Source organism: Arvicola amphibius, chromosome X, assembly GCF_903992535.2.
Source record: "Arvicola amphibius chromosome X, mArvAmp1.2, whole genome shotgun sequence".
In the NCBI taxonomy this organism is placed as follows: Eukaryota; Metazoa; Chordata; class Mammalia; order Rodentia; family Cricetidae; genus Arvicola; species Arvicola amphibius.
Window position 1 is genome coordinate 78,990,776 of NC_052065.1, and position 144,179 is coordinate 79,134,954.

Genomic DNA, 144,179 nt, shown 5'->3' on the forward strand with positions numbered 1-144,179 from the left:
CCCACAGATACTTGAATTTTGATAATTAAGTAAAAAATACACACTGGAGAAAAAAAAAACAGCATCTTTAAGAAATGGTGCTTACAAATTTAGATTGTTGCTTGTAGAAGACTGAAAATAAACCCATATCTAACACCTTGCAAAAAAACAGTGAGCAAACAAAACAAAACACAAAATAAAAACACTAAACTCCAAATGAATCAAAAACCTCAACATAAAACCTGATACCCTGAATCTGAGAGGGAAAATGTTTGAACTCATTGGTACAAGAATGGTCTTTATGAACAGGAAACTGATAATTCAGGCATTAAGATCAATAATTAGTAAATAGACCTCATGAAGGTTAAAGGTTTCTATACAGCAGAGGACACCATCACTTGAACAAAGTTGAAGATTTCAAAATGAGAAAATTCTATACCAATTATACATATGCTAAAGGTTTAATATCTATACTGTATAATGCACTAAAAATCAATATCAATAAAACAAATTATCAAATTAAAATGGGGTATAGAAACAGAGTTGTCAAACCTGAAATTCAAATGGTTGAGATATACTGAAATATATGTTACACATATTAAGACATTAGGGGAATGAAAAATAAAACTAATTTGAGATATCAACTTACTTTAGATAGAATGGTAAAGATCAATAAAATAATGACAACACATGCTGGTGATGATACAAGAACAATTCTTCATTGCTGTTGGGACTTTCAACGTGTATTGCCATTCTGAAGCAAGCTAAAAATGTGTCCATCACAAAATCTAGAAACACAACTCTTATACATATATTCAAAATGCCTTTATATTTTATAACAGAAGTAGTTGTTCATCCATGCTAATTACAACTTTATTCATAATATACATAAATTGGACATACCTGAGATGGTGATTTATTAATTATTGGATACATTTTCATTATCAATAAAATATACAATGTATATACAATCCCATTGTATATACAATGTAATAGTATTCAGCAGTCAATAAAGCTGATATCGTGAAATATCCAAGTAAAAGGAACAATTATCCTGAATATGTCAACCCTTATCCCAAAAGACAATTATTTCATGTTTTCTCTTCTATCTGGATGTTAGACAATAAAGTTTATATATGTGTGTCCCAATTTGTATAAAAACATAGGTTACATAACTATTTAGGCACTGGGGGTGGAGAAGATCTTTCAAAAGAAGGGAAATAGAGTACAATGTCATAAAGAGAAAAAGGGGAAACTAGAATAATAGTATTAAGTGTATGAATGGTAAGCTATGTTAATGATGAAATATGGGGTGAAATAACTAACATAAAGGTTTTTTCAAAAGCCATATGGAAATATGTACTACTATAGAAGCTTCCTCAAATATATATATATAAAAGAAATTTACATGGAGTTACTGTAATGTATAATGGAGACAAAGCCTCAACTAGATATTTTGTGTACCAAACAAAACCTTCGACACCAGGAATGGGTTATCCCTTGTAGAGTTGTTGTCCAAAGGGCTCTCATAGATTTTTCAAACACCACAGGCTATGGCAAAACTATTGGTTGCTTTCCATATGCTAATGGTAAGGAACTATAATTGAAGGTAAAATTTCATATGCCTTCAAATTTGGAAAAATCCAGCTAAACCCCAGCTAGAAGACTCACCCCTACTGAACTTGTGGTTATGGTGCTGGCAGGTACTTTGCATCATACCAGAAGAGAAAACTAATCTTCAATTTCACCTAGATACAAAAATCTTTGACCAACCACAGAGACCTGCTTGCAAGATACTGGTATAATTGTGATGTAAACATTATGGGAGTAGTCATCCTCTTTTTGAATTGATTTTATGTGCATTTCATAAGATGGAACCTATATCTAACACTAATAAAATGGCAGAGAACTGTTATTCTTATAAATGAACATAGCAATAAAATGACTCCTAATGACATATGCCAGTACTCATAGAAGAGATCATCACTCAGCGCTCATCACAGAAGCCTTTTCTTGCTCGAGATGGCAAATGGCAGAAACCCAAAATGGACAATGTTCAGAGAGTGTGAGATTTTGGAGCAGTCAGCTCTAAATGGGATCTCCTTATCAAACCCCTCCCCTAAAGTCTCAGGGATCTGTGCCGAAGGGGAATATTGGAGGAGGCTGCTTGTTTTGTTCCTGGCTGCTCAGCCCCAAAATAATCACACAGAAACCACATTATTTAAAACACTGCTTTGGGGTGGGATGTCCTTTTGCCTATGTGTTGCTTTTATTGGTTAATTAATAAAGAAACTGGCTTGGCCTGATAGAGTATGACAGAGTTTGGTAGGGATAACTAAACTGAATGCTGGGAGGAAGAAGACAGAGTCAGAGAGAAGACATGGAACCTCTGGAGACAGATGACAGTTGGAATTTTGCCAGTAAGCCACAGCCACATGGCAATACACAATTTAATAGAAATTGATTAATATGAGTTAGCCAATAAGAAGCTAGAGCTAATGGGCCAAGCAATTATTTAAATAATACAGTTTCTGTGTGGTTATTTTGATTCTGGGCAGCCAGAACAAACAAGTGGCCTCTTGCTACACTGCTTGGCCCATTAGCTTAAGCATATTTCTGGATAACTATTACATCTTAATTTAACCCATTCCTGCACCACTATGAGGTTGTGGCCTACCAGCAAAGCTTCAGCATATCTGTCTCTGCCTTCTCTCAGACTTTGCCCTTGTTTCTCCCAGTATTCTGTTTAGTTTTCCCCACCTAGCTCTTTCTTCCCTGCTCTGCTACAATCTCAAGACAAGTTTCTTTTTTAATTAATGTTAATCACAGCATACAGAGGGAAAACCCACAATCACCTCCCCTTTTCTGTTTAAATGAATAGGAACGTTTTAACTTTAGCATAGTAAGATCACATATAACAAAACAGGTATCAAAAAAGAATTACAGTTACAGTATTCATACCTACTTTATCTTTGATCATAACTAAGGAAAATCATAACTATAAATTCTTCAACTTCATCAGACTCCAGAAGGATATAATATTACCTAAGTAAACAAAAAGCACATTGTAAGCAACTTCCAAAACTCTAGGATTTACAGAGATATCTCACTGCCTGGACACTCACCCAAAGTTCTTCAGCATTATTGGGGCATCTACCTTTGGCCTACAGTCCTACAGTACTTACTTTTGATTTTAATAGGAATTATCCAAATCTACATGTGTAAGGAATTACTTAGAATCACAGACACAGATCACAGATGCACAGATACATACACATGGCAAATTTTATGTGATTGTTATCAATGTACATTCATATTGGTCCAAAAAATTTTCTATTTTTTTGTATTGGCAAGTAGTAATGTAGGATGCTATATGTAGTAATGAGTGAATGACAAGGAACTTTCTATTAAACTTCTATGATTTTTTGTTTCAAATCAGTTAAAATATTAGTAATTAAGTAAGCATTTAAAAATTGAGTTGATTTATTTAGTTGAGTAAAGCCATTGGTGACAAAACCATTATTTTTGCATTATTGTTCAGTCAGATAAGTTGTTAATATCTGTGGTACACCAAACTTTTTCCAAGTTAATACATTTGGAGGCTGCTACAAGCCTGCCTCTGAAAGACTTTCTTCCACTTAGTGAAATTTGGGCCAAAATGATGTAGAATTCCTAATCAATGCTGCATTGCAGATCTCAAGCATGGCATAGTTTCCCTTAAGCCAAGTCTATACAGTTAAGGTTTATGGCAGCAGAGAATAGCTATTTGAGGAAGAAGTTTCACAGCTTGGAAAGGGAGGTCAAGTAAAGAAATGACAGAAGCATTCCATCTTGACTTGTGAGAGCCACTGGAGACAAGGGGCAAGTAGTTTGAGATTATTTAGAGGATTAGATTATTTAACATTAAGAAAGAAAATAGTTCAAGCAAAAGGCAGACAAAAAAGAAAAATAGTCCAGGAATAGTCTTTTTAAAAATACAAAGCACTAAAGATAAACAAACTATCCTGAAGGACATAAGCAAGACTTGATTAAAATGGCAAGACTCACTGGCTCTTAGATGAAAAGACTGGATATAACAACCTCAATTCTTTGTAAATTAAGCTACAAATTCCAACAGACTCCAATCATAAGATCAACTATTTTTTGTTAGATGCAAGAATCTAGTCTTGCACAACCAGTGGTGTTGTGGTTCATGGGAAAAAGTAGATTGAAATGCTGTGGAAGAATTGTCTGTATTCTGTCAATCATGTATTTTAATACAACGCTGATTGTCCAGGTAGGAAGTATAGGCAGGTCAACCAGACAGGAAGCAGAGGTGGGGTGATGAGAACAGGAGAATGCTGGAAAGGAGGAAGCCTATTCCTCCCACTCCTGCCCAGACTTCGAAGAAGCAACATGTGATCTGCCCCACTGTGAAAAGTACTGAGCCACATGGCTAGCATAGATAAGAATAATGGGTTAATATAAGCTACAAGAGCTAATAAGAAGACTGAGGTAATAGGCCAATCAGCTTTATAACTTATAGATATCTGTATGATTTTCCTTGGGATCTTGCTGGCTGTAGGGTACAAGGCAGGACAAAAACCCCAAGCACGCCCTCATGTTACAATGAAATGTCAATTAAATAATAAAAGAACTTGATTAAGAAATATTTTACCTTATATTATAGGTCTTAGAAATTCATATCATGAAAAATGTATACTGTCACAAAAATAACTGACGATAACTAGAAATAGGTCCTACACCATAAAAGGATGAATTAAGACAATGACAGAAATAATTAGCTTCTTATATTTGCTAGTCAACATTCAATGAATGTCATTGAAAACTTTCTATGATATAAGTAAAAACTATATATGTCCTCAAAAGATTAGCAAATAAAATATTTTGATGTGCTAAGATATTTATAATAATTAAACAATGGGAAAGATAAATGTGGCAATATCCGATATTAAAATTAAAACTCTTCTTCAATAAAGGAGAAAAACAAATCTCCAAATCTTAAGAACAACTGTAAACAACATATAAACCATGCCAATACTTAGATGTGTTCATGGATGAACACTGAGTTTGAATAAATAAATGGATAAACTCATCCTTCAAGGAAACTGAATCTTTCTAGAAGAGAACCTATTTCTACTTCCTTAAACTAATATAATTTCTAAATGTATTCTAAATACTTATCCTTATGCCCACATAACTATTGCTCTCAACTCTCATCAAGTAAGCTTCTTTTGCAACAGATGCAGACTACTACAGAGATCCACAACTGCTCAAAATGTAGAGAATAGCTTTTATACTGTTTGTACACTTACCAAATTTTATGGCTAAACATATTTAATAAGAACATGCTTTCAAATATAAGTGGTATTGTAAGGAAAATATGCCTAATCATTTGGCTACATTATTAAAGAGAAAAACATTTAACACTTTTCCTAAGACTACTGTAGGAAGTAATTATGATTAAATTGTTTTCTGTATAAATCCAAGTACAACCAAAAACATGATATAAATAATTTATATTTCTTTGTTTTTTAATGTTATTCAGTATTTTCTTTTATTTTATGATTATAATCATCATTTTTGAGACAGTGTCTCATGCAGTTCAGCCTGGCAGGAAACATTACATAGTTGAGTATAACCTAGAATTCCTGATTCCCCTTCCTTTTCCTCCGAAGTACTGAGATTACAGATAGATTCTGTTATGATTTTAGCCAGCCAGCATGGCTGGCACTTCTGGGTTACAGGACCATGCATGTACAGACAAGTCCTCAGGCAAAAATACCTACCCTCCCTAGGGACCTGAAAAGGCTCTGCATGACCCAGATGTGGCATGGTTGCATCACCTACGTATGACACAGCTACTTACATAAGCCCTTGCACACATGTGTGAGCTCTGTCATCCTGCTGTGGACTAGGCAGTCTTTAAAAGCTGGATATGCCATATTCAGCTCTCTCTGCACAGCGACTTTACCAGTTCCATATATGTCTCTGCAAATAAAATCATAAGTGGGTTTGTTGTATGTTCTGTGCTTCCTTTTCACTTGTGCCAGGTAATTTCATTGGTGCTGTGAAACTCAGTAGGCCCTACTGACCCTCTCCTGGGGTCAGGATCCAGAACCAAGTAATTTTTCCACAACAACCACGTTTTCCATCTGCCTGAGCACAACATCAACACACATCCCTGGCTTCACTTGGTGAGTTTCCCAATTCTGGTCAGCTTAAACATTTCTCTGAACCTGAGGAATTGACTGCTAAGCTCCCAGAAATCTTCTCATGTTCCTAGAAACAGGGGGGAGGCTTCCAAACGTGGCCTTCCCGGCTACAGTTGAGCCCTTTGCTGACATTCATCTCTGGTTGCTTCCCATAGCCAAAAACATGATCAGACAATCCAGGGTAGTCCACTCACACTAGCACTACACACACTGGGAAGTGCATTTACTTTGGTGCCCAGGGTCCCTCAGATTTTTCTTTTTCTTTGTCCTTTCTTTTATTTTCTTTTGGACCACTTGTAAGAAGTCCACACTGTGATAGACTGCTCTGAGCAGCCTCTAGTCTCTCTGGCTTCTGAGTTCTCAGACTAGAGCCAATCAGTCTTCAACACTCAGCCTGTAGAAAAGAGACATCTTCCTATAGGCTTTGTGGTGTCGCCATTTCACATATAGATGTCACCTATAGAGAGGAGACATCCTCTTATAAGTCTTGTGGTATCGCTGTTCTTGTGTGATTTTCCTTTTTCAGCTATAGCTAACAAGCCATCGAAGACTGTCAACCTAGCTTCCTGGCGTGCCTTTTAGAGACTCTGAAACCCCAGGCCTTATTGCCCGACTTACAGATTGCCAAACTTGTCCATCTTTGCTTGAAAAAATGGCCTCATCACCATTTAGATAACAATTTAGAGTGGCTGCCTAATGATACTTTTAATCCTGATATTCTACAGGAGCTTTCTAACTACTGTCAGTGCACAGGCAGATGGACAGTGTTTCCTTATATCTAAGCCTTTTTACTATTTAAGCTCTAAATCTAAGTGCTCTGTCCTTGCAAGTTGTTCACCTGCTCACATGTTCCTGTCTTTGGCATCTGAGCTGTAAGAACAGAACACTCCACTTCTGCTCTGGACCCAGTTAACAAACCCCCACCTTTCGGACCTCAGTGGGCAGCTACTTCTGTTGCTTCAGCTCCCACTCTGAACACCACTAAAAAACCCACACCTTTCTAACCTCAACAGATACTTCCACTTCTTCCCCTCCCTCCGGCTTGCTGCCTTCCTCGCTACCTCTCTTTGTTTGCACCAGCACCATGCAGGCTCTGTTGCCCTTTTTAGCTCTCTTCCTCCCTCCCATTAACTATTCCATCAGCCCTGCTGGATCATTCCTCCTCTCTGGTGACAGACTGCAACAGTCACCTGGCTCTAGCACCCACCTTTATCCCTCCTCTCAGGTGCTCACATGCTGCTACAGAAACCAACTCTGACCAAGCCAAGCCAGCTACAGTTCTCCAGTTGTGAGCCAAGCCAAGCTGGCTGCAGTTCTCCTGTTGCAAGAAGTAGCCAGCATAGATAGATTGGTTAGGGCACACGCCCCCTTCTCCCTCTCAGAACTCTCCCATATAAAACAAAAACTTGGGTCCTACATGTATAATTTTACCTCTTTCATAAAGCAATTTTGATACATTACTCAGTCTTATAATCTCACCTTTCATAATATTTATATGGTCTTATCTAATAATCTATTTCATGAAGAGTGCAGGCAATTTTGGGAGCAGGCCAGACTACATGCAGATGAAATTCACCAAACTCATGCAACATGCCACCTGGGAGCAGAGGAGGTCCATGAGCAGGACCACACTGGGATTATAACACCCCAGGTAGAATATTAGCTAGGGACCAGTTTATGACTTGCCTTCTGGCAGGTCTCCTGTAAGGCTACCCTCAAGCCAGTAAACTATATATAATAAGCTCTCAGAGGTGGTTCAGGATACGAAGGAAATTACTTCTTCATTTGTGGAATGCCTCACTAAAGCTCTATTACAATATACTAACATAGATCCAGAAACTATGGAAGGCAGACAGTTACTCATGACTCATTTTTTTCCCTCAGTGATACCCCAACTTTAAGGCTATTCTTAGATGTTTCAAGAAAGGCTCCTTGACTCCACAGGCAGAAGTCTTAAAGTTTGCTTTTAAGGTGTACCATGCAAGGAATTGCAAAGCCTGTAATAATCACTGTCACATGCTAGCCACAACCCTCCAATGGGCCGAGGTGACAGACTACCCAATCCATTCTGTCCCTGCTGCTCCCTTGCCCCTTGGGGCTCAAGAACCACCAGGCCTGTGTTTCATATGTGGAAAAAATGGCCACTATGCCTGAGCATGCCCTAATCTTCATCTTGGTCCCATGAGACCTTGTCCAAGATGTCATAGGGAAAGACATTGGGCATTTGATTGTCCTCATGCACATTCAATTGTTTTCATGTACATTGGGCAGTGGATTGTCCTGATGCACATGAAGACATCAAACCCAGAAAATTCCCAAGTTGACCTTCTAGGTCTGGCCATGGACAAGTGAGGCTGCCTGGGCTCCTTTGACCCAACCACAACCATCATCTGTAACAGGGAGCAATGAATAAACTTCATAGTATCAGGACAGTCCATCTCCTTTCTCTTGGACACCGTAGCCACATATTCAGTATTGAGAGAATTCTGGGGGGCATACTTCTCCTTCTAGTTTCCCTATTGTCAGGGTAGGGGGACAGTCTTATCTACCTCAGCAGACCCCACCACTGAACTATTTTTAGGGGTATTTGTTTCACTCATTTATTTTTAATCATGCTAACCTGTGCAGTACCTCTTACAGGAAGAGATTTTTTAGCAAAAGGAGGAGCTTCCATCTCGTTTGCTCCTTCCATTCACCTTGCCCCAGATTCACCAGCAGCTCCTCTCTTCCTCCTTCTAGCCTCCAAACTTCCCAGCTCCAATGTGTCTTTTCCTCTATCGGCCTCTCAGATGGACTTCCAAGTCTGGGACATCCAAAACCCCTCTGTTGCTAAACACCATCCCCCCATCATTGTCCAAATACAAGATCCTACTAAGTACATTACCCAAGCTCAGTACCCCCTCTCTCTCTCCAGAGCCTTAGGGGACTTAAGCCTATTATCTCTGACCTTCTAAGTAAAAAGTCACTTAAAACCCTTTAACACCCCTATACTTGCTGTTAAAAAACCTAACAGAACCTATCACCTGGTTCAGGACTTCCAGCCCATTAACTCTGAATGGTCCTTCTTCATCCTGTAGTGTCTAACCCTTACACTTCTTTACACTATCCCCACAGGAACCTCCAACTTCTTAGTTCTAGATCTCAAGTATGTTTTTTTTTTTCTCTATGCCTCTCAGCTCTCAATCTCAAAACATCTTTGCCTTCACCTGGACTGACACTAAAAGTTACCTCTCCACACAGTTCACCTGGACTGTCCTTCCCTAAAGATTCTGGGGCAGCCCACACCTATTTGATCAGGCTTTAGCTTCTGAACTACTCTCACCGTCTCCCCCTAAGTCTAAACTCATACAGTATGTAGATGACATATTATCTTTGGAGATTAGCAAAACTTATACTTCCACTCTTTTAAATTTCCTGTCCAAAAAGGGCTATAGAGTCTCACCTAATATTCAACTGTCTACCTCTCAGGTCATTTACTTGGAATTAGCTATTACCCCAACCCAAAACCCTAGACAGAAAAAAGCTATTTCAGTCCCTTGCAGTTTCTTCTACAAAAGAGGTTTTATCATTCCTAGGAATAGCTGGCTTCCTGTGTTCCTGGATCCCCTCTTCTTCTCACGTCACCTGCCCCTTATATGAGGCAGCTCTCGACTCTCTGCATGAGCCCCTTCCCCATGCTATTATTAAACCCTTCCAGAGACTCCAGCAGGTGCTTATACAGGCTCCATTTCTTTATCTCCCAGATTTAACTTGTCCTTTCTCCCTCTATGTAACAGAGAAGGAGGGATGTGCCCTTGATATCTTAGGACATCAGCTGGGACCTTCCTTTGTACCTGTGGCATATCTATAAAAAAGCTGGAACTCACCACTCACGGCAGGGCACCTGCATACATGCTTTAGTAGCTGCTGATCTTCTTATTCATGAGGAAAAAAAAGTAAACCTTGGGTCACCTATCATTGTTTTCTCCCACCACAAACTGTCCCATCTCTTAACTTACAAAGGCTTACGATCCTTACCCCCTTCCCGAGTTCTTTCCTTCCAGGTGGCACTAGTAGAAGATGTCATACTCACTTTCCAATCCTGCCCACTCCTTAATATCTCAAACTTCCTACCTCAACCTAACATTAATTATTCCCCATCTTATTCCTGCACAGAAACGTTAAAGGATCTACTGCCCTACCTCTCACATATACAGGAGAGCAAACTGTCGCAGGACACTTATGCCTGGTACACAGATGGCAGCTCCTTTTTATGTGAGGGGATGCACAGAGAAGACTATGTCATAGTGTCAAATACTGTGGTGGTGGAAGAACAGGCACTCTCTGCCCATACCATTAATCAGCAGGCTGAATTTATAGCTTTTACCCATGCCTTCCAGTTAGCAAAGGGATAATCTGTAAATGTTAACAAAGACTCCAAATATGCCTTTTTTATCACCCTGTTCCACACAGCTATCTAGAAGGAGCATAGGATCCTTATGATGAAAGGAGGATCCATACTAACTCAGATTACATTATGGACATGTTAAAAGCCTCCCATCTCCCAAAGCTAAAGGAATTATTCACTGTCTGTCTCATCAAACTGACAGTTCCATTATTTCCAAAGGAAATAACCAGCCTGACCAAGCAGCTAGAACAGCAGCATTCCAGAGCCCAAACCTACCTCAGTCTCCTCAGGGGGTTCATACAGTACAGCCTACATTTTCACACACACCTCCTGACACTTAGCAAATTCAGTCCTACCTATATGAGCTCATTCATCCTAATAGCAAAGCTCTGTTTCATTTTGTCAAGGCTCACCTCCAATCCATTCCTGAGGACTTACGAGTTCTTAAAAGCTATCACTGCTTCTTGTAAAATCTGTCAAAAGTCAGATCCCAAGACCAAATATTATAGCTTCCTTTTCCTTCTAGGAATTGACTGGCAGCTTGATTTTACTTATATGTCCATAGTCAGATGAGTTAAATATCTCCTGGTTTTGGTGGAAACCATACCTGGGTGGACTGAAGTGTTCCCCACCACTAACAATAGGGTCCAGACAATTTCTGATGTTCTTCTCTAAGAAATTATCCCCCAGTTTGGAATCCCAACATCTCTTCAGTCAGATACTGGCCCAGAGTTTATTTCCTAGATCTCTCAAACTTTATCTAAGGCTCTTAACATTCCCTGGCATTTTCATATCCCATACCATCCTCAGTCTTCAGGGAAGGTAGAATGAACTAACCGTTCCTTTAAAAATGTTCTTGCTAAGATGTCACAGGAGCTTCAGCTTGACTGGGTAAATATTTTGCCTCTGGCCCTTCTTAGGCTTAGAGTTCTTCCCAATAGCTCCTTTTCCATTTTGCCCTTAACTCATATATGGGCAACCATCCTTAATCCCCGGCCTTTCATCTAAAACCTCTCCCCTAGCAGATCACTTGCTTACTCCACTGTTATCGCATCTTTGCTCATGATTATGGGATTTTACCAACTACTCATTACCTCAACCATCAGCAAATCCATGTCTACCACTGAATAAAATAGATCAGGTACTATTCTTCAACCCTAGACCAACAACTCTCACCCCTTTCCCCTAAATGGTAGGTCCCCTTTAAAGTAATTCTTGTAACTCACACAGCTGCCAAGCTCGAAGGATTCTCTCATTGGATCTACCAGTCTCATCTTAAATCTTTTACATTTAAAGCTCAAGAAAGCCCTTTGTATATGGTAACTCAGCAGGGCCCTGGTCCCTTAAGTTTCAGAGGATACCACAATCAGACACTTTTTCTCCAGTTCCAGAAGAGTAAAAGTCTCATCATCATACTTAACTCTCCTGTGCCCAAAACTCCATATACTCTCCTTCTTCCTCTTTCTCCTATCTGCTTTATCAACTTCTCTATATCTCCAATGTCATACTTAAATTTCCAGTTAACTACTCAGTTGTTATTACAAGGACCTGGTGCGGGAGAATTGCCTGTATTCTGTCAATCATGTTTTAAATAAATGCTGATTGGACAGACAGGAAGTATAGGCGGGTCGACCAGACAGGAAGTAGAGGTGGGGTGATGAGAACAGGAGAATTCTGGGAAGGAGGAAGCCCATTCCTCCCCAGTTCTGCCCAGATCAACGAAGAAGCAGGATGTGACTTTCCCAGCTAAAAAAGGTACTGAGCCAAGAGGCTAGCATATAAGAATAATGGGTTAATATAAGCTACAAGAGCTAATAAGAAGCCTGAGCTAATGAGCCAATCAGTTGATAATCTTATGGAGACCTCTGTGTAATTTTCTCTGGGACTAAAATGGCTGGGGGACCAGGCAGGACAGAACCCCAACAAGCCAGCCCTCATGTTATAGAATAGCATGCAATGTGGATACCTCCATCCACAGAAAGCCTGAGAAAGCTTGGGAAAGAATAGAGTAAAGCATGTTTTCTTGGTAGCAGCAATTTCTCGGGTCTGCTCTGCTTGCTAGGGGTAAGCAAACACTCTCATTTAAGAGAGGGTTCCTCACTCAGCTTTAGCTGCAAAACCTTGCAGCTCTTTTAAAAGGTATTGCCATGAAAAAAACTTAAACAGTGTTGATGAAAAGCTGACCGCATGCTTTTCAGTTATCAGACATAGCAGGAAAAAAGCTGTGCCATTTTAAAATGCTGGCTTTCTGGGCCATCGGGCCAGGGCAAACTCTAACTCTTTGAGGAAGGCGGTCTGACTATGAAACATTTGAGTGTGGCTTGTGAGCACACTGCTGCAGCTTGCTTGCTGGCAGGAACCTTGAACCGCCACAGAGTTGTGGCAATAAATATGGTTCCAGCAGTACCTCTGCCATGAGGCTGGAAAGCTAAGGAATGGGCTGGATCTAGCCATCAAAGCCATGACTTTAATCTTCTCTTTAAAGACTCATGTAGTCAGAAAAAGAGAGATACAGTAAAGATAGATTCAAAGATGAAAAAAACCTCTAAATGGTTTACAGTGTGTTAAAAATATATGCAGCCAGCCCTCATTTTGCAGGGACTATCATTAAACATAGAGCCAGAGGTACAAAGACTGCCAAAAGCCCAGGTGGTAAGAAACAATGAAGAATTTAAGGACATTCACAGCCCCAGACTCTAAAATCTCACAAAACAGATTTTAACATAACAGGTGTATCACTGACTGCAACAGTGTCTCCTGGATGTTAAAGTGATACCATGATGCTAAAGAAAACAAGTGCCTTAAGATTTGTTTCAGGAGCCGGGCGGTGGTGGCGCACGCCTTTAATCCCAGCACTCGGGAGGCAGAGGCAGGCGGATCTCTGTGAGTTCGAGGCCAGCCTGGTCTACAAGAGCTAGCTCCAGGAGAGGCTCTAAAAAAGCTGCAGAGAAACCCTGTCTCGAAAAACCAAAAAAAAAAAAAAAAAAAAAAAAAAAAGATTTGTTTCAGGTAAAACACTGAGGGGTGTAGTAATTCCCCTTTCTAGTAATTCCCCCTTCTATTCTTTCCTCCTCCCCACCATTTTCTACTCTAACACTGTACTATCACAATCATAAGCTTTTTATGTGTCTAAAATTTCTTTTCAAACATTTTTCATAAGCTCCAGGGAGGCAATTGGACCTATCTACACAGAGCAGACTCGCCAAGAATTATTATTTATTTCTTCCCTTATTATTCCTGGTCTTGGGAACCCCTGAGAAATTCCCTTCTCCACCGCACCTCCCGAAAAAAACCCTCCAACTTGGGACTCTATTCCCTCAATCACCAGGATCTAAAATTTTTCCAGAAATAACTTTCTGCTTTTCCAGAATACTGTGAAGTCCAAGGTGCTAGCCAGCTAGTTCCATACAGCCTGAAAAAACATGAAAGTAATCAGCCACCCAAGGACTAGGTCAAGCACCTCAACTCTCTGATTCCCACAAAATCAGCAAAAAGCAGTCTCAAGAGATGTGATAATGCCTACAAGATCAGCAAGAAGCAGTCATAAGAGACCTGATGACACCCCATTCCCACCTATTAAAGACCCCAAACTCCCCAAATTTTTATAATAAACAAAAGGGTGGAATGTTATTTTAGCCAAACAGCACAGCTGGCATTTCTGGATTCCAATGCCATGCATGTGTGGACAAGCCCTCAGGCAAAAATACCTAGCTGCCACGGGGACCTTAAAAGGCCCTGTGTGACCCATGTGTGGCATGGTTGCATCACCTATGTATGACTTAGCTACGTAAGCCCTTGCATGCATGCATGAGCTCTGTTACCTGCGTATGGCGTAGCTAAGTCTTTCCCCTGTGCACATGCACTAGGCAGCCTTTAAAAGTTGGACACTCCCTCTTCAGCTCTCTGTACATCGACTTCACCAGGCTTGTACATATCGCCTCTCATAAACTGCTAAGCAGGTTTTTTGCGTGCTTCATGCTTCCTTCTCACTCTTGCCAGGTAATGTCAGATTCCATTATGCCAGGTAACATACTTAACTCCATATTTTACTACTTATTGAAGTGACTTATACATAAGTGGGGAGATTATATGTACTAATAATGATTATCTCCTAGTCACCAAGAATGAATCCATGTCCCATTAAGGAAATAAATAAAAGCACTTACCCTTGGATTCATTTAGCCAAGAATGATTCCAGATTGGATTCTATACTTCACAATTTCTGTGTCTTTCATCCTGTCTGTCTGCATGACTATGAATCTATGCCTCCATGAAGGCTGTCTTTCTAATCTGTTTGTTCCTGTTTGTCCTTGTATTAGTCTGTTAGGTGACTATGTGTATCTTTGAGTGAGAGGTGTCTGTCCCTAACAGAAAACATCAGTCTATCTTCATTGAAAAGCAGAAAGCAACATATAGGTAAGGAATGAGATACTTCACAGAAATCTTTAAGTTCGACAAGGGACTCTAACTGGCTCCAACTGGTCATAATTGATTCAGATAACAAATACATTACTTAGCAACTGATATCCGGAAAAGATCCTTTCAACATTTATAGTACACTTTAACAAGTTGTTTTCAACTTCTGTATTTGCTGTTTTCAGCAAATGAAATACATGAACTGTCTGGCTCAGGGGCATGATAGAGTATAATTTAGATTGCAGCTATGTATTAGCTTAGGCAGTAAAAGGAAATCCAAGGAAAATAAGATTCTTACACAGTTCTCTTAAAAGTTAAAGTGTCACAATGGAACATTCCTTTTTTCATGAATTCCAGCTTAAAGCACTGTAAAATTTCAAGAGCAGAAACATGAAAACTAATTTTATGTTAAACATCCCATTTAAAATGTGATTATCTTGGTTTTTAGAAAGGTAATCTTCATTTCCTTTGGGTCTCCTGATACTCTTGTAATCCTCAATTTCTGAGTATTTTGAAGATCAAAGATCACTATAACATTTGCTTAGATCTGCTACATATTTGTTTTGAAATATATAAGTTCAGATGCAAACAGAGACTGCTTTTTTTGTTTCCTGGCCACCCACACCCAAATAATCACAAAAAAACTATATTAATTAAAACACAGCTTGATCTATTAGCTCAGGCTTCTGATTAACTAACTTTTACATATTAAACTAACCCATTTCTATTGATCTATGTATCAGCACAAGGATGTGGCCTACTGGTTAATTTTCCGGTGTCTATATCCTTCGTGACTATCTAGGAATATACCTAAACTGTTAGCAAAACACAGTTGTAATCAATATAGTTTGTGTGATAATTTCGGTCTGGGCAGCCTGAAAATGAACGAGCAGTCTCTGTTTACATTCAGGTGCAAAATATATGTACAGTTGAACAATTTCCACACTAATAATATCTTTTTAATTTTTGCCACTGGTTTCTCAAGTTTACTAATCCCCTCAAAATCTAAATCTCCATCAATTTCAGGATATTCAGTTTTTTAATCTGTCATAACAGCAAATCCCACACAGTACTCATATTATTTATAATTGTGTAATAGTTAATAATTATAATTAATATTGCACCATTATTTATGGTGGTTTTAAACAGCTCAAATGAGTGTGTGTGTATATACATATATATATATATACACACATATATATGTGTGTGTATGTATATTTATATAAATACATATATGTATTTCCTAGCTCCTATAATTCTTGAGTAAATTCATCCCCAATTTTATTTTTCCCAGTGCATACCCCACAGCATCTTAAGTGAAAATACACCTGTATGGCCAGTGTGAGTCCTGTTGGGTACTACTATGGACTGTGATAATATTTTTTTTCACTTAGCTCAATTCTTCAATCATTATTTATTATTTTAATTATTATAAATATTTAAAATAAATTCATGTGTATAGTGTTTGACTGCATTTATGTATGTGTACATCATGCATTCTTGGTTCCAAAGGCCAGAAGAAAGCATAGAACCCCTTGGAACTAAAAAAAGGTTGTGAAGAGGCATATGGTTGATGGGAACAGAACCCACATCCTCTGAAACAGCTAGAAATGTTTGTAACCTCATCTCCAGTCCCCATTTATTTTTGAGACAGGTTTGCAATTTCCCCAGGCTAGTTTCCATAACTTGCTCTGTGGCCAAGTATAAAGTTGAATTCCTGACCCTTCTGCCTACAACTTCTAAGTGCTCTTCTATGACTTCTTTAGCAAACTTTGCTGCTGCTGCTGTTGTTGCCAGTCTCTCGTCATCTCATCCTGTCCTATTAAAGAAAATAGGAAATGTTTAGATTGACCAGGGTGGATCAGATGCTCTGCCATCATAAAGCAGATAGCATTAACTGTTGAGAAAGAGTTAAAGGATGAAGTGGCAGAGGCCACTCTTGTTCAGTTTGGCAGCATCTAATTGAGCACTTGGCTTGAGCTTTGAATCACAGCAAAAAAGAACAAAGAACATAAGAAAGGCATGGAAGACTTTGCTCACTGTTTCTCACAGTGGCTTTATTCTTGGGAGACTTATTTTTATAACATCCATTGGCTTATGAGTTGCAAAAGATAAATGCAAGCTAATGGATGTTGCAGGCTAATAGGATTTCCTGCTGTTCATAATCTTCCCAAGGAGACAAAGTATCCTGGAGACAGCTTGTGTTTCAGGAATCTTAATGTTACTGTTACACACCTTTTGATTTTTTGTAATTTCATCCCTTCCACAATCTCTATACTTACAAGTTATACAAGTAGTAGGAAACTCTTTATAACTTCTTATACCTATTCAGTGTAATTCACCTTTGTGTTTGAGTCGATAACTGGGAGAACAAAACACAATTTACAAGCCAGTCATATTATAATTTAATATGTTTCTGTGTGTTTACTTTTTCAATGTGAGAAACACAGAGAAAAAGTGCTATACTTTAATAAGTTTTCTAAGAAGGATGTTAATTTCAGGTAAACGTTTAAAGGTTCAGCCATAGTTGTTACCTAGCAGTTATACAATATAGTCACATTGGCAACCTATGAAGCCACAGAACAAGGCATATTATATTTGTTTATTAGTCTTCATTTTGGTTCTACCATATAAGTAAATGTGTCCTATAAATTCTTTTTTAAAAATCATTTTTATATTATTTGAAAGTTCTATATATTGATACATGTTTTAACCATAGCCATCTATCAGTACCACTCTCCAATTCTCCCCAATCTCTTCTCCCCATCTTCCTCCCATCTTCAAGACTGCTTTTCGGATTTTTGATTTTAATAACCCCAAGTCCTATTAGTGCTGTCTTTATGCACATGCTAACTTGGCAAGCTGACAAACTGCATTATAAACATTTTCTATTCCCATAGACTTATGCTGCTTTCAACTTTGGTCAGAATAGCTTCTTTCTGCATTGCATTACAGTTAATGTAGAGACCCATAACTGTCCTAAGTGCTGATTATAAATACCTATTGGGTGCTCATTTGAGCATAGGTCACCCATGTTCTAAGGACTCTTGAGAAGTGCAAAAATCTCGATTAAAAGGGGCATTCTTGGCTGCCTAACAGAACTGTGAAAATAAAAAAAAAAGTTTCTTGATATTTATATCATAACTTAAAGACCCAAGTACATTTGATTAGTAATATATACATGTAATGGGTTACACATATTTTTCTTTTTACATATATGGGATAGAAAATTGTTATTAAGCAAGAATAAAAGAAAGATACTGAGCTATATAATATGCCTTCTAGGGGTACACTGATTGCCAATGTAGATACATTTTATAGCTGCTAGGCAACCCTTATAACAAAACCTTACAAACTTTTACCTGGAATGTAACATCCTTCTTAAAACTCTTACTAAAGTTTAGCACTTTTTTCTCTGTATTTTTCATAATGAAAAAGTAAACGCATAAAAACATGGTGGGGTCTAGGATGATTATTACCAAATTTTATGATCAAAGTTCCAGAAATTCTATAATCCTGTCTTCTTTCCATCAGACATTTCCTATCATCTTGAAGGAAAACATCTGTATGGAGAAAAGAAAGGTGAAACCAGGTAATTTATTACATCCAGTGCTTATTACATCTCTTTACTCTTTATACGCAGTGCAGAGCACTTTGGTAAATCTGAACTTAAGTAACCTAGTCCTCTTGCTAGACTCAACCCCAAATTCCAGGATGTGATTACCTTGAGACCAGCTGTGATGTACAGATGAAAAATGATTTCACCTATGAAAAAAAAACAAAAGTCATGATAGCGGTGACCTCCTCCAGATCAACGACAGAGCAGGTACTGGGTATCTGAAACCATTAGCTCATATCTTTCTGGGTGAGATACTCTCCCTCCTCTCCTCCCAACTGTTCCCTCCCCTACTTCATTCCCTTCCCCTTCCCTACATATATCTCTTTCCCTTCTTCCTCCCAATTACTTCTTTCTCACCCTTTTTCTCTCCCTTATCTACTTCCACTTTTCTCTTCTTCCTCCCATGATCTCCTCCTTCTCTTGTCCCATTCCTCTCCAATATCTCCATTGATATCTTCCAGTTGAAGAATTATGATCTAGGAAATATATCACAATGTTAATAGTCATATATTTATTAAACAGTAAAAAGCTCAGTATTCTATACTTTTTATGATAAACAAATTTTATAATTAAGAGAAAATGGCAAGGTTTCATAGCATGGCATTTATTTGACATTTATTTTAGGGTGCAATAAAAGAACATGAAAAATTATCAAATAATGTAACGAAAGGCAAAGCAGAACACATTACAATAAAAAATATGGTTTCATTAGTTTTCAATTACACAGTATACAATGATGCAACTTTTTAAAATACTATATTCAACACCTTAATCGTAAATAATACTTTTTCTTATAGAACAATATGTCACATAAAGAAACTAATTTGGTACTGACAGATATTTTTAAATATATTTTTCAAGCAATTGCATTTCACAATAGAATATTTTAGTTAGTATTATTACTACATTTCTATGGCAAAGTAATGAAGGCACAACTAATGCAAGCAGATTTAAGTCCTTAATCTTCTGTGCTGAAAAAAGAAAGAGAAAACACATACTCATTGACATTTAAAGTTTTGCTTTTTCAGGCAAAATTTTGTCTAACAAGTGTGATGATTTGCACAGGTAATCTAATAGGAACATGACAAAACAACTTCACAAAACCAACACTGTAGCACCAAACAAAACATGCTTTGGAAAATCAACAGTAGTTTACCTATTTTGAAGAATATTACAACAGGCAAGGTAGAATAACATATGCATAATACACTATTTTAGGACATTACCAGGATAAAGGAAAACACCAGACTATAAGGAGCAATAGTGTTCAGATTATAGGGCAAATTTTGTCTTTTACAAGGTTAGGTAAATCTGTTTCACTTCTGCTTGCTTGACATTTTAATGTTCTCGAAAAACCTTTCAGGTTGCCTTTTTTCACTTGTAGTACTTCCTGTTTCCATAATCCCTGACATCATGGTAATAGGGATCATTGATTTCTCCTGTGAAATAATAGATTGATTTCAAGATAACATTATCATGCAAAATTTGACCAATTTCAAAGTCCTCATCAAGTATAGCATCTTCTCTTGGTTCCAGCTTCCCAATCAAAGGAATCTCAGGAGGACTAAAGAAATTGAAGAAGGATGCTTTAGGAACCACTCTTGGCAGGACTTCAGTTTCTCCAGCGGCAGGTGGGCGACTCCGGGTAGTTGTCACTGTAACATCTTTTCCTCGTCTCCAATCTATTTTGCAGCCTTTACACTCTTCAATTTCCCATCCCCAAGCAAAGAAAGGGTCATAGTGATCTGGTTTCGACCTTATAATGTATGTCTTCACCAGGAACTCATTTCTGAAGTATGGGTTAGGCAAGAAGTGAAATTCAAAAGTATAACTTATAGGCTGGCCAGGATTTGAGAACTTCAGGCTAACATCAGATAAGAACTTCAAAATGGGCTCATCATATTTCTGAATCATAGGCCCAAGCTTATCAACATTCTTTAAAACAGTCAGCCAGTAGTCAGGAATGCCTTTAGGATCTTCTCTCTTAGGTTTTCTCTTTCGAGCCCTTTTAACATTACCTCCTTCTTCAGGCCTTGTCTCAGGAACTCTTTTTTGAGCCTCTCTTACTGGAGCCCTTGCTTTAGATTCTTCTGTAAGCTGATCCTTATTTTCTGCATTTGCCTGGGGAACTTCTTTGGGGTCTTCTTTTTCTTCAGGAGTTATCTCTATATAATCTGTAGAGTCTGCCTTTTCTTCAAACTTTACCTCAGGAATTTCTTCAGAGGCTTCCTTTTCTTCAAACTTTATCTCAGGAATTTCTTCAGAGGCTTCCTTTTCTTCAGCCTTTACCTCAAGAATTTCTTCAGTGGCTTCCTTTTCTTGGACTTTTTCTTCAGGTACTTCTTTTGGAATTTCTTTTTCTTCAGTTTTCACCTCAGGAATTTCTTTAGGAGCTTTGTTTTCTTCAACTTTTGCCTCAGGAACTTCTTTTGGAACATCCTTTTCTTCTTCCTTTACTTCAGTTTTTTCTTTATGGCTTTCTTCTTCTTCCTCACCCTCTAAGGGTGGCATTTCATTAGGCGTGTCATCCTGCATTTCCTCATCGCCACTGAACTCTTCTTCTGAATTCCACTCACATTCTTCTTCTGTAGGCTCATATTCTGCGTTTATGATCTGAAAACGCTTATCATAAAGAGGCTTATTGAGTTCAGCATATTTTCTTTCAAGATCATGAATTGCCCTTAAAAACAAGGTGTCTACCTTGTCACACTCATCCTGAATATTTCGGAGTGCCTGCACCCGATTTCTCACTGCCTGAGGCAGCTTATCCATAAAAGGTTTCCCGGAGGGATGCCGCTGGGCCCTTCTGGAAGGCTCAGGTACCCTCTTCTTTCGGTATACTTGACTGCCACTGCTGCTGCTACTACTGCTACTGCTGCCGCTGCTGCTACTGCTGCTGCTGCTGCTGCTGCTGCTGCTGCTGCTGCTGCTGCTGCTGCTGCAACTAGAGGTACTGCTAGAGCTATTGCTGTCAGATTCTTCCCCAGAATCACTAGCTGAGCTAGCCATCACCTCTTCAGCAACCCCATGGGCGGCAGGTTCTGTGATCATTTTAGGATCCGCTTCTGCCATGCTGCTAGTCCCGCACACCTCTTTAAAGTGGTGACAACAGAGATCGCACACCCAGAGATGGGCAGAAATGACTCACGGACGCTCTGAAGGCGGCTGCGAAGGCCCGGTCTATCAGGCGGCGGCGGCGGCGGCGGCGGCGGCGGCGGCTGAGACAAGCGACAGGCTTACCGCAGCGACAAGGACTGCAGTGACTGCGGCGATGGCGCGGCCGGGGCGGGGACACGGAGGCGGCGCGCAGGAAGCCGCGGCAGCGGAAGCCGGCCCCGAACCTTGGCGACAAGGACTGTTCAGCCGCAAAAAACCGGGGCCGAGACGTGCTGCAGTCGAATGGCGCAGTACCGAATTCAGAACGGGCTTCTGGGTTAGGATGGAGAGCCCCTCCCTTTGCTGACACCACTCCCGTTAACTTCATTCCCCGGATGCCTGTAGTCGCTCCTCATTTGCTAGACAGGTTTGATTGACTAGCGTTACGGCCAACGAATGGCCTAAGGCCGCCGCTCTTTCTCCTAGCTCCTCCTACCTTCCCAGATGCTCCTTGGTGGCTAAGGCACAATCCCCCCTCCCCCCACCCCCACCTCCGACCGGGTCTCTCTTTCCTAACAAAATTCTCTCCTTATGTGGTTTTTAATTCAAAGGGAGAAAAAAAAAATAAAAAAAGCGTAGACATGAGGTAAAAATTCCCGCTATAGTTCCTAGCAACGGAAAAAAAAGAATCCCTTTAGCTCAGCAGCCCAGAATTCCTGTTTGGTTGAACAAGGCCTCCACACCGCTGTTAATGAAAAAAAAAAAAAAAACCCTCTAAGTGGCGTCATTGCATAGTGTGACTGGATGATTGGGGGCGGGGGGAGGGACACGCAAACAAAAATGATTTTCTCTAAATATTCTATGAGCATGTGTATTCACACTGGAAAAGGGGGAGTCGTTTATTGGCAGAGGGGGGAGGGGCCAGACAGCAGGCATATTGCATTCCACGTAGCAGATTTAATAAGAGCTGTCTGTGATGTTTGGCAAGCCTGGTTTATCTGGTTTATATCCATCTACAAGGTTTGCGAACCGATGTTGCCGTGAGTCAGTCACACCATTTTGTTAAAGTCGTATTTATGTTTTAAAGCTGGCATATAATGTACTCTAATCTTACTGCTAAATTGCCACGTAGTCCTTTTCTTTCAATGCTTGCAGCAAAATTTTAGATAAAACAAAGGGGGATTAAAATGTAAGGTGGTATTTTTTTTTTTTTTAAAGCAGAGGATTTGTTTCAGACTTTTGTGCAGCAGGTTTCAATTCCACGAACAGCAGGATGGGAGGAGGGGTTGTTATAACGCAAGTGCATCATCTGTAAGCATTTAAGAAGTCATCTGTCACCAATTTCCTTCTAATTTGGAATTGTATCCATATTAAAAGGATAATTTACAAGTCCAGCAATATGTAAACAAACTTTTGCTAAATGAAGTTAAAAAACGATATTTGCTATTTTTATTTACAGGATTCAGTTCTGCTACAACCCAAAAGACCAGTTTTCACTTTCCGTTGAAAGGTAAGGACATATTAGCACTCTTTGTTATGAATGATCAGAATTGCACATCTTTACTTAAATAAAATTTCACAGAGCTGGCTTGGCATACGTATAAGAAAATAACCTACTTAACAAAATGTGCTCTCCAAACTTGATCATAGTCTATAAGTGTTATGTTAAGATATAAAATATACTCCATTATCATAGTCTATAAGTGTTATGTTAAAATAAAAAAATATACTCCATTATTAATTTCAAATGATGAAATGTATTAAAATGTGACAAGCTTTGTTGCCGTACTTTTCATTAAAGAGTTTGTGTTTTTCATTTAGTCACTTATTTTTAAGTTAAGAAATTAGTTTGAAAATAAACTTGTATTTATATGTAGCTGTCAAATTATATGTGCATTTTAAAGATTAATATTCAGTATAGAACATTCTGATGATAGTGAAACTTTAATTATAACAACCAAATTATAGCCATTTTAATATGTTGATGCATTTCCTTCCAGAAGTTTCCTTATGCTTGTATACACCAGTTTTTTTTATGTATACTCTTTTATCTGTGTGACATCATATGATGGTTAGTAATTTGATGATTTATGGCTATATTTTCATAGGAAATAATCAATTCTCTATTTTTAAATAGATCTATATTTCATTATAGTTGTCTTGAACTATTTAACCAGAGTCCTTTTGTGGGTATGATATATGTATATATCCTGAGTATCTGTAGTATGAATTAGTATGTACTTCAGAACATTAACATAGTATATATTCCTAGATATTGGAATATAAACTAAGTCTTATGGTTATTTAATAATTTTGTACCAGTTGCAAATGTCCATTAAGATTATTAAAATGTAAAAGGTATAAGAGTTCATCCATTCCAGTATTCAACCAATTATGCCTGTGTCTTTCCTGTGACAGGTAGATTAGTAATGAATGCTTACCTTTTACTTTTTGTTTTGTAATTTTATTGATAACACACACTATGTAAATAATAATTCAATGCAATGGCCTGCATGATAAATATTGTACTTCCATTTAGCTGTAGTTACAGAAATAGACATTTCTAAAATAAAGACACTTATATTTTATAGTAATTTAATAGTGTCATTTACATGTTAACTTCTGTACCATCAGAGATTAATATTTCTGAGTCAATTGTGAGTTAAGATCTAGATTTGTTTATTTTTCCTGAAGTGGGTCTGGAATACGAGAATCACACATGTTAGGGCACTTTATCATTGACCTATAAACATAGATATTTAAATTTTTATATTGGTAGCTACCTATTACTTTTTGAAACACTTATTTCATAATCTTTTCATTTGTACCTATGAAATCTTGTTTATGTACCATGTAAGCTGACTCAATCGGATCAATTTCTACATTCTGGTCTTTTTTTATTGAACACAATTTTCAGAAAATAATGCAAGAGGGCAAATTTTTGTTGTTGTTTTTAGAGATAGTCACATTATGAATCCCATGATGGTCTCAAACTTTCTGTGTATCCCAGATTTGTTTCAATAATATGAGACTTTTAGGTCAATTTCTATTTTTTGAAATTACATGTATTGATTGAAATAAGTTGGTATATTAAATACAAATAATAAATCAAATGTAATTCGAGATATTTCCAGAGATTACTACTATTCTCATTTAAGTAATATTTTGTAATGATTTCTCAATACTATAAACATCATTTCTTAGATTAGTAGTAAGACTGAATATCTTTTCATAGTTTTATTTTCCATTTAGCAATAATTTGTTATCTGCTTCCTCCCAACTGAATGAAAAAAGAATTAATCCGTGTTGAACCCAAAAGATAAAGTGACTTGGGCATTGAATTAATGAAACCATGAATATTTTAGAAAATATCATTGCAAGGTTGCTAGGCAAAATAAAGGTTGCTGTTCTTCCACCTGAAAAAAAAAAGAAAATATCATTGCTATAAATGCCATATAGGCATTTATAGGGTTAAGTATAAAGTTATATAATTAGAAAAGTTTTATAATTTTAAATTGTGAATTCCTATTCATATACATATTTTGTAAATTCTTTGATGGGAAAGAAACATAAAAATCCATATGAAATAATATTTATGAATTTTATGATTTTATGATTTTTTTCTATAATCTGTGAATTTTGAAATTAGATGACAGTTTCCAATCATAGTATTCTTTCATGTATTTTCTTCCTTGGGTATTATATGACATTTTGGTGTATTATTTATTTGATATAATTTAAATACATGCACAAACATTTCTTCATGTAATTCATGTAAGCAGTTTAAGTACACCATATATTTTCTACTATAAGTATATCTACATGCTATAGTTTCAAAACATTATGTGCCTAATTTTCATCAGAAGATAATGTATAAACTTCTTACACAATGAGTGCTCTGCCTGTTCTTTTATCTTGTTATTGTTTATCTAATACTAAATTATCATTCTTTAGAGTAGATAATGTTTATCACAGAAATTGTTAGTTACACAGTTTCTACATAACTCTTTGAGACCTGTTTATAACTTTCCTGATAAGAATATATGCATAGATCTTTGTACTGTTATCTCTCTCTCTCTCTCTCTCTCTCTCTCTCTCTCTCTCTCTCTCTCACACACACACACACACACACACACAATGGCAAGTGTGTCAGAGTTTGTTCAATTACAAATATCTATAAAATGATACATAAACAGCTTATTACTTTTAAGCTTTTAAATTGAAATTGTGTAAATTGTATGTGTGTGAACGTGTACACATGTGTGAATTTGTGTGTGTGTGTGTGTGTGTGTGTGTGTGTGTGTGTGTGTCTGTACTACCTGGAAGTGCATGTGGAAGTTAGAAGACAAATTTGAGGAGTTGGTTCTCTCATTCTACCATGTGTTCAGGTTAGCATAGCAAGCATTTTTACCCAATGAGCCTTGTTACAGATACCAGTTCATTTTTTTCTTATTGTTGTGTCATTTGGGGATGAAAAATCATCCTGACAGTGTTACCTGACTAAACTAGTATCCCATTCACTATTTTAAAAAACTATTAAAATACAATGTACACAACGAACTTTAACAATTCTATACACATTTGACATCATCTCTGACACTCAGATAATAGATTTTTTTCGTCATACCAAAATTTTTCTTACACATGTACATATCTGATTCCTCCTTCTGTTGTTTTATAACAATTAATCTATCTTAGGGTCCTATACATTAATTTTCATTTTTTGCTATTGTAAATCAACATTATCAGTGAAAATTCACCACTTTTTGCCTGTATGTATTCTGTAGCACAAATATTTCAAAATTTATCCACTTTGTATTTATCAAGAGTGCTTTTCCTATTTTTTACTGAGTAGTGATATATTTTGTGTAAGTACACTGATTTATTCTTATTCATCTGTGTAAGTTCAAGTTTGTGAATAAAGTTGCTATGATCCCTTTGTGAACAAGTATCTATAAGGACACGGATATATGTTTTTGTTTCTTTTAGAAAACATTCCTAGGAGTGAAATGGCTGGATCAAATGGTAGGTGTATTTTTGCCTTTATAAGAAATCTGTTTCTCAAATAGGTTATTTTCAACACTACCAACAGTAAAAATATTTGCTGTGTTCAGGGTTTTTAAATATAACCATCTTGATAGGTATGTGGTAGCATAGTCTTGTGGTTCTTGCATTTCGCTAATGGCTAGTAATGTTGAGCATCTTTTCATATACTGATTTGCCAATCACATATGTTATGTGAAGTGTGTACTCATATTTTCCCTATTTAAAAATGAGAGTTACTTACATTGCTATTATTCTTTGAGTGATCTTCTGTAATGTCTTCATGAGTCCTTCATCAACTAAAAGGTTAGCAAATCCAGTGTGAACTGATTTTATCTTCTCTCAACATTGCCTTTAATAGTTTTCAGAAAGGAGAAGCTCTTTTTATTATTAAAATGAAGTCCAAGGAATATTTCTTCCAAATACCATGTGTCATCCAAAGTCACAGATACTATTCTTTATCATTTTTTTCTAGAAATTTAATGCTTTTAAGCTTGATGCTAAAGCTGATGTTTTGGCATGTGACAAAAATACATGGATTGAAATCATTTTAATATTTTTCATAAAGATATACATAACAGGTTCAAATTTAGGACACTTTCCTTTCTCCATTTATATGAATGTGCAAAATTGTCTAACAGTATTTGCCTGAATATATGTGCTTCTATGATGAACCATTGTGTAACGGTTTCTACTGGTTTTAATCCCCCTATTGATAGGCATACATTTATTAGATACATTCAGGAGAGAATAAGAGCCAGTGTGGGATAACAGAATTGCATTACAATGGAGAGAAGTAAACTGCACAAATTTCCTAATTGACTTTTCATTTATTCTCCAAATGTTTAACAGACAGAAACAGACAGCAATATCATAAACCTAGAGAACAAATAAACATAAAAGATAAGTTGGTTTTATGGAGTTGCCAGTGTATGCATATATACAGCATAACTATAGAAATAGTATTTTGCAGTTTTCACGAGTGTAAATAATGCCTTTTTCTTTCTTAATCCAAAGGCCTTTGTTTACTACAATTGAAATATAAATAAATTTAAGATAATATAGTTTATGAATGAAAACTAATAGTAAAATTATATTGTTATTTCACAAAATTATTTTCATAATAATATTGTACTTCATTCTTATTCCTTTATAAAGTATACAAATGAACTGAATGTGGTGTATAGACAGAGGTTTTGATATATCAATATATCATTGATATAATGATAATTTAGAAGAATTTTAAAGCACAATTGTATGTGTAGCAGATAAGATGATACATATGTATGCATATATTTTTACATACGCCTTTAATACTAGATAGATCATAAACTGCTAGATTATCTGTTCACGTTTCTGGGCTGGGTTTCCGTGTATGTTTCTGTTAACTTCACTAAATATTAATGCCCTACATGCTCATCTTTGTTGTCACAAATTAAAAGTTTTCTATTGTTTTTTGAATGCTAAATAGACTTAACTTTATATGCATTACAAATTTTCTTTCCTCGTGTTTATGGTCACTTATATTAATATTCTACATTGCCTATTTCAAATAATGGTATAGTGAATACAGACACCAGCTGTTTTCCTAACATACTGATTTCATTTCTTGAACATACTCATTTATGTAATGGCTTATTAATTTACTCACTTTAACAGTGTTAAAGGTTACCCTTTGCTCTCCATCCTTAACAATGATTAGTAGTCTTTCTTTTTCATGATAACCATTTCAACTGGAATGAAATGACACTTCATTATGATTTTATTTGTTTATTCCTTGATGATTAATAATATATAGCATTGATTTCATGTATCTTTTATCTTTGTATGTCTTACTCTGAAAATGTATATTTAGTTCCTTTATCCATTTTCAACCTAGTTATGAGTTTGATTCACTGAATGTCTTATGTATTTGGAATATTTACCACTTAGGGGATCAATAGTTTGCAAACACAATTTCCCATTCTACAGTTTGAATCTTCACTTTGTTGATTGTTTCTTTTACTGAGCAGAAAATTTTCACATTATTGCGATCTCATTTGTCTATTTTGTTTGTTTATTTTTATTTTTACTACTAATAGTTTCAAATTAAAATTGCATACACTGTTCAAAAATGTAAAATCTCTGTCCTTCTTCCTTCTCGACAATCCCATTCCCTCAAGTTTCATGCCTGGGGCAGACTGAGGGGCCACTGGCAGTGTCACAAGGATTTGTCCTTACTGCTTGTCCTGGATTTTTTGGAAGCTACTTTCTTTGGATTGATATCTTGCTCAGTCTAGATATAGGCAATGTGCATTATCTTCTCTGAGGATTGGGTTGGGGTGGGGTGGCAGGGTATTTGGAGGGAATAGGAGGAGGGGAGGGAGTGAGAACTTGGATCGGTATGTATAATGAAAAAAGATAGTTTGTTTTCTTGTTAAAAAATAAATAAATGTGATAATTAAAAAAATAATGTAAAATCATAAAAGGGGTACATTTACAGTGATATCCAAAGATTTTTTCTTACAACACCTGTCTAAAATATTCTTACTATAATTCCAATAAAGTATATATTTTAAAGTATGAATTTATTTGTATTTTACATAATTTATTGAAGACAGAGAAAATGTCCAATAATTTAAGCAGTGTACAGTGTTATATGTATTTAACCTCAGTAAATGATTCAAAAATTTATATTTATTTGGATACAAGGAACATAATGTGTTGATATTATCTGTCAACTTCAAGGCAGACTAAAAGAAACACTATTTCATTATATGACTATGTTGAGGGAAAAATAGTCTCATGGTAGTGCAGATATCCTTGCAGATTGAAATAAATTCATATTCACTTATTGTTCAAAATTGTTCATTTTCATATATATATGTGTTCTCTCTCTAGAGAGAGAGAGAGCACAGTCTTTCCTTTAAGTTAAAATGGAGAGATTTTAATAATAATATTTCCTTTTTTTATTTTAAATATTTATAAATTATTGTTTCTAATATAAGTAATCGGCAACCCAGATTGTTATCCTTTGAATGGTGTTTTTTTTAATATGTATTTTTTTTATTTTTTTCTCATTTTTTTAATTAAAAATTTCCATCTCCTCCCCTCCTCCTCCCCCTTCCCTCCCCTCCCTTCCACCCATACCCCCACTCCGCCCCTCTCCAAGCCAAAGAGCCATCAGGGTTCCCTTCACTATGTTAAGTCCAAGGTCCTCCCAGCTCCCCATAAGTCCAGGAAGGTGAGCAACCAAACAGACAAGGCAAAAAGTGAGCCCGTCCATGCTGTAGAGTTCACATTCATTGCCGTTGTCCTTGGTTTCTCAGTCCTCCACCATCAGCCACATTCAGAGAGTCCGGTTTGGTCCCCTGTTCCATCAGTCCCATTCCAACTGGACTTGGTGGTCTCCCGTTAGATCTGTCCCACCGTCTCAATGGGTAAATGCACTCCGCACGGTCCTGACTTCCTTGCTCATGATCTCCCTCCTTTTGCTCCTCATCAGGACCTTGGGAGCTCAATCCGGTGCTTCTATGTGGGGCTCTGTCATTTTCTCCATCCAATGCCAGGTGAAAGTTCTATGGTGATATGCAAGATATTCATGAGTATGGCAATAGGATCTGGACATTTCCGGCACCCTCTCCTCAGCTGCCCAAGGAACTAGCTGGGGGCGTCTTCCTGGACACCTGGGAACCCCTCTAGAGTCAAGTCTCTGCCAACCCTAGAATGGCTCCCTTAATTAAGATATATAATTCCTTGTTTTCATATCCATCCTTCCTATATCCCAACCATCCTATTCCCCCAAGCTCTTCCCATCCTCCACTTCACACTTTTCTCTCCCCATCCTCCCATCCCCCCATCCCACCCCACCTCCAAGTTCCCATTTTTTGTCCGGCAATCTTGTCTACTATCCAATAGATAACTATATGTTTTTCTTTGGATTCACCTTCTTATATATCTTCTCTAGGATTTTTCCACCTCCTCCCCGCCTCCCATTTACCCCCCTCCCTCCTCCACTCCCCCTCCCTCTCCTGTCCAAAGAGTATTGAGGGTTTCCTGCCCTGTGGGAAGTCCAAGTTCCTCCCCCCTCCAACCAGGTCCAGGAAGGTGAGAATCCAAACAGGCTAGCCCCCCCACCAAAGCCAGTATGCATAGTAGGATCCAAATCCACTGTGATTGTCCTTCGCTTCTCAGCAGCCCTCATTGTCTGCCATGTTCAGGGAGTCCGGTTTTATCCCATGCTTTTTCAGTCCCAGTCCAGCTGGCCTTGGTAAGCTCCGAATAGATCAGCCCCACCATCTCAGTGGATGGAAGCACCTCTTGCAGTCCAGACTTCCTTGCTCATGTTCTCCCTCCTTCTGCTCCTCATTTGGGCCTTGGGAGCTCAGTCCGGTGCACCAATGTGTGGCTCTGTATCTGTCTCCATCCATCGCCAGATGAAGGTTCACTCACAGACCTGACTTTCTTTCTCATGTTCTCCCTCCTTCTGTTCCTCATCAGGACCTTGGGAGCTCAGTCCGGTGCTCCAATGTGGGGCTCTGTCTCTATCTCCATCCATCACCAGGTGAAGGTTCTATGGTGATATGCAAGATATTCCTCAGTATGGCTATAGGTTCTGGCCTTTTCCGGCTCCCTCTCCTCAGCTGCCCACGGAACTAGCTGGGGGCATCTCCCTGGATACCTGGGAACCCCTCTAGAGTCAAGTCTCTTAACAACCCTAAGATGGCTCCCTCAATTAGGATATATGCTTCCCTGCTCCCATATCTACCCTTCCTATATCCCAAGCATCCCATTTCCCCAAGCTCTCCCCATCCTCCCCTTCATGCTTTTCTCTCCCCATCTCCCCTTGCCCCATCCCACCCCACCCCCAAATTCCCAATTTTTGCCCAGCAATCTTGTCTACTTCCAATATCCAGGAGGATAACCATATGTTTTTCTTTGGTTTCACCTTCTTATTATCTTCTCAAGGATCAGGAATTGAATTATAGGCTCGATGTCCTTTATTTATGGCTAGAAACTGATTATGAGTGAGTACATCCCATGTTCATCTTTTTGGGTCTGGGTTACCTCACTCAGAATAGTGTTTTCTATTTCCATCCATTTTCATGCAAAATTCAAGATGTCATTGTTTTTATCACTGAGTAGTGTTCTAATATGTATATATTCCACAGTTTCTTCATCCATTCTTCCACTGAAGGGCATCTAGGTTGTTTCTAGGTTCTGGCTATTACAAATAATGCTGCTATGAACATAGTTGAACAAATGCTTTTGTAGTATGATTGGGCATCTGTTGGGTAAATTCCCAAGAGTGGAATTGCTGGGTCCTGGGGTAGGTTGATCCTGAATTTCCTGAGAAACTGCCACACTACCAGCAATGAAGGAGTGTACCCCTTACCTGACAACCTCTCCAGCAAAGGCTATCATTGGTGTTTTTGGTATTAGTCATTCTGACGGGTATAAGATGGTATCTCAAAGTTGTTTTGATTTGCATTTCCCTGATCGCTAAGGAGGTTGAGCATGACCTTAAGTGTCTTTTGGCCATTTGAACATCGTCTGTTGAGAATTCTCTGTTCAGTTCAGAGCCCCATTTTTAAATGGGTTAATTAGCATTTTGAAGTCTAGTCTCTTGAGTTCCTTATATATTTTAGAGATCAGACCTTTGTCAGTTGCAGGGCTGGTGAAGATCTTTTCCCAGTCAGTAGGCTGCTTTTGTGTCTTAGTGACAGTGTTCTTTGTTTTATAGAAGCTGCTCAGCTTCAGGAGGTCCCATTTATTCAATGTTGCCCTTAATGTCTGTGCTGCTGGGGTTATATGTAGGAAACAGTCTCCTGTACCCATGTTGTAAAGTACTTCCCACTTTCTCCTCTATCAGGCTCAGTGTGTTCAGATTAATATTGAGGTCTTTAATCCATTTGGACTTGAGTTTTGTGCATGGTGATAAATATGGATCTACTTTCATTCTTTTACAGGTTGACATCCAGTTATGCCAGCACCATTTGTTGAAGATGCTCTCTTTCTTCCATTGCATATTTTGGCCCCTTTATCAAAAAATCAGGTGTTCATAGGTTTTTGAGTTAATATCTGGGTCTTCTATTCAATTCCACTGGTCAACTTCTCTGTTTTTATGCCAATACCAAGCTGTTTTCAATACTGTAGCTCTGTAATAAAGTTTGAAGTCAGGGATGGTAATGCCTCCAGAAGTTCCTTTACTGTATAAGATTGTTTTGGCTATCCTGGGTTTCTTGTTTTTCCATATAAAGTTGATTATTGTCCTTTCAAGATCTGTGAATAATTTTGATGGGACCTTGATGGGGGTTGCATTGAATCTGTAGATTGCTTTTGGTAGAATTGCCATTTTTACTATGTTGATCCTCCCAATCCAAGAGCAAGGAAGATCCTTTCATTTTCTGGTATCCCCTTCAATTTCTTTCTTCAAAGACTTAAAAGTTCTTGTCAAATAAATCCTTCACTTCCTTGATTAGACTTACCCCAAGGTATTTTATGCTATTTGTGGCTATCGTGAAAGGTGATGTTTCTGATTTCCCTCTCTGCTTCCTTATCCTTTGTGTATAGGACGGCAACTGACTTTTTTGGAGTTGATCTTGTATCTTGCCATGCTACTGAAGGAGTTTATCAGCTGTAGGTGTTCTTTGGTGGAGTCTTTGGGGTCGCTTATGTACACTATCATATCATCTGCAAATAACAAAAGTTTGACTTCTTCCTTTCCAATTCGAATCCCCTTGATTCCCTTATGTTGTCTTATTGCTATTGCTAGAACATCAAGCACCATATTGAAGAGATAAGGAGAGAATGGACAGCCTTGTCGTGTTCCTGAATTTAGTGGGATGGCTTTGAGTTTCTCTCTGTTTAATTTGATGTTAGCTGTCGGCTTGCTGTAAATAGCCTTTATTATATTTAGGAATAACCCTTGTATCCCTAATCTCTCCAAGACCTTTATCATAAAGGGGTGTTGAATTTTGTCAAATGCTTTTTCAGCATCTAATGAGATGATCATATGTTTTTTTTTCCTTCAGTTTATTTATATGATGGATTACATTGATAGATTTTCGTATGTTGAACCAGCCCTGCATCTCCGGGATGAAGCCTCCTTGATCATAGTGGATAATTTTTCTAATGTGTTCTTGGATTCAGTTTGCCAGTATTTTATTGAGAATTTTTGTGTCAATGTTCATGAGTGAGATTGGCCTGTAATTCTCTTTCTTGGTTGAGTCTTTGTGTGGTTTAGGTATCAGGGTAACTGTAGCCTCATAAAAGGAATTTGGCAATGACTGTTCTGTTTCTATATCATGAAATACCTTAAGGAGTATAGGTATTAGGTCTTCTTGGAAGTTCTGGTAGAATTCTGCATTGAAACCATCTGGTCCTGGGCTGTTTTTGGTAGGGAGGTTTCTGATAAAAGTTTCTAATTCTTTGCGACTAACAGGACTAAGATTGTTCACCTGGTCCTGGTTTAACTTTGGTATATGGTACTTTTCTTAAAAAAATGTCCATTTCTTTTACATTTTCCAATTTTGTGGCATACAGGTTTTTGTATTAAGATCTAATGATCCTCTGAATTTCCTCTGTGTCTGTGGTTATGTCCCCCGTTTCATTTCTGATCTTAATAATTTGCTTGTTCTCTTTCTGCCGTTTGATTAGTTTGGATAGGGGTTTGTCAATCTTGTTGATTTTCTCCAAGAACCAGCTTTTTGTTTCCTTGATTCTTTGGATTTTTTCTGTATTTCTATTTTGTTGATTTCAGCCCTCAGTTTGATTATTTCCAGTCTTCTACTCCTCCTAGGTGCTTCTCTCTTCCTACCCCACCCTGCCCCCACCTTTACCCTAATATTTTCTTTTTTAAAAGTTATTTTTCATAGGTAGACTCTGAAGTAAATTAAATCCCAGACTTTGCTTCTGTGCTCTTACTTTACTATCTAGTAAAAAGATAGAAGATACTATCTAGTATCTTCTAGATACTGGGCTTTTCGTTTCATTTTCCTGCATCTGTTCTTAGTCTTTAAAAAAGGACTACCTATAGATCATTACATAGAGATTAAATAGTCTTTGCTGCTGTATATTTTGTCATCATTAAGTTGTAGACAGAAAGTTTCTTGTTAGGATTTCAAACACCGCTATCAATTTCTTCTGTATATGATCTAATTGTTGCTTTAGACATAATACACACACACACACACACACACACACACACACACACACACACACACACAACCTTTCAAACTGTAATTTGCCTGAGGGTCAAAACACAATATATGTTGGGCAACCTCTTGTTATTTATAACATTATTTGATCCAGAAAGTTATAAGGTCATTAAACAGTTAGCCTGTCTATTATTTACCTGTAGAATGTCCTTTTTCATTTCAACACCCACCTTGAATCACATGTTCAATGAAATATCTAATGATGGAGATATGGTTTAGAGTTTAAGAGCACTGACTATTCTTTTAGAGGACCCAAGGTTGATTCCCAACACCTCATAAATGCTCACAACAGTCTGCAACAACAGTCCTTGAGGTCTGTGTTCTCTTCTAATCTCCACAGACACCAAGCACACATAAGGTGTACAGACATACATGGAAGCAAAAAAAACCCCATACACATGCAAATAAAATAATAATAAAATCATTTTAAAATAAAAGTAAATGTTAATTTAATATTTATAATTAATTTATAATTGAAATTATTATTTATAATTAATATTTAAATATTAATTTAAAAGTAAATTATAATATTAATTTATAATTTTGCACATTATAAACTGTCCCCATTCATTATGAAGAATTTCTTGCTCCTAAGCTACACATTTTGTCATATCTAAGACAAATTTACTTTATCTCATGGCTCTGTATATTTTTATTCCATTTTAAATATGTAACATCAATTTTATTTGCATTAAATATATCTTAAATTATAATAACACTAAAATTGTGAAACAATAGCTTCTGTTCTTGATATTTGTTTATTTAGTTATTTACTTTTTAAAGGTTTATTTATTTATTATGTGTGCTATGTTCTGCCTGCATGTATCTTTTCAGGTCAGAAAAGGGCACCAGATCTCATTATAGATGGTTGCAAGCAACCATGTGGTTGCTGGGAATTGAACTCAAAACCTCTGCAAGAGCAGGCAGAGTTCTTAAGCCCTGAATCATCTCTCTATCCCCCTGTTCTTGATATTCATAACCTCTCTTTTAAACTTTGTCTCTATGCTATGTGCTCTGTTTGCATTTATTTCCTTCTTTCTCTTTCTTTCTTTCTTTCTTTCTTTCTTTCTTTCTTTCTTTCTTTCTTTCTCTTTCTTTCTTTCTTTCTTTCCTCTCTCTCTCTCTCTCTCTCTCTCTCTCTCTCTCTCTCTCTCTCTCTCTCTCTTCCCCCATTTCTCTCCTTCCTTCCTTCCTCCCTCCCTCTCTATGTCTCTCTGTCTCTGTCTCTGACTCTCTCTTTCTCTTTTCAACAAGGTGTCTGTAAGAGTTGCAGGACTGCCAAATCTGTCTGTATAGCTCTGGCTGTCCTGAAACTGTCTACATAGACCAAGCTGGCCTCAACCTTAAAGAGATTCACCTCCCTTTGGCTCCCAAGTTTTGGGATTAAAGGCATGTGCTATCACATCCAGCAGTGTAATATTCAATGTAGTGTGTGTGTGAGAGGTAAGCTTAAATATTCAGCTAGTACATTTGTTTTCATTTATTTTTCTGTTAATTACTTCATAGTTCTCAGTTGTTCTCCTTGGAAGTGAAAAGTATTTGAGAGATATTTAATTGAATCTTATATTTACTAGATAAACTTTTAATGTATATTGTCGGTGTTTCTGTGTATTTATCACTACAAAATTTGAGATTACTGTACTTATGTTTATTATTATGTATACAATAGATAAGTGTTATTAGGATTTTTGTTTAGAAGTAGATCACAGAATAAATACCACTTTCATGTGCTCTAATAGTGGATACTTATCCTCAGCATTATGTAGAAAATGGTCATAGCTGTGAATGAATAATAATATGCAACTTAATCATTTTTACTGTAGTGTGTGATGAAATTAATTTCTTTAACTAACATTTTAGTTAACACAATAAGCAGTTCCTTTATATTCTAACTTCTAAAAGTCATACATTTTTATTATTAAAAGAACCTAGATATAAAATCAGATGATCTGACATTGTATGTTGTATTAAAGCATTATATTTAATGAACAAAAATGTACTTCTGGAACTACAACTAAAATTTAAGTTAGTCATGGCAACTCTTGTATTTCATTCTTACCTTTTACATTCTTATAGAATCATCAGCTTTAGGAATACCAGTCCTCAAGTTTCTCTGATTTACACAAAAGTTTTATAGTGAACTAACAAGGAGTATAAAAAAGCCAAGTTACCTTAAGAAAAAGATGGGTTTCTTTAATTCTAATATATCCAAAGTTGACGCCAAAATACTTTATTCAAAATTAAGTGAAAAATATCCCAGAAAGTTTTCCACATAATTATCAGTAGGAACAGAACGATCCTTTACTTTGAGTAATTAAAATTACCTATAAAATCTGTGAAACCATTTTGAGATTCACACAGTTAAATATAATATAGTATCTACAATATGTTGATATTAGTTGCAATATGAAATTAAATTTCTTCTTCCTGTGCACATTTTATTTAGAAAGATGCATTATATATGATCCATATCCCTGTGAGTGTCCCATTAGCACAGCTGTACAGACAAAGTGACAGAATCTAATTCTTTCCACATTATTGCTTTTATGGCCATGGATAAGTCATTTTTCTTGGTAAACTTCCTTTCTTATCCATAAAAGATTATATATATATAATATACACAGTACCATGTGGTAACTATATAAAAAAAGAAAATAATGAAGTCTGTAGAAATGGCTCAGTGGTTAAAAACACTTGTTGCTTTATCATAGAACCTGGGTTCCATTGTCAGAACACTCATGGTGCTTCACAACTGTAACTCTAGTTCCAGGGTATGTTATGCTCTCTTGTGAGTGCTGTGGGTGCCAGACATACATGTGGTACATAGAAATACATAGAGGTTAGGGTTAGGGATAAATACACATAAAATAAATTAATTAAAAATGTTGGTAGTTTATGTAAGTTAAAAACCAGTAAGTGTTGTCTATTATTCCTTTTGCAGGTATATTTAGAGATTCCCATCTTATTTAAATATGCATGATCCAGCATTAAGGCTAATGGAATTAATTGATCTGTATTTGATATGTTGTACAAGTGTGCCACCTCTTTCAAATTAAGGAATAAGTAAAACTTTCCTTCTAACTGAAAATTATACTTTTATTAGATGACAGTGGGTATCTTTGGATCACTTATTATGTCCTCTGGTAGTCATTTTTCTCTTAAATTATATTCTTGCATGTAAAGAATAGCAATGCTTCAACAAAACAGTATTAATGCACTCAATGGGAAGATACTTTATACTTTACTGTTTTTTATCTCAGTAATGAAGGAAGAAGGGTAAGGACACCATGCTTGAATACAAGTACCAAATAAGACAATTGTCTCATAAAGCTGTAACTGATTCAGGTCTCATAAAAGAATTTATTGAGTGTTGAGAAAGAAACATGAAACAATCATAAAGCTCTCTAAATCTACTTCTTCTTCTTCTTTTTTTTTTTTTTTTGGTTTTTCGAGACAGGGTTTCTCTGTAGCTTTGGAGCCTGTCCTGGAACTAGCTCTTGTAGACCAGGCTGGTCTCGAACTCACAGAGATCCGCCTGCCTCTGCCTCCCGAGTGCTGGGATTAAAGGCGTGCGCCACCGCCGCCCGGCTCTACTTCTTCTTAAATGAATGTCTTAAGACAGTTATAAACTATTTTTAATCATTATATTGAGCATGCTTCTTGTATAACTAATATGTGTTTATGAAGTGTTCTCTGATTTCAAGCAGCCAGAAAGTTCAATCATTACTATTTCTTTACCTGACATTATGAAAGTGTCCCTATTTTCTATTTAAGTTGGAGTAAACATTAGCTATGGAGAAAATTACATAACAGTTTAAATGGTTGAGCACTATGGTTAATGAAGCTTCTTAGTTGTTCCCTAGGTTTTTACTAATACTGTTTGCAGTTCATTGAAAAATCATCCTAAAAATACAACTCATATATTCTCTAATTCTATGTGATCTTCTAAACAATATTTGTTTCATGTGTATAAATGTTTACTTTGCATGTATGTGTGTGCACCACATGTGTGTAGTGCCTGCAGAGGCTGGAACAGAAATTTGTAACTGGAGTTATAATGTGAAATTTAACCCACATCTGTAAGAAAAGCCATTTGCTCTTATCTGTTTAGCCATGTCTGAAGCCCCATCTAATTTTATACTTCCAATAATACTTCACTATATTTCCAATGACTTATGCTAAAGTTTCACATTTGTGATAGTGAAATTTTAATAGTATCCAATTCTCTGTAGTCATATTGAGATGGGATTGATAAAATACATACTAAACTCTTAAAACACTGAGAGCTCTCAATCAGTCCTTTCTAAATTTGTATTTTTATAGTAATAAATGCTCAGTATTTCTTTCCTTTAAATATTTTACTCTTAGAGCACATTTGTGTGTGTGTGTGTGTGTGTGTGTGTGTGTGTGTGTATGTATGTGTGTGTGTATTGTAAATACTATAACAGAACCGCATAGGTCACTTTTCATATCTACTCACCTATGTTATTTTCTAATACATTTCAACTACCCTAGAGAAAGAACAAGCCATTACCTCATGTATTAGACTTTATTGTCACACACAGTTTATTTTCAAAAGAACTTACATATTTCTAATAAACTATTTTATCATTTAATCACATCACAATTTATATATAAATTGTCCACTTAACTTGCCAAATTTAAAATTGTATTATTGGCACACAAAAAGTCACATTAGTGCACTAAATTTTCAGGTTTATAGTGTTTTTTTAACAACCAATTTCTAAATATTAATACCTCATTCACTTTTTAAATGCTATATAGCCATAACATAATTTAAAAGAAAAATTCTCTAATATGTTTCAACATCTAATATTGTTAAAAAATTCCCATATGTAAGTGTTCAGTTTTATTAGTTCTTTCAATCTAGCTATTTTAGAGGATAGTTATGTGAAGTCATTTTAAATGGAGTAGATATTTAAGGTATTTCTTCTTATCTAAGACCAAGTGGTCAGCTCTCAGATTATATCATATGCATAAGATTACATTATATAGATTATTTATGTTATAGTTGCATGTTTATTAATATATGTATATGTATTAGGGATATATGAATATTGGAAATATATATAATTAAAGGCAAATGAAGAAATTGGTAACATGAATTTGAGACAGAGCAGGGAGTTCATGACAACAGTCATTGGGAGCCTATAAAAGTGAGAAATTATGTAATTATAATTTCCAATAATATAGAATTTTATAAAAAATTGAAATAATTAGAAATAGATTAGTTGAAATGTGTTTTGAATTTTTGTTATAACCTTTTCAAGTGAGATATAATCTATATTTCAATTTCCATTTTCTTGAATTATTGAAAATAGTGTCCGTAAATTTCTTCATAGTTTAAAAGATACTTTTGGAGGAATTTAATGCATTTTAGTAGAAAAGAAATTAAGAATTTTGGTCATGGTGAAAATGCAGGAGTGATTCTTAATAGTGACTAAAGATGTAAAGAATAGTGTTTCACATGAAAAAGGCATGCAATAAAATCTGTAAATATGTTCTCATATATATAATCTGTATTAGGCATATAAATGATTTGCTTTTGTGTTTAAATCCATAAAATTTAGTACAATTAGAAGAATCATGAACCTTTATTGTTGTGAGACACTTCTTGAATTTTAAACTTTTTTATATTTGTATTTAAGAAAAATGTTAAGCCATTATTGAATAATGTTGAACAATTTTTTTGTTTTTGTTTAGTCACATTTTATAAATAGAACTGAACCAGTGTTCAGTTACTACTTCTCTGAAATAGTTTCACACAAAAGCTACCTTTTGTTAATGAATCCATGCTCTTATTGTTAGTTGAAAGCTTTGTAACTGTTTTCCAAACACACTGTTTCATTGAATAGTTACAACGTTATCAGAGGCACTATTCCATTTCTTCAATTGGATTCTTTCCTTTAGTTCAAAATTCATATCAATTTTCTAGTAACTTGGACATTTTTTTAATTTTCCATTTATTTATTTTCTGCCTTCTCACCCACACGTGTGTGTAGTTTATCAGGCTAACTAATGTGAATTAGCCTTTATAAACCAGTTTCTCCTAGTATACTGATAAGATGGTAGATAGTGTCTCCATGGAAGGAAGTCAATATTATGTCTACTTGAAACAATCGTGTAGTGGACTTCATCACTTTGTAATAAATAAAACAATCATGATTTTAAATCTGAAATAAACTGGAACTTCATTTATTGTCAACTTAATTACTTGGAATTTTGCTACAGTGCAGTAAGCCTCTGGTCATGATCCCACTGGACTCTTGTCATAAGAAAATATATACTATGAGATAGATAAATGTCAAACAATCTATCACAAAGTATACATCAACCGTGAATGAAAAGCACAATTCACATAAGTGCTTAGTAATTGGTTATATTAAGAAGTATAGACTCCTTTATTTGGCATTCATAGTGATTTATTTTTTGGCCTCAGTATTTGTGAGTTTAACTTTCTCTCAAATCTTATGAATGAACCCAAATTCTCATATCCCTCCTTGTCACTCAGTATATTTCTCCTGTTTAAAATGGCTAAAGATATGTTTTAATATTCAAGAGTACATACACCTTTTTTTCAAGACTTAAGTCACTGACTAGCTTTTTCTTCATTGATCTATGATTCAAGAATCTATGATTCTTTCTTAATCATAGATTATATTTTTGAATGGCAATCTTTTTTAACCTGACTCATGTGTTTTAATTTTCATAGCTAGATTTGTAAGCATAACAGATATGATCAGCTGTTATTTACTCAGTTCTTCCTTTATAACACTTCCTCTAATGTTAAGCTCATAAAAAGGCATGCATTCATGATACTAAATACAATAAGGAAAATCATTCATTTAAATAAACACTGAAAACTAATATAATGATAACATAAATATTTACCAATTTAGTGGTTGCTTTGAAGGCACAGAAATAAAACAACCATGAAAGTTGCTTTAGGCATAGCTTAGAATATAATTTTAAAAATATTAAATAAGAGCATGAGAAACAAAAAACAACAATTATAAAAATATGTTAACACTATCATGTGTAAACTTGATACATCAGTGCTATTGACATACAATATAAAAATCAAGGCGTAAATAGATAAATGTTAGGTACAGCTGACTAGCTATTTGGAGATCTAAGGATAAAATAGAAAGGATAAAACAAAATAAAAAGAGACATGGTAGAAAATATGGATTGAAAATAATTTTCAATGATAGAGCTAATAAAATTAGGTTTAATGCAAAGGAGAAAGACAACATTTTCAAGTTTAAAAATTTTGGTAACACCAATAGTCCAATTAAATAAAATGATCTATCTACAAATTGAACACTAATCAGTAATCAACAGTGATAAAGGTTTTTAAACCTAGAAAAATGATTATAATATACTATTCAGTGATAGAAACATCATGCACATAGTGTTTAAATAACAGAATGTAGAAGTAAATGTCCTCGTCTTATAACCTATATTGCTGCCTCTGAAAGTTCACTGATATATGCGATTTTTGAGCTTCCTTAAGAAATGACTGTTTTATTAATGATCTTCATGGAACTTCCTCATGAGAAATAAAAAGAAGTGAAAACAGATACTTAGACTGCGAAACAGTGTTAATATGATGTTAACAAGATGTAGAAGATCTTTGATTTCAACTTATCGTGATTCACAGTATTCATACTTAGTTGATTTTTCTGACTAAATTATCACAGTGGGCAGGCTTGGTGACAGTTTTATAATCCCAACCCTGAGGTGTTGACAGAGGAGGCTCCTCACAAGTTCACAGCTGGCCTACCTGCATAAGAAGATACTGGTTAAAAAAAAGGCATTCAAACAAACAAACAAAAACTAGAGAAATGAAAAACAAAAATCAAATGTATCACTGTGGATTATGCTGAATTATTCATGTTAATTCATTGTCTTTGGTGCTGTCCAGAATCTCCTCTCTTCTCTCCTTTGCCCTCCTCTCCTCTCTTCTCATTTCCTCTCCTCTCCCCACCTCTTCCCCTCTCTATGTCTTCATGTATACAAATGCAAACATACATATACCTATACATACAGCCAAGGGTGAGTTGAAATTCATTATGTAGCTCATGACAATCTTGAGTATAATACACACTCTTTGGCCTTCCAAATAGTAGGATTCCATCAGTATTATACTATTTTTTTACTTATAAGCTGACAAAGAGAGTGCCATGACTTATACTAACATAGTTTATCATGCTAGCTAGCATGAACTAACCTTCATAATCCTGGTTACTACTGACATATTGATAGGATTGTAGTTAAGTGTCTCCATGGAAGGAAGCACATAGTATGTTTACATGAATGATCATGCATATGGCAACACTCGGCTGTTTGTTATTAATAAGATGACTATTTGATGTGAGAGAATATTATTTTCTGTTTTCTTTAAAATTTTAACAAAAATTACCTTATAATAATAGTCTCCTAGTTGGAATCCTTCCAGGATGCTGTGCATGTGCAGACCTTCCCTGCTCATTAGCAGAAGTGAATAAGAATTGATGGTGCCAAGGATCTGGTAGGGAAACACTACTACCTCTTCAATTCTCAAAGTCAACCATCTCTGGGAACTTGATTAATGACTTCTAATACCTCTCTAAAAAAATCCATCACTGGCAACTCCAACCTCCCCAGTTCCACTTTACAAACACCTGACCATGTAACCTCTGGATTCCTGCTTCTTTCATTACTCTCTGACATACAACACCTCTTTAATCACCTACTTCCTGAAACCCTATGCTCCCTGCCTCTCATCCTTAACAATGTACAGCTCCTGCTTCACTATCTCCCCTACCTACCTACTTGAAAATTGTTTCATCCACTTGTATAATACTGTTACCTCCACTTTTGAAGCACCGTACTCCTTAAAACACCCTGCTAGAAATCCCTGATCACACTGCCTCCAGAATACCCTAAACACCTTCCTGTGGAAATTCCTCGTCTCAAAATTTCCACTTCCTCTAACCCCTGGGTATCCCCTCATGTTATTAATTTTCCATCTCAAGAAATATTTGCTCTCCTAGACATCTGCCCTCCAGAATGTCCCACACACACCTCATAAACCCCTACTTCTGGGAAGAACCTTCTGCTTAATCCTTCAGATCATATATTTTGTAGCACACATGATTCTGAAACCCCTGCCCCCACATAGGGAGCATTCCTTCCACTCTTGTAACTCTTCACCTCACCATGGGTATCTCTCTTATCCTTGGGTATCTGAGCTCTTTAAGCACTTGAATTTCTCTAGTATGTGGAATTTTGCTCCACACTGCTCGACCCCACCTTCTACTCTTTTTTGATAACCCATAAAATGATATGATATACCTCTTATGAAATTACCAAGTCTTCCTACTGCCACTAATACTGAATAGAAACATTGTTGGTTTGTTTGTTACTAACAGGGTCTCGTTGTGTTTCCACCTTACAAGTTAAACATTCCTCCTGTTTCAGCTTCCTTGATGACTAAGACTACAGGGGAAGAATAACATAAAAATCAGCTTTTCCCAAGGTCTACATTACAGTCTCTAAAGCTTATGTGGTATAAATAAATCACATTGAGCCTCCTTAAATAAATAACTCTTTCTATGTTGAGTATATATGTGAAACACAGTCCAGGATTTATGGTAGGGGAAAATAGAAGAGGGAACTATAACACTGAGGCTTATAGGCATGCAGAGTCTGTTTCATTATGTGTACTTTGTTTTGTTTTAGTTTTTTTTTAAATATGGTTTCAACATAGTGTCCTTGCTGTCTGGAAATCTCAGTATAACTTAGGTGGACGTAGAACTTGTTATAGGGATGAAACTGCCATCAAGTGGGTAATCTTCCTGTGTCCACACCGTGTTCTCGGATTACAGATTTCTGTTATCATGCAGAACTCTAAGATCTATAGTGTCCCACAGGACTCTACAACAGGTGTTCAGTGAACATTATTTGAAAAGTAGATTTTTTTTCAAAGCCATTGTTCTTAATCTGTTTGGTATTAGGCTTTCTTTCCATTACTGACAAGTTATTGAGACCCCTAAGGGGCATCATTTTATATGGTAAATAGTTTGTCATATATATCATTGCAATTGGAATTTGTGGCTTTAAAACTAAAATACATCTTAAATGTTTGAAAATAGTAATCACAGTACTTTTATATGCTACCTAGTTATAATTTTCTTTAAATATCATATTTTTTCAAATTAAAATAGTGCCAAGAAAATGGGACTTCATGTTTTCAATTTTTTAATGCACAATTTAATACTTTTCATATTCCCTTCTACATATAGTTTTTTGTAAGGTATATTTTAGGCAGAAAAGAATCTTAAAGATACATATATACTGCAACCACATTTTAAGGTTCAGTCTTAGATGTGTTACTGTTACTAGAAATCTCTATATTAACAAATTATATGTACATTAAAACTTGGGAACAATATGGAAAATAGAAAGTTAATATATTCCATAAATTAAAGTTTATTTCAACTTCTCAAATGCTCAATATATTTCATAAAAAAGAGGGGCAGAATAAATATTGTGGAGGTAGTGTTAGTGTGGACCACTGCATTCTACTCATGATATGGCAGGACATTCTTAAACTCTCAGCAGTTGACTATACATGAGAAGAAAAAGTTTGGGCCTTTTGACATTCCATCACAGAAGGTGAGGGGCTCAAGAGGCCCCATCCCCTGAGAACTTGTAGGAAGTTAACAGTTGCTAGGAGAAAATGAAAATTTTTCTGTAGTGGTATATGTCATGGTAAGTTATCCATTCTATAAATAATCCTTCAACCACACTCCTTTAAACAACCCTTACTAAACTGTCTGGGTAACAAAACCAAAATGGCTTGAATATAGAAGGGAACTACTTGAGAAATGGAAGAAAAAAGAGAGAGTAGAAGGGGGCAAGAGTGCGTGATGGGAGATGAATTTTGATTGTATTCATAATCAAAATACATAAAATGATTTCATGAAAATATAATAATGAAATCCATCATTATGCATAGTTTATGTTAATTAAAATATTATAATAGCTTTAATAATTTATTAGTTTCTTAATTTTAAAACACTGTAAAAATTTAATATATACATGTATGTGATTGATGATGAAGTTTCATGAGGCAAGGAAAAGAAATATATTAACTAAACAAGTATGGGTAAAAAACATGAAAGTGGGAAGTAATTTCTATTGCTTTTCTCATAGAACATACACAATTGAATAAATGATTAATACTGAGAAAATACTCATCCACTTTATTCAGAAGTTTTATCTGAATAAAAGAATGTTTCTTTTTCCCTGGTCATCCTTTGTTAATTTTAGTTGCAATTTTTGTTACTTTAAGTTTTCATTCTATAACTTAAATCTTATTGACAAATTACCAGAAGGATTTTAACAAACTATCTCATTTCTTTTATGTATGTTAAATGGGAAAGAACATGAAAAAGAATTTAAAAGGAATAATCTGCAGAGGTGAAAGAAGTGTGAACAATCCAGATTCCAAATTAGGTAAGTAATTGACAAAGAGGGAATGATGTGTTTTTATTTGGTGCTGATAATGAAGCAAAGAAGAATAATAGTGATCAAGTCATTGCTAAAATGAACAACTGAAGTTGCTCCTCATACTGGGTTGTCTTGTGCAGCCTTGAAAATCAGGTAGGTACTTAGTTTTACTCCAAATTAATATCCCATTTTTTTTTTACTGTATACACTTATTTTTACTTTACTTTTTCACATGCCAGTATATCTTGGAAATCACTGTGTGGAGGTAGTAGACATTTCCTAGTCTTTTTGAGCAGGTAAATGATGCTCCATTTTATGGATGTGTTATAATACATTCACCTCGTCCCCTTTCTGATTGAAATTTGAGTTGTTTCAAGTCTTCTGCAAAAGCATGCTGTAGCGAATAATATGTATCATTTCATGTTTTTCTTTCCAGGATATGTTTGGAGTTTAGAATGGAATTACTGGATAAAAGAACTGCCCTTGTAATCTTTTTTTTTCCCTTCACTATGTTTAGTCCAAGGTCCTCCCAGCTCCCCCTAAGTCCAGGAAGGTGAGCAACCAAACTGACAAGGCTCACAGTGAGCCCGTCCATGCTGTAGAGTTCATGTTCATTGCAATTGTCCTTGGTTTCTCAGTCCTCCTCCACCGTCAGCCACATTCAGAGAGTCCGGTTTGGTCCCCTGTTCCATCAGTCCCAATCCGACTGGACTTGGTGGTCTCCTGTTAGATCTGTCCCACCGTCTCAATTACCCAAGAGATGCCCAATCATATTACAAAAGCATTTGTTCAACTATGTTTCTAGCAGCATTATTTGTAATAGCCAGAACCTGGAAACAACCTAGATGCCCTTCAGTGGAAGAATGGATGAAGAAACTGTGGAATATATACATATTAGAGTACTACTCGGCGGTAAAAAACAATGACATCTTGAATTTTGCATGCAAATGGATGGAAATAGAAAACACCATCCTGAGCGAGGTAACCCAGGCCCAAAAAGATGAACATGGGATGTACTCACTCATAATTGGTTTCTAGCCATAAATAAAGGACATCGAGCCTATAATTCATAAAAAATCCTAGAGAAGCTATATAAGAAGGTGAACCCAAAGAAAAACATATAGTTATCCTCCTGGATATTGGAAGTAGACAAGATTGCCAGACAAAAAATGGGAATATGGGGGTGGGGGGGATGGGGGGATGGGGAGAGAAAAGTGTGAAGTGGAGGATGGGAAGAGCTTGGGGGAATAGGATGGTTGGGATATAGGAAGGATGGATATGAAAACAAGGAATTATATATCTTAATTAAGGGAGCCATTCTAGGGTTGGCAGAGACTTGACTCTAGAGGGGTTCCCAGGTGTCCAGGAAGACGCCCCCAGCTAGTTCCTTGGGCAGCTGAGGAGAGGGTGCCAGAAATGTCCAGATCCTATTGTCATACTCATGAATATCTTGCATATCACCATAGAACCTTCACCTGGCATTGGATGGAGAAAATGACAGAGCCCCACATAGGAGCACCAGACTGAGCTCTCAAGGTCCTGATGAGGAGCAAAAGGAGGGAGATCATGAGCAAGGAAGCCAGGACCGCGAGGAGTGCTTTTACCCATTGAGACGGTGGGACAGATCTAATATCCCATTTTTTGTTGATGCTCATCGGAGACCTTCCTTTTCCTAAACATAAACAAAGGAGGAGTGGATTGAGGGCTGGGAGCAGAGAGGTGATAGGGAAGAGACTTGGAGGAAGGGAGGGAGGGGAAACAGATGTCAAGATGTAAAAACAGGAATAAATGAATGAACTAACAAGTAAATGAAATTCAACAACAACAAAAGAAAACATAATCTGGTTGAGGAAAATAAAAATGTTTACATTACTTCTCAATGTTAAATGTTGTATTAAAATAAAATGTGTAAAATCCTATCAAAGTATATCTATGAGACCTGACAGTTTTCAAGGTTATAAAAAGACTTCTTTAAATAAGCACAAGTCATGACTGTGGAAGGAAACACAATGTGCAAAGGCCCAGGATAGAAAGAATGTGGTATGCCGGGCGGTGGTGGCGCACGCCTTTAATCCCAGCACTCGGGAGGCAGAGGCAGGCGGATCTCTGTGAATTCAAGACCAGCCTGGTCTACAAGAGCTAGTTCCAGGACAGGCTCCAAAGCTACAGAGAAACCCTGTCTCGAAAAACCAAAAAAGAAAAAAAAAAAAGAATGTGGTATATCTGAAATATTGATGAAAGACTATTGAGTTGAAAGTACAGAGAAAGAGAAGGATGAGTGTATTAAAAGAATATGTAGAGGAAAAACACAATGATGAATTTGTTCATGCTGGAGATTATAGACTCAGTTGAGATTTTTGGCATAGATGGTTTGCTGTGAGTCATAAAGGTCTTTGATTATATTTGTTGCGATCATGAAGAGTGAACCAGCCAAAACTGAAAAATAATAAGCCATATCTTAGTTTCTGTCAGGCCAAGGACATCTTAGAAACTCTATATGGAGTTAAGCAAAGGGATTGAATTCAAGGATCACAATTGGCCCTTATGCAATTGTGAAAGTTTTATGTTTTTATCTAATAAATCAATTTGCTGCTGTAAATTTATAATGTCCATATGAAAGTGAGCATCAATTAACTGTTTTGTGCTGCAGACTACAGCTGATTGTTCTATGGCCATGTTTAAGACATTGGCCATGGTTCCTGTTTGAATAAGAGAGGCCGTAGCTATTGCAAGAAAGATTGCTGCAGTGTTTTCTACAGTTATTCCAAAGTCTCTCTTTATTCTAGTGGGACCCAAAAGCTCTATCTTATAATAACAGATAACTTTGGCAACAGGCATCCATAAGAATGCAAGGAATACATACCAAGACTGCATGAGAAGCTTCTTAAGGATTCCAATGGGCACCCAGCATGCTTGTGCATGCTTGTGCAGTTTACATCTGCTGTACTAGCATTGGTTAGTAAAAGAAAGAAGGGGCTCTTGACATAGATAGGCATCTATTGAAAGTAAAATTTGTTTTTGGAATTATTTGGATTGAGTCCTCAAATGATTTATTGCCCTTAAAAGTTCCATTATGATAATTGCCTCCTCATAAAAATAGGAGGTGTTTAAATCTATGCAAGCATCGTTTCCACAGAGGGACCAATTGCCAAACATGGGCTTATTGACCTGATTAGGATTTCTATAGGAAAATTTGCTAGGGTTTATCAAATCATTAGTCCAGGGTGTTCTCATCCAAATAAATAAAATCCCTTTTTTTTTTTTTTTTTTTGGTTTTTGGTGACAGGGTTTCCCTGTAGTTTCTAGAGCCTGTCCTGGAACTAGCTCTTGTAGACCAGGCTGGCCTCGAACTCAGAGATCCGCCTGCCTCTGCCTCCTGAGTGCTGAGATTAAAGGCATGCACCACCACCACCCGGCCCAAAATCTTTTGTTCCCTAACAACAAACAGCTGGATATGAGAAAGTTAGTGATCTCAGAATATGGGCAGTTCAATTTTTGTAGGGTAGTAGCATTAGCATAGTCCTTCTGTCTATGTGTTGCTTTTATTGGTTAATGAATAAAGAAATTGCCTTGACCTGTTGATAGGGCAGAACTTAGGTAGGCAGGGAAAACTAAACTGAATGCTGGGAGAAAGAAGGGCAAAATCAGAGAGAAGCCATGGAGCTGCTGCCAGAGACAGACACACTGAAACTTTTCTGGTAGGATACGACCTCATGGTGAAACACAGATTAATGGAGATGGGTTAATTAAGATATAAAATGTTAGCCAATAAGAAGTTAGAGCTAATGGGCCAAGCAGTGATTTTAATTTCATAGTTTCTGTGTGATTATTTTGGTTCTGGGTGGCTGGGATGAACAAGCAGCCCTCCTCTAATACCCAACCACTCCTTGGAGTGTAGACTGTTGGACTTTCTCTCCTAGTCTCTATTCTCCAGTGATCCACTTACATGACCACCTACTAAAGAGACATTAGGACAGTGACTGGTCTCTTAATTCACAGAAAGACATTGGCAATTTGACTGTGATTGAATCTCCTTTCCCTTTTGGGATTTGAACATTCAAATAACTACTTCCACTAGCTTGAATCTGAAGCTGAGTGTAGGGACTGAGATGCAGTTGTTACCACTCACCCTGTGTCTTCTGGCCTCTTTCTTCTTTGCTGCCCCTCCTCACTAGCTACCCCTGTGGCCCATTATGAAGGGTGCCCCTTCCCCAGAGGGGAAGCATTTACCTGATTTACCCTTCCCAGTTGTAAATATTTAACTAGAACTTGCACCACATGTATCCCATTGGCCCTGTTGGAACTTCTGAATAAGGCAGGCATAAAGCCTAGAAGATTGGTTCCCAATGCACTTTGGCAGAAATATATCACTCATTATGCCCCCATTTGACAAGCTTAAATATATACATGTAATTATTGACACCCATTCCTCTTTATGCTTTGGCCCAAACAAAGGAGAAGGCTATACATGCTATCAAGGCACCAAAGAAAGTCATGTTGGTTATGGGAGTACCCTGGGCAATAAAAACTGACAATGGTTCAGTTTATACCTCTCAAAGCTTTATGGACTTCTTACAGAACTTCAAAATCAAACACTCAACAGGTTACATATAATCTGGCTGGATATGAGAAAGTTAGTGATCTCAGAATATGGGCAGTTCAATTTTTGTAGGGTAGTAGCATTAGCATAGTCAGGAGCCATCTGGGATATTTTCCTGGTCTGTGACTGGACGAATATCTTGAATCAGCACCCATATTGGTTTGGTTTGCTTCTGTGGATACACACAAGCATAACCTCACCATCTTCTTAACAATGGTGGGTGGTCAAGGGATTCCTCCATCTTACAAGTGGGAGTGGAGTTTCCCTAGGGAGGGAAGCCCAGTGTTAATAAACAGGGTTAAGGCCCTTCTCATCAGAGGCCAAGAAATTTTGCTTTTGAAGACGGCCTCCACCAAGGCTTGGTGAGGATCCTTTTTATTTTTTGAGGAGATTTTGTCCAGTTATCCTTTTATGAAGGTCTTTATTCTTTCCATAATAGCCTGACCTTGGGACTACCCTTAAAGCAAGAGAGCCTTCAGGTAATCCCAGAGAGTGTACCCAGGGAAAAATCATCAGCTGTTCTCAGGCTTTGAGGGAGCCCATGCAAGGACGAGCACAGAAGGAAAGGGGAAAGTAATGTTCTCAGACTGAGTGTGTTGCTTATAGTGAGGAATTTCTTCAGTTTGTTGGACCACAGACATATGCTCAGAATGTGTCTCCATGTGTAAAGGACCTGGTCAGAGGGTACTTTATTGGTTCTACCTCCTGGGTGATCAGCCCTTATGTAGGATTACCATGATGAACAAAGTCACGATCCAGAGTTCCCAACCAGGAAGACAAATGGGAACAAAAGAAAATGTAGGGACAGAAAAAAAGTCCAAACTAACCAAGAGCTTAGAAACAAAACTAGGGGTCAGCTCACTGAAAACAATCAAAGGCATTGGCTCAAGACACTGGTGGAGAGTTGGGACAGAAACAACAGCTGGGGCAGCAAGCAGAAAGGAAAAGTGCCCAAAATAGAGTAAGAAGGACCGAAAAAGTGAACAAAAGAAAAGTTCCATCCACATTGGGCACCAGTTGTACTTTTTGTGTACTTGTTTCTACTGCCTCTTGTGCCATCTCAATTTCCCTGGTTGGGGGTGGGGAGGGCAGGCAGGAAATGAGATGATATGGAGGCAATGGCATAGACTCTGGGGATTCCAATACAGAAGCAGGTTGAGGGTTTTATGGGGTTAGGGAAATTGAGCTGCTGCAGGAACGTTTCTGGTTGGTTTTTTTGAAACTAGTGGTCACTGCTGGCATGTTGTTATTTGCTAGAAGCATGTGTCATTAGTTATGCTTGTAGTCTGCTGACAGGTTTTCTTGGCCATTTTTTTCTTACTCACTGTGAGATTGCATGTACTTTCTTGTGCTTGCACAGTTGTCCTGCCTGACATCTATCTTGTTGATTTTCTCAAAGAACCAGCTCTTTGTTTCATTGAATCTTTGCATTGTTTTCTTTCTTCTACTTTATTGATTTTGGCCCTCAATTTTATTATTTCATATTGTCTAATCCTCATGTTGAGTCTGCTTCTTTTTGTTCTAGAGCTTTCAAGTGTGCTGTTAAGTTGCTAGTGTGAGATTCTCCACTTCTTTATGTAGGCACTTAGTACTATGAATGTTCCTTTGAGCACTGCTTTCATAGTGTCTAATATGTTTGGATAAATGTGCTTTCATTTTTAATGGATTACAGGAAGTCTTTAATTTCTTTCTTATTTCTTACTTGACCCAAAGGTGATTTAATTGATCACTGTTTAATTTCCATGTGTTTGTAGGATTTTTGCAATTACAGTTGTTGAATACTAACATTAAACCATGGTGATCCAATAAGATACAGGAGATTATTTCAATTTTTTTTGTTTCTGTTGAGTTTTGCTTTGTTACCAAGAATGTGGTCAATTTTAGAGAAGGTCCCATGTGGTACTGAGAAGAAGGTATATTCTTTTGTGTTTGAGCAAAATTTGCCAATTTTTTATTAACTATTTTAAATGGCATTCTTTTATTAATATAAAATCTAAACATTTGAACAGTATACTGTGGCTTGTCTTCCAATTATTAAATTAACCATGTATTCCTTTGCTAAAAAACATCAGAGGGTTATTTTACTCATTTATCTAACAGCTGTCTAAATGATGTCCAGACTCCCTCCCCAGCCATTATTTTATATTTTTCTCTTCCACCTGCAATCCTTCATTGCTACTATAATCTGTACCATCTTTACGACTGCAGAAATAGATCTCTTGACATTTGACAATAATGGAAGAGGTACAAAATTAGAAGTAGCATTTTCATTTTTGTATGGTTTCTCCTGACTAACAAATATTCAGTGGCAGAGCTATACTACAGGGGATTCACTGGAGAAACATCGATTTAACATAGTGCTTTTTGAATATGTTTATCTGACTCAAGGTAAGAGCAGCAAGTCTTCCTTCACAAGAGTCACACAATAACCAAAATACAATGTGTTTATGCTAGAGTTTTATTTTATTTTGTAAAAAATGTATCATACTTTCTAGAGCTAAGGATTCCCAAGAATTTCAAAGTATCATTCAATTTGCCCATAAAACCTCATTATCTCTTATTTGACCCATGCATTAGATTGTATCTTGTCTTTTCTCTCTTATCAAATAATGGGAAATGGTAAAAGAGAATGTGTTGAAACATTGCTATCATTCATGGTTAAATGATTGTCATTTTATAGTTTAGTAGAATCAATGATACCTGAAATCCTTCAAGTAGTTTTTCAAAAGGCTTTAGTAGCAGGATACTTAAACTTATATGAGCTAGAGTGAGCAAAACTATATTAAGCAATTTTTATTGGCCAAATCTTTTCAAAAGAATGAATGCTTCAAGCTAAGATTTAGAGCAATTGACAACCATTTTAAAAAATGCTGCTGACTCAAGTAACTTTATTTCTGAGACTTCATGAACAAGTAATAAACACCACTAAAAATTCATGATAATTTGTTAACTAGAAATCTATAAAACAACTATATTTAGTAGAGTAGGGGTTATATTTTGAAACATTAATATATGCTTTTAGTAAGTTGGCTTTTATCTCAAGTTTTACCTAAGCATGTTCACTGACAAATGACATACATACAATCACTTTCAAAAATGAAGAAATGGGGATGAATTAGTTTGTTTTAATAATACAAATAGTTTGCATTGTAGTCAACTTTTCTGTTTCACCTGAGGGTTCTTACTATGTGTATTATTCAGAATAATTATTCAGGTAATTTTGGCTCTTTTATTCATCTGCCTATCTCAGGCTAACCAGTTGGGTTTTACATTATACTCCAATATCTCTTATTTTACCTTCTCTTCTGGATTGAGACACTCATTATATCTATCTCGACATTCTTTATATTTCTTTCATTTATTGTTTTTAACATGACCTGACATAGCTGTATAAAGTAGATATATAAAGGAAAGATTTACCAACCATAAATCATAAGGAAATTATACTTAAAAAGCTTTTATATGTATATAATTTTATCATATATTAAATTGAAAGGAAATCTATTTATTAATGAGATATGTGTGTTTATTTTTTGCAGGAAAAGCAGTATGTTATCTGACTGTTTGATATTAGGACATAGAATGTAATTGACATTTTTCAGCATTCATTGGAATTTTTATATTATATTTATCAATGCAGAAAATGGATTTCAAAGTAGAAATATATTTTGAGTCATTTTTTAAAATATTAGAAAATTTTTCTTTATCTCCAGACAAAAATTCACAGCATAATTGTTTTATGTAACCCAAGCGAGCAACTCAAGCAACAATTTTTAAAATTAATCATTCTAACCTGGTATTGGTGGCACATTCCTTTAATCCAAGCATTTTGGAGGCAGAGATACACAGACCTCTATGAGTTCAAGCCTGCTTGCTCTACAGAGTGAATTTGAGAACAGCCAAGGCTACACACAGAGAAATTCTCTCTTGAATCTCTCCCCCTCCATAAAAAAACTGGGGATTAAAAAGCAATACAATTTAAACTTTGACAGGATGTATGTTGAGAAATCATAGTATGAAAATATTACAAGTTTATGTTTAAGATAATTGAGTCATTATGCTTCTATAAACTTGGGTAATTTTGGCTATACAGTAGTAACCACTACACACAGTGTATATAATTTTCTCTTATCTGATCTGAGGTGTTCCAGGGAGTATTTTTTGGTATGGCATGCTGGTATGTGGATAGAAAGTAGATATATTGTATGTTACAAACCAAGATTGTAGTAAAATCACAAAGTATAACACAGACAAGGATGTCTAGAAACACCATGGTTTTATTACATTTGATTTCAAATCAAAATTTATTTGTTGCAAAAAAAAATTTATTTGTTGCATCCTCAGAAATGTTTTAGTGTTGTCAGGTATTTTTTGATCCAACAATCATTTGTCATACTTAATAAAGAAGCTGTGTTCTAAACATCCTGTAATTATGCTCAAGTGTCTAGTCCAGAGGGATGCAGTCAATTGTCAGACTCACATGTTTTCCATTCGTCCAAGTTAAACAAAAGACTTCAGTTCAAGTATAAAATCAACCAAGCTTTGACGGAACCAAACTTCCATTTAATAGAGGCAGACTAGAATCATATCAGACCCATAACCAACAAAAGAAGTCCACAATCCCAGGACCCTTTACATGTTACAAAAAAAATCAAGAAAATATGTCCCCTTGAAAATTACTAGTTCCATAGAAATGTTCACCATTGATAATTAACTAGAAGAAACCCAGGACACAGAATTTAAAAATAAAATCATAAACATGATCAATTAATTTACTGACATTAAAAGGACACAAACATGTAGATGAACTTAACTATATTATTTTTTAATAATAGAATTTCATTACAGGTTGATCCTTGTTTCTTAAAAGAAGAGTTCAGTATATATTTTTATATGTAAATTTCCTTGATCATCTCTTGCACTTAATATTCTTGTTTAAGATTTTTTAAAAATTTTTGAATATTTAAAGGTAGAGAGTACTTGCTTATCACTGAAATTAAATATTACACAGTAGTGAGGATTGTTGTTCTAGTGAAATTATTTCTTTTTTGTGTGTCACTTACTATAGTAATTTTAAAAACTGATCCCCAAAGGGAGTGACACTATTAGGGAGGGCTGCCTTGTTGGAGTAGGTATGGTTTTGTTGGAGAAAGTGTGCCACTGTGTACGTGGGCTTTGATGTCCCATATTTGTCCAAGCCATACCCAATGAGACAGTTCACTTCTTGCTTTTGCATCAAGAAGTAAGGACTCTCAACCTCTCAACTCTAGCATCATGTCTGTCTGCATGTTGTCTTTCTTCCCACCATAATAATAATGGACTAATCTTTGGACTGTAAGTTATCCACCCCAATTAATTGTTTTAACTTATAAGAATTATAGTGGTTTCAGTGTCTCTTTACAATAATAGAAACCCTGACTATAACAGAAGTTGGTACTAGGGACTTGGGTATTCCTGTGATAGACCAGACCATGTTTTTGGTTTGAAGGAATATGGACTTTGGAGCTGTGAATTAGAAAAGCAGTTGAATGCTTTACGTCTATACAGTCCATATTATGATAGGTAGGTATTATAGATTGATGTGGGAGAGTCTTCTGTTTGTGCTGATTTCAATAAAGAAACTGCCTTGACCCATTTGATTGGCCAGCCCTTAGGTGGGCAGAGTAGACAGAACAGGAAGAACGAAGTGAGGTAGATGGCTCAGTCAGATGCTACGTCTCTCCTAAGTTAGACAGACTGCCATGCCTTTCCTGAGAGATGCCAGATGCGATGAAGCCAGCCACCAGGTCAAACATGCTGGATCTTCCCCGGTAAGACACCATTCGTGGTGTTACACAGATTATTAGATATGGGTTAGTCAAGATGTGAGTAAGAGGCAGAAAATAATGGGCCAGGCAGTGTTTAAAAGGATACAGTTTCCATGTAATTATTTCGGGGTAAAGCTAGCCAGGCGGCCAGGAACTGAGTGGTGGGATGCAGCCCGCCGCTCCTCACTACAATAGATTGGTTAGTAAATCAGAAGTGAAGACAGTAAGTAATGGAAAAATTATTGTGTGTCTGATCATCTTTATCTTCTGCTTAAAAAGGTTTCAGTGGGTTTTTTAATCAATTATAGAACGAAGATTTGTTTTTCTATTTTATTTTTTGAGACAGGGTTTCTCTGTGTATCTCTGGCTGTCCTAAAACTCACTCTGTAGACCAGGCTAGAACAAACAAGAGATCTGCCTGTCTTTACCTCCCTGAGTGCTGGGATTAGAAGCATGAACAACCACCACTTGAATTAGAACAAAGATTTTTAAGAGTCAGAAGGATTTACCAAGCTTCTGACAGCTTAGGAAACCATATCTCTCACTCATATCAATATCTCTTTGCCTATGCCATCAGTAATTTTATGGTATGCTTTGTAATCACAGTAATTTTTCACATACAGTTTCCCCTTCTTGACAAGTCCTTTATTACTTCACCCAAGATAAGTGATTTTATTCTACAGATTTCTGTACATAAATGACTAACTTGTATTGAGCATGGTGGCACATACATGTTATTTTTTAATTTATGTATTTATTAAAAATTTCCACCTACTCCCCACCTTCCATTTCTCTACTACTCCCCCCAATCCTACTCCCCCTCCCTCTCCAGTCCTAAGAGCAGTCAGGGTTTCCAGACCCGTGGGAAGCACAATGTCCTCCCCCCTCCATCCAGGTCTAGAAAGGTGAGCATCCAAACAAACCAGGCTCCCACAAAGCCAGTCCATGCAGTAGAATCAAAGCCCAGTGCCATTGTCCTTGGCTTCTCAGTCAGCCCTCATTGACAACTGCATTAAGAGAATCTGGTTTGATCACATGCTCCATCAGTCCCAGTCCAGCTGGCCTTGGTGAGCTCCCATTAGATCAGTCTCACCATCTCAGTGGGTGGACATACCCCTCACAGTACTAACTTCCTTGCTCAAGTTATCCCTCCTTCTGCTCCTCATTTGGACCTTGGGAGCTCAGTCCAGTGCCCCAATGTGGGCCTCTGTCTCTATCTCCATCCATCACTGGATGAAGGTTCTATGGTGATATTCAAGATATTCATCAGTGTGGCTATGGGACAAGGCCAGTTCAGGCACCCTCTCCTCTGCTCTCCAAGGAACAAGCTGGAGACATCTCCTTGGACACCTGGGAACCCCTCTAGAGTCAAGTCTCTTGCCAACCCTAAAATGGCTCCCTTAATTAAGATATATACTTCTCTGCTCCCATATCCACCCTTCCTCCATCCCAACCATCCCATTACCACAAGCTCTCCCCAAATATCCCCCTTTCCCCTCTCTCTCCCCATCTCCCCTTACACCCACCCCCGTGCACCCAACTTTTTCTGGCAATCTAGTCTAATTCCAATATCCAGGAGCATAACTATATTATTTTCTTTGGGTTCACATTCATATTCAGCTTATCTAGGATCATGAATTATTGGCTCAATGTCATTTATTTAGGGCTAGAATCTATTTATGAGTGAGAACATACCATATTCATCTATTGGGTGTGGGTTATCTCACTCAGTAAAGTGTTTTCTATTTCTATCCATTTCTATGCAAAGTTCAAGATGTCATTGTTTATTACTGCTGAGTAAAACTCTAAAGTGTACATGTTCCACACCTTCTTTATCCATTCTTCTATTGAGGGGCACCTAGGTTGTTTCCAGGTTCTGGCTACTGCAAATAGTGCTGCTATGAACATAATTAAACAAATGCTTTTGTAGTATGATTGGGCATCTCTTGGATATATTCCCAATAGTGGAATTGCTGGGTCCTTAGGTAAGTTGACTCCCAGTTTCCTGAGAAACCACCACACTGATTTCCAAAGTGATTGCACAAGTTTGCATTCCCCCCAATGGATGAGTGTTCCTCTTACTTCACATCCTCTCCAGCATAGGCTATCATTGGTGTTTTTGTTATTAGTCATTCTGACGGGTGTAAGATGGTATCTCAAAGTTGTTTTGATTTGCATTTCCCTGATCGCTAAGGAGGTTGAGCATGACCTTAAGTGTCTTTTGGCCATTTGAATTTCTTCTGTTGAGAATTCTCTGTTCAGTTCAGTACCCCATTTTATAATTGGGGTAATAAGAGTTTTAATGTCTAGTTTCTTGAGTTCTTTATATATTTTAAAGATCAAGCCTTTGTTTAATGCAGGGTTTGTGAAGATCTTCTCCCATTCAGTAGGTTGCCTTTTTGTCTTATTAACATTATCCTTTGCTTTACAGAAGCTTCTCAATTTTCGGAGGTCTCATTTATTAATTTTTGCTCTTATTGTATGTGCTACTGGGGTTCTATGTAGGAAGTGGTCTCCTGTGCCCCGGTGTTGTAAACTACTACCCACTTTCTCATCTATCAGTTTAAGTGTGGTCAGATTAATATTGAGGTCTTTAATCCATTTGGACTTGAGTTTTGTGCATGGTGATAGATATGGATCTATTTTCATTCTTCTACAGGTTGACATCCAGTTATGCCAGCACCATTTGTTAAAGATGGTTTCTTTCCTCCATTGTATAATTTTTGTTCCTTTGTCGAAAATCAGGTATTCATAGGTTTGTGGACTAATATACTGGTCTTCAATTCTATTCCATTGGTCAACATGTCTCTTTTCATGCCAACACCAAGCTGTTTTCATTACTGTAGCTCTGTAATAGAGTTTGAAGTCAGGGATGGTAATGTCTTCAGAAGTACTTTTATTATATAAGATTGTTTTGGCTATCCTTGCGCTTTTTTGTTTTTCCATATAAAATTGATTATTGTTCTCTCAAGGTCTGTGAAGAATTTTGTTGGGATTTTGATGGGGATTGCATTGAATCTATAGATTGCTTTTGGTAGAATTGCCATTTTTACTATGTTGATCCTCCCAATCCAAGAGCAAGGGAGATCCTTTCATTTTCTGGTATCCTCTACAATATTTTTTCTTCAAAGACTTAAAGTTCTTGTCAAATAGATCTTTCCCTTCCTTGGTTAATGTTGCCCCAAGATACTTTATGCTATTTGTGGCTATCTTGAAAGGTGATGTTTCTCTGATTTCCCTCTCTGCTTCTTTGTTCTTTGTATACAGGAGGGCAACTGATGTTTTTAGAGTTGATCTTGTATCCTGCCTCATTACTAAAGGTGTGTATCAGCTGTAGGAGTTCTTTGGTAGAGTTTTTGGGGTCACTTATGTACACTATCATATCATCTGCAAATAATGAAAGTTTGACTTCTTCCTTTCCAATTTGAATCCCCTTGATCTCCTTGTGCTGTCTTATTGCTATTGCTAGAACTTCAAGCACTATATTGAAGAGGTATGGAGAGAGTAGACAGCTTTGTTTTCTTCCTGATTATAGTGGGATGGCCTTGAGTTTCTCTCCATTTAATTTAATGTTAGCTGTCAGCTTGCTGTATATTGCTTTTATTATATTTAGGAATGAACCTTGCATCCCTAATCTCTCCAAGACTTTTATCATAAAGGGGTGTTGAATTTTGTCAAATGCTTTTTCAGCATCTAATGAAATGATCATATGTTTTTTTCCTTCAGTTTATTTATATGATGGATTACATTGATAGATTTTCATATGTTGAACCAGCCCTGCCTTTCTGGGATGAAGCCTACTTGATCATAATGGATAATTTTTCTAAAGTGTTCTTGGATTCAGTTTGCCAGTATTTTATTGAGAATTTTTGCATCAATGTTCATGAGTAAGATTTGTCTATAATTCTCTTTCTTGTTTATATTTGTGTGGTTTTGGTATCAGGGTGACTGTAGCTTCATAAAAGGAGTTAGGCAATGACTCTTCTGTTTCTATTTTGTGAATCACATTAAGGAGTATAGGTATTAACTCTTTTTGGAAGTTCTGGTAGAATTCTGCATTGAAACCATCTGGTCCTGGGCTTTTTTTGGTAGGGAGGTTTCTGATGACAGCTTCTGTTTCCTCACGACTCACCTGGTCTTGACTTAATTTTGGTATATGGTATTTACCAAAAAGGTGTCCATTTGTTTTACATTTTCCAATTTTGTGGCATACAGGCTTTTGTAGTAAGAACTAATGATTCTCTGAATTTCCTCTGTGTCTGTGGTTATGTCCCCCTTTTTCATTTCCAGTCTTGTTAATTTGCATGTTCTCTCTCTGCTGTTTGATTAGTTTGGATAGTGGTTTGTCAATCTTGTTGATTTTCTCCAGGAAACAGATTTTTGTTTCATTGAATCTTTGGATTGTTTTTTGTGTTTCTATTTTGTTGATTTCAGCCCTCAGTTTGATTATTTCCAGCCTTCTACTCCTCCTGGGTGAATCTGCTTCTTTTTTTTAGAGCTTTTAGTTGTGCTGTTAAGTCTATAATGTGTGCTTTTTCCGTTTTCTTTATGTGGGCACTTAGTGCTATGAACTTTCCTCTTAGCACTGCTTTCATAGTATCCCCTAGATTTGGGTATGTTGTGTCTTTATTTTCATTGAATTCAAGGAAGACTTTATTTTCTTCCTTTATTTCTTCCTTGACCCAGGGATGGTTCAGTAGTTGAATGTTCAGTTTCCATGAGTTTGTAGGTTTTCTGGGGTTAGAATTGTTGTTGAATTCTAACTTTGTTCCCTGGAGATCCAATAGTATTCAGGTGTTTACTACAATTTCTTTGTATTTATAAATGTTTTCTTTGTTACCAATTATGTGATCAATTTTCAAGAAGGTTCCATGAGATGCTGAGAAGAAGGTATATTCTTTTCTGTTTGGGTGGAATGTTCTATAGATATCTGTTAGGACCATTTGGTTCATTACATCTGTTATTTCTCTTTTTTCTTTTTTAAGATTCTGTCTGGTTGACCTGTCCATTGGTGAAGGAGGAGTGTTGAAATATCCTACTATTAGAGTGTGGGGTTTGATGTATGCTTTGAGTTCTAGTAATGTTTCTTTTACATATGTGCGTACCTTTATATTAGGGGAGTAGATATTCAGGATTGAGACTTCCTCCTGATAAATTGTTCCTGTTATGAGTATAAAGTATCCATCTCCATCTCTTTTGACTGATTTTAGTTTGAAATCAGTTTTGTTAGATATTAGTATAGACACATCCACTTGTTTCTTTGGACCATTTGATTGGAAAACTTTTTCCCAACCTTTTACTCTGAGTTAGTGTCTACCTTTGAGTTTGAGGTGTGTTTCCTGTAAATAGCAGAATGTTGGATCCTGATTTAGTATCTATTCTCTTAATCTATGCCTTTTTATAGGCAAATTGATTCCATTAAAATTAAGTGATATTAATGACCAGTGGTTGTTAACTCCAGTTATTTTGTATTTGTGTATTTCCCTTCTTTGAGTTGTGCTGGTGAAGGATTGTCAGATGCTTGTGTTTTTATGGGTGTTGTTGGCTTCCTTGGATTGTGATTTTACTTCTAGTATTTTCTGTAAGGCTGGGTTTGTGGCTACGTATTGTTCAAATCTGTTTTTTTCCCTGGAATATCTTGTATTCTCCATCGATGGTGAATGCAAGCTTTGCTGGGTATAATAGTCTGGGCTTGTGTCCATGGTCTCTCAGTGTCTGCAGCACATCTATCCAAGACCTTCTGGATTTCATGGTTTCCATTGAGAAGTCAGGTGTAATTCTGATAGGTTTCCCTTTATATATCACTTGACCTTTTTCTCTTGCAGCTCTTAATATTCTTTCTTTATTCTGTATGTTTTGTGTTTTGATTATTATATGGCAAGGGGATTTTTTTTTGATCCAGTCTATTTGGTGTTCTGTATGCTTCTTGTACCTTCATAGGAATATCCTTCTTTAGGTTGGAAAAGTTTTCTTCTATAATTTTGTTGAATATATTTTCTGGGCCCTTGAGCTGTAAATCTTCTCCTTCTTCTACCCCTATTATTCTTAGGTTTGGTCTTTTCACAGTGTCCCAGGTTTCCTGTATGTTTTGTGTTAAGAATTTGTTGGATTTGTTTTGTTCTTTAATCAGTGAGTTTATTTCCTCTATGGTACCTCCAGTGTCTGAGATTCTTTCTTATTTCTCTTGTATTCTGTTGGTAATACTTGTCTCTATAGTTCCTGTTTGTTTACTCAAATTTTCCAAATCCAGACTTCCCTGAGTTTGTGTTTTTGTCATTATCTCCATTTCATTTTTCAGGTCTTGAACTGTTTCCCTTACCTGTTTGATTGCTTTTTCTTGGTTTTCTTTGAGAGATTTATTCATTTCCTCTACCTTTTTGTTTGTCATCTCCATTTCTTTTCTTTTCTTTCTTTTTCTCTTTCTTTCTGTCTTTCTTTCTTTCTTTCTTTCTTATGTTTAATTAAAAATTTTCACCTCCTCCAGTTTCTCTCCCCCTCCCCCCATCCCCTTATCCCTCCCTCTCCAGTCCAAAGAGCAGTCAGGGTTCCCTGCCCTGTTGGAAGTCCAAGGTCCTTCCCCCTCCATCCAGGTCTAGGAAGGTGACCATCCAAACAGACTCTGTTTGGATCATCTCCATTTCTTTATGGTAGTTTTTCACTTCCTGTTTAACTTTCTCTATTATTTTCGTAAAGTTTTGGTTAACCTCGATTTCTTCTATTTCTTCTGGAGTAGGGTGTTCAATTTTTGTTGTGTGATACCTGGATTCTGGTGATGTCATGTTGCCTTTCAGGTTGTTGTAGGAATTCTTGCATTGGCGCCTGCCCATCTCTTCCTTCAAATGCAGCTTGGAGAGTCTTGGTGTCTTGGTCCAATCTTTGCTGTGACTGCCTCTCTGAGTGGATCTCCTCAGTGCAGGTGCAGGAACTGTTCCAGTCTGGATGGAACTCCTCAGTACTGAAACAGGGACTCCTGGTAGTCCAAGGTCCCTGAAAACAAAAGGGCAGCCATGGGGGGGTGGCAGGGTAGTGGAACACAGAAGACTGCAGCAGAAGCTGAAGGTGCCCTGCACTCCCTTGAGGGGACCTTCAGACCTGCCTGGTCGGTAGACACTCTCCCCTGTGGGTGGGTCGCCTTAGTGCAGGAGCAGGAACTGTTCCTGGGCCAAGGACTTTGCAGATAATAGGGCAGGCTTTGGGGGAAGCAGGGTTGTGTATAACAAAGAAGCCCCTGCAGCAGGAGCTGGTGGGAGGCCTGTGCTCACTTCTGGCACAGTCTGCCCAGGGGATGGCTCACACTCACCCTTCTTGATGGAACTCCTCAGCACAGAAACAGGGACACCTGGTAGTCCAAGGACCCCTCAAACAAAAGGTTGGCCATGGGGGGAGGGCAGGGTCAAGTGGAAGACAGAGGACCCTGCAGCAGAAGCTGAAGGTACCCTGCACTCCCTTGAGGGAACCTTCAGACATGCCTGATAGGCAGACACTCACCCCTCTGGGTGGGTTCCCTTAGTGCAGGAGTAGGAACTATTCCTGGGACAGGGACTTTGCAGACAATAAGGCAGGCTTGGGGGATGCAGGGTCGTGTGTAACAAAGAAGCCCCTGCAGCAGGAGCTGGGGAGAAGCCTGTGCTCACTTCCTGGACACTCTGCATTGGGGATGGCTCATACTCACCCTTCTGGATGGAACTCTTCAGCACAGAAACAGGGACGCCTGGTAGTCCAAGGAGCCCTCAGACAAAAGGGTGGCCGTGGGGGGAGGGCAGGGTCAAGTGGAGCACAGAAGACCCTGCAGCAGAAGCTGAAGGTACCCTGCACTCCCTTGTGGGGATCTTCAGACCTGCCTTGTTGGTAGACATTCACCCCTCCGGGAACATACCTTTTATTCCAGTATCTTGAAGGCAGTAACAGGCAAATTTCTGTGACTTTCAGGCAAACCCATTTGAGATAGGATTTCCAGGCTACCAAGGACATCATAATGAGATATTGTCCCCAAATAAAAAGGACTGTCTCTGGGAACCACGTTCTGAATGTTCCTTTCACATAGCCAATCCATGTATTAATTCTTGTGTTTATAAATGAGAAAATATAATTTGATCATATTTATCCCTTCTTACCCTTTAATATCTCCTGGATCAATCTTTCCATCCCCCACCCACAAACTTTGAGTTTTCTATTTAAAATAATCCTCTGAGTCTTAATTCGTGTTTCTCATGTACTCATGGGTATGAAGTAATCCACTAGAGCATGGTCATCTTACCAGGAGTCACATTCTTAAAAGACTGGCTTTCTTGTCCCAGAATCCATCAACTGTTTATTTCTCCTATGTTAGATGTAGAATTAGAGCTCATCCCAGCTCTATGGAAAAATATTGAGTACTTGATCTTTTCCAGGCAACCACAGCTACTGTGACTTCATGAGTGCAGCAGTTTTAGAATGTTTGGAAAGCACTGTTTTGCTCTGTTCTTATAAAAACAGAGACTGTGCTTGTTTTTCCTGGTCAAAATAATCATACAAAAACTATATCAATTATAACACTGTTTGGCCAAGGGTTTAGGCATATTCCTATCTAGCTCTTACATCTTAAATTAACCCTTTACTATTATTTTATATTTTACCATGAGGCTGTGTTTTGTTACTTCACATCTTGCTTCTTGGAAAGCTACATGGTATGTGCCTAATTCCTCATTCTTTCTCCCTGCATTTACTTTTGTTTTACCACCTGGCTATATTCTGCCCTGCCATATGCTGAAGCAGCTTCTGTATTAACCAGTGGTAACAAAACATGTTCATAGAATATAGAGGGGCATCCTGCTCTTCCATACATTTATGCAATTTTCCCTCCTCTTCCATGATGACTATTAAAGTAACAGTTATTCTTATGCAATATTATGCCTTAAAGGTGTTCAATAATGGTTTGATCTGCTTCTATAACAGAATGGATACTCCTTGGTAAAAGAGCAGATGAAGAACTTGAGAAGTGGGCCTAACATTCTTCTCCTTACCAACTGGTAGTCTGCTCTGAGAACCACCTGGTGCCATGGGGAAACGTGACAATCGAGTGGCATATATGAATCCTATAGCAATGGCCAGATGGAGGGGCACAAGTCAATCTGCAGGCCCAACTATACAAGATTATCTGAATCGACCAAGACCCACCTGGGAAGAAGTAAAGAAACAATTAGAGAATAAAAAGAAAGGCTCCAAGGCATTGGCTGAATTTGAAGAAAAAATGAATCAAAATTGGAAGAAAGAACTTGAGAAGAGCAGAGAGAAAGTATTAGGTGGAAATGTCAGTTCATCCAAAAGAAGAGGAAGAAAGAAAAAGAAAAAGAAAAAATCTTGTCATTATACATCCTCTTCATCAAGCTCTGATTCATCAAGCAGTTCTTCAGATTCTGAGGATGAGCCTAAGAAACATGGGAGAAAGAGAAAGAGAAAGAAGACCCGTTCCCACAAATCATCAGAAAGCTCCACTTCTGAATCAGAATCACCAAGCAAGGATCTTCCCCTAAAGAAGAAAACGGCAAAGGTTGAAACTGAAAAAGAAAAATATACCAAAAGCTACAGCAAAAAAAGAAAGAAGGCTTGTCCTGAAGAAGAGCCATCCTCTTCAGAATCTTCATTCAAATCAGATTATGAAGAGGAGATGCAGGCAAAAAAGAAAAGAAAACACGATGAGCAAGAAAGAGAAATGGAAAAGATAAAGAAGAAAAAGAAGAAACATCACAAGAAACACAGTAAGAAGAGGAAGAAGAAGAAGAAGTCTAGTTCAAGTCACAAGTCAGTGTAACATAAAGGAAAACCAAACAGGCTTTCCGTATTAAAAATGAAACAAAATCTAAAGAAATTTCAACTGTGAAAATCTAGGTCATATTTACCAAAATGCATGAGATTTCCTGTGTTAATAGAGTTATTCTGGACTTTAAATTGCCAGTAAAATGCCACTGTGCCAGAAAAGGTATTTGTTGCTTGCAGCTTCTATATAGGATTTTGTTTGTTTAATGTCTCTCTTTATGTCTAATAGGTACTACTCTGAGAACCAAAACTCTGTTGTCTTACTAGTATTAAAATGTTTGGAGTTAAATTAATATATTTTCAATAATGAATAATTTTAACTAAAAACATATCTAGTGATAAATTTGTGTAATTTTCGCATATCTTTAAATACAGTCAAATGTATTTTTTTCAGATGTATGTAATTTTTGCCTATCTTTAAAATACAATCAGAAACATGCTGACAATTAGAGTTGACATTTTGAAGATAAGACAGCATTGTTGTTCAAAATTTAATTTTGTAGATATGTTTGGTTGATTTTTTTTCCCAAGAAGTTTTTGTTTACATTGGGGAAGTGCTCATGTCAGGGAGTGGGAGGGGGTTTGTTTGCTACTCTGGCTAGCTGAAAAGTGTGCCTTTAATCCTTACACATCCTATTTTTGCCAGTGCAGCAGCTATTTATTTCTTACATAATAAAACTATAGAATGTTGTTGTGTATTGTATCAAGAGAACAAGAAAGCAGTTTACAGCATAAAGTCCCCAAAGCTATGACATTTACCTCCACTTTAGCACTATTCATTCTTTAGTACTAAATGCTATTTAACATTAGAATACTAAATGATTTGAAATATCTGTTATTTTTTTGAAGGAGGATAATTGGAAACTGTCTTTGGATTTGTTTCTTTATTTTTATTAATAAACATTATGATGTTTTACACACTTCATTCTGCCATTATAATTATCCAGTGATATTCTTTATGACAAGTGGTGATCTTTTTAAATATAATTCATGGTTATGATATAAAGTTCAATTTTTTTATTTCTTAAATTTTGGATATTACTTTTATCTCATTGGTGTGTTTAGATTGCACATTTGCCAAAATATTTAGCATATAAAAACAAGGTTTTTAAGAAATTGTAATGCCTTCATATTGAAGCTGGTTTGCTATAAGCAAGTTGCTATAAGCTGGTTGCCAGATTTCTAGTATGCTGTGTCGTGTTACATAAACAACTGCCAAAATATTTGTATGTATGTTCATTAAATGTTTCTTGTCCTAAACATTAGTACTGAAGTGTAATAGAAGTTAAATTTAAGTGATGATGATATATTTATGTTTTTGTGTCTATATATTACTAAGATCTGGTGCCTTGTGACTGTTGCTGAGTTATGTTCACCATTAATGTTAAAAATGTATTAAAATATGTTTACTTTACATTCTATATCACAGTAGTGTAAATTACAAGTTTATGTTTCAACAACACTTATTACAGAAGTTACACTAATAATGTCATGGTACAAGTATTTTGGCATGATGAGAGAGGCTCAACTTTTTTTTAATTTCAAATAGGTACCTGATCTCAGATTCTTTGAATCAAAAGAAACATTGTAGAAAACATCTAGTAAATAAATGATTTGTCACCTCTGCAGAATGTTGCAGTGGTAATATTGGACTCTCTCAATTTCTTCTTGGAGTATTGTGTAGTAATGCCATGTTAAATCATCTTGGAGTTTCATAAATACAACTGTTTCTTAAAATATATCTATATGTATATTGCTTATAAAATTATTGCATTTAAAGTGTATTTTGTATCCATATATAGTTTTTTCAAGAGTATTCAGTAAATGTTTTTAAAGTTATATTATTTGTAGGATATGGCAAAAACATTTACAATTTATCCTATAGCTCTGTGTTCTCCTTCACTTCCCAGGTCTCTGTAGTTAGGGGATCCCATCTGACTGCTTAAAATAGAGGAATTGAGAACAGAAGTGACGTGTTAATTCCATCCTTGAGCAGAAAGAATTCTAACATAATACTTCAGCTGTCTCTTGAACCTCCACCATAACTGAAAGTGAAGGCCAACTTCCAAGAATGATTCAAGCTGTACTTTTATGTCACACTTTAGAAGGATTTTACCCTAGAAAACTGATAATCTTGCAATGGACTTTTTGAGAGTAATAAATAAATTATGTGTTCAGTTACTTAGATCTTGGGTCCTTTCTATTTGCATCACCACCTAACCTAACTTGAATAATAACAAAACACTCTACAACATTTGTTCATCACTTACAAAAGTAATTCAATTACCGTCATCAGATATTTCTACAGATGGCTAATTAATCCAAAAGAGAGCATATATAGCATACTGAAAATACATGTTCATTTTATTTGCATTCATTTTCACTTACTGACTCTGAAATAGATTGATTTAATTCCCATTTCATTTCTCTAATTATAGCCTAAACAAATTTCCATAAATCAATTTAGAAGGAAAATTATTTTAAGATTCTCATTCCTAATTGATGAAGAAGAATGCCATTTTTAGGTAAAAGTAAATGTTATTATAGAAAAAGTGCTCTAGAAATATGTAAACAATAATAGACTAAGTGGAATAAGTGAATATTTAACAAACAGTCTCCATATTGAAGCACTATCTCTACCTACAAAACTCTGAAATAGTTTTTATGATTTGTTTATGTTATTAGTAAGAAATCTTCAACCAGAACATTCAACTTACTTAACTATACTAAAGGAAACAGCAAGGACATCAATAAGAAAAAAAAAGAGATAGGAAAAATTAGTACAATCTAGATAAGGAATTTAATTCTAAAGAAATAAATGCTCTAAAAGATCTTATTCTGAAAATAAAAGATTAATTTGAGATAAGAGAATGAATAAATCAAATGTCCTGAGTTTTCTTTTGGTGATAACTGTGCAATTTTAAATTCATTTTGATTTATTGCAATTGTTAATTATATTACAATAGTCCTCTGCACATGTGTGTGTGTGTGTGTTTGTGTGTGGTGTTTGTGTATGTATGGATTCATGTGTGAGTGTTAGCATGATTATAAGCCAGAGGTTGACAGACATCCTTAAATTTTGGCTGGGGGAATGTGTACAGGGTCTCTTACTGCACTGGAACCTCACTGATTCATCTAAATTGGCTATCCATGTATTCCTAGAATTCTCCTATTTCACTCCAGCACTGAGATTACAGATATATAATTATAAATGATGCTCGTGATCCAGTCTCAGGTCCCCATGCTTTTATTGCAAATGCTTTGCCACCGCACTGTTTCCAGAGCTATAGTTCACAAAATTATATTATTTAAGATGTTTGTTCATACTTAATTTATGACTTATGAACATTTTACGTAGACATTCAGAAACATTCTTGTACATGAGGTGAACTGACTTTTTCATTCCTTCCTGAGCTATAAACAGGACATTATGTTTAATCAACATGTGCTATTCTTTAAAAAAATTGAAGCAAAATATTATATGTCACAGGAAGGCTTCAGTACATGTAGTCCAAGAATAACCTTGAAATATTCATCATCTTGCCCTTAGAATGCTAAAATGACAGGCAAGTTCCACCATAACAAGTTTATAACTGAAAAGGACTAAATAGTACATTTATTTGACAGTTTTGTTGCACTGCTCTAATTCATTTTCTCTTACTGTGGTGAAAGCCAGCAGCAAAAGTAACATGTGGGAGAAAGGGTTTGTTTTGCTTATACATAAACATCACTGACCGTCTCCCATCTAGCAAATTCAAGACTGGAGATCAATGTAGGAACTGAATCAAAGACCCTTAAAGAAATGTGCTTACTTGCTTGTTCTCATGACTTGCCCAACCTGCTTTTTTTATACAACCCATGACTACCTGCTAGGCATGGCAACACTAACAATCATCTGGACCCTCCCAAATCAAGTAGCAGGACAGTATGATGAAAGTAGTTTTATAATTGTGGTTCCTCCTTCCCAGATTATACCAGCTAGGGTCAAATTGACAAAAACAAACTTGTCTCATATCCTTATATTATAGATTTTAAATCCTTGCAGATTCCAGGTGCTAAGATCTTGGCTCTCAGATAATGAGATTTCAGTCCTCGTTCTCTGTTTTCTTGTTATATGACCTCTAGAAAATTGGTTCACTTGTATGTAACTCAATTTTCTCATTAACAAAAATCAGAAAAATAATAGTCGCTATCTCAAAGACTCTTAGAAGAATAACATTTAAAGCATTTAATTCAGTCCCCAGCACACAGCAAACATTTGCTGTTATTTTCTCCTTCTTTTGCTATTATCATAATCCTCTTCTCTTTATTTTTAAGACAAGGTCTCACTCTGTAGCCCTTGCCAGCCTAGAACACATTATGTTTAACTAAGTATCCTTGAACTCACAGATATTGTACTGGCTCTATCTCCCAAGTGCTGGGATTAAAGTTATGTATACCATGAACAGCATATCATTGTTGTATTCTATTTTCTTTTTCATCATTATTGCATGATCATTTCACATAGAGTGTATTTTTACCCTCTTAAAGCTACATGATTTTTCCTTTTTTTCTTCCTTCCTTTCTTTCTTCCTTTCTTTCTTTCTTTCTTTCTTTCTTTCTTCCTGTCTTATAATGATGGGGGTTATTGTTAGCGATTTCCTCATAGTAATGAAAGCAGTTGATCAGGTCATAGAAGAAAGAAGGCTATAAATAAATGCACACACAGAAAGAGACAGACAGACAAACATGCAGAAAGAGATAGGGGAAGGGAAAGACTAAATACATGTAATTAAATTAAATTTCTTTCCCTTTATATGACCTGCATCTACCCCCAATGTTTCTACATGCCCTTGGAAATTACTGATGTACCTTCTGTCTCTGTGGTTTTCCCTAGTCTAAATATTTCATATAAGTAAAATGATAACATAAGTGGCTTCTTAGTCTAGCTTTGTTTAATTAGCATATTTCTACTGATTTGAAAGTATTTATTTGTTGTTTGAAAATTTCAAGCATGTATACAATCTATGTTCATCATATATATCTCAATACCTCCTCATGGACCCCCTTCTACAACATGGCCCCTGTTGACTCCATTTCTTAATTTTTTAAACTTGCCCACTAAGTTCAGTAAAAACATATGAATATGGTTCCATCCTTTGGAGCATGGGCAGCCTAATAGTGTCACACACCCAAAGAAAACTGACTCTCAGCCAGGCGGTGGTGGCACATGCCTTTAATCCCAGCACTCGGGAGGCAGAGGCAGGCGGATCTCTGAGTTCGAGGCCAGCCTGGTCTACAAGAGCTAGTTCCAGGACAGGCTCTAGAAACTACAGGGAAACCCTGTCTCGAAAAACCAAAAAAAAAAAAAAAAAAAAAAAAAAAAAGAAAAGAAAACTGACTCTCCCTCCTTCAGCATCTTTCAACTGCCAACAGCTTTCCAGGTAGGAGTAAGGCCTGGTAACCATGTCCTCTATCCAATTAGCATAATATTTTAAGGTTAAATTTTAAAAGGTACTAGGTAACTTTGAGGAAGAAGTTCTATAAAAAAGACACCATAAAAATCCAAGATGTGTACTTATCAATTTTAATAGGTGTTATTTTTAGAAGTTTTATACTCACACTAAATTAAGCAGAACATAAAGATGTCTTGTAAATAACTCTTTCTTAAATATGTGCATCTTTCCACACTATAAGTATCCTATATGATAATGACACATATGATTGAATTTATGATCCTACATTGACTTATTTTTATTTAAAGCCCATAGATTATATTTGGTTAATTACTGGTATTTCACATTCTGTAGGTTTTGAACACATGGATAATCACTTGTGTCTGTCTACTACAGTTTCATTATATAGTACATTTTCATTGTCTTAAATTCCTTGTTCCATCTCTTCATCTCTCCTTAAATACTGAAAAACTTAGATTTTCTTTACTATCTTCATAGACTTTCTTTTTTCAAAAAATCTTTTATTTATTATTACAAAATTTACTGCTGCTATAACATCATTGTGCAAAATTTTGTATGACCAACAGATGTCAGCTTCTAAGAGATTAATAAAGTATTAAGTTTGTGCTATTATGACCAAGATATCTAATATAAACAACATAAGGAAGGCAGATTTATTTTGTTTCCCATTCATTCCCAGAACATTTGGCCATAAGTACTTAAACAAAATCACAAGGGAGTGGTAACATGTGGCAGAGGAGCTTCTGTACTTCATTTCAGATAAAAATCTGAGAGGAGACTGAAGAAAAGGAAGGTATTCCTAAGAACCCACCTCAAGTTTCTTATTTATGTTAGTGTCAAACCAACTCCTAGAGTTTCAAGAATATCCCTAATAACACCATCTAGAGACCAAAAATGCAGGCTTTTGTGGTCGACTTTATATAACAATCATACCAAATACCAAGAAGTGTGACTGCTGGATCATCTGCTTTAAATTTTATAATTCTCAACAGATTTATTTAGGTCGGGTATGTGCAACTTCTGTTTTATAATTAAATGTTACTGTGCACATTTAAAATTATCCTATTTGATAATCAGCAATACTGTTGTCTAGTACTCATTCATTCACCAGGAACAATTTTTATGTCAAGAGAAAAGTAGAATAAGACCTATATGCCACAACCAATGAAAATATAGGCTTATCTTCCCTCTGAGATTTGCTAGAGGTTGAAAATAATACCTCTTTATGTCCTACAAACATCTGATCATTTCAGTACCTTTAGTTCATAAAGTGCATTTGTACTTTTACTTGGAGCTGGTGCACAGTCCATCCTTTCATGTCATCAAATTAAAATTGGAAGCTTTACAGGTTACCAAGAGATGTGCAAGAATAGCCTACCAAATGTACAATATGTTGCCTTACAAATCCTGAGAAATAGACCAAGTATTGAAATTATTTTTCATCATTGGTAGTGAAAACTTCAGTACCTTGGCTCTCATTTTGTAGATAACATTCCCCATATATTGAAGGACAATGAATACAGAGATTCATTTATATTGAAAATTATGAATTTCTATATTATTTGTCTTTTACTATTTAGAACTCAGAGGTTGTACTAAATTATCTATGGTAATGCTCCTCACTTTATGATCCATAGGCTTTTGTCAGTTCCTGAAATGTTTAACATTGGTCTAAGACAAGGTAATTTTAGAAATTGGCATGTGTAAAATCTTATCTAAAAACTTGACTGACTTGAATTTGGCATTTATTTTATAGAAGGAGAATTCATTACTGAATCATAAAAATCCAAATATATTAAATTGGAAATCTGTAAAAATGATAAAATGATAGTTACTGAAATCTGATAAGAATTTATTTAGAATGATTGAAGCTTTCTACTCCAGTTTACAAACTATTTTCAATCTAGTGGTCAATCCAAAATGATATTCTGAAGGATATCAAGTTGTTCAACATCAGTTCAGACTATATTTTGACTGAAAATAAGTAATTTTATTGCCTTAAGGTAATATAATAAATAATATATTGTTGTCTTTATATAAAGTATATGGACATACATATAAATAGTTTTTTTGTAACCCATCTGGTAAGAAAATTAAACAAAATGATTTTATAGACACTTGTTTCCAGTGTCTGTGTTGATTTTCTGTTGGAAAGATTTCACATTTGATACAATAGTTGTCATCGCAGTTCCTATTAGTTATTTGTGATATTCTATTGTTATTTTCCTTGCCTCAGCTTGCTTTTGCACCATCCAGAAAAGTGATAAAGGGAGTGTTAGAAAATTTTTCTTTGTTTCTCCTAAATATTTGGCTGTAGTGATTACATGAAAATGCCTCAGAGGCTTTGGTTATTTTTGTTTGAAAGGATCCCACTCCCCTTTCTCTTCCATAATAGCTGTTTTTCAATCAGACAAGGATCAGTTTTGGAAACCCTGTCAGTTACTTCACATACTTCTTCCTATTACATATTCTGCTACACTGTGGGGGGTGGGTAGGTAGAGATTCACAATGGATTTAGAGTCCAAAAGAATGTATTGGGAAAGGAATATCACTCACCTCATTTCACTAAGATCCCACTTTTACTAGTCTTTGGCTAGTGGAATACAGTGTCAATCTAAAATTGTAGTCAAAACCCAAATTTCAGATTTCAGGCACATTGCTATTCTCTGGTCAGAGTGTTTTTCTTTGTATGGTATATTCATTTTTTTATTTTTCAAGACAGAATTTCTCTGTGTAACAGATGTCATAGAACTAGCTCTTGTAGTCTAGGCTGGCCTCAAACTCACAGAGATTTGCCTACTTCTGACTCCAGAGAGAGATGGCATTAAAGGTGTGTGCCACTGTCACCTAGCCAATTCAATTATTAATATCTGCAGATTTCACTAAGAAACTATTGTCAGAATCTTATGGTATCAGCCTGTGACAATATTCCAGGATACTCCTCAGAGAATATACTTTGTTCCATCAACCAAAGAGCCTCAACTGCTCAAATGGATTAACACTGGGATCTCAGAACAAGCTAAGATCATAGAAATTCAAGTTGGAATTCTAAATTGATTCAAACTCTTTCTACTTTTTTTCCTCAATCAACAACTTAGTAGGCTACTACTGAAGTAATTTCTAGGGATGTGTAATAAACTGATTGATTATTGCTAGTTTTCTTTAGAATACAAAAATAAAATGTAGATAAAACATATGGCTTTTTCAGGAATTATACCTAATTTATCTCTGAGATTTAAAAGCTGTTGTTTTATCTTTACCACACCCAGATCCCATTACTTCCATTAACATTAGGAACACAAATCCATGACAGCATCTCCCACTGCTCTATGGAACAGAGTTCAAACACTATAGTATTGAGAAGATTACACATATTGGTGCCATTTTGACATTTCAATTCCCATCAAAGTTCAACCTCTTTCTTCCAATGCAGTGTTTCTCAAACAAGAGTATGCATCAGAACCCATTGAAAGGGTTGATAAAAACACATTACTGAGGCCTAACCCTAGAGTCTAATTTAAGTGACTCAGGCATAATCTCCAAAAACTTAGAATTATAATACATTTCCTGGTCAAACTAATCATGATTGCCTAGGGAAGTGGTTCTCAACATTACTAATGATGCAAACCTTTAGTTCCTCATGTTGTTGTGACCCCCAACCATAATATTATTTTCATTGCTATTTCATAACTATAATTTTGCAACCATGATGAATCATAATATAAATATCTTTGGAGACAGGTTTGTCAAAGGGGTTGTAGCCTACATGATGAGAATCACTGGTCTAGGGATTGCATTTTGAGAACTATTGTTCATTTATACTGGAACATATTAACATTTTCCAGCACATTAAATTTTATTTGCTTTGAATTAATATTTTATAATCCAGTTCTATTCATGTCTTTAACATTCACTTATTGGTCTGGCAACAACAGTGTTTTAACCCTGCAAAGGTAAATTTAAGTAATGAAGCACTAGGTCTTAAAGTTACTGCTGAAATGTGTATAATAGCAAAGAGATTGCCTTTGCTGGTAAAAGGGATTAAGGGAGATGGGATTCCTAAATTGACCTTGCTGAATATAGAAACATTTTGAGCTCATTATGCTCCCTTTCTTTTATCTCCAGGAATCTTAATTGACTAAATACATCTAACAGTCATAAAGTATTGCAGCCTATTGATGTACAGAAACTGCAATGATCCACATTGATATAACAGAAAACAAAGTGGAGAAACATGAAGGTTCTTGAACAATGATATACAAGCATGAGGAATCAGTTTACTGATATTCTGGTAATTACTGATAAGCTGATAATCAGTTTACTTGTGTTGAGTGAGGCTGCTCATTCATTTCTGGCTTCCCTGACCTGAAATAACTACACAGAAACTATATTATTTGCAATACTATTTGGCAAATAGGTTAAACATATTTCTGGCTAACTCTTATATCTTAAATTAACCCATATCTATTATCTGTGTATTGCCACATGGCTGTGGCTTACCAGCAAAATTCTGGTGCATCACCTCCTCTTTTTTGTCCTAATAAAAGGAATGTTTTAACTTTAATGTAGTAAAATTACATATAAAAAACAAGTATCAAGCAAGAATAACAGTTACAATATTTATTTCTACTTTATCTTTTATCATAACTAAAAATATAATTATAAATATCTATTCTTTAATTCCATCAAAGACTCCAGAAGGATATATTACCTAAGTTAACAAGAAGTGCACTGTAAGCAACTTGCAAAACTCTCCAGATGACATATTTTGCTACCAGGAAAGTCACTCAAAGTCCTTCAGTAATCTTGCTGACATCCAATCTTCAGCCTAAAGTCCCATAGTATCTGGCAGCTTTTCTGTGAAGCAGGAAATTTCAAAGAGAGTTTTGCCTATATTGGCAGTTTGTTAATCACTTCCTGCTGTGTTCAGCAAAATGTTTGGCAGACTCCTTCATGAAGGATAAAACCCTGAAAAACTGTCTCACATTCTTAAGGCAACATCTGCAGTCATTTGTCTGCATGTCCAGTTCATACAGCATAACTACAAGCAGTCAAAGAAAGAACAGTTCATTGTCCAAATGGCTAACCAACTCCATAAGGAGCCTCTTCAATGCCCATCAACCACTTGAAGTAGATTGGTGCTCCCAGGATCAGATGTGTCTCATTTTCATGAAAAGTCCTAAGTTCTTAAAGCATTTAAATGCTATATTCTGTAGGTCTTTGAAAGTGTTGAAGGTTAGCTATCTAACTGAAATCTATATGTATCTAGAAACCCTAACATGACTACAAGCTTGAATGTTATAGATGACTATTAACTTGTATTTCTTAATTATACATTACATTTTTAACTGAGATTCACAAACACAATACCTTAATCAAGAGCATATATATATATGTGTGTGTGTGTGTGTGTGTAAATATATATGTATATATATACATATATATGAATATATATCACAAATTGACCTTAAATTTGTATCAATAAACAAAGATCTATACCAGTGCAAAGTATCCATGCCTATAACATATCATCCTTTTGTAAAACATTGTGCCTGTCTGGGCTCTATGTGCTACCATACAGTTTGTGAACTGGGCAAGGGGCTATAGATTGAAACACAAAAAGACACACAGAGACACAGGTCATCATTGATGCCAGAATACAGAATACCCCCTTTATTGTGTCCAGAGGCAGCTTATATAGGGATCCTTAACTGATAGCCATGCCCCAGCCAAATGCACCAGAAACCACTCCCCTGCCATCAGGAGCTCCTGAGGGTCTTGTGCTTAGAGCAGTTGCAGCCTGTCTCAGAGCAGAGGAAAACAAGTTGTTTACAAGAAATTCATGATCTGGGGGTTCACTTCTCCCAACACCCTTTAAATGTAAATAAATATTATAAACAATATTTGGGAATTTGGGCATAGTTCTTTCCAAAGTACTTCTTGTTGTTTATTGGGCAAAGCATTTCTAGGTTTCACAGAGATGTGCTGGGAAATCTTGTTCCATCAAGCCATGTTAGCATGGAAGGAATCCACAGGTTTTCATCCTCTGTGGAAACAAAATCAAAATTCTTCTCCAAAGGAACATATCCTTATACCCCAATTTTGAAGTCAAGATACCTTTAACGTATATATGTTGGTTTAGCTCAGCAGCCTGTACAATGAAATGTCTTTCTCTACTTAGTTCATTCATAGTCAAAAAATTCAAAGAAAACACAATATACATAATCCAGACTCTCATTCTTCTCTCTCTCTCTCAAGCCTATATACATTTTTAAACACTGTGACCCATTTAGATTTCCTTTTCATTAGAATCTGTCTTTATTGCATATCTAATTATTTTCTGATCAGGAGCACTTTCTTTAATGCTAAGTGAGCCTGGCTACAACCAACTCCACAGCACTTCCTGTCAGCTCTACCCAGTGCAACAGGGTGGAAGCATGTTCAATGCCTCTGTGAGTCTTGTACACTGCCCCATTTTCAGATACACAGCTGTTCTATGTTTTCTTTAAGCAAGTTCTAGCACTCTGTTCACAAATCCCATTTAAATGTTCCCTAGCTGGACCCCCTGAAAGAGTCAGATCCATTTGTGCTGGGAAACTAGGAAGCTGCTGTTTTTAAAGAAGCTGCACAGTTTTTACTGCACTTCTTTTAAAGGAGCCACAGTAACACTGCTCACAGCAAGCAAACAGAGCCCATCCAGAAAACATGCCAGCTAACAAGAAACCATGCTTAACTCTGTATATTGTGCCTAGAATTCTTTTCCACTCTCTCTCAGCTTTTCCTGGGTGAGCTCTGTTTGATAGAGGCAAGCATGTCTCATTTAAGAGAGGCTTCTTGACTCAGTTTTAGCTTAACCTTGCAGCTCTTTTAAAAGGCACCAGCACCAAACACTTAAAATGGTTTTTATGATAAGCCAACAGCATGTTTCTTGGTGGTGGCAGGGACCTTGAAACTCCATAGAGTTGTGGCAATAAACATGGCTCCTTCCAGTACCTCTGCTATGAAGCTAGAATTTCAGAAATCTAATCAATAAGGTGGATCCAGCTGACAAAGCCTCAGGTTTAATCCTAGCCATATAGTTTATCAAATTAAAGACTGGTGTAGTCAGAAAAAAAGATAAATGGAAAAGTTAGATTCAGGTGAAAAGGAAATTCTAAATTGTTTATAGTGTGTTTAAAAAATATCTGTAGGAGAGAAAAGAAAGGGATAAAGTCCTTAAAAAAGAAAGAATAGTTGGATGTGGTGGCACACACCTTTAATCTCAGCACTTGGGTGTCAGAGGCAGTGATATCTCCATGAGTTCAAGGACAGCCTGCACTACAGAGTGAGTTCCAGGACAGAAAAAAAATACACAGAGAAACCCTCTCTCAAAAAAATCAAAAATTAAAAATAAAAAGAAAAGAAATACAGTTTAAACTAAACCCACACAAAGTTGGAAAATACACAGAGAATCTGGATTCTGTATGTTATTGTGTTTTCTTTGCATTGCTTGATGGCTGAGGCAGGAGCAGCAACTGGTAAAAGACACTTGATTATAAAATGTTGCTGGATTAATCCAAAATATATATTTTGAAAATGCTTTGACTTCAAAATTTAAGTCAAAGTATATGTTGTTTTGGAGAAGTTTTATTTTTGCTCCAAAGGAAATGAGAGGCTATGGATTCATTCTGTATTAAGAAAATCAGCTTTGATAAACGAAGATCCCCTGAAAAACCTCCAACAGAAGCAGATAGTCCAGATGATCCAACATTTTAGAGGATCTCTGTTGGAGTTTCCTCTGGGTTTTACATCCAGAACAGACCCAAGTCTGCTCGCTGAGATGTTCAAGCATCAAAGAATATTTCAGTCAGGAATTTTCTTTAGGTCCCCATAAGATTATCAGTGCCCTCAATTGGCAAGAAGTAGCCCAGAAAACTATGCCCATATGCCCCACAAAATGGATTATGGATGTTTGTTTTTGTTTAGAGTGTTGGTTAAAAGTTGTTATGGATAATGAGGAAGAAAGGTATCAAAGGAGATCAGATTCAGAGTTTTTGTTTTGAAAAAAGGGGGGAAGTGCAGTGGGACAATGGTCTTGTACCCTGAAAAAGCTTGTCACTTGCCTTGGTTTAATAAAATGCTGATTGATCAGTTGACAAGTAATTAGTATAGGTAGGGCAACCAGGCAGGAAGTATAGGTGGGGTGACCAGAATAGGAGAATTCTGGGAAGAGGAAAGACTTAGTCTGCTTTTGTCACCCAGACACAAAGGAAATCTTGTCTATTACACTTTCCCAAAGTGATCTATGTGTCCATCTTAAGGTCTTCCTTGTTACCTAGCTTCTCTGGAGCTCTGGATTGTATTCTGGTTATCCTTTGCTTTGCATCTTATATTCACTTATGAGTGAGTACATATCATGTTTGTCTTTCTGAGTCTTGGTTACTTCACTCAGGATTTTTTTTTCTTGTTCTGTCCATTTGCCTACAAATTTCATGATGTCATTGTTTTTTACAGCTGACTAATACTCTAATGTGCAAATGTATCACAATTCCTTTATTCATTCTTCAGTTGAGGAACATCTAGTTTGAATCCATCTTACACCTGTCAGAATGACTAATATCAAAATTATTGAGCACAGATTATGTTGGAGAAGGTATAGAGTTAGGGGATCACATCTCCACTGGTGGTAGGGGTGCAAACTTGTACAACCACTTTGAAAAACCAGTATAGCAGTTTCTCAGAAAATTTGGAATTAATCTGCTTCAAGGCACAGTAATATCACTCCTGGGCTTATTTCCAAAGAATACTCTTTCACACCACAAGGATACTTTCTCAACAATATTCATAGCAACAATATTCATAATAGCCAAAATCTTGAAACAACCTCATGCATATCTTTTCATGTGGGAGTCATCTGTATAATTGTAAAGGTGCTTTTACTTCTCTTCATAAGCAAAGGATATGATTACACTGGTATATTTCCCCCAAGTTTGATGTGACAATTTTGTATCAAAACAGAATCTTCTGGTGTCTCATGAGCAGTCCCAACTATTTCATAAACAAAATAAGTGCAATCTCAGCTTTTAAATATATAAAACTTGCTGGGTAGTGGTGGCTCATGCCTTTAATCTCAGCACTCAGGAGGCAGAGGCAGGTGGATTCTTGTGAGTTTGAGGCTATGCTGGTCTACAAGAGCTAGTTCCAGGAGAGGTTCCAAAGCTACAGAGAAACCCTGTCTAAAAAAACAGTCAAAAACAAAAATATATTAATCTTACATGTTTACCTTTAATGACCATTTTAATTTTCAAAAGGCTTCATGTAATTTTGGGTTGAAAAGGAACTAAAAGAATTGATTGAGAGAATAAAGAAGACTGTAAGGCTCTCTGGCTTACCAAAAGGAAATAAAACAAATCAGTAGCAATGAAAAATCATAGAAATGAGAGATTGATATTGCCAGTTTAAAACCCCATGTTGAAATAAGACTTCAGAATAAATAGGAAAAAAGGAAAATAAGTTTACACATGATTATACATCAAAATTGTATAACTAACACCATTTTGTTAGTAAATTCATTGATGCAAACAGAGAATATTATGTAAGGGAATTTTTTTCTGTTGCTATAATGAAATACTTGACAAAAGCAACTTAAGGAGGAAAATTTTATTTGGCTTACAGTTCAAGGTTACAATCCACCTTTCAGGGAAAGAGTCAAGAGATGAAGGCAATGAGTTAATAAATGCAAGTTTGTGCTCAGATCACTTTCTCTACTCACACAATTCAGAATTCTCTCCCTAATGAATTGTACCACCTACAAAGGTCAGATCTTCCCACCTGACTTATCATAACTAAAATTGTCTCAAACAGATAAAGTTAACCATCACAGGACTGATAATCATAAAATGGAAAACACTGCTTAATTTTGTTTATGAACAGAAAAATTTGACTGGGCTTAGTTTACCAGAATTTAATTTATTTGACATATTTTAAACCTTAAATTTTATTCATAGTATAGCATTCTCACTCACTGTCTTTTATATGTTTAATATTTTATATACTAATAAAAGGGAACTAAGATCATGGAATTTTTTAGTGTAATCTTGTGAGTGTAAGTCTTGATGTTATATTGACATAATCTTTTAACATTTTGATGACAAGGAAAATAACTGCTTTTCTGTTGATGCTTGCAAAAATCTGTTGCTTATGATATCCAAAATCTGATGCTTATGATGACCAAATCCACTCAGAATTGAACACTTTCCTGAATTATGTTTAAATTATCCATTCTATAGGGTATTTTATGCTCTCTATAATTCAATTCAAACTTAGAAAACTTAAAAATAATTTTATAAAGCCTTGACATATCTGGATCACAGTTAAATGTAACAAAATCCATAACTTAGCATTATCCTAAGCATTTAAATTAAGAAATACCTTTAAATATGTGTCACTCTGAATACAGGAGTCTAAATTGCATGGGATCCTTATGAAGAAAAGATAGCAACATTATTTGTAATAGCCAGAACCTGGAAACAACCTAGGTACCCCTCAATAGAAGAATGGATAAAGAAGGTATGGCACATATACACTTTAGAATTCTACTCAGTGGTAAAAAGCAATGACATCTTGAATTTTGCATGCAAATGGATGGAAATAGAAAACACTTTACTGACTGAGGTAACCCAGACCCAAGAGAGGAATATGGTATATACTCACTCATAAGTGGATTCTAGCCATAAATAAAGGACATAGAGCCTATAATTCGTGAGCCTAGAGAAGCTAAATAAGTATGACAATAGGATCTGGACATTTCTGGCACCCTCTCCTTAGCTGCCCTAGGAACTAGCTGGGGTCGTCTTCCTGGACACCTGGGAACCCCTCTAGAGTCAAGTCTCTGCCAACCCTAGAATGGCTCCCTTAACTAAGATATATAATTCCTTATTCCCCTATCCACCCTTCCTATACCCCAACCATCCTATTCCCCCAAGCTCTTCCCATTCTCCACTTCACCCTTTTCTCTCCCCATCCCCCCATCCCCCCATCCCACCCCACCCCCATGTTCCCATTTTTTTGTCCGGCAATCTTGTCTACTTCCAATAAACAGGAATATCTTGCATATCACCATAGAACCTTCACCTGGCATTGGATGGAGAAAATGACAGAGCCCCACATAGGAGCACCAGACTGAGCTCTCAAGGTCCTGATGAGGAGCAAAAGGAGGGAGATCATGAGCAAGGAAGCCAGGACCGCGAGGAGTGCTTTTACCCATTGAGACGGTGGAACAGATCTAACGGGAGACCACCAAGTCCAGTCGGAATGGGACTGATGGAACAGGGGACCAAACCGGACTCTCTGAATGTGGATGACGGTGGAGGAGGACTGAGAAACCAAGGACAATGGCAATGAACATGAACTCTACAGCATGGACGGGCTCACTGTGAGCCTTGTCAGTTTGGTTGCTCACCTTCCTGGACCTGGGGAGAGGATTTTACCCTCTCTTGGCAAGATTTGACAAACCTGCTTATCCATTTCCAGATACTATGTAACTTGTCAGTGGTTGAGACATTGTCAGTTCATTGTTCAAAGGCCAGTTTTTCCAAGAAGAAAACAAGCTTCAAGTAGAGTGCCTTCAGCGGTCAACCTTCTCTAGGGAATAGATTGGTGCTGTCAGAAGCAATCATGTCTCATGTCAACAGAACCCTAAGTTATTTAAATGCCATGTTCCACAGATCCTTGAAGTGGTTGAAGATTACCGATCTAGGCAGAATACAATCTTTATGTATCAAAAGAATCTAATTGATTTAATTGTATGTATAACAAACATAAACAATTATTGACCTATAACCATATGAAAATATACCCTAAAATTGTATCAATATACAAAATGTCCTAAACTGAGGTAGAAGCATGCATATATACAATCTGACAAACTAACTTTGTATATATGTACCAATAATATAAACAAAAGTAATAAATATAATTTGAACTTATATAAATATACAAAACTATAACAATATAAATTAGTCATAAAAAATAGCTCACAGGTATTCACTCTATTACCCACTATTACTATCTCCCCACCCTTTTTTGAAGAAACATAGTTTTCACCCCAACCCTCTATCTAGTACAAGTAATAATCAAAAATGCCTAAACAGTGTTCACAACCATATAGACAAATTTTTGGGGGGATGGGGGCATGGTCTTCTAGAATTACTTCCTGCTGTCATGGAGGCTATGCTCTCTTAGTGGGATCCTGCAAAAATTAAGTGGTGGTTAAGTTCCAAATTACTGTCTAGTATAGTTGCAAACAATTTCTGAGCAGTAAATAGATTTTTTGTTCTTGTTTGTTTGTTTTTCTATTTTCAAAGTTCTCATTTGGAGTTCAGGCCAGAATATGAGAAGGTACACCATTTTATCAGCTGTCTTATAGTAAGTAGCACTGTCTATATCATGATGTAATCTCAATTAGGTGGAATTGTTGCTGTGGGGCCCCATCTTCTTCCTGGAAACTTCAAAGATTACTGCAGGAAAAGGATCTGTAGGAAAGACTTTTGATCATTGTGGAAAACTTAAACATCATTCATATAAACATACATATGATGAAGAATATGATATAGACAAAATAAGCATGGAGAAGATATTTTTTCCTAAAGTCTTCCTTCTGTTCCTTACCAGATGGCTCTTGATACAAGGCAAAAACTTTGAATGTTCCGTTTAACAACAAGCTTGAATTTAGAGAAGTACAGAGCCATTGTCTAACTTCAAAACCAGCTAAATATATTAACACACACACACACACACACACACACACACACACACACACACATATATATATATATATATAGAGAGAGAGAGAGAGAGAGAGAGAGAGACAGAGAGAGACAGAGAGAGACAGAAAGAGAGATTGGTGTGTGTTCGTGTGTGTGTGTATAAATGTAAGTGTAACCAGTACCTTTATACATAATCCATATTCCGTTTTCTAGATGATCTTTAGTGGATGTAGAAGGATCGGTGGGAGCTGGGTGGGGGGACACAGCCCGCCACTCCTTCTACAAGTGAATATTTATTTTTCATTCTGTCAGCATTCAAACATCCACAGTCTCTCAAATTTTTGATGATGTATAATTTTACTACAAATATCCTTTCTAAAATATCTTTATTTGAATAAGATAACAAAATGTCATACATGTAATAGTAGATTATAGACCTAGAAAATTGCTTACATATTATTTTCAATGGTTGGCTGATAAAGTATTGGCACAGGGTGGGGCTATTGAGCATTCCCTGTTGGAGGATAGACCATTGATATCTTCTAGTAGGCTGAGAATTATTATAAGTAGGCACTGTGAAGGCAAATTTTCTCTATCTTTTTCTTGTAAATGTATAGTGAAAAAACAACCCTTTTAATCAATAACTATGAGAGGCCATCCCTTTGGTAACAGAGAAGGCAGAGGAATTTCAGATTGCATAGGGCCCATAGGTTGAATAATCTTGATAATAGCTCTAAGATCTATCATCATTCTCCATTTTTCAGATTTCTTTTCAACAACAAATACAGGAGAATGGCAAGAGCAGGTAGATTCTTCTATATGTTGAGTATCTAGTTGCTCTTCTACAAGCTGTTCTAAAGCCTACAACTTTTCCTCAGCTAGAGGCCACTGTTTCACCCATATTAGTTTCTAAGTTAAACATTTTAAAGGTAGGGTTATTGGAGCCTCTGAAGGTTTATCAATTGCTTTGTGTTCTTGTACAGCTCAAATGGGTAGTGTCCATCTTCTGTAATATTTTCTAATATTTTCCCAAAAAACATAAGGTTTGGGGGCTGCAAGAATGTTAATCTGGGTATTCCACTGCTGCAATAGGTCATGACCCCAAAAATTCACTGCAATATTGGGTCTATATTGTCTTTGTCTTCCTATTTGCTCTTCTGGTGCTATGCATTCAACTCATCTCATGCTTCTTTTTTTTTTTTTTTTTTTTTTTTCCCGAGATAGCATTCCAATTCCCAGGAACTGAACATCTACCTCTTGAAGAGGCCAATTCAGATGCCAGGATTCTGAAGTAATGATACTTACATCCACACCTGTGTCTAATAAGCCTTCAATAAAAATGCCATTTATACAAACTCTTAGCTTTGGTCTTTGATCATTTATAGAAGTCTGCCAAAATACACATTTCTTCTGTCCTACTGGTTTTTTTGAATCATCCTACACATTTAACCCATCATTCACCAGTATTGCTTTTTAGAGCAGGCATTGAATTTTTTAATTTTCCTGGCAAGACACATTCTCCACAGTAACTGGGAATGACTGGACCACATTTGTTATGGGGGCCTGCAAGAGGCCCCCAATAGCATTTCCCAATGGTATTGGGTTGCCTTGTCTATCTGCCATTGGCCTACATTCATTGGTCCAATGTCGACTTTTGCCACACCTCCTATAGATACCTGAAGGCTGACTCCTCCTATTTCTGCCATTCCCAGAGGAGGCATTATTTTTAGGAATCCATTGTCTACAATCCCCTTTAAGACGTCTCCTTCCACCACAATTAAAACATTTGTTATTCTGGTGTCTTCTCTTACCATTGGAAATTGTTTCTCTGACCCACACTTCAGTACCACAGTGAAGTGTCTCAACATTCATTGTATGCAAGACCCATTCATCCATGGGTGCTGATCTGATCTTTAAAGGCACAAGGATCCGTTTGCACTCAATGTTGGCATTCTCATAAGCCAAAGATTCTATTATACGTTTATTTTCTGAGTCAGTTCCCCCTATGTGTATAGCCCTAGTTAGTCTTTGCAAAAATTCACTAAAAGGTTCTCTCTGATCCTATTTAACCCGAAGATATGATTCAATTCACTTTCCTAGTTTCTGAATCCTGTCCCAAGCCTTTAAAACTGCTGTGGTACATAAGGACAAGTTGTGGTCATCATAAAGAGCTTGATCAGAGTAAAGTCCTTCACCTAGAATTTGATCTAGGGAAATCTCAAAATCTTTTGCTTTTTCTTGTTGCTCTAAAATTCTCACTTCCTTTTTAAAAAAGCACCACCAAATCAACTGTGGTCCACTCTCTAGGACTGCTGAGATTAACTGAGCCCAATCTTGAGGCATGGGTTTGCTACTGAAAGCTCATGTTTTGAACAGTTTCCCTAACAAAAGGCGAATGTAGTCTGTAAGCTACAGTTGCTTGTTTAATTTTCTTTAGATCAGTCATATGTATGGCCTACCATGTATATTCTTTGACAACCTTAGGATACTTGGAGTCAGATAATTTTTTCTGATTTTATTACTGGAAAGGCAGGCTGAACTCTGGGACTCCTACAAGCAGGAAAATCTCCTGCTGGCTAATTAGAGAAGCCAAGGCAGTTTGGAGAGGGATCTGGGGTTTTGTCCCACTGTGGGTCCTAGGATCGTTGTATCCCATCACATGATTTGTCAGTCACCTCTGGGTTCCCTCAGTATTCCCTCGTAAGCTGTGTTTCAGAGTTCCACCAAGGTTTCAGGATGATAGGTGAGTTTGAAGGTAGAATGGGGCTAGTAGTTTTCAGGTCCAGTGGATGGATGTGGATATTGGGGCAGACTATCTTCAGAAAAATCTTCTACTATCAGGCTGACTAGAGAAGCTGAGGCAGTTGGGGTGCCACTCACCTTTATAAAACAATCTTTCAATGGAAATTGAGGCTCAACAATTAGGATAGGATTGCTGATCAGTAAGGCTCAGGACATTTTTTGTCTCTTTTGCCATAATGCTTGTATTATAAGGGCTTGTTCCATTCCCAAATTTTTACATGAATGTTGTATTTAGGAGATCAAACTCAGCTCCTCAAGCTTATTTAGCAAGAATTTTACCAACTGACATATTTCCTTAGTTTTCAAATTTCTTTATCTAAGTCTGTGATGGTTTCATTAAAATGTCCCTCCAACACCCCCGTGTTGACGTTGACAACTTTCATTTGAGCTCTGTAATGCTCAAAGGTAGAATTTTGGGAAGGGATTCGAGCATAAAGGAGTGCTATGACCTAATTAGTAGATTCACTGATAAATCCTAAATTTTATAGCTCTATTCAAAGGTAATGAAAACTAAGAAGTATGTCCTAGTATGATGATTAAGTCACTAATCATGTTTCCTGGAAGGGTTTGCAATGTGCTATAACTATTTCTTTCTGTTTTGCAACTTTCTAGTTCTCATATAATAAGCAACATGCTTCTGCCATGAAGAACAGCTTCGAATTTTGTCCACGGTGACCCTGAGCTACCAGGCATCCCTGTTTCAGTGCTGAGGAGTTCCATCAGGATGGGTCCCTGGCTTAGGAACAGTGTCCTGCTCCTGCACTCAGGCTATCCTCCCAGAGGGAGCTACCAGGCATCCCTGTTTCAGTGGTGAGGAGTTTAATCCACACAGGAACAGTTCCTGTCAGGAACAGTTCCTGCTCCTGCACTGAGGAGTTCTACCCAGAGAGTCAGTCACAGCAAAGACTGGACCAAGACACCTAGACTTTCCTGGCTCCATTTGAAGGAAGAGATGGGCAGGTACCAATGCAAGAATTCCTCCAACAACCTGAAAGGCAACAGTACATCATCAGAATCCAAGGATCCCGAAACAAGAAGAATTGAACACCCTACTCCAGAAGAAATAGAAGAAATCAACCTTAAATTGAACTTTATGAAAATAATAGAGGACCTTAAACAAGAGGTGAAAAACTGCCATAAAGGAATGGAGATGACAAACAAAAACATAGAGAAAATGAATACATCTCTTAAAGATACCCAAGAAAAACAAGAAAAAAACAAGAAAAAGCAATCAAACTGGTAAGGGAAACAGTTCAAGACTTAAAAAATAAAATGGAGGTAATGAAAAAAACAGAAACCAAGGGAAAGCTGGATATGGAGATTCTGGGTAAATGAATAGGAACAACTGAGACAAGTATTACCAACAGAATACAAGAGATGGAAGAAAGAATTTCAGACACTGAAGATACTATAGTGGAAATAAACTCACTGATTAAAGAACAAAACAAATCAAGCAAATTCTTAACACAAAACATCCAGGAAATCTGGGACACCATGAAAAGACCAAACCTAAAAATAATAGAGATAGAAGAAGGAGAAGGATTACAGCTCAAAGTCCCAGAAAATATATTCAGCAAATTTATAGAAGAAAACTTTCCCAACCTAAAGAAAGATATTCCTATGAAGGTACAAGGAGCATACAGAACACCAAATAGACTGGATCAAAAGAAAGCATCCCCGTGCTATATAATAATCAAAACAAAAAAACATACAGAATAAAGAACAGATATTAAGAGCTGCAAAGGAAAAAGGTCAAGTAACATATAAAGGGAAATCTATCAGAGTTACACCAGACTTCTCAATGGAAACCATAAAAGCCATGAGGTCTTGGATAGATGTGCTGCAGACACTAAGAGAACATGGATGCAGGCCCAGACTACTATACCCAGCAAAGTTTGTATTCACCATCGATGGAGGAAACAAGATATTCCAGGACAAAAAACAGATTTAAACAATACATTGCCACAAACCCAGCCTTACAGAAAATACTAGAAGGAAAATCACAAACCAAGGAAGCCAAAAACACCCATAATAACACAAGCATCTGACAACCCTCCACCAGCACAACTCAAAGAAGGGAAACACACAAACTCTACCACCCAAAAAATAACCTAAGTTAACAACCACTTGTCATTAATATCACTTAATATCAATGGGCTCAATTCACCTATAAAAAGGCACAGGTTAAGAGAATGGATATGAAATCAGGATCCAACATTCTGCTATTTATAAGAAACACACCTCAAACTCAAAGACAGACACTACCTCAGAGTAAAAGGTTTTCCAAAAAAATGGACTGAAGAAACAAGCGGGTGTGGCTGTACTAATATCTAAAAAGATTGATATCAAACTAAAATCAATAAGACGAGATGGAGATGGACACTTTGTAATCATATCAGGAAATATTCACCAGGAGGAAGTCTCAATCCTGAGTATCTATGCCCCTACTATAAAAGTACCCACATATGTAAGAAAACATTACTAGACCTCAAAGCATACATCAAAGCACACACTCTAATACTAAGAGACTTCAACATTCCACTCTCAAGAATGGACAGGACAACAACACAGAAAATTAACAGAGAAATAAGAGAACTCTCAGATGTAATGAACCAAATGGATTTAACAGATATCTATAGAACATTCCACCCAAACAGAAAAGAATATACTTTTCTCAGAATCACATGGAACCTTCTCAAAATTTGACCACATAATTGGTAACAAAGCAAACATCCATAGATACGAAGAAATTGTAGAAACCACCTATGTACTAGCAGGTCACCATGGAATAAAGCTAGAATTCTACAACAATTCTAACGCCAGAAAGCCTACAAACTCATAGAAATTGAACAGTCAACTACTGAATCACCTCTGGGTCAAGGAAGGAATAAAGACAGATATTGAAGTCTTCCTTGAATTCAATGAAAATAAAGACAAATCATACCCAAACCTATGGGACACTATGAAGGCAGTGCTAAGAGGAAAGTTAATAGCACTAAGTGCCCACATACAGAAAATGGAGAAATCACACAATAGAGACTTAACAGCACAGCTTAAAGCTCTAGAAAAAAAAGAAGATTCATCAAGGAGGATTAGAAGACTGGAAATAATCAAACTGAGGGCTGAAATCAACAAAATAGAAACACAGAAAACAATCCAAAGAATCAATGAAACAAAAAGCTGGTTCCTGGAGAAAATCAACAAGATTGACAAACCTGTATCCAAACTAATCAAAAGGCAGAGAGAGAACATGCAAATTAACAAGATCAGAAATGAAAAGGGAGACATAACCACAGATGCAGAGGAAATTCAGAGAATCATTAGATCTTACTACAAAAGCCTGTATGCCACAAAGTTGGAAAATGTGAAAGAAATGGACACTTTTTTACATAAGTACCATATACCAAAATTAAATCAAGACAAGGTGAACAGTTTAAATAGACCTGTAAGTCACGATGAACTAGAAGCTGTCATCAGAAACCTCCCTACCAAAAAACGCCCTGGACCAGATGGTTTCAATGCATAATTCTACCAGAACTTCCAAGAAGAGCTAACACCTATACTCCTTAATGTGATTCACAAAATAGAAACAGAAAAGTCATTGCCAAAGTCCTTTTATGAAGCTACAGTCACCTTGATAACAAAACCACACAAAGACTTAACCAAGAAAGAGAATTATAGACCAATCTCACTCATGAACATCGATGCAAAAATTTTCAATAAAATAATGGCAAACGGAATCCAAGAACACATTAGAAAAATTATTCATTATGATCAAGTAGGCTTCATCCCAGAGATGCAGCGCTGGTTCAACGTATGAAAATCTATCAATGTAATCCATCATATAAATAAACTGAAGGGAAAAAAACCATATGATCATTTCATTAGAGGCTGAAAAGGCATTTGACAAAATTCAACACCCCTTTATGACAAAGGTCTTGGAGAGATTAAGGATACAATGTTCATTCCTAAATATAATAAAAGCAATATACAGCAAGCCGACAGCTAACATTAAATTAAATGGAGAGAAAATCAAAGCCATTCCAGTAAAATCAGGAATAAGGCCGTCCACTCTCTCCATACCTCTTCAATATACTGATTGAAGTTCTAGCAATCGCAATAAGACAACATAAGGGGATCAAGGGGATTCGAATTGGAAAGGAAGAAGTCAAACTTTTGATATTTGCAGATGATATGATAGTGTACATAAGTGACCCAAAAACTCTACCAAAGAACTCCTACAGCTGAAAAACACCTTTAGTAATGATGCAGGATACAAGATGAACTCCAAAAAATCAGTTGCCCTCATATACACAAAGGATAAAGAAGCAGAGAGGGAAATCAGAGAAGCATCACCTTTCACGATAGCCACAAATAGCATAAAATATCTTGGAGTAACCCTAACCAAGGTAGTGAAAGATCTATTTGACAAGAACTTTAAGTCTTTGAAGAAAAAAATTGAAGAGGGTACTAGAAAATGGAAGGATCTCCCTTGCTCTTGGATTGGGAGGATCAACATAGTAAAAATGGTATTTCTACCAAAAGAAATATATAGGTTTGATGGAGGAGAGTTATCTGTCTATGTTACTTTCATTGGTTAATTAATAAAGATACTGCCTTGGCCCTTTAAGAGAACAGAAAATTAGGTAGGCGGAGTAGACAGAACAGAATGCTGGGTAGCAGGAGTGGGGAGACGCTTCAGGCAGTAGCCATAGTGAGTCTCCATGCTTTTCCTCTCCGAGATGGACGCAGGTTAAGACCTCTCCTGGTAAGCCACACCTTGTGGTGCTACACAGATTACTAAATATGGGTTAAAGGAAGATGTGAGAATTAGCCAATAAGAGGCTGAAACTATGGGCCAGGCAGTGTTTTAAAAGAATACAGTTTCCATGTAATTATTTTGGGCAAAGCTAGCCGGGTGGCGGGACACAGCCTGCTGCTTCCTTCTACATAGGTTCAATGCAATCCCCATCAAAATCACAAAAAAATTCTTCACAGACCTTGAGAGAACAATAATCAACTTTATATGGAAAAACAACAAAAAAACCCTAGCCAAAACAATTCTATACAATAAAGGTACTTCTGGAGGTATTACCATCCCTGACTTGAGAAGATAATAAGAAGGTGAACTCCCAAAAAAAGATATAGTAATCCTCCTGGATATTGGAAGTAGACACGATCGCCAGGCAAAATTGGGAACTTGAGGGTTGGGCGAGACTGGGCCAAGGGAAGATGGGGAGAGAAAAGTGTGAAGGGGAGAATGGGGGGAGCTCGGAGGAATGGGGTGCTTGGGATATAGGAAGGGTGGATATGGGAGCAGGGAAGCATATATCTTAATTTAAGGAGCCACCTGAGGGTTGTCAAGAGACTTGACCCTAGAGGGGTTCCCAGGTTTCCAGGGAGACGCCCCCAGTTAGTTCCTTGGGCAGCTGAGGAGAGGGAGCCTGAAAAGGCCAGTTCCTATAGCCATACTGATGAATTTCTTGCATATCACCATAGAACCTCCACCTGACGATAGATGAAGAAAATGACAGAGCCCCACATTGGAGCACCGGACTGAGCTCCCAAGGTCCTGATGAGGAGCAGAAGGAGAGAGAACATGAGAAAGAAAGTCAGGACCATGAGGGAACCTCCAGCTGGCGACAGATGGGGAAAATGACTGAGCCCCACATTGGAGCACTGGACTGAGCTCCCAAGGTCCTGATGAGGAGCAGAAGGAGCGAGAACATGAGGGAGAAAGTCAGGAACGTGAGGGGTGCGTTCACTCATGGAGACGGTGGGACAGAACTAATAGGAGATCACCAACTCCAGTTGGAATGGGACTGATGGATCATGCGACCAAACCCGTCTCTCTGAATGTGGCCAAAAGTGGGGGCTGACTGAGAAGCAAAGGACAATGGCGCTGGGCTCTGATTCTTCTGCATGGACGGGCTCTGTGGGAGCCTTCTCAGCTTGGCCAATCACCTTCCTGGACCTCGGGGGAGTTGGGAGGACCTTGGTCTTAGCATAGAGTAGGGAACCCTGATGGCTCCTTGGCCTTGAGAGGGAGGGAGGGGAGGTATGGGTGGAGGGGAGGGGAGGGAAGGGGGAGAAGGAGGGGAGGGAAGGGGGAGGAGGAGGGGAGGGAGGGGGGGAGGAGGAGGGAAGGAGATGGAAATTTTTTAAATAATTAAGAAATAAAAAAAATTAAAAAAACTCTATTACAGAGCTACAGGAATGAAAACAGCTTGGTACTGGCACAATAACAGAGATGTTAACCAATGGAATTGAATAGAAGACCCAGATTTTAACCGACAAACCTATGAACACCCGATTTTCGACAAAGGAGCTAAAAGTATACAATGGAAGAAAGAAAGCATCTTCAACAAATGGTGCTGGCATAACTGGATGTCAACCTGTAGAAGAATGAAAGTAGATCCATTTCTATCACCATGCACAAAACTCAAGTCCAAATGGATTAAAGACCTCAATATTAATCTGACCACACTGAACCTGATAGAAGAGAAAGTGGGAAGTACTCTACAACACATGGGCACAGGAGACGACTTCCTACCTATAACCCCAGTAGCACAAACAGTAAGGGCAACATTGAATAAATGGGACCTCCTAAAACTGAGAAGCTTTTGTAAAGCAAATGACACTATCATTAAGACAAAATGGCAACCTACTTACTGGGAGAATATCTTCACCAACCCCGCAATAGACAAAGGTCTGACTTCAAAAATATATAAAGAACTCAAGAAACTAGACTTTAAAATGCTAATTAACCCAATTAAAAAATGGGGCACTGAACTGAACAGAGAATTCTCAACAGAAGAAGTTCGAATGGCCAAAAGACACTTAAGGGCATGCTCAACCTCCTTAGCAATCAGGGAAATGCAAATCAAAACAACTTTGAGATACCATCTTACACCTGTCAGAATGGCTAAAATCAAAAACACCAATGATAGCCTATGCTGGAGAAGATGTGAAGTAAGGGGAAGACTCATCCATTGCTGGTGGGAATGCAAACTTGTGCAACCACTTTGGAAAGCAGTGTGGCTGTTTCTCAGGAAATTCAGGATCAACCTAACCCAGGATCCAGCAATACTACTCTTGGGAATATACCCAAGAGATGCCCTATCATACTACAAAGGCATTTGTTCAACTATGTTCATAGCAGTATTATTTGTAATAGAGAAAACCTGGTAACAACATAGATGCCCCTCAATGGAATAATGGATAAAGAAAGTGTGGAATATGTACGTGTTAGAGTAAAAAACAATGACATCTTGAATTTTGCATGTAAATGGATGGAAATAGAAAACACTTTCCCGATTGAGGTAACCCAGACCCTAAAAGATGAGTATGGTATGTACTCACTCATAAGTGGATTCTACCCGTAAATAAAAGATATTGAGCCTATAATTCGTGATCCTAGAGAAGCTAAATAAGAAGGTGAACTCAAAGAAAAACATATAGTTATACTCCTGGATTTGGAAGTAGACAAGATTTCCAGGCAAAATTTGGAAACTGGGGGGTGGGGATGTGGTGGAAGTAAGGGTAGATGGGAAGAAAAAAGTGAGAAGGGGAGGATGGGGAAAGCTTGGGGGAATGGGATGGTTGGAATGGAGAAAGGGTGGATATGGGTGCAAGGAAGTATATATCTTAATTAAGGGAGCCATTTTAGGGTTGGCAATGGTCTTGACTCTAGAGGTGTTCCCAGGTGTCTATGGAGATGTCCCCAGCTAGATCCTCGTGCAGCTGAGGAGAGGGAGCCTGAAATGGCCCTATCCTATAGTCATAGTGATGAATAGCTTGTATATCACCATAGAACCTTCATCTGGCGATGGAAGAATCTAGAGACGGAGACCCACATTGGAGCACTGGACTGAGCTCCCATGGTCCAAATGAGGAGCAGAAGGAGGGAGAACATGAGCAAGGAAATCAGGACCAGGAGGGATGTGCCCACCCACTGAGACTGTGGGGCTGATCTACTGGGAGCTCACCAAGGTTAGCTAATCTGAGACTGACATAGCATGTGATCAAACCACAATCTCTGAAAGTGGCTGCCAAGGAGGGCTGACTGAGAAGCCAAGGACAATGGCACTGGGTTTTGATCCTACTGCATTTACTGGCTTTGTGGAGCCTAGTCTGTTTGGATGCTCACCTTCCTATACCTGGATGGAGGGGGGAGGACCTTGATCTTTCCACAAGGCAGGGAACCTTGAATCATCTTTGGACTGGAGAGAGGGAGGGTGAGGAAAGGAGAGGGTGAGGGAAATGGGCAGATTGGAGGAGGTAGAAATTTTTAATTAAAAATAAATAAATTAAGAAAATAAAATTCATTTAAGGAAAAAAAAAGAACAGCTTCATTAGAGGGGAAAAAAGGATGGGAATCAACGACCATGAACTGAAACTGAAACAGAAACTTACACAAAGTTATAAGATCAAATCAGTCTTTCTTCTCTGAAATTGATTAATTTGAGGAATTTGTGAGAATTGTAACACTTTTCTTAATTTTTCCTCATTCTCCTGTGAAATATTTTAGGCAAGGATTTCATTTTCTTCTTCTTCCATGTTCTCTACCACCACCATCAACTTCTCTTTCTTCTTTTGCTCCTTCTCCTCTTTCTTGTCCTTTCCCATCTATTCTTTCTCTTTGCCTTCCTCAGTGCTGTACTTTAACCTCATTTCAAAATATGCTTGGCATACAGTAAGACACAATTTATCACTTATCCACTGCTTTCAATATATCAGATACTTTTCAAAAATTGATAGTCATTAATATTTAATTATAGTAGCAGATGTTATGGTTTCTACTTTTATAGAAAATGAAAGTGATGCTAGATGATACTAGTATCTTGTTCAAATTCACATCTAGGAAGCCAAAATTATAATACAAACTGACAACTATATTGTCCATATTTCTCTTGTGAGAAAAGTTCAATAAGTGATAATTGAAAATTTATTATGTTTAAGGGGTTAATTGGCATTAATATATTGGATAGTTTTCTATCTTCTAGCAGACATCAATGTAATTTAGAATTTTGTGTTTCTACTCAGATCATAAAAATCATTATGAAAGAAGTACCTGGAGGTCAGTATATCATTTGTTTTTCTTAAGTGAGTTTGTAGACATTATCTCTACATTATCTTACAAATCTTCATAGCAATATGAGAAGGAATGGATTTTACTTACTCTATTTTATAAAACCAAAGTTGAACTTGTATTCAAGAATGTATAGAGTTATAAACATGAGTATTTTCACTGTCTAAAATATTATTAGAAATTATTTTTGCATCTATACAATCAAAATGTGTCATTTAAATCTTCAGATTCTACAAATTAAAATTGCTTCTATTATTTTTGCTTTTCTTAATGGTACATAAAATAATGATATACATTAAAATTAATGATTTCTTATATTCATGGAATATGATAAGGAAAAAATGTAGTATTCAAATTCATGCAGAGATCATGCCCAAAATTCAATGTCTTGGCCATCATGATGACTGGCTTATACTTTTCTTGTTTGGTGCAGAATTTTCATTCAGTTACTCTTCTCTGATAATAAGCAATAGAATTAATTTTTTATTTATTTATTTTTTTTTGGTTTTTCGAGACGGGGTTTCTCTGCAGCTTTTTTAGAGCCTGTCCTGGAACTAGCTCTTGTAGACCAGGTTGGCCTCCAACTCACAGAGATCCGCCTGCCTCTGCCTCCCGAGTGCTGGGATTAAAGGGCAGGCGGATCTCTGTGAGTTCGAGACCAGCCTGGTCTACAAGAGCTAGCTCCAGGTCAGGCTCTAAAGCCGCAGAGAAACCCTGTCTCGAAAAACCAAAAAAAAAAAAAATGTGGCAATAGAATTAATTTTGAAGAAGAGTCTGTTAAAGAGAAATATTCAAACTTTCTCTGCTTTGTAGGAATGCCACTCAAAATGAAATACTTTAACTGAAGATATAGGTGATAGGAGAGCACTTACTTAGCATACACAAAACCTGAGTTTTGTCACCAGAAACATGAATCACCATCATTGTCATTTATGTTCCTAATAATGTAATTAGAACAACTTTAGACATTTTATATACAAAACTGAGCTTATGACTCAACAGATCTAATAGCTGTATGAGTTTATATTTTCAGAGAAATCAGGAACAGATTCATAAAATCAAATAGGTTTGTTACTATAACATGAAAAATTCAAATGTTAATAATATATTGATTACATCTGTGAAGGACTAATTTGTGGGGGAACATGGTAGAGAATTTATGTAACCCTTAACTGACATTTTGAAGTTAATTTAGAATAAAATTTTATAATTCAATTTTAGTAATGAGCAATGCTGCTGAAAATATCTTTTTAAAATATCATTCTATGAAAGAAATGAAGGTGATTACACAACAGTACTTTTCATCCTGAAATTCTGAATGATAGTGGAAAAAACAAAAAATTTCTTCTGACCTATTTATCAAAGTGACTTATCTTCAACAAATTCTCAATTTAGTTCAAGTAATAATGCTTTGGTATTTCACATATCAAATGTGGGATTCAGAAATTAATATTTGCCCAAAACAAAAGGACCTAATATGGTAAATCATCAGTGTTATAGTTCTCTATTCATTTTCTCCAACAAGATAACTTGCACTTTAATTTCTGAATAAAATTGCCATTCTAATGCTGCTGAACTATTTTTAGGGAGAAAATTAATTTAGCACATTTCACTATCATTTATGTCTTGAATCTTTCCATTTTGAGCATTCAAAAAATAATTAATCTTTTTTAAAGACTCCTATCATGTCAATTAATGGTATACATTTGTGTGTTAACCTGTGCCTAATACAGTGCAAAATATTTTCATTAGCCTTGTTTTGCAAGAAGTGGTCAATTAAATCTTTGATAATTATTTATAATATAATTAGAGGCTGGTATTTGACTAAAACAATGAACTGATATTTCCTTTTAAATAGATTATTATAACAATACATAATTTGTAAAATATATTTAAGTTATATGAAACTTCTACACAACATATACTTTATTGTTATTAATAGTCTGCAAGCAAAATCATGGATTATTAATTTAGAGCATGAGTAAGTGTTTTCTTGAGGGGTGAGAGAACAAAGACATCTATGGGATATTAATGTGACATTAACTGGCTCACATAATTCTTAAAAAGTTAATTTTTTCTTAGGCTTATATTAGTTTGGTTTAGTAAAGTCCTGAACTTTATACAGGCATAGCAAGAACTTTAATGTAGCATGACTTCTAACTTGTCTTAATAATAAAATTCCAGAGTCAGATATTGGAGGGTTAAAACTGAAAGACCAGATGAAACAAAGGAGCCAGCCTCTAGAGTTCTACCTCCTCTTTGAAATCCTAAGAATGAATGGGTTAGCCAGTCTCTACAAGTCCTCAAACTTAAGGTGCTGAGTTCCTGTCACCTCCAGCCCTAAATTCCTCTCTCTGCCAAAAAAATCACTTCCTCTCTCTTGCTCTTAGTGATAGGATTAAAGATGTGTGACTCCAGAGTACTAGGATTACCTAGTACTTGGCTTTGATTCTTTTTTTTTTTGACTACTCAGATTTTGCCAAGCCCAGGGTAGACTTGAACTCACAAAGATTAGCTGCCTCTGCCTCCTGAGTGATTGGGTTAAAGGTATGTACCACCGCTGCCTGGTCTCTATAGCTAACTAGTGGCAAGCTCCCCACTCTGATCATCAGGGAAGCTTTATTTGTTAAATCACAAACAAAATATCACCTTATTTTTCCCTTTTAGTCTAAAATGAAATAAGTTATAGTTAATATAAGAAAAACTATATATAATAAGTACAATAACTATATACAGTATATATACACACTTAATACATCAATAATGTCTAGTCCATTTGCATTTGACAAATTCAGAGAAAATATTCTCTTATCTATCCTATCATACTGAATCCAAAATCTTGTATCAAATTTACTTTCTATTATAACTTGCATTTCCACTCAAAACTATCTTTTGATGTCTTTCAACCCTATACACTTTAGACCTTTTTTTATGAGTTTCTTTTCAAAGTCTGGTAAACAGGGAAAACAATTAACTGTAACTACCTAATTTTCACCTTCTTCAGAGATCCAAGAATTTAATAATATTAACTGAGTAAGCATGAAGTAAAAGCACGTAACTTCCAAAAGATGTAAGAAATGACAGAAACATCTGGTTTCCTGTACCCAAGGTTCTCTTGTAACATTGACACATCCATTTTCACCAAAAGCCCTAGCATACCTGAGACACTTTTCTGTGAAGCAGGATATTCTGAAGGGCTGAACTACTTTGTCTTGGCAAATTTCAAACAGTTCTTTCTTTTGTGTTCTACTAGTCTAATTTGGACAGCATACTGGCAAGAGCACTTTCTAGCCAAGTGGCTAAACTTTGCCACAAAAACAATAAGCTCCACTTGTAATGTTTTTGATATCCATAATCTTTTCCATAGTAGATTGATGCTGGCATACTTGTCTCGTTGCCATGAAAACAATCTGTTACTAAAATGTCTTAAATCCCACATTATGCATACCTTGAAAGTGCTTAAACATGATCTATCTAAATATATGTTTGACCATGAAAACATACCTAACATGACTACAAGCTTGATTATAATAGATGACTATTAATCTGCATTTTTATTATCCTAAATAGTTTGTAATAACAGTTTTTAAGGACTAGAAATTTGTATTACATTGTTAAATGTGCTATATAGGTACAATAACCTGAACAAGACTAAAATATATGTACAATATGTTCTAACAAAAATATCTTTAAACTAGAATTAATATATTAAAATTTGTATCAATGTAAAACATTTAAAACTAGTAGTTGCTTTTTTGGTTTAAAGTAGATTCAATAACCTACCTTTTATCTAATTTCTATATACTGCCCTTTTCTTTTCAAAGTAGATTCAATAATATACACATATCTACAATCTATTCTATGATATCTATATACCCCTTTTGTTTTTACTTTAAAAATAAAGTATGCCTTATGATCAGATGCAGATAGAATCACAATTTAGCCATGGACGGAAGGCAGTCATGACACACACCTTTAATCCCATCACTCAGAAGGAAAAGGAAACTGAATCTCTGTGAGTTCAAGGCAACCCTGAACTTCACAAAATCTATCCAGACTAAAAGAGAGTCGGAGCCAGGTGTTGGTGTCTCACAACTTCAATCAGGATTGGATAGAGTTAATAACTCTAGTGGCTTGCTATTTTGCTTCTCTGATCTTTCTACTTTCATCCCCTAATATCTGACTCTGGGTTTTTATAATTAAGATGAATTAGGAATCACACTATCCTTTAATTTCATCCATGCCTATATAATTGAATGATAATTTAATGGTGTAGGTACCAAAAACATTCAATAGTACAAACTGTTCTCAATTTTTCATACTTTCATCTGTAATTTGTTAATAATCATAGAAAGCAATACCTATTCTGCTACAAGCTGCAATATTATGCAATAATTGTTCAGCCATCTTTTCACAAGCAATTTAACAGAACCAAGGGATCTGGTAAAGGCTAATCCAAAAGGCAAGGGTCTTTAGTGTTACTGCGTTGGGAATAAGTGACTCTACTTTCCTTTAAATTTTTCACTATAGCTGACCTTCCTTTCTTTTACATGTTTGGGAATTAATTCCTTAGTTTAGAACTGTTCCCTATGCCTTATGGCTACATGTAAAAACAGTTCTCCACTGTCAGGACTTGTTCCTCTCTGTCATGAAAATACAGAGTTCTGACTTCCTGTAATATCTTTATCTGAAGGCATTTTGTCAGAATGTAGGGTCCAGGCAAAGAAAATCCAATCTAAGACATTCACAGGTCTCTAAGGACATAGAATTACTACCTGTTAAAGCTACTGCTGTGCTTTTACCCCTAACCAGAATGGCTGATAACAGCATAGCCCTGAACTGACTATTAGAGGCCTGGGTCACTTCTTCACTTAGAACAGTAAGTCTAACTTCGGACCTACACCTGTATAAATTGCAGCATCTGGTGTATATGCTATCTGATAAAGAGTCATCAACTTCTACCTGACTATTTACATAGATTTCTTAGTTACCTGATTCTATGCATACTGGGAGAAAAGAAGCAGGTGCACTCAATTAAAATACAATCTGTACCCTATTCATAATTTTACTGAAAATTAACTTTACCACCTAAAATGTAGTGTAGCAAACTAACATTCCTCTCTAGAATTCCGTGATGATTAGTTCCTTTCTTAACTAACTTTCTCCATTAAAGAATTCACTGGATAGCCGGGCGGGTGGTGGCACACGCCTTTAATCCCAGCACTCGGGAGGCAGAGGCAGGCGGATCTCTGTGAGTTCGAGACCAGCCTGGTCTACAAGAGCTAGTTCCAGGACAGGCTCTAAAGCCACAGAGAAACCCTGTCTCGAAAAACAAAACAAACAAACAAACAACAAAAAAAAGAATTCACTGGACATGTATTAGCCACTCCCATTGATCCGTGTGTGTGTGTGTGTGTGTGTGTGTGTGTGTGTGTGTGTGTTTGTGTGAAAACCCTTATCTGATTTCCTATGGGACAAAAGAATTCCAGCTCTGGAACCTGTTAGGGCTGGTGACTTGCTGGTTTTAAAGATATATATATATGACTGGGAACATTTGTAACAGGTAGGACAAGGAAGAGTGATGTAAAACTAAAAGCAATGTAGAACAAGAGAGATCAAGGGAGAATTGATACAAATGAGTAAGGAGAAAAAAGAAGAATAAAGAAATATGAATAGATGGAACCTGTTGTGAGTAGACTTCATTACTTTCAGATCTTTAGCCCCTGTTTAGCTATTCATGGCATCATTAATTGAACCCTGAAAATGTTAAAGGTGAGAAATTTTAAGGCTCTCTAAACTATTCATTTTAAATAAATAGCTGGCAAGCTTATATACTTTGGTGAATGTTCTATATATTGTAGAATATTTAGCAACATCCTATCCCCTACACTTTTAAAATTATTATCACCTTACACATGACCTTACATGTGAATATGCCTTTAGGCTTTGCTAAGTATCTTCAAAGAGAAGATAGTCCATGTTTTAGTGTTACATTCATATGTACACTCATATGAATATATATATATATATACATATATATATATAGTGATTTAGATGGAATATATAAACTTAAGAGAGGCTTAGAGATTTGTGATCCATGGCATTTGCAAGAAAATTGAAGAATATAGTTACCTAATTATATCAAAATACCTTGTTTTATTACTAAATAGGTAAAGCATCACTGACTCAGACTGAATTCTTCCAGGTTTTCCTTCTGTAAATAGAGACTTCTTTTCTCATTGGTCTAATGACTATATGATGAACAACAAGCTCAAATATCTGTTGACCTAGTGTTTTGAATTGCTTTACTCTCCAATTTAAATGATGATTCAGCTACTCTGAATCACTTAGTAATTCAAGATCATATATAAGAAAAAAAACTTTTAATATTTATTAGTCAGGTTTTGATGCTACAACTCAGCATCACTACTTTTATCATTGTGTATTTTTATTTTTATTGTTTTTTCATGGATAGAGATTTAAAAAGAAAGAAAAACATTTAGCTTAATGAAATGAGACTTAAATTTCTAGATCAGAGATAATGTTAGGATTCTTTTCCACTATCACTTCATTTATTCTCTATCTCCCCCTCTTTCCTCTTTCACTCTCTCTTTTCTCTCTCTCCTTCCACCATTTCATCTATGTGTGCTTGGTGACTCTTTGTCAAATTTCTTTGTTAGGCATTTTCATTTTGGAAAATATCATTCAAATATACAAAATAAGCTAAGAAAGCAATATTATATATCCCTACTATGTATGAACTACATACTCATAGTATTCTACTTGAGGCTTTTTCCAATATGTTTGAGTGTTTCTCTATGGAGACAAATATGCAAATATAGGATTGGAACTTATATCTCATAAAATTTACCAGAGCCAAAAGAGAAGGGTCATTCTTTATGTAACATTACTTTATGTATTAAATTTATGTATTATAATTCTTGATAATGATTTTAGAGGTAGGGATTAAAGAAACTATATCTTATTGTCTATATTGGTATTATGTGAATTTTTTGACAGAGGAAAGTTAATTTCAAAATAAAGCTTTTTGTTTCCTTACAAGATTGCTAAGTAGTTTGTTTTTGTTTTTAATCTCTGCTATTTAGTGATTTAATATAATTAAATTTGGAGGATAAATGCTTTCAGAGTTACTTAATTCAATAATCACATTTTATGTATATGTACATTGTGTGTTTCCTTTTTCTTTTATATCTTTGAGTCGGGCTTCACTATTTTGTCCAAGATGTCCTTAGATTAGCAATCCTGCTTCAGCTTTCCTCTGCCTATATTACAGAAATTAGTTACAATCTGTACCATGAACACCCTAATTTATGCTTTTTTATGGGAGATTGAAATTTCTTCACCCTAGAAGACCATAAGAGGTTTTATATTTGGCTTGGTATTCCCAAAGACTCATTGCATATACAATTTGAAATGCTTAACTAGAAATTTAATGAGTAAAAAACAAATTTTGAGCTTAATTCTAGATATTGGTATCTGGCAGCCTTTCAGCAATCTTATCAGATTTTTATGGTTCACTGTGTTCTAGGGAAACAAATGAATTTATGAATTCATCCCTTTTGCATTTCAGATGTGCTTTGAATAAACTTGGCAGAAAATTAATTGCTACCTGTTGACAATAGATATGATGCATAGTTGGGTTGAACCTAAGAATAATAAATATATAAAATAAAATCAACGACTAGGCATTGTATCACTAAGTCCAATATAATTATGTTCTGAGACAAAATTCCCTTTTTGCATGGGTAATTCTAAAGAACATGATCAAACAAAAAATGCATATGAATGCTAATCTTTCCAGAGAAGTAGTGATCTATTAATATTGGTAAGAATGCAATAAATAATTCCCCAAAGAGAATTTTAACAAGATGCAAATATTTTAATAAAATAAATTTTCAGATAAATTAATTGCTATAGTCTTTAATGTTAAGATTATTCACTTATTAGTGAACAATAAATTGATCTTTTATTAATAAAGTATTTTCAAGGAGAAAATTTATTTCATGTCCCTCACAAACTTCATAAACTATTTTAGATAGAAACATTCATTGCCTTGACACTAAATTTTAAATAAGAATTATAAATTAGAGTTTCAGCAGAAGATATTTGGAGAATTACAGATAATTACACATTAAAAAGAGAGAACTTGCTTTTGATCATCCTTTTGAAAGATTGAGCTGATTGCTATTTTATACATAATTGATTCATTTATGCAAAAGAATGCACCTTGAAGAGAGTAGCCATCAGCAGTTAGCAGTCTGTCCATAAAATAGAATTCTTGCCAGATTCCACTTCTCTCCTTTTTTAATCCTGTAGAGAATATTTCCAGTTTATCTTTCCTCCAGATATAGATCTAAATACAAGACTCTCCCACACAATACTGGAGGCAATGCATAACTTTTCTGTCTTCTTTTACTTTGCTACTTCCCACAGAACATATTCATAATATTCATAATAAAGTTATTTATTCTATGTTACAATGTCACCTATTAAGTTGTTCATTTTTTAGTTCATGGTATTTTGATTGGGAAAATAATTTCAAAAATATAAAGACAATACCTTATACCATATTTTATATGGTATTATACTTGGTAATGTTGCTTACTTAAAATAATTTCTAAAGTGTGAAAGTTAATGAGCCTGTAGTAATGCTATGCATGCACAAAGTTCTTTAAAGCAGTAAAGATTTATATTTGTTTGCCTTGCTTTTTGATATCACACATTGTGCTAAAAGAAATCTCCTGAACTGATTTCTTATGAACTTTTAAAGCTGCTAAAACAGAATACTAGAGTGTTGTAAATAGAAACAACTTCTTTCTCACAGTTCTAGAAGTTAAGTCCAGGAGAAAAGATACTGGTCCATCCATTGTCTAATGATGGTCAGTGTCCTAATTCATATAAGGCCATTTTTTCATCGTGTCCTTAGAAGGGAGACTGGTTGAAACAGTTCTACAGCATCATATGGTGCACAGAATATGTGAACAAAACACATGGACATATAAAATAAATAATTTAGAAAGCACAGTGCTGCCAAGAACATTGAAACATTTGTGCTTTAATATTTGTTTCTGGTGGTAAATGTATATATGAAAGATGCCGATTAATTCATTGTCTATGATGGGTTGTGTCCTGATTCATAGAAGGCCATATGCTCTTTGCTATGTTCTTCAAAGGGAGAGTAATTGAAGCACTTCTCATGACCTTAATTACTGACCAAAAGTGTCACCTCTTAGTATTACACTGAGAATAAAGATTTAAATATGAACATTTATTCATTTATTCATTCATTCATTTATTTATTATTTATTTATTTATTATGTATACAGCATTCCTTCCATGTATGTCTGCAGGCCAGAAGAGGGCACCAGATCCCATTACAGATGGTTGTGAGCCACCATATGGTTGCTGGGAATTGAACTCAGGACCTTTGGAAGAGCAGGCAATGCTCTTAACCTCTGAGCCATTTCTCCAGCCCCCTAAATATGAACATGGAACCTGACTCATCTAGTTGAGTCCTAATCGCTCCTTTTAAAGTGATAATTCTTGCCAACAGTTTTGTCTTTTTAATTATAGCTATTGTCCAAGAGTATATAATAATATTTTCTATTACTGCCTTACATTATACATGAAATAAGGTAACTTTGTATGCCCTCTTTATACTACTTGTGAAAGGTATAAGTACCTGTTCACTTTTCTTTTCTGATGCTCTTCTTTTTATTTTGTATATATTTAAGAGTTTTATTTTGGTTACTGTCTTGAATATGAGTTCCTTTCTGTATATGTTATTGAAAGTGTCTTCTTCCATTTGTAACTAACATTCCCAACTATAAATGTTGTACCAATCACCCAAGATGCTGAAAACAAGAATGTTCTTTAATTTTTCCTTTATTTTCTGTTTTATTTCTGGATTTTTAATACTTGCATATATATATGGAAAGGAGCCAAGCTTAGAAAAAAACACTTATTTTTCATATATGTCTTAGTTACGTACAGTGAGGCATTAATTTTAGAATCCTTAGTACAGTTTAGATTGGATTAAGGCTTATAATTTGCATTGTTACAACTGTCTAAAATTTTGAATTTGGAAAAATTTAAGGTTGATGACTTCTTTAGAATTAGGAAGCACAAACTCTATTAATAAGTATGTATTCTGAGCAGAGACACTTCTTCATTTAATGTAATCTATTTAATAATTTATCCTCTATATTTGAAAATATTGCCTACTCCACAGATATGAAAATAACTTTCTATGTTTTAGGCTAATAGATTTATTTTTTTCTTTATGAATTAGAGGTATAGGTTATCTGAAAGTCATAACTTATTTAGTATATGGGAGATAAGGTTAAGATTCATTTTATACATAAGGATATTTAATTGTATACAATCTGTTTATTTATCAGTATTTCTATGCATTCTACTCTCATCTTACTGAGAAATAATGTGTTCATATAGCATTTATGGTTATATTCATGAACTTCCTATTTTGTTCTTTTGGACTATTGTTTTATCTCTGTATTTATAACACTGAGTTTCTCTTATTACTATATTATCAAGCCATAGTACACAGAAATACAGTCAACCTCCTTTATAATTTTTCTTAAGTATCCTTATGATTTTATCTAAAATTTAAATGCTATTTTACAAATCAGCCCATCAAATAATAAAAAGTCACATCCTTCAATTAAACTTGGATTATAATGAGTTAATAAATTTATATAAAAAATGACATAATGGCAGTATTAAATTTCCCATCTAATAGACATTGCATATCCATCCATTTAGCTAATCAAATTCCCTTCACTAATATTTTGTATTTTCTGTGTTATGACCTAAATTCCTTTGATAAGATTTATTTTTATTACTATTGTAAACATATTTTAATTTTTTTATGTAGATGCAAAAATTACATTTACATTTTGAGTTTGTATTTAATAACTAAGAATATTTACTTATTAATTCTGATAGTTGACTGAAAAGTCGTTTTCTTTTCATTTTTAGATATATATCAATTTTACCAGTAATAAAGACTTAGAACATTAAATTTTTATCTGGTTCTTTGAACATATGCAACAGCTCCAGAGAATAGTCACATTAATTATAACATCATTTCCATTTTTACATTCAAAGGAAATTTTCAGTCATTCAAAATTAAACTTGGTATCTGCTATGTAATTTTATGTAGAAATTCTTCATGAGATTAATTCACATTCTAGTCCATATTTCTTATCTTATTTAATATAAATGACACTAGAAAGTTAGCAAAATTTTTCTACTCATGTTAGGAGTTGTGTCTCAACATCAATGTATATGGAATAAGACAAATATAAAATCTCAAATGTAAATCATAATATTCTAACTCTATTAAATTTTGTTATTTTACACCATTGATCATGAGCCACAAAGAGTATAAACATGGAAATATCAGAATGCTTACTTAAGAAGCATAGGTTCTTAGAAACATTCATTATTACTTTAGGCTAAACTATTCAAGACAGATGTAGATTTTTCTACTTCAAAAAGTTATTCACAAAACATTTTTAATCTTTCTACAGTAGCCGTCAATTAGAGATTTTTCTAAAAAATGGATAAAATAATTATTCTCCTTATATTCATGTCCTTTTGCATTATAACTTTGTAGTATAAAAAGAAGACTCGTATTTTTTTTTTACTCATGATCATGGACGATTCTTGAGACTGTTTGATCAATAGAATATCCCTAAAATAATGGGTAAATTCTAGTTTGAGTCTGGAAACCACTTGCCAATCTCAAGAAATGTCCAAACATTGGCATCATGAAAGGTCATTTTCATCTACAAATGTTTTGTGCTGCACTAATAGCTGAACTGAGACATATGCCTGATATATGAACAATTTTGCAAGGTGTACTACTCAGTTGCCCCTGTTTCTTTTACCTAGAGTCTAATATAAGAAAATCTCCCTCACTGACTGAGAATGTATTAGTCACCCTAGCCAAGAACATGGTATAATCTGAGTTCAGTCAAGATCCTTGTTCCCATAAAATCATGAGCTAAAAAATAGCTATTGTTTTAAAGCAAACTTTAAATTTTGAGGTGATTATTTCAACTATATTTTGTTAACAAACCTAAAGAAAGATATTCCTATTAAGGTTCAAGAAGCTTACAGAACACCAAACAGACTGGATCAAAAAAAAAAATCCCCTCGCCATATTATAATCAACACACAAAACATACAGAATAAAGAAAAAAATATTAAGAGCTGCAAAGGAAAAAGGTCAAGTAACTTATAAAGGTAAACCTATCAGACTGACACCTGACTTCTCTATGGAAACTATGAAAGCCAGAAGGTCCTGGATAGATGTTTTGCAGAAACTAAGAGACCATGGATGCAAGCAAAGATTACTATAACCAGCCAAGCTTTCATTCACTGTAAATGGAGAAAACAAAATATTCCAAGATAAAAACAAATTTAAACAATACATAGCCACAAATCCAGCCTTACAGAAAGTAATAGAAGGAAAATCACAAACCAAGGAGTCCAGCATTGCCCAAAATAACTCAGACATCTAGCGACCCTTCACCAGCACATCTCAAAGAAAGGAAAAACACAATCTCTACTACCAAATAAAAAATGACAACTGGAGTTAACAACCACTGGTCATTAATATCACTTAATATAAATGGACTCAATTCACCTATAAAAAGGCACAGGCTGCCAGGCGGTGGTGACGCATGCCTTTAATCCCAGCACTCGGGAGGCAGAGGCAGGCGGATCTCTGTGAGTTCGAGACCAGCCTGGTCTACAAGAGCTAGTTCCAGGACAGGCTCCAAAACCACAGAGAAACCCTGTCTCGAAAAACCAAAAAAAAAAAAAGAAAAAAAAAAGAAAAAAGAAAAGTTTGCCTTCACAGTGCCTACTTATAATAACTCCCAACCTACCAGGAGATACCAATGGACCGTCCTTCCACAGGACATGTTGAACTCTCCCACCCTGTGCCAATACTTTGTAAATCAACCATTACAAATAATACACAAGCTATTTCCCAAGTCTATAATTTATCATTACATGGATGATATCTTATTATCTGATTCAAACATGGATACCTTAAAAAGATTGTTTAAAGAAGTTAGAATAGTTTTACCTAAATGGGGATTACAGATTGCATCTGAAAAAATTCAGAGAGGAGATTCTGTTGATTATCTAGGTTAAAGAATAGGTTTGCAAAAAATTAAGACACAAAAGGCACAAATTAGGAGAGATCGACTACGGACTCTTAATGACTTTCAAAGGTTGTTGGGAGACATTTCCAGCCTTTGACCGGTTGTTGGGATAACACCTGATATGATAATTCACTTAAATAAAACCTTAGATAGTAAAAGAGACTTAAACAGTCTCAGAAAATTAACAGCTAAAACAAAAAAAAACTGACAATCGTTAAAAAACAAGTTACAGAAAACACATGTGGATAGGGTGAATCTAAAACTCAGTTATATTCTCATCATATTGCCTTCAAAAATTTCTCCTACAGAAATTTTAATACAAAGAGATGATATTGTCTTAGAGTGGATCTTTCTACCACATAAACCAAGTAAGAAAATAAAAACTTATGTGGAGAAGGTTTCTAAATTAATTATAAAAGACAAATTGAGACTTCGTCAACTAACAGACATGGACCCAAGAAAAATCATAGTGTCCTTTCACTGCTGATGAGATAAAAAAATTATAAAAAGATAATAAACCATGACAAAGAGCTTGTGCTAACTTTTTAGGAGAAATTAATAACAACTATCCAAAAAGCAAGAGGCTTAACTTTATAAAGAGAACTTCTTGGATTCTTCCTCAAATAGTCTGTGATGCTCCAATAACTGGAGCCCACACATTTTATACTGATGCTAATAAATCAGGAAAGGCAGGCTACAAATCAAAAGACTTGAATAAGGTGGAACAAAGTCCTTATGATTCTGTCCAAAAGGCAAAATTATTTGCCATTCTTATGATGCTAAGGGATTTTAAGAAACCTCTTAATACTGTTACTGACTCACAATATACAAAAAGAGTTATCTTACATATTAAAACTGCTAAATTCATACCTGATGATACTAAACTAACCTCATTGTTTATCCAGGTACAAGACATGATCAGAAACAGGCTTTGCCCTATGTATATAACACACATCCGATCCCATATGGGTCTGCCAGGTCTTTTAGCACAAGGTAATGCAGGTATTGATCAATTATTGATTAGTTGTGTGCTACAGGCTTCTAAATTTCATAAAAACAATCATGTCAATACAAAGGCTTAAAAAATAGTTTTCTATTACATGACAACAAGCTAAGGAGATTGTAAAAAAATGCCCTACTTGCTCTTTCTATCATCAAACACCACTGCCTTCAGGGGCTAATCCAAAGGACACTAAAAGAAATAAAATCTGACAGATGGATGTGTTCCACTTCACAAAATTTGACAAATTAAAATATATACACCATACCATTGACACTTATTCAGACTTCCAATGGACAACTGCTTTAAGCTCAAAAAAGGCCGATTCGATAATCACTCATTTGTTAAAAGTTATGGCCATCATGGGTATAACTGCACAAATAAAGACAGATAATGGTCCAGCTTATGTCTCTAGGAAAATAAAATGGTTTTTTGCTTATTACAATATTAAACATGTTACAGGTATACCCTACAATCCTACAGGTTAAACAGTCATTAAAAGATCAAATAAAACTATAAAGGATATATTAAACAAACAAAAGGGGGTAGAAAATATCCCCAAAATAGATTACATAATGCTTTACTAACCTTAAATTTTCTCAATGCTAATGAGAAGGGGACAACGGCTACAAAAAGACATTAGATAATAAAAAAAAAAGTCTGCTAAATTAAATCAACCAGTTTATTTTAAGGATGTGCTGACCTCACAATGGAAGCCAGGGGATGTGCTGCATTGGGAAAGGGGTTTTGCTCTTGTCTCCACAGGAAAAATAATTGTGGATACCATCAAAGTTAATAAAGGTTCGGTTTAAAGAAAAAAAGCCCCTTAAAAATAACAATTCATACACAAGGATGATGATCATACTGATAATAAAAATTTTAGTTTGGGGACAGGGTTCTTTTCTTATCTCCACAGGACAACACTCACCTTCACAGGATCTGAGGGACCCTGGATATCTTAAATACTGATGGATAAAAACCAGTTACAACCCACCAAGGATCAACAATAACATTAGATAAGCTCCATGAGTATAAAATACACCTTTTTAAATGTATGTCAATGTACATTTGTTTATAAATATTTAGAGCTGTTTTTTGGAGTTGGACTCTGGCCCAGTCCCTCTCCAATTCCAAGCTTGTTTATAAAAGATTTCTCAGAGTTCCTATCTCAGGTCAGGAGTCATGTTATGAGAAAAAAAAATAATAATAATGATAATAATGATACTGATATATTTGCCTTCTATGTCTTCCCTCATATCTGTCTTCAATACACCTTTCATTAAATATATATGAATATATATATATATATATATATATATATTATATATGTCTGTATATGTCTCTATAGATAATGCTTACCTTTCCCGTAACAAACAACAATTTTTTCTTCAATAATCATTAAAATTTCCAGGATAAAGATGGGGCCCCACAACATCAACTCCAACTGGTTATTATGACGTCATGTTTTTATAGTACTAAAATTTGGCCTGTTTTTTGGTACCAATTACACAGAAGACTTTTAAATAGTACACATTTTTGACAACATTGTGGCCAGATCTCCTCAAAATATTCAGAGGCTAGATACATTCTTCCTAGATAAAATGTTACCCTGGGTATTTTACCATCATTTGCTTTCACAGGACCCCCTGAAAAAAAAGTCGCCCCTATGTCAGCTAAAAACAATCTTAGATGATGACGCCCCCTCTCCCAACAAAGTTTACCCTCAAGTTTAGGGACACTAATTGGTGGCTGGTATAGAATTGAGGGGTTGAGGGAGATATTATATGGACTCACGGGTAATATATATCCAAAAAAGGAGGGATTAACTGGTCTTAAGGAATAATTGATTTTTGTGAGTTATTGTTTTTTAAAAACTATATTGGGGCTGATTCTTATATATTGATATATTAAACATTGTATGAGAGTATGATCCTACCTCTGTTTAAAACAATTGTTATATTGAGATATATACCATATTACAATGTACATCTCTACCTCTGATATTATTTATGTAATGACATTGTTTACCATATTATAATATACATTTCTACCTCGGATATTATTTATGTAATGACCCTGTTTACATTTGGAAATCATTGTCTTCATTTATTACACAGTTGTCTATTATATTAGTTATACAGTTAGATAAGTGTTGAGAATTATATGTTTGTCATATTTATATTTAAGATAATCAGGTTTTTTAGACAAATAGAGATTATATTTCGTATAGATAGTATAATCTTCGACCTCTTCGAAGAGGTGTAAAACATGGCCTTTAATCTAACCTAGAGTTTTGTACTTATGAGACACAATCACTCCTGACAACGGTGCTCTACTCCCGAAAAAACGTTGAGCACCAAAGACACTCCATTGGGAGTTTGTCTTCTTCTTGACAAAACTGGCCTTTGGACAAAAAAAAATCCCATACCTCCACTACTGACTAAGATACAAAATATCCATAAGTGAATAAAACAAAATTGTCTTATCTTGCCAAGACAGGATAGGATAGTTCTACTAAAGGTTCATTGCCGTTAAAAAATAGTATGTCAGGTTGTGTTAGACCTTAGCCAAAGTTGGTTGCCTCAACATTGCTAACGAGACTTTGTGTGGTTGCCCAGGCAGTCAGTTGTCTCTATCATCTGTTACACATTTTGGAAGTTTCTCGTTTGTGCTTCCTGGTTGCTTTAATAATATTACTTCCCTTCTCAGATCTTTGATGGGGTTAAAGATTAGATAATTATAGCTACCTTCTACATTATTTAGACTTCCTAAAGTAAAATGTTTAGTAAAATTTCTGTTATATGTTCCTCACCTAATATTGTTTACTTCTTGTAATTTTATATGATCTATTCCCATTGTATATAGTTGTATTTGGTTTCTAAATCTGCCTTATTTAGACAAAAGGGGGAGATGTTGGACAGCTGACCAATCCCTGCTTTCAGGGGCATGACTGCTCCAGAGGAGAAAGGTACCTTTAAAAAAAACTGGGTTGGGGATAGAGGGCCCTGTTTTTTCCCCGCTTGACTCTCTGCTTCGCTGGAACTTTGGCTTTGTAAGTGTATCCTACTTTCTCCTTTTATTAAAACTAATTTATTCTAAAAGGACTATTTTTGGTTATTTCCAAATTCCTCCAACCGCCGCTACAAGACAGGGAGCCAAAGATACAAAACTGTCATAAGCCCAGGTGGTAAGCAAAACCTTAATGGGTCCCTCGACATAACAGGTCCATCACTGACTGCAGCAGTGTCCCCTGGATGTTGAGATAATTCCCAAAATACACTCCAGTATCCTGATCATACAGGGTTAAAAATTTATTTCTTTTAGGACATTTTCTTTAAGCTCCAGGGAGCCAGCTTGACCCACCTGAATGGACCAGACTCAAATGGAATAAGTATCATTTAATTTTTTTATCATTCTTGGCCTCAGAAACCCTTAAGCCCTTCCCCCCCACCTCAAATCTCCCCTTTACTTTTTTCTTCTCCTAACTGTGACTTTTGATTTCCAGCATCTTTCGAGGTCCAAGCCATCAGATGACCTAGTTCCTCAAGACCCGAAATGATGCAGTCTTAATTAGCCATTCCAGGATGCCAGCAGACAGGACCCCTCAACGCCCACAAAGTGAGCAGGAAGCAGTTATGGGAGACCCAGCTATGCCTCCATTCCTTACCCAATAAGACCCTCAACTCAGCCATTTATTTATTTATTTTTATTATTAAAAATTTCCACCTCCTCCCCACCTCCCATTTCCCTCTCCCTCCCCTAGCTCCCTCCCCCTCCCTTTCCAGTCCAAAGAGCAGTCAGAGTTCCCTGCCCTGCGGGAAGTCCAAGGTCCATCCCACTCCATCTAGGTCCAGGAAGGTGCGCATCTAAACAGACTAGGCTCCCCAAAAGCCAGTACATGCGGTAGGATCAAAACCCAGTGCCATTGTTCTTGGCTTCTCAGTCAGCCTTCATTGTCCGCCACATTGTTCAGAGAATCCGGTTTGATCCCATGCTTTTTCAGTCCCAGTCGAGCTGGCCTTGGTGAGCTCCCCTTAGACCAGCCCCGCAGTCTCAGTGGGTGGGCGCACTCCTCGAGGTCCTGACTTCCTTGCTCACGTTCTCCCTCCATCAGCTCCTCATTTGGGCCTTGGGAGCTCAGTCCTGCACTCCAGTGTGGGTCTCTGTCTCTATCTCCATCCATTGCCAGATGAAGCTTCTATGGTGATATGCAAGATATTCATTAGTATGGCTATAGGAAAGGGCCATTTCAGGCTCCCTCTCAGCTGCCCAAGGAACTAGCTGTGGACATCTTTTTAACAAATCAAAAAGCGTGGAAATGTTATTCTCCTGGGGAACTACATTTCCCAGGAGTACCTCTGTGTGCAGGTGCAGAGAGCATAGCATCGCTCGCCTGGGGAACTACATTTCCCAGGGTGCGCCCGTGTGCAGGCGCGGAGGTCATAGTGTTGCTAGCCTGGGGAACTACATTTCCCAGGAGGCTCCTGTGCACAGGCGCAGAGTACATTGTCGCGCACCTAACCCAGAAGACTACATTTCCCAGGAGCACATGCACCCAGAGTCAGCTGCAGAGGCCCCTGTGTGCAGGAGCAGAACATAGTGTTTGATGTGCTGGGTCCCCTTTAAAAAGCTGAAAGCGCAAGTCTCTCTCTTTCTCTCTTTCTGTCCCCCTCTCACTGTCTGGCATGCCCTCACCCTTCCCATAATAAACTTACAAACATGGGTTTGTTTGTACCTCATGTTCTCTTTGTCTCTGCAGAAAAGGAACATTAGACGTCTGTTTTGTTAGTTATTAGAATGGATGCACCACCTTACTTCTTAGATCCATTTGCTTAGAAAACGTTTTTTCTAGCCCATTGCTTTCACAAAATGGCAGTGAGGTGTTTTTCTTTCTTTCTTTTTCCTTTTCCTTCCTTCCTTCCTCCCTTTTTCCTTTCTTCCTCTTCCTCCTCTTTCCTTCCTTCCTTCCTTCCTTCCTTCCTTCCTTCCTTCCTTCCTTCCTTCCTTCCTTCCTTCCTTCCTTCCTATCTTTCTTCCTTTTTGTGAGACCAGTTCCTCTAGATAGCACTGGTTGTCCTGTGTACTGAAAATTGATTTGTAGACCAGATTGGCAATGAACTCACAGAGACCTACTTATCTCTGCCTCTGCATCCCAAGTTCTAGGATAAAAACTATGTTCCACCCCCACTGGGCAGAGGTGTGTTTCTCGTATGCACCAAATCAATGGATCTTGTTTTTATATCTATTCTTTTAGTTAGTGTCTTTTTTTATTGTGGAATTTATTTCATTGATATTTAGAGATATCAATGATCAATGATTCTTAGTTGTTGTTCTTGTTGCTGCTGCTCTTGGTAGTGGTGGTGGTAGTGGTGTTGTATGTGTGTATGTTTGTGTGTGCAAACTTCTTTTTGTTTGCTAGTGTGAGATTATTTAATTCCTTTGTTTTCATGGGTGTAGTTAACCTCCTTACAGTGGAGTTTTCCTTTGTATCTTGTCAGTGATCACGACACACTGGGCTGCCATTTGTCAAAGACCAGCTTTGGCAAAATACTTACCAGGGTAGGAGCATCAGGATCAGAAATGTTAGTAAAGAATATGAAGATGCAAATAAAAATAGTAAAACTAACATCAGAAGGGAGTTTCAGTGAATAATGAAATCCCTGCATTTAGTTTTCCATACACTTTATACCCCTATACAAAAGAGGAAAGGAGGCAACAAAACACTTTTTAGCATAATACAAAGGACAATTCAAATAGTTAATTGCTTCAGTACTTTGAGATATCAAATCATTAGCATTCTGTTGTTTAGGCAGTGAAACCAAACTAGATCAAGTATCCTGTAGGCAGCCACTCCCCAGGTTAAACCTCCTATTACAAAAGATGGAGCAGAAATATGCTTGCATATCCTGATCATTTTTCAGGGTGGAGTTGATCTACCTGTCTGGGCCATCTTAATGTCAAAAGAACTAAGTAACCACATTCTGGGCCATGATGTATAGCCTTTGTGATTGTCAACAATTTTGAGCAAATTCACACACTCTGACCTTCAGACAAGGTAGAAATAGTCTCACATTTTTGAGCCTCTACAATTCTTTCCTTTTATTAATTTTAATAAAACTTGTGCTTCTGCAACAGGATAGACAATGTATCAGCCTTAGGTGAAAAATTTCCCATTTTCCACAATTACCAGTCTTCAATACATGCATTCCAATCATGCATGCCCACATCTTAGGGATCTCGGGGGGACAATCAAACCCATCTCTGACTGCCCACCTCTGTAAACAAAATTTTAAAGGAAAAAGCCTTGCTTGATACACTGTCTGTGCCTTTGAGCCAACTGTGTCAAGAGAGTTTACAAAAAACGAGATATTCATGGGCAAGGAGATAATGTTTTGTGATATACATGATCCTATGGCTACGGTATCTCCTAATTAAATAAGTAGAAGATCACCGGGGTGGAAATGCCCTTTTGAATTGGTATAGAATGTTTAACAATTTTCAGCTGTATCAAAATCTAAATTTATCTTCAAACCTAAGACCTCATTGACAATATCTAACTTCTCTTAGATAAATCTTAATCCTTTTTGTATCATTAACATCTTTGAACAAAAGCAGTTGCAAACATTAATGGGTCAATACCACAATTCTGACATAGAAATTAACAATACACACATAATTTGTCAAATCACAATTCTCTTAAATCTGTTATAATCCAAGGACAAGAAAAGGTTTCTGTGCTGAGTGAGAGTCCAACTACATAGCTGCTTCTAAGTACCAGTCCCAGTCTTTGAGCAGCAGCAAAATCCCTTGCGCTACTCTCCTCATATCTGAAGAGCAGCTTCAGTTACTTTTTCTAATAAATCTTTTATTTCCCTGAGAGGAAAATTGGGGTCTCGGTTCTCAGGTTCTTTCAACATTTCAACAGGAGATTGAATTCCTCATTGGCAATCTGAGCTTTTGTGTCACAAAGTATAAAATAACCACATATTCAGTTTGTATTTCTGTTCTGGTTCCAAGGTAAACAGGATTCACTCGGTCTGGAAGTTTGCAGAGCAATTCCATCAGAGACTAGGAATCACCAGTCATCACCACAATCTTCTTTCCCTTCTCAAATTGCAGCATGTTATAAGTCAGGAACACTGGTTCAGGTATTTCTTTTCTTGGCCTGTACCATTGTGGTATGAGGAAGTCAAGAACACAGGCTCTCATTCCAGTTCTTCTGTGGGTCTGTTAACAGCTATTATGTCATTGGGGCTGGAACCCTTCTGCTGGATGCATCGAACCAGACATTCTGGAAGCCATCTCACTTGATCCTCATCCTGTTAAAAAGCACAGACATGTCCTCTACCCCATATCAACACAACATCGAGTCCTCTCCATATTCCAGTGAAAAAGTTTTTCTACCTTTATTTTTTTTTTTTTAGCAAAGGTCACCTTGGTGCTGTCATCCCAAAATCTATCTGTGGCAGAGTAATCATGGATATTCATATTTAAGAACCTGTGCAAAGAGTGCATGACTCAAGGATTTATGTGGTATTTGAGGATATAATTCTCCTGTTTTTATCTTTGGAAGCTTTGTTTTCAAGGAGCCCTGAGCACACTCCACGATTCATTGTCCTTGAGAATAAGTAACCCCTATCTTATATTTGCTATTCAATTGGGAACAAAATTGCTGAAATGCTTTACTAACATATTCATAATGCTGAATTTATAGATAGATATTGTTTAAATTTGTCTTTACCATGAAATAGTATTAAAAGTTTTTATTAATACATACTTATATATATTTCAATAAATGTATATTTGTATATGTTTGATGATATCCACAATTTTCCTTCTCCTGAGTAAAACCCCTTCCCCAATGTAGCACATCTCCTGGCTTCCATTTGTGAGGTCAGCACATCCTTGAAATAAAACAGTTTATTTAGTTCAGCAGACTTCCATTATCCAATATCTTTCTGCCGCTGTTGTCCCTTTCTCATTAGCATTAAGAAAATTCATGGCTAATAAGGCATTATGTAATATATTTCTGGGGGTATTTTTTAACCACTTTCTGTTTATTTAACATATCCTTTATAGTTCGATTTGATTTTTTTATAACTGCTTGACCTGTAGTATTGTGTGGTATACCTGTAACATGCTTAATATTATAATAAGCAAAAAAAATGTTTCATTTTCTTAGAGACATAAGCTGGACTATTATCTGTTTTATTTTTGCAAGTATTCCCATGATGGCCATAACTTCTAATAAATGTGTGATTACTGAATCAGCTTTTTCTGAGCTTAAAGAAATTTCCCACTGAAGGCCTGAATATGTGTCAATGGTGTAATATACATATTATAATTTTCCAAGTTCTGCGAAGTGGAAAACATTCATCTGTTAGATTTCATTTCATTGAGTACCTTTTGGGTTAGTTCCTGTAGGTAGTTTGGTTATATAAACAGCAAGTAGGGCATCTCTTTACAATCTCCTTAGCTTGCTGGCCATGTAATAGAAAACTCTTTCTTTAAACCTTTGCTATTGATGTGATGGTTTTCATAAAATTCTGAAGCCTGCAACATGCTTCCAATCAATAACTGACCAATTTCTGTATTACCTGGCAGAACCATATGGGATCAGATGTGTGTTATGTACATTGGACCAAGTCTATTCCTGATTGTGTCTTGTACCTGGATGAAGAATAAAATCAATTCTGTATCATCTGGTATAAATCCAGCTGTTTCAATATGCAACATAACTCTTTCTGCATATTGTAAATCAGTAACTATATTAAGAGAGGTTCTTTAAAATTCCTTAGCACCATAAAAATGACATATAATACTGCCTTCTGAACAAAATTATAAGGGCTTTGTTTCACCTTACTCAATTAGTTTGAATTTGTAAACTACCTTCCCTGATTTATTGGCATCAGTATAAAATGTACAGGCTCCAGTTATTGAAGCATCATGTAAAATTCGAAGAAGAATCGAAGTTCTTTTAATAAGGTTAAGACTATCACTTTTGGGACAGTTGCTATTAATTTCTCCCCCAAAATTAGCATAAGCATTTTGCCATGATTCATTGTCTTCCCATAACCTTTTTGTTTAATCAGTAGTGAAAGGCGCTATAATTTCTGCTTGGTCTATACCTGCTAGTTGACAAAGTCACAGTTTACCTTTTATAATTAATTCAGAGAACTTTTCCACATAATTTTTCATTTTTTTACTTAGTATGTGTGATAAAAAGACCCATTCTATCTTCCCTCTGCATTAAAATTCCCATAGGAGAAATTCTTGAAGGCAATATGAATAGAATACAACTAAGATTTGGATTCACCCTATCCACATGTGCCTCCTATAATTTTTCCTCAACTATTGTCAGTTCCTTTTGTGCTTCAGCTGTTAATTCTCTGGGACTATTTAAATCTTTATCACCTTCTAAGATTTTGTTTAAAAGAATTATTAGATCAGGTGTTTGTTATCCCAAAAGCCAGTCAGACTGGAAATGTCTCCTAACAATCTTTGAAATTCGTTAAGAGTCCATAATTTCTAATTTGTGCCTTTTGTGTTCTAATTTTCTGTAAACCTATTCTGTAACCTAGGTAATTAACAGAACTACTCTTTGAATTTTTCAGGAGCAATTTGTAATCCCCATTAAGGCAAAATTATCTTTACTTCTTCAAACATTCTTTCTAAAGTATCTATGAATCAGATAGCAAAATGTCATCCATGTAATGATAAAATATAGAGCTAGGGAATTGCCTACATATTATTTCCAATGGTTGACTCACAAAGTATTGATACATTGTTGGGCTAATGAGTATCCCCTGTGGGAGGATCTACTGGTACCTCCTAGTAGGCTGAGAATTATTATAAATAAGCACTGTGAAGGCAATTTTTTCCTATCCTTTTCTTGTAAAGGTATAGTGAAGAAGCAATCCTTTAAATCAATAACTATAAGAGGCCATCCTTTTGGTAATAGAGAAGGCAGAGGAATTATAGACTGTAAAGGGTCCATAGGTTGAATTACCTTGTTGACAGCCCTTAGATCTGTCACCTTTCTCCATTTACCAGATTTCTTTTTTACAACAAACACAGGAGAATTCCAAGGGCTAGTTGACTCCTCAATATGTCGAGCATCTAATTGCTCTTCAGCTAGAGGCCTTTGCTTAATCTATATTGGCTTCTCAGTTAGCCATTTTAAAGGTAGGATTGTTGGTACCTCAAAGGTTTGTTCATTGCTTTATGTTTTTGTAAGCCTGAATGGCTGGAGACCTTTGTGCATAGTACCTTATTATATTCTTCCCAGAATCAAGAGTTTCTGGGACTGCAGGAATGTTAATCTGAATATTCCATTACTGTAGCAGGTCACAGCCCCATAAATGTATTGCAATATCAGCTACATATGGCCTTAGCTTCCCTCTTTGTACTTCTGTCCCAATAGAGTCAACCCATCTTGTGCTTTGTTTAACTCAAGATATGGTTCCAATCCCTAGTAATTGAATATCTGCCTCTTGAAGAGGCCAATTTGGATGCCAAGATTCTGGAGTGATGATACTCACATCTGCTCCTGTGTCTATCAAACGAACAATTGCAATTCAATGTATATGTACTCTCAGCTTTGGTCTCTGATCATTTATAGAAGTTTGCCAAAATATATGCTTCTTATTTCCTATTTGAATTTCTGACTTAACCCCCAATTTGAGCCACCATTTAGAAACTTATGGTCTTGCATAGAAGGTTCTAGAGTTTTTAATTTTCCTTGTGTGACATGTCATTCATGGTTACTGGGAATTACTGGGCCACTTTTGGCTTGGGGGCCTTTCAGAGGCCCCTCAAGTAGGTTCGCGATGGTATCGGGTTGCCTTGTCTGTCTGTTGTTGATCTGCATTCGTTGGTTCAATGTTGTCCTTTACTAAACCTCCTACATATACTTGAAATTCAAGGTTTCCTATTCTTGCCATTCCCAGATGAGGTATTATTCCTAGAAATTCCTTGCCTGCAGTCCCTTTTCAGATGTCCTAATTTACCACAATTAAAACATTTGGCAGGTTGATGTTCCCTCATTGTTTTGGAAATCGCTTCTCCTTCCCAGAATGCATCATTGTAATTAAACATTTGAAATTTCATGGTATGCTGAATTCATTCATCCATAGGTGCTGATCTAGACCTTAAAGGCCCAATTATCTTTTTGCATTTTCAAAAGCCAGAGATTCAAGAACTATTCATCTAAATTCTGGGTCTATTACTCCTATAATGAAGAGTCTTAATTCATCTTAAAAAAAGTCAGTATAGGGTTCTCACTGTCCCTGCCTAAACCTGGTATATGAGTCTACCCTTCTCCCCTTTTCTAGTATTCTATACCAAGCATTCAAGGCTGCTTTGTGGCATAGGGACAATACTTCTTTGTCATAAATTGCTAGGACCTGTGGATCAGCACAAGCTCCGATGCAATGAATTTGACCCTGTGAAACCTCCACACCTTTTGCTCTTCCTTGTTGTTCCATATTTATAGATTCTTCTCTGAAATAAATTCCAAACATTAAGGAAGGTCCATCCTCTAACACTGCTGATGCTAACTGGGAGAAATAATGGGGCATAGCCCTGACATTAGAAGCCCAAGGTCTAACCATTTCCTTAACAAATGTAGAGTGGAAGCCATAAGTAATGATGGGCATGCTTAATTTCCTTTAGGTCATTCATTCCTATCGATGTCCAACTACCTTCTTTGTCTCCCTTTGAGCCTTTAGAAGTTAATGTTTTGTCAGAGTAAATTACAGGGTATGTTGCTAAAATCCTGGGTAAACCAGTTCTGACAGCTGCTGGTGACAGTGTATCCTGCCCTTGTGACTTCTCACCCTGTTCATCAGCTGCAATAATTTCCTCAATCATTTCAAAACTCTTAATCATAATCTCTCATAAAGCCTGTATCTCCTGTCTTGCAAATGTTTCTAGTGATTTCCATACAGTATCAATTTTCTGGTTCCCATTCTGCACCTGTGATTCCAAGGTCTTAATATTTCTTTTCAAAGATAACATCACCTCCTTGAACTGCTCCTGGATATCATGTAAATTGCCATCCTGGAGGTATATATTGTCTGTTCCCTTATTCAAAACTCTGTGATAACTTCTGAATGTCAAATTCAACAGCCTGGACCCTCTCAGGTAAGTTCCTATTACCCTTATATATGGAGTCAATTTTGCCTATCATAATGTCAATCCTGTCAATTAATGCCATATACTTCTATAATAGCATAATATGGAGAAAATCTGTGTTTCAACGAAAAGCAGGCCAGCAAATGGTGCTATTTCCAAGTCATAACTGGATTCAATGCAAAGGTGACAGAAATGTTCCTGTTTCAGTGTCCAGCTTGGTATTTATTAAAGACTGGGAAATATGAGTTGCTCAACAAAGTAAATGTAATAAATCATTTCCATACACGGAACCAGAAACCCAGAATTCAGGGGTAGAGAACAGCAACTCGGAAGCCGCATAGGACTCCATGTGACAAAGAGTTGCCCCTAGGGGTTTGCAGCATTTGGCAACCCCTTGTGCTCTGACTCATGCTGCTTATATGCTGTGCCACAAGAGGGATTTAAAACTGCTCAGAAACAATCAAACCAGGTGGGCAGAGACTGTCTGGGCCAGTGAATCCCCGGAGGCGTGGAGTTTAAATCCATGTTGGAAGGCAAACAATAGGGTGCATGGGGATTTGAAGCTAATCAGAGGCATGTAAAGAATTTCAGCAAGAAAAGCCACTGCATGTGTTTCTATTGTGAACTGCTGGCTCCACCCATAGGCCATAGCTGCCAAGCTGGCAGCAGGCAGCTGAGCCAGGGGGTGGGGTAAGTCACAAAACAATCCCACACCAGTTTAGAATTATGATTAATTAAAGGGTTATTTATTTAAAGGAAAAGCTTACAGATCACCGTCCTAGACAACAGTCCTCTGAATGACCAGGAAAATTTCTAGTAGGCAGAAGTGTAGTTTGAAGCAAGAGAGAGAGCACACAGCTATCACTGCTTTTTAAAGCAAAAGAGACCACACTCAAGTAAACTGGTATCTTAAAGGCTATTGGCTGAAGGAGCAGAAGGAGCTCCTGCAGCTCATATTAAAAAATATATGAATATATATTCATTACATTAGCTTTGTCCTTTAGAGAACCCTAAGTAAAACAGTGCATTCTGATTGTCTTGCCTGTACTTCCTGTCTGGTTATTGGCCAATTAGCATTTAATTAAATCAATATGAGTGACAAATCTTTACAGTGTACAAGAGCATTAAGCATTAACTCTTCTCATTCTTTTCTCATCTTGTTTCTTTCCCTGAGTATTTTCTCCTTTCATTCACCAGATGTCCCTTTTCACATAAATGGTCTTTCTTCATCACGTCATTACACTTTTTTTGCACCTTTCTTCTTATTTTTTTGTTTGCACTCATATTTACATATGTTTATATGTATATCTCCATACAGTATAGGCAAGGATAAACATATGTGTGTTCCGTTACCATAAATCCTATTTCTTCTCTTTTTATGACTATTGTTTTGTATAACAAACATATATGTATAACTATGAGAATACAACTAGATGATTCTGTTTTGTGTTGCTTTTATATACATGCTTTTAGAGCTGAACTCAGTATTTTGTAGATAATGAGAGTAGTCATCTCTGGGGAAGACTGGATCTCCCTCTTTTAGCATTTGTTAATTTCCTGCGATTTTTGTTTAGTGATGAGACTCCTTTGAATTTTCCCCTTTCATGTTTGCAATTTTATTGGAGTTATCTTTGGGTCATGTTTTGCTATCATGATATAGCTTGGTTTCATTATGTATATCTTCCTTGTAAATTCTAGGAGACATGATCTTATAGCAGAATTATGATCTCTCTAGGTCTGGCAGGCTTCCTATAACCACTTCTGTGATGTTCTCTGAGCATTAAATATAGTTGTATAATGCACTTAAGTGCAGTGTAATGTATCCATAGGAGCTGCGTACCCACCAATTGTTTTCTATATTTGCCCAGTTGCGGCTTTTTTTTTGATGGTCTCTGAATATTTCACACTGAATTTTCATTGATGAGGGATGGGGTGAAAACTACATTTATCTGCAAGTATAGCAAGTAGTAATTAGAATACAGTTAGGAATTTTGATGACTTAGTACAGTATTTTCCATTTACGATACATGGCTATACTATCCTTTGGATATTGCCTGGATTTAACAAATAATACATCATTTCCCTCCTGTTGTATAAGGTTTAAGTCCAATTAGAGAGGTTTTGGTTTATGCCCAGATAAAATTCTCACTATTGGAGCCCTTAGGAATAACTGACATGGTGCCCAATATTGTGGTTCATTGACCTCAGTGCTAGCGAGGATTATTGATTGATTTCTGCCTTTGAAAGTTTGCATGTCAGTAAGAAATTGGACTTGAAAAGTGTTGGTTTTAAAGATTGTAGAATTTTAAAGGGGTGAAAAATAGAATTGTGGGATATTTAAAGTTATATTATTTTTTTATAAGTTATAAAGCTGATTGGCCCATTAGCTCTAGCCTCTCATTGGCTAGCTCTCACATCTTGATTAACCCATTTTTCTGATCTATGTTAGCCATGTGGCTCAGTACCTTTTTCATTCCTTGCAGATCACATCCTGTTGCTTTGGTGATCTGGGCGGTAGTGAGAGGAATCAACTTCCTCCTTCCCAGAATTCTCCTGTTCTCATAACATCATTTCTACTTCCTGTCTGGTTTTCCCACCTATATTTTCTGTCTGGCCAATCAGCGTTTATTTATAACATGATTGACAGAATACAGACAATCCTCACACACCACTCCCCCCCTTTAAAAAAAAACAAAAACAAAGGAAAATATCCATAGTCCATTTTTTGGGAATGTGGGCGTAGTATTTCCGGCTACTTCCAGCTGGTTGGGGGCATTGATAATCTTATGGGGACCTAAAGAAAATTTAGAGTTATGATCAAGTCCTGATTGAAGTATCCTTTGAGTCTTGATAATCTCAGGCAGCAGTCTTGAAGTTGTTCTGGATGAAGAACTCAGACATCCAGGCCATCTATTTCTGAGAGAGGTTTTTCAGGTGGTCGTCCTTGATCAAATTGGATTTTTCTTAATTGAATAAATCCACAGCCTCTCATTTTCTGTGGAAACAAAAGCAAAATCTCTTCTCCAAAATAACATACTTTTTTACTTTGTCTGTGAAGTCAAGGTATTTTCAAAATACCTATCTTGGATTAATTTTGTAGCGTTTATAAGCAAATATCTTTTAGCAGCTGTTGCTCCTTCCTCAGCATTTAAACAATTCAAAGAGAGCATAATAGCATACAGTATCAAGATTCTCTGTGTATTTTCCATCTTTATGTGGCTTTATTTTAACCTCTGTTTCTTTTATTTTTATTTTTAACTTTTGGCTTTTTGAGACAGGCTCTCTGTATATCTTTGTCCTAGAATTCCCTCTGTAAACCAGGTTATCTTTGAACTCACAGAGATCTGTCTGTCTCTGCCTCCCAGGCTACTCTTTCTTTTTTTCACAACTTTAATCTTTAGGCTATATATATTTTTAACACACTTTAAACCATATAGAGGTTTTATTAATCTTTGAATTTCTCTTTACTGTATATCTCTCTTTTTGTGACCACATGGGTCTTTAATTTGTTAAGGAATATAGAGACGTTTCCTTGCCAGGAAGCAAGGTGTAATAGTGTGTTAATAAACAACAGTCAAAAGCTCCTATGGCATTTTTTTGGTCAGGAAGCAAGCTGCAACAATGTATCCATAGCTCCATAGTCCAGACTGCCTGCTTGAAAGAGTCAGAGTTTTCCCTGGCAGGAAGGCCCAGAAAGCCAGACTTTTAAAATAGCCCAGATTTTTTATTGGTACAGCTGAAACCCCAAATGTTTTACTCTAGTCTTTATTATTATTATTATTTAAGCTTTTGAGGCTTTATGTGGATGTAGTTATCCATGTGGGCACCATTCTCTAACATGTACCTGGACCAGGCCTGCTTGTTTGGGCCTGCTTGCTTGGGTTTCTGTCCCGCCTGGTACCCCACAGCCAGCAAGCCCCAAACAAATAGCACAGAGATCTCTATAAGTTATAAAGCTGATTGGCTCATTAGCTCTAGCCTCTCATTGGCTAACTCTCACATCTTGATTAACCCATTTTTCTGATCTATGTTAGCCATGTGTACCTTTTTCAGTGGTTGCAGATCACATCCTGCTGCTTTGGTGGTCTGGGCAGTAGTGGGAGGAATCAACTTCCTCCTTCCCAGAATTCTCCTGTTCTCATTACATCATTTCTACTTCCTGTCTGGTTTTCCCACTTAAGTTTTCTGTCTGGCCAATCAGCATTTATTTATAACCTGATTATGACATTAAATGAAATTTTTGTGGGAAATGAGAAAGGAAATGTTTTTGTATTGATAATGATGTGAATACATGTCAAGTTAACAAGAGGTTGAATGTACTAGTTAGATTTATTTTTGATAGGGACTGTTTTGTTGTGTTTTGTTTGTTAACTTGCACAATCTATAGTTATCCAGAAAGAGGAAAGCTCAATTGATAAAATGCCTCCATCAAACTAGCCTGTAGACAACTCTGTGGGTTAGTCTCGATTAAATCCTGTTGTAGGTGAACCCCACTCATTGTGTGTATTGCAACTCCTGTAATGATTTTTTTTAGGTTATATAAAAACTCATGCTGAGAAACAAAAAAAAAAAAAAAAGCAAAGTAATAAGGTAATTTTTTCCAGGATTCCTGTCTTTGCTCCTGAAGCTTCTGCCCTTACTTCCTTCAGTAAAGGACTGTGATTTGGATGTGTAAATTAAGCAAACTATTTTCTCTCCAAGTTCTTTAAAATCATGGTGTTTGTCACATCAATAGGTATGAAACTAGAACAGTACTATAATTTGAAATTATCTCTTTCTTAAAAGTCTAACTTAAAAATATAAAATCAAATGTATCAAAGAATAATTTATGTACAGTGAAGTTTATACACTCACACAGCACACCTGGATCTATGTACTATCATGAAGCTAACAAGAAAATAATAGTAAAGATCATTTATAATAAGAACTTGAATTCTTATTCCCACCCTTTGGGGGTCTATCCACTCCTCAAATCATGTTTTTTTCTCCTTTAATACTTCACTTCAACTCTTTGAACTTAGCATGATAAAATGGTCTTTATTTCAATTAAAACATCTGAAAACTCTCCTGCTAGTCTCTTCATGGCTCTTTTTCTTTTTTCTTTTCTTTTTTTTTTTTTTTTTTTTTTTTTTGGTTTTTCAAGACAGGGTTTCTCTGCAGCTTTTTTAGAGCCTGTCCTGGACCTAGCACTTGTAGACCAGGCTGGCCTCGAACTCACAGAGATCCGCCTGCCTCTGCCTCCCGAGTGCTGGGATTAAAGGCGTGCGCCACCACCGCCCGGCTCTTTTTCTTTTACTTCCTAGATAAAATAACCAAACTCTTCAAATATAGTATGCTTAATTGTTTATATCTATTTCTAACTTGCTCAATTAGCATAACTGACACAATGTTGTTCTCACCTCTGAAGAAACAAAGTGTGTTTATCTGTTATTTGAATTGGATCTATTAAAAATTTAAATTTTTTTACCCCAGTGAATACCACTGCTCAAAAAAATTCTTCTACTCACTCTCTTTTCCCTTTCTTTGCCTTATATTTGATATTTTAAGCTTTGCCAATCTCATTAAGTTCTCTGTTCTTTAAGGCCTTTTTTCAGCACAGTGTTCAGCCTTCTTCTTCAGTGATACTCTTCTGTGATCCTTCTCTCTAATTTAAAATATGTTTGTGTTTTTATTCAGTCTTACCTTGTTTAATTTTGTCTCCCAGGAAAATGTATCCCAATTTCCCATTCCAAATAATCCTTAGATGGTTATCACATGAATTTGTGAGCCAATAGACTCACATTTCTACCAAGAGTTTATTATTTTATAAGTAAATATTTTTCCTCTCATCTGTTAGATTTTTATTTCTGCCTATTTCTTTGCTTTTATTTTCACTGTCTTAATTTGCTTTCATTAAACACCATTACCAAAAGCAACTTGGGAGGAAAGGATTTATCTTATATCTTTTAGTCTTTCATCAAGGTGAATCAGAGTAGGAAATCTAAGGGGATAGCAAACAAAAACCAAGAATTTAAGGAGAAGCCATGAAGTAGTGCTAATTAATACCTTGTTACTTATATTTTGTTTAATCTGCTTTCTTATAGAATCCATAACCACCAGCCTTGATTAGTACTGCCACGGTGGGCTGTGACCTCTTATGCCAGTCATTAATCAAGAAAATGTCTCAAAGATTTATCTGCTGATAAATCTGATAGAAGATTTCTCTCAAGTTTCTCCCTTTCCAGATCACCCAAGTTTGTTTCAAGTGGACAAAACTAAGTAGAACACTATTTTATTATTGTCAATCTGTGTCTATGCTCTCATGTAATGATAATAATGATTACAACTTCTTTTAATTTGAACTTATATCTCTAGTTGTGATTCAATATGTTTTCTTCAATGCATGAATGCTCTGGAAACATGGACAATACTTATGACTCTAGTATTTTACATTAATAAGTCCTTATTGCTTCTTTTCTTATAATCTGACAAAATGTTCTTGAATAAAAGTAGTTTGTAAGTATTTATAACCTTATTTTGCATTTCTATATTAGAGTTGCTTAGTAAGGATTTCTTGTTCTGAGACAAAACATCCACCTTGGTGAGGAGAAAAATTCTTTCAGTTTACAGTTTCACATTACAGTCCACTACTTATGGAATCCTGGAAAGAAACTCAAAAAAGGCAGGGACATAGAAGTAGGAGCTGCTGCAGAAACCATAGAGCAGCAGCAGTTCTAAACCTGGGAGTTGTGACCCCTTTTGATGGATCCATAGCAATTTTTGCAGGGATCTCATATCAGATACCCTACATAACAGATGTTTATATTACAATTTATAACAGTAATAAAATTACAGTTATTAAAGGAGAAAAAATAATTTTATGGTTGGGGGTCACCATAACATGAGGAATTATATTAAAGGATCAAAGCATTAGAAAGGTTGAAAACCATTGTCATAGTGGAATGTTACTTAAAGACTTGATCCCCATCACTTGCTCAGGCTACTTTCTTATAGTAACGAGGACCACCTGCCCAGGAGTGGGACTTCCCACTGAATTGAGCCTCCCAAATCAAATATTTATAAAGAAAATGCACCATAAGCTTGCCCAAAGGCCAATCTTTTGGTGGTATTTTTTCAATTGAGGGGCCCTCTTCCAAAATAACTCTATTTTCTATAAAGTTGACATAAAACTAACTTAGGTAGGCCAGTCCTTGCTCTTACTAAATGCCCATTCTACTGTGTGTGGGGGTGTGTGTGTGAGAGACTAAAGATGTGGAGAAAAAAACACATAAATTGATTTGTGTGCCACAGCCATATAACACAAAGAAAAGAAAAACTTATGAAATGATAAAGATTAAAATTGACTACTTAGATCACATGACATGAGATAAAGTCAGTGTAACTATGCCATAAAAGGCCAGATAAAAAACTAAAAGTTGTTAGACAAAGTTACATAAATTGGCCTTGTTAGTTTGGTAAGTATATCAGATTGTTCTAAATAGGACAAGAAGTTATTGGAGGGTTAAGGGCAGGAAAATTAATGATCAGCCTTGCTTTTGTAAAAAAAAAATATTCAATGGTTGCTGATGGATAATTCACCATATAGGAACAAGGATAGAAGCAAGGAGACCAATTAGCAGGCTGTTGCTGTTATCATGAGCAATATGTGAAGAATATTAGAATCTTCTCCTTATTCTGCCTCACTCATGTAGTTTTTTTCCACCTGCTGACTCAAACTCTAAATCTAAATGTCAACTCATATATAACTTCAGTGAGGAAGTATCCCACAAGCCCCATCTACTGACCAGTGGAAAGAACTAATTGCTCCCTTTTGGTGTGGGGGTTACCAGTAGTTCTTAAGATTTCTTTAAGTAACACTTCACTAGTGAAGTAGTTCAGTGAACACACTCTGAAACTTGCTATAGGTTGAATTGCATTCAATTCATCTTGAATTTCTTATGTTCTTGTAACAATTACCAGAATTTTAGAATAAAAATGTTTTTTAGAGATAATCATTGCAAATACAATTGTGTAATATAAAATTATGATGACATATAGCATGATACTATTAAAACTTGACTGGTCCTGATTTTTTTAAATTAGGTGTACCAATGAGATTTCATTTAAATTAAGAATACATATAGAAGTAGGAATGAGGAAAAAAGAACAAGATATGAGTCAAGTGCTGTCGAGTCAAATGAGACTGGAAAGACCTCCTAAGGCAGATGACTCCTAAAAACTATAACCTTTAAGCCTTGAGGTCCCGAGTTTAACAAAAGGAAATTTCAATGTAGAGGAACATGGAGACAATACCATGCTTAGAAAAGTGAAAGCTGATATTGAGATAATGCTTTTACAATTCAAGGGCTGACAAAGATGATGAAAATGATGAGGAACAGAATAAAGGAGAGAGGTGTAACTCAGCATCTGTTTTTTTCTGCTCTGGGATGACACATTCTAACAACTTAATATTAGACTCCTAGTTTCTAGAACTAAAACAATGCATTTCTACTATTCTAAGATATCTTTTTTTGGTACTTGATGCTGTCAACTCTGTCAAACTAATAAACTTTACTATGTATATGACTTTATACAAGGTACATTCATTCTCTATGCTTCAGTATCTTCCTGTGTAAAATGTGAATAATTAGGGTCTTTGACACAAAATTTTTATTATAATTATCATTATTAATATTATCATTATGTGTGCTAATAAATATAAAGGTTTTAGAATAGTATCTGGAACATACATAGCATTTAAAAATTTACACTCTTTGTCAAACAGTTATGTGTTCTTATAGAACTGGCATTATCTTTTCACTATTACATGTTTAGCTTTAGGTATGGAGTAGAAACTTAATATATTTATGTTGATTTTTTTAAGGATTTCTAAGGCTTATCCTGCCAAAGAAACTGTTTTCTAGTTTCATGGTCTAGAAATTTAGTCTTTACCTTTTAATATATTGAATAAAATATATTGTTCAGTGCTGTTCAGACTGTGGTAAAAAAAAAAAAAGTTGGTAGCTCATCTACAGTTAAGCTCTTGTTTAGTTTTTCCAAGTCTTAGTTTGTTCATCTTTAGATGAGATCATTGAGCCAGATAATTTATAATGTGCTGTCTGATTTCAATATTCTGCAAGCCCAGGTCCCTGCCTATAATTTAGGATGGCAGTATTCTTGAAGAAAGAGATATATTTGATCATTAAAGAGATAAAATATTTCACAAATCAACTGAAAGCACTCTAAAGGAATGAAGACTATATTTGGCAGAACTCATGGTGTGATTTTGCCAGGTCATAAAAATGAATAAGACCTTACATGCACGTCTAAGTAATTTAATGATTCCACTTTTCTACAAACTATTTAATGAACCATAGGTCTTCACCCTGTCATGAGTTTCCAAGAATTGTTCCTATTTTTCATATCTCAAGTAATTATTAATAAAGATTTAAAGACTCATAACTTCTATGCATAGTCAGGAATTTCTGCTTCTCAAAATCATGCATGCTGCTACAATTTTTAAGATGTGTAATCATCAGAATAAGTGCAACTGCACATCAATTGAAGTCAGGAAATAGTTATAACAACTAATGATAATTTGAACTACATCAAAAACATCATTAACATGTTATGCATAGTTACTTTATCTGTAGTTTTCTGCCTGCTGGGTGCCAGATTCTGGTTTAAAAAATCTGAGGGCAGAAGTGGTGTTACTATTGTTTGCTTGTTCTGCTGAAGAGTTAAGAATTTGAAATCTCCAGGCTTTAGTGTAGTACAGCTGGCCGTTGTGACAACACCTTTAGAAATGGATATCAGAGAAATGCAATTATATCGTTAGGGAAACTATCCTTATAACTGTTTAAAGCCATTCTTGTGAAAACTCAGTTCCCATGACAGTGGAATATTATATAAAAGCAAGAATGATCCGTTTATGTTGGAAGCTTCTTGCTTAAATGCATCCTCTTGCATCAATTCTTACCATGGATCCTTTATAGCTTAAAGCGCTTATTACAGGCTAGAAGCATGAATACTATTTTAATATTTGGGAGGCTTTTGGGAATTAATGTGTAGTTGCATTATAAATTTTATTAGGTTGATTTATTTCTTTGGCAGAGAAGGAACATGTATGTGCACCTGTGGAAGCAAACAGCTTGCAGGAGTAAGTTAACTCCTATGGCATTGAATTCTCATGGATTGAACTCGGGTTTGAGAACAAATGCCTTTATCCACCAAGATGAGATATCTTGCTGACCCTTACCATAATGCTTTGACTTAAAAATCAACCTATTGTAGAAAAAATGCAAGTTGGTATAATTTGGAAAGCTGAAAATTCATTAAATAGCTATGTATTTCTATTAATAATTTCATTCACATATTTCAATTATCATGATTCACTTTAACTTTCAATTTTCTGGTCTGGTGACTTTTTTTGGAAGAAGAATAAGATTTCTTCCCTTGCTACTTACATTTTAGTGTGTTGGGCTCCAAAAAATACAGTAATTTAAGCTGAGTCTGATTAAATGTGAAGTTAATATTAGTCGGCTTTACTGGGCTAACACATCCTTTCAAACCATTGTGGCTTACCATTATAAATATGTTTGTCTTACTCAAGCTATGTAGTGGTTACAGCTCAATACTGACTCTGCTCCAGTCTAAGATTCTATCTCACATTACTGTTTATTTCTAATTCTCACATCTCAGTGAAAAGAGCAAACACTATTTGATATGTGCTTTTGTTTTTCTTTTTTTTTTTTTTTTGACAAGTGCAGAGACAAAAGTCACTCATGATTAAATCCTCTTCAGGGCATAAATCATGTTTACACATTTCACTCCCCAAACTAACATTTATGTCCAATGCTAAGAGTTGGGTCAGGAAGTATTCTTCATCTAAAAAGAAGCTTCACAGTGCGCATAGTGAACTTGAGTGAAAGAAATAGAACAATGAACAGTGGAGGAAGCACAGGGTGTGAACAATCTGATTATCTAACAGTTGGTTCAAATAACAATGCTGATTTCAACTGCAAAGCCTTTCTTTCTAAAGAAATGATCCATTTCCACTGATGATACCTCAAGTGATATTGATTCAGATAATATAATGAAGTTTTAAAGATGAAATACAAAGTTTTGCTATACATTTCATTATTTTTATTGAGCTATACATTTTTGTCCACTCCCTTCCCTTGTTCACTTTTCCCCTTATACCCTCTCCCATCACACAATTTACTCAACAGATCTTGTCCTTTATTCCTTCCTAGGTAAGTCCATCCATGTCTCTCATAAGGTCTTCTTTAATATCTAAGTTCTCTGGGCTTGTGTATTGTAGGCTAGTTATTTCTTTTTTATGACTAAAAGCCATTTATGAGTGAGCACATATTATATTTGCTTTTCTTGTACTGGGTTACATCACTCAGTATGGATTTTTTAAGATTCATCCATTTGATTTCAAATTTCAAGATCTCATTATTTTTTTCTACTGCTGAGTAGTACTCCTTTATGTAAATGTACCACATTTTATTTTTCCATTCTTCAGTTGAAGAGTATCTAGAGTTTTTCAGATTATGGCTATTATGAATAATGCAGTTATGAAGAAAGTTGAGTATATGTCTTTGTGGTATGATTGAGAATATTCTGGTTATATACTGAAAAATGGGATTGCTGGATCTTGTGGTAGATTGTTTCCAAAATTTCTGAGATATTGCCATACTGATTTCCAACATGGCTATAAAAGTTTGCAGTCCCACCAGCAATGGAAGAATGTTCCCTTATCTCACATAGTCTCTAGCATAAGCTGTCATCAGTGTTTTTGATCTTGGCCATTCTGACTGGTGTGAGATGGAATCTCAGAGTCATTTTGATTTGTATTTCTCTGGTGGCTAAGAATGTTGAGCATTTCCTGAAGTGTCTTTCAGCTATTTGAAATTCATCTGTTGAGAGTTCTCTGTTTAGGTCTGTGTCACATTTTTTATTGGATTATTTGTTCTTTTGATGTCAAGTTTCATGAGCTCTGTGTATATTTCAGAAATCAATCCTCTCTCTGATGTGGTGTTGTTAAAGATCTTTTTCCATTCTGGAGGCTGCTGTTTTAACTTGTTGACTGTGTTCTTTGCTTTACAGAAGCTTCTCGGCTTTAGAAGTTTCGATTTATTAATTGTTTCAGTGTCTGTGCTACTAAGTTTATATAGGAAGTAGTCTTCTGTGCCAATATATTCAAGTGTACTTCTCATTTATTCTTCTATGAGTTTAAGTGTGGTTGATTTTATGCTGTGGTCTTTGATCTATTTGGACTTGAGTTTTGTACATGGTGTTAGATGTAGATTTATTTTAATTCTTCTACATGTTGATATCATATGCCAGCAAAAATTGTTGAATATGTTTTCTTTTTTCTATTTTATATTTTTGCTTCTTTATTAAAAATCAGGTGTTTATAGGTATGTTGATTTATATCTGGGTCTTCAAATTGGTTCCATTTGTCCTCCTGTCTGTTTTTGTAACAATTACAAGACTGTTTTCAGTACCATAGCTCTATAGTAGAGTTTGAAGTCAGGGATGTTAATGCCTCAAGAAATTCGTTTATTGTACAGGATTGTTTTATATATTCTGTTTTTTTTGTTATTGTTGTTGTTTTTCTATATGAAGTTAAGTAAAATACAAAGTTTTATGGTTAGTGGTTACTAATTCCTTTTAGACACAAATGGTGACTTGGTTTTAGAACATTGTCATTAACATTCTTTCTCTTTCTTGCTCTACAAGCTCCATTAAGTTTCTCATTAAATACTTTGTGTGTGAGCTATTGAATACTCAGTATGTGGTACAATGCTTGCCCACACTGATAAACCTCAAGAGATTTTTTTATTATATGAGTAGTTTAAGGTTAAAGGTCTCTTGGATTAATAGACTAAATATTAAATTATGCTGTACTATGAAAATTTGGATATATCTTTAAAGCTTCCTGAAAGTTCAGTTTTTTTCAAAATTTGCTGATATTGTTTTTCCTGATATCTTCAGGACATAGGACATTAGATGAAAATATTTACAGACTAGATTGTTCATAACTATCATTATTGTCTTTTTCTTCTGGAAAGTAATGTAAAATATTTTCTGTATGATAAATTCAGGAGCTCTGTTTTGTTGATGTGAGCATATAGATTACCGTACAATATGCTTTTTGTACAGCAGGAACCCAGAAATTTCATCATGTAACTTGAATTTTGTTTTATATTATTAGGCCAAAAGTGGCCAATTTCAGTTTACATCACTTTTGAACATTCCCGTTAACATCTTGTAATCACTTAAAAATTCCCTCTGTAGACAAGAGAATAAACTGTTCAGAGAGAAAGTTTTGCATTTTGTTACTCTCTACCCTTGGTACAAATTGCTTTTTCCATCAAATATCCTTGAAAAAGACAAGATGGGGGCAAAGGGAAAACTAGATATAATATTACCTAAGACACTTCAAGACCATAGCTCTGATGAACAGAATTTCTACTTCAATAAGCATAGGAATTCTTCCTCTCATGGAGTTCATGATTTATCCCTCTAAAATAAAAAGAATAATTATAGGTGGGCTTCTCATTTAGTGACCCAGAATATACCTAAAACTGCAACAAACTCATACTTTAGAGCATTCCAGTCAGTCTACTAGTTTTTCATAACACCAAAATTTTGGAGACCTTCTAAATTGTATCTCCTTTTAATTCAATAATAATCATGTTAAAATTATCTTTGTACTGCCATTAACAGTAACTTTGAAATCCCTTAAAAATCTAGTCCTCTTTTAATTTTTGATTATCAGTGTGTAAAGTGTGGTGTCTAAGTACAATATATTATGAAATAACTGAGATGTCTATACTTGGCAACATACACCCTCATAAATAATATTTAAAGTATATTCAGAAAAAAATCTGGGTTTTACTCTCATTTGAAATTTCCAGAAGAGATTTTACTTTCACAGTAGAGAATGTGAATTCTTTTCAATGATTTTGTATCTCACATGCATCATCTTTATTAGTTTTTCTACATTTGGTTTTAAAGAAGCATATGAGCTGAAGTTGCATATACATAATGTCAGCATTTGTGATACAGAGGAAGGCAGAGCAACAATTCAAGGCCTGCCTTTGCCACACAGTAAGCCGGAGACCAGTCTGGGCTATAGGAGTCCTTGTATTTGTGGAAATTTGTTTTCTCATAATTCTTATGCTATCAGTCTAATATCAAGTAGTTAGTTGGATTGTTTTTCCCTGATCCATTTTTCATTGTCTTACTCATGCTCACGTTTTGCTGTTTCTGTAAATTGGGTCAGTCTGGTCCTGTGTCAGATTCCTCTTATAAACACATCTGTTTAGTGATTTGCAATCCCCATATATGTCATTTTGACTAATTCAGTATGTTAGTTATTTTATCTTCAAGTATTAATACAATAGAGTTTATGTCTTCAATACATGAAATGCAGGACACAATATAACCATATGATTGAGGACAGTTATAATCATATTATATTTTTCTCAAAACCCTCTGCTGAACTAAGGAGAGTTTATTTCATGATTTCATACAGTGGGCCATCCTTACTTACTGATATATAGAATGAGGACAATCATAGACATCAATTATTATGTTCTCCTTTGTAATATTATTTAGGAATATGAAAACACTAAAATACATGCTTCTTACATGTACAAGTCATTGAATATTGAAAAATGTAGCAACCTATTTCAACATTGATCACAATCGTTCATCACAAAATTTTTCTGCATTCACTCTGAGGCAATTTAATTTTCTCTACAAAGATTCTTTTTAATTTTATTATTTGTTTATTATTATTATTTTATTATTCATTATTTCTTTAATTTGAAAGAGATGTTAGAAAATGGTACAATCATAATTGTGTCATTTTGTGTAGTACAGTATCTACATTTATCCATGCTGCTTTATGTTGTTCATTTATTTTTATGCTGAAAATAATACACAGTATAAATATACAGTGGTTTTCAAATATTTTTATATATTTGTATATTTGATTTGCTCTTGATTCTGCAGCATTATGAACAGATCTACTATGAATATTCTTTTTCTTAAAATTTTATTTAACAACCTTTAGAATCACAGTAAAATTGGGAAGAATATCCAGAATTTTCCCTTATATGCTCTTCTTTCACATCTGAATAGCTCCCACAATATCTTGGATCAGAAAAATTCAATTTTGCAGTTAATAAGCATAAATGATATCTCATACTTTAATTTCATATTTAACCTAACAATCCTTATTGTACACATGTTGCATCTTTGCACAGAATTTTAATAATAACTGACTCCCTGTCCCCTAGAATACAATACAGAAAATTTTCACAACCCTAAAACTTCTCTGTAAGCTTATGGCTTATTCCTAAAATTGTAGTACTCAGGGAGCAGAGTCAGGACCATCACCTCAAGTTCAAGCCAACCTTTACAAAATGAGTTGCAGGCCAATCTGAGCTTAATATTTACCAACGTTTTAATGTATCACTTTGCACTTCCTCCAAAAATTAACAGGACTCCTAACACAGAGTATTCTAACATTCATTTCCATCTTACTTTTTCACCATAAAACTAATTTAATTTTAAGAAAAACAGCAACAAATACAAAACTAATTTTCTTAACTCTTGTCAGAAAAATATTAAATCTATTATGGGTAATATTTCTTCAATTAGAGCATTGAAAGCTAAATTGCTATTAGTATGCATTGGGATTCCTCTCATCTGTCATTCTTTTTTTTCTTATATCAGGGTTCTATTTTTTTTCCTTTTTAAATGAGGTGGTAAGCGATCAGCTTTTTTTTTTTTTGCTTTTATTTCATGGTCAAACATTTCTAGGACTCAAAAATTTTATTGTAGAAAATTTTTTTCAAGGCAGTCAAGCTGAAAGTGACTTTATTTTTTTTCTCATGGTTTATTTTTTTTATATTTAAAAATTTCCATCTCCTTCCCTCCTCCTCCCCCCTCCCTCCCCTCCTCCTCCCCCTTCCCTCCCCTCCTTCTCCCCCTTCCCTCCCCTCCCCTCCACCCATACCTCCCCTCCCTCCCTCTCAAGGCCAAGGAGCCATCAGGGTTCCCCACTCTATGCTAAGACCAAGGTCCTCCCAACTCCCCCCAGGTCCAGGAAGGTGATCGACCAAGCTGAGAAGGCTCCCACAGAGCCCGTCCATGAAGAACAATCAGAGCCCAGAGCCATTGTCCTTTGCTTCTCAGTCAGCCCCCGCTGTTGGCCACACTCAGAAAGACGGGTTTGGTCGCATGATCCATCAGTCCCATTCCAACTGGAGTTGGTGATCTCCCATTAGTTCTGTCCCACCGTTTCCATGAGTGAACGCACCCCTCTCGTTCCTGACTTTCTCCCTCATGTTCTCGCTCCTTCTGCTCCTCATCAGGACCTTGGGAGCTCAGTCCAGTGCTCCAATGTGGGGCTCAGTCACCTTCCCCATCTGTCGCCAGCTGGAGGTTCCCTCATGGTCCTGACTTTCTTTCTCATGTTCTCTCTCCTTCTGCTCCTCATCAGGACCTTGGGAGCTCAGTCCGGTGCTCCAATGTGGGGCTCTGTCATTTTCTTCATCTATCGTCAGGTGGAGGTTCTATGGTGATATGCAAGAAATTCATCAGTATGGCTATAGGAACTGGCCTTTTCAGGCTCCCTCTCCTCAGCTGCCCAAGGAACTAACTGGGGGCGTCTCCCTGGAAACCTGGGAACCCCTCTAGGGTCAAGTCTCTTGACAACCCTCAGGTAGCTCCTTAAATTAAGATATATGCTTCCCTGCTCTCATATCCACCCTTCCTATATCCCAAGCACCCCATTCCTCCGAGCTACCCCCGCTCTCCCCTTCACACTTTTCTCCCCCCATCTTCCCTTGGCCCAGTCTTGCCCAACCCTCAAGTTCCCAATTTTGCCTGGCGATCGTGTCTACTTCCAATATCCAGGAGGATTACTATATCTTTTTTGGGAGTTCACCTTCTTATTATCTTCTCAAGGATCCCAAATTTATAGGCTCGATGTCCTTTAATTATGGCTAGAAACCGAATATGAGTGAGTACATCCCATGTTCATCTTTATGGGTCTGGGTTACCTCACTCAGAATAGTGTTTTCTATTTCCATCCATTTGCCTGCAAAATTCAAGATGTCATTGTTTTTTACCGCTGAGTAGTATTCTAGCATGTATATATTCCACAGTTTCTTCATCCATTCTTCCACTGAAGGGCATCTAGGCTGTCTCCAGGATCTGGCTATTACAAATAATGCTGCTATGAACATAGATGAGCATATGCTTTTGTTGTATGATTGGGCATCTCTTGGGTAGATTCCCAATAGTGGAATTGCTGGGTCCTGGGGTAGGTTGATCCCGAATTTCCTGAGAAACCGCCACACTGCTTTCCAAAGTGGTTGCACAAGTTTGCATTCCCACCAGCAATGGATGAGTGTGCCCCTTACCCCACAACCTCTCCAGCAAAGGTTATTATTGGTGTTTTGGATTTTAGCCAATCTGACAGGTGTAAGATGATATCTCAAAGTTGTTTTGATTTGCATTTCCCTGATAGCTAGGGAGGTTGAGCATGACCTTAAGTGTCTTTTGGCCATTCGAACTTCTTCTGTTGAGAATTCTCTGTTCAGTTCAGCGCCTCATTTTTTAATTGGGTTAATTGGCATTTTACCGTCTAGTCTCTTGAGTTCCTTATATATTTTAGAGATCAGACCTTTGTCAGTTGCAGGGTGGTGAAGATCTTTTCCCAGTCAGTAGGCTGCCTTTGTGTCTTAGTGACAATGTCCTTTGCTTTACAGAAGCTGCTCAACTTCAGGAGGTCCATTTATTTAATGTTGCCCTTAAAGTCTGTGCAGCTGGGGTTATGCATAGGAAACGGTTCCCTGTGCCCATTTGTTGTAGAGTACTTCCCACTTTCTCCTCTATCAAGCTCAATATGTTCAAATTAATATTGAGGTCTTTAATCCATTTGGACTTGAGTTTTGTCCATGGTGATAGATATGGATCTACTTTCATTCTTCTACAGGTTGACATCCAGTTATGCCAGCACCATTTGTTGAAGATGCCCTCTTTCTTCCATTGTGTACTTTTGGCTCCTTTATCAAAAATCAGGTGTTCATAGGTTTGTGGTTTAAGATCCGGGTCTTCTATACGATTCCATTGGTCAACTTCTCTGTTTTTATGCCAATACCAAGCCGTTTTCAATACTGTAGCTTTGTAATAGAGTTTGAAGTCAGGGATGGTAATGCCTCCAGAAGTACCTTTATTGTATAAGATTTTTTTGGCTATCCTGGGTTTCTTGTTTTTCCATATAAAGTTGATTATTGTCCTCTCAATCTCTGTGAAGAATTTTAATGGGACCTTGATTGGGATTGCATTGAATCTATAGATTGCTTTTGGTAGAATTGCCATTTTTACTATGTTGATCCTCCCAATCCACGAGCAGGGGAGATCCTTCCATTTTCTGGTATCCTCTTCAATTTCTTTCTTCAAAGACTTAAAGTTCTTGTCAAATAAATCCTTCACTTCCTTGGTTAGCGATACTCCCAGATATCTTATGCTATTTGTGGCTATTGTGAAAGGTGATACTTCTCTGATTTCCCTCTCTGCTTCCTTATCCTTTGTGTATAGGAGGGCGACTGATTTTTTGGAGTTGATCTTGTATCCTGCCACGTTACTGAAGGAGTTTATCAGCTGTAGGAGTTCTTTGGTGGAGTTTTTGGGGTCGCTTATGTATACTATCATAACATCTGCAAATAATGAAAGTTTAACTTCTTCCTTTCCAAACTGAATCCCCTTGATTCCCTTATGTTGTCTTATTGCTATTGCTAGAACTTCAAGCACTATACTGAAGAGATAAGGAGAGAGTGGACAGCCTTGTCGTGTTCCTGAATTTAGTGGGATAGCCTTGAGTTTCTCTCCGTTTAATTTGATGTTAGCTGTCGGCTTGCTGTAAATAGCTTTTATTATATTTAGGAATGACCCTTGTATCCCTAATCTCTCCAAGACCTTTATCATAAAAGGGTGCTGAATTTTGTCAAATGCTTTTTCAGCATCTAATGAGATGACCATATGGTTTTTTTTCCTTCAGTTTGTTTATATGATGGATTACATTAATAGATTTTCGTATGTTGAACCAGCCCTGCATCTCTGGGATGAAGCCTACTTGATCGTAATGGATAATTTTTCTAATGTGTTCTTGGATTCGGTTTGCCAGTATTTTATTGAGAATTTTTGCGTCAATGTTCATGAGTGAGATTGGCCTGTAATTCTCTTTCTTGGTTGAGTCTCCGTGTGGTTTAGGTATCAGGGTAACTGTAGCTTCATAGAAGGAATTTGGCAGTGACTCTTGTGTTTCTATATTATGAAATACCTTAAGGAGTATAGGTATTAGGTCTTCTTGGAAGTTCTGGTAGAATTCCGCATTGAAACCATCTGGTCCTGGGCTTTTTTTGGTAGGGAGGTTTCTGATAACAGTTTCTAATTCTTCGCGACTAACAGGACGATTTAGAGCATTTACCTGGTCCTGGTTTAACTTTGCTATATGGTATTTATCTAAAAAACTGTCCATTTCTTTTACATTTTCCAATTTTTTGGCATACAGGCTTTTGTAGTAAGATCTAATGATTTTCTGAATTTCCTCTGTGTCTGTGGTTATGTCCCCCTTTTCATTTCTGATCTTGTTAATTTGCGTGTTCTCCCTCTGCCGTTTGATTAGTTTGGCTAAGGGTTTGTCAATCTTGTTGATTTTCTCTAAGAACCAGCTTCTTGTTTCATTGATTCTTTGGATTGTTTTCTGTGTTTCTATTTTGTTGATTTCTGCCCTCAATTTGATTATTTCCAGTCTTCTACTTCTCCTAGGTGAGTCTGCTTCTTTTTTTTCCAGAGCTTTCAGGTGTGCTGTTAAGTCACCAATGAGCGCTTTCTCCATTTTCTTTAAGTGGGCACCTAGTGCTATGAACTTTCCTCTTAGCACTGCTTTCATTGTGTCCCATAGGTTTGAGTATGTTGTGTCTTTGTTTTCATTAAATTCAAGAAAGACTTTAATTTCTTTCTTTATTTCTTCCTTGACCCAGGTGTGGGTCAGTAGTTGACTGTTCAGTTTCCATGAGTTTGTGGGTTTTCTGGGGGTAGCATTGTTGTTGAATTCTAATTTTAATCCATGGTGATCCAATAAGACACAGGTGGTTACTAATATTTTTTTGTAACTGTGGAAGTTTGCTTTGTTACCAAGTATATGGTCAATTTTCGAAAAGGTTCCATGAGCCGCAGAGAAGAAGGTATATTCTTTCCTATTTGGGTGGAATGTTCTATAGATGTCTGTTAAGTCCATTTGGTTCATTACCTCCATTAAGTCTTTCAATTCTCTGTTATGTTTCTGTCTGATTGACCTGTCCATTGGTGAGAGAGGAGTGTTGAAGTCTCCAACTATTAGTGTGTGTGGTTTGATGGCTGCCTTGAGTTCTAGAAGTGTTTCTTTTACATAAGTGGGAGCTTTTATATTAGGGGCATAGATATTCAGGATTGAGACTTCATTCTGATGGATTTTTCCTGTTATGAGTATAAAGTGTCCCTTTCCATCTCTTCTGATTGATTTTAGTTTGAAGTCAACTTTGTTGGAAATTAGTATGGCCACACCCGCTTGTTTCTTAGGGCCATTTGCTTGATAAACCTTTTCCCAACCCTTTACTCTGAGTAGATGTCTGTCTTTGTGGTTGAGGTGTGTTTCTTGTAAACAGCAAAATGTTGGATTCTGTTTTCGTATCCAGTCTCTTAGCCTGTGCCTTTTTATAGGTGAATTGAGTCCATTGATATTAAGTGATATTAATGATCATTGGTTGTTAACTTCAGTCATTTTTAGTAGTAGAGTTTGTGTGTTTCCCTTCTTCTAGTTGTGCTGGTGAAGGGTTGCTAGATGCCTGAGTTATTGTCGGCGTTGTTGGACTCCTTGGTTTTTGATTTTCCTTCTATTACTTTCTTCAAGGCTGGATTTGTGGCTTCGTATTGTTTAAATCTGTTTTTGTCCTGGAATATCTTGTTTTCTCCATCAATGGTGAATGCAAGCTTTGCTGG

The 144,179-nt window shown here is 36.2% G+C and overlaps 2 protein-coding genes and 1 long non-coding RNA gene across 7 annotated transcripts; 1 reads left to right on the plus strand and 2 right to left on the minus strand.

The window, feature by feature from the left end:
* Positions 1-4,414: 4,414 nt before the first annotated feature.
* LOC119805361 lies at positions 4,415-22,057 on the minus strand. 2 transcript variants are annotated; one of them, XR_005283901.1, is made up of 5 exons: positions 21,765-22,057; positions 18,974-19,092; positions 18,722-18,762; positions 18,477-18,560; positions 4,415-5,970 (listed from the first exon to the last, which is right to left on the minus strand). It is a non-coding gene; the product is annotated as an uncharacterized LOC119805361 (long non-coding RNA). The 2 variants fall into 2 exon arrangements; XR_005283900.1 differs by lacking the exon at positions 18,477-18,560.
* On the minus strand, positions 19,205-21,771 carry Nap1l3 (nucleosome assembly protein 1 like 3). The gene has a single exon (XM_038317321.1). It carries the CDS (start codon positions 21,686-21,688, stop codon positions 19,991-19,993), a length of 1,698 nt encoding a protein of 565 aa, XP_038173249.1. The 5' UTR covers positions 21,689-21,771; the 3' UTR covers positions 19,205-19,990.
* A 581-nt stretch (positions 22,058-22,638) lies between the features above and the next one.
* On the plus strand, positions 22,639-68,860 carry Fam133a (family with sequence similarity 133 member A). Of its 4 annotated transcripts, none has more exons than XM_038316527.1 (5): positions 22,639-22,732; positions 23,172-23,222; positions 26,702-26,737; positions 46,407-46,479; positions 65,815-68,860. In XM_038316527.1, the coding sequence occupies exon 5, from the start codon at positions 65,918-65,920 to the stop codon at positions 66,668-66,670; it is 753 nt and encodes a 250-aa protein (XP_038172455.1). In that variant the 5' UTR covers positions 22,639-22,732; positions 23,172-23,222; positions 26,702-26,737; positions 46,407-46,479; positions 65,815-65,917; the 3' UTR covers positions 66,671-68,860. The 4 variants fall into 4 exon arrangements, with proteins under 4 accessions (XP_038172455.1, XP_038172454.1, XP_038172456.1 ...); XM_038316526.1 differs by having other exon boundaries at positions 22,640-22,752; XM_038316528.1 differs by lacking the exon at positions 22,639-22,732 and adding an exon at positions 22,780-22,901.
* The last annotated feature ends 75,319 nt before the right edge of the window (positions 68,861-144,179 follow it).

Bases quoted from the DNA above. Each gene is read 5' to 3' on its own strand.
- Fam133a (XM_038316527.1), top strand. From the start codon at position 65,918: ATGGGGAAACGTGACAATCGAGTGGCATATATGAATCCTATAGCAATG.
- Nap1l3 (XM_038317321.1), bottom strand. From the start codon at position 21,688: ATGGCAGAAGCGGATCCTAAAATGATCACAGAACCTGCCGCCCATGGG.